Source organism: the organism of the source record quoted next, unplaced genomic scaffold, assembly GCF_019419815.1.
Source record: "Pyrus x bretschneideri cultivar Hongxiangsu unplaced genomic scaffold, Pyrus_bretschneideri_v1 Contig19, whole genome shotgun sequence".
In the NCBI taxonomy this organism is placed as follows: domain Eukaryota; kingdom Viridiplantae; phylum Streptophyta; class Magnoliopsida; order Rosales; family Rosaceae; genus Pyrus; species Pyrus x bretschneideri.
Window position 1 is genome coordinate 7035859 of NW_025999490.1, and position 107585 is coordinate 7143443.

Consider the following 107585-nt stretch of genomic DNA (forward strand, 5'->3'; position numbering starts at 1 on the left):
TTGTTCTTCTTCTTTGGTCACCATGTATATATATATATATATATAATCCATGCATACGCGCTTCATCAATTCATATATTCACAGGTCAATTATTATGATCCTGGATTACTCTAATCCCATCATATTCTTTCTTCATTTCATAAACTTAAATCATTGATCAAACAAGCGGTTTAACCATCTTAAAAATAATCTTAGGGAAATGATCCTATATAATTTGGTCTCCTTCGTTTGGTCTTGTTGTTAAGTATGAATCAACTATATCAACAATTGGAAATTAAACATCTTAAAGACATAACTTGGTTTCAACAATATATGTCAAAAATATAAATGTAAATTAATATGAAACAAGAAAGATAATTAGCAAGGGTTTTAGTCCATCATGAAAGTTGAAGGAAGACGAGAGAGGGTGCTTTGAATTTTTCTACCATGTACCAGAGCATAGTCTACATTAGAATTTTAAACAGGTAAATTCTTCGTAACATGAAATGAATAAATTTAGTTATTGACTGTTTGGCAAACTAAAAACATACATATAACCAAAGTTTAATTAAGTAATAGTTTGTTGTAGTCAAGCTTCGGTTAAATCAAAATTCAACCAGCTTAAGTGTTTGACCCTCTCATATATAGGGTCACTACTCGGTTCTTTCCTCTAATATTAATTGAGACAAGTGGGCTTTACTCTGTTATTCAAAGAAATAATATACAGGCTATTTGAGTCCGATATCTGTCTAATATTTGTTTATGTGTGTAAGAGGTTTGTGCAGGCTAAGCTTAATTAAAATAACATATATATATATATATATAGTTGGAAAATAACACAGTTTAGTAAAGATAGACTTACAATTACCAATTTACCATGTTAGTGGCTAATCTAACAAAATTCTTTATTTGATAAAAAAAAAAAAAACAATTACCACGTAAATAAAAAATCAAATGATTTGATCGTTGATGATTAAATTATTATTTGGTATTTATTAACATATTTATTTTCTATTGATGACACGTTATTTAGTTTATAAATTTAGTCTACGTAATAATTAATATTACTCTTCAGTTGCCGAGCTACTTATCACTCACTCTCGACTGCAAACGGTCAGTCGTTTCGCCGTTCAGAGTAAATTGAGACAAAATGTCACAAACGATGCGCGTTTCCAGTTGATTCGCTTGGTACGGATTGGAAAATTTTTGCACTCGGGAACCTGGGGACAAAGTGTAAAATGGTATTCTCGTAATATAGTGGGCGGAGAAGGGCCTTCTTTTAAGCAGGGCCTGGAGGCTGCCACGCGGCCACGCCTCACGTTCTTGGAGCTTCCCCCCAAATTTAGAAATTATTAAAATATGCGATGACGTGGAAATCAGCGTCTTCTTCGCTCCAAGGAACACAAGATCTGGTGCTAAACATGAAGCCTCCAAAACCCTAATTATAATTTTTCAAGAAAAACAAATTAAATACACAATTAGGCTTGGATTTTCTTAACGCTTGCAAGTCTTGACTCTTGTATATATAAATAATTCAAATTTAATTAATTTGGAACACAAAAATAACCCTAGACAGGGCTGAGACATATGCAGCAGCAAACAAAATTTAAGTGATTAAATCAAACTAATTACGAAAAAACAAAAGCAAGTATAGTCGTCAAGATAATGCTTTTTATCGAACCCAGTTGATGAAACCTATATGATTAGGAATATCTATATAAGACTACCTAATTATGGGAGTTGCATAAAAATATACACAACTTGTATTCTTCATGAAATAATATGAGAATATATATATATACAGCTACATGGTATTGGTAGTTAAAAAAATCCATTATGCATGGCTCTTAAGCGCATTTTTATTTTTAATTATTTAAAGTTTGGAATGCACACTAATTTTTTTTGTAAATTCTCAGTAACATATATATCCCTATGTAAATGTCGTCTTTACATAAACTTTTCAAACTTCTCAATGAATAATCATTTCAGCTTAATCAACTACCCTTATGTGAGAATATGTGAATGCTAAATTAAAATACGTCAGTGCCACAAATCCACTTATGTTATCACACTTAATATTTTTATAGAATATAATTCTATTATATCCTCATATATAATAGGATAATACGTGGGTCCTGAACGTTCAAAACCCAGTATATTGATTGTTCTACGTGGCCTAACTAGATAATTAATTAACGACATTTATCCATCATTTAACTCTCTAATCAAATGTCTTCTTCTCTCCTCCATCAACCACTTGCACCACCGTCCACTCCCACCGGCCAAACGTCCTTCATTGGAGTTCTTCTCAAACCTTGAATCGGACCATTCATATCTAATTAATTACAAAGTATCCGTTGATAACATCCACGTCTCTTTCTCCTGTCTCTCTCTTCCGTCGACCCCTTCCTCAATCTACCCTCTTTTTGGAAACGCAACCATGGCAACAAGGAGAGGAAGGTGGCGCGAGTCGTGGCCAGTGACTCAGTGAATGGGTAGTGCAAAGGTCCTTCCATGGCGGAGGAATATTGTTCTATATAAATAATAACATGTGCTTCGATAACTTTTCCAAACTAGTACATAATTCGAATGGTAATGAACATCATATACTCTAATGAAATTTTAGATAAATTTTTATGGCACTTCAAATAAAATAATGCTAGACAGATCAAAAATTTAAATCAAATTTGTAAACTAAATGATATGTCCACAATAGAAAATAAACACATGAATCAACGTTTAAGTAATGATTCAATCATCAACAATTACATTATTTGATTTACAAATTTAATTTAAATTTTTTGATCTCCTTAACATTATCCCTTCAAATATCATATTGCAGAATTGACAGTTTTACTCCATTCGTGTAAATGATTGTAATCGGGGGGACCAATCATTACATCACGTTAAGATTCTAAATTTGGATTTTGAGTCGTAAGATAAGGATGTGCCAATGACCATGGCCTTCTTTACCCTACCATGTGATTGTGGTGATGATATGCATGCGTACGTACCTACGTGTAACGCGCTCTAAGACAATTGACATAACTTTTTTTTTTTAATATAAATTTTTTTTAAATTAAAAAAAAAAAAAAAAAAAAAAAACTATTCTGTTTGTCCAAAATGTTCATGGTCATTGACAGTACTAGTAGTAGCCATACAGAAAAATATCGGCATATATTCTTTCCTCGTTTTGCAAGCTACTGTTTATATCTGTTCATTATTATTATTTTTTGGTTTATTTAAACTTAATTTAAGATTAAAAAATAAACAACGATGTGTAAGTTACATACGAAGATAACATAGTTGACAAGATTCATTTTAGCTGATAGAAATCATATGCAAGGGTTAACATAATAGAATTAATGTGCCATTTAAGATAATCTCACTCAGCTAGCTAACTCTTGCCTTCACTAATAATATAAGAATTGTGTTACCATTAGTTGCATAACTCTCCGGGAGAAATTCTTAAATACAACACATAATTGTTCAATCCACGAAAAAGGCACCCAAACTCTAACTTGTTTTGGTCACTCAACACTCATACAGTCCCGCCCCTAATATTAGTGCTTTATATGAACGTCGGAAGTCGGAACACACAAGACTTCCTCCCTCGCCCCTTATATCTAGTGCTTTATATGAACGTCGGAATACACACAAGATTTTCTCCTTATATAATAACTAAGACCCACGCAACTGATAATATTAATTAATATGATAAATGCTAAGAAGATTATCTTAAAATAGAATTCTTCATGAACTTTTTGCCATCCCAGAGTTTAGCATCTATTTTCGTGCCAAAATTATGAGATGTTTATGGAAAGTCTCACTTAAAAAAAAAAAAAAAAAAAAAAATCTCCTTAGCACTTTGATATTCTAATAATATGGCTGATGTTGCAGATATATAAGATGACATAAAAGGCACCAAGGATCGTCGAAGCTAATTAGCGCTTTAATGTTGTTTACATGTTTTAAAGGGGAATTTTACGGAATTGGATCCTCTCTGAGGCAAAGTCTTTGGATTCTTTTGACCTATTAATACGGGACCGTTGAATTTTGATCAATCGGCTAAAATTATTATAACTTTTAGAGGGGTCCTCATGTTTGTAGCCGTTTAATTAAAATCCAACGGTTCTTGTTATTGGGTCAGAAAGATCCCGAGGCTTTGCCTCGGAGAGGATCCAATTTCGAATTTTACCCCCACCCCACCCCATCCCACGTAATTGATCTGATAGCTAGGTCATATCATAGGTGGTGCTAATTTGTGGGGGAAGTGAGATGTGCTAAATGATGATGATAAAGATCGATCGATGTTGATCATAAAATCTTAAAGGAGAATCTTGGAGTTTGGTTTGGTTTGCTTTCCTTTCCTTCCACAGAAAAAGATAGATCTGTTTTTATAATTATTATGTGGCATATATGGCTTACATTGCACCCACTTTTTATCTTATTACATCTGACATTACATTACATGAAAGTAAGTGCCGGTCAAAGTTAAATTTCATCAATGATATGATGCTATCAATATCATCCCACGTGATTATCTCCACCACTTCACCATGAAAGTAACTTGGAGAATCGGACGGACATGAACAACTTTAATAGCTTATACCCGATACAGTCAGTGTATATATATCTCATTCTAATCTTCATATACATAAATACTAAGGAAATTGTAATGAAATTTTTTTATAGACTCTTACCCTTTTTAGTTTAACGTTTATTTTCATGTCAATATTATTAAATATTGAATAAAAAATATTAAGTTCTAATTTTGAAAGAGCCTCTTAAAATTTCTCTCCTTTATATATATATATATATATATATATATATATATAATGTTGATTGTTGTTGCTGAGAAATTTCAGTCATTAACAGCTCTTATAGTGACATAAATTCTTTAACTTGCTTTACCATATCACAATCACTAAAACTAGACTTACAATAAAAAATTAATTCTAATTTTTCTTGTTACGACATGTTAACTTACAACAAGAAATATGAATTGAAATCATTTTAATTCTTAAGTTTTTTACATTGCTAAAATATGCGTACACAAATAATTTCACTTCTTACCTTTTTAATGTGTTTACTAACACACATGAAATTAGAAAAGTATAAATTTCTCCTTAAAATTCATAATCAAATACTTAAAGATCATATATCAACTAGGAGCTAATTGATCCGTAGTTGATTCACTAAACTAGCTTCTTTATATTACTTCTCATATTTCTAAGTTCTCCGAATCATTTCTTCTCCAATTTTTGTTAAATACACATATTCTTAGAGTATACAAATATATATTATGGTGCACAATGTTTATCTTCTCCCGTGTTGCATGGTTGGACGAACCTTCCATGTGTTGAAGGACACTCGCACCTAAAATTGAGGATCCTACCATTAACACAAGTGACCGTACAATACAACTCAGAGACGACCAAAAATAAAATCGAAAGTAAACGCATGAGACGACGAGATGAAATTAATAAGGTTGATGTGTTCTCTATTCTATTTCAGTATTTCTCTATATATGCTGTAGCTGTATAATATATGCGAATTAAATTTCCGATATTGCTGTTGTGTGTCATTGTTACGTATATTTTGCCATATACTTACACGTTTCCACCCACCGCCAACAATAATATATATATATATATATTAAATTTCTAATAAACAACGTCACATGAATGGGGCCTACACATGTCATCATCGACGTCAGGTAATTGCCCTAGTGACGACCAGTTCAACTTAGTGCAGCTCCACTGTTGTGGATAGCCCGATGGATTGGGAGGTTTTCAATCCAATTACCTTCCCTCCTTGCTCCAGTTCATGCGGACGATTGGGTTGAGGGGGAGGGGGCCCCAAGTGAGAGGGCAAGCTTGAATAGTAGGCTCGAGTGCCTTAGGGCAAGCTAATGCAAGCCTGACGTCAAGATGATGTCAGCTACATTATAAAATTAATAAAAAATGGAAAAATTTTAAAAATAAAAAAAAAGATTTAATTTTTTTTTTTTTTTTTATAAATATCTTATCATTATCTTCCACCTTACACCACAATTTTATATTTTCTCGAATACTTTGAGTTGTAATTTCTTATTTAATGAAACGTGGTACAACGAAACTGATTAAAAATCATATCCGAGATTTGAAATAAAATTATTTATTATTATTTTATAAAATAAAAAATTACTAATATTTTATTGCATATTGCCATGACTATTCAGTTTAGAAGTGGAGATGCAAAAGATAATTACTGTTCATTAAAGGCAGTTATTATTCACTGGAGGGATTCAATAGGCAGTTATCCTGAGGGGCCTTTCCTACACTGGAGCTGCTCTTAATTGTATGCATGCTTGAGAGATTAATTATTTGATAGATTAATATTTATTATGATTAAGAAAGAAAATGAAAAAAACTCGTTGGCATTGGCTTATTGGGAGGAGAAGAAAAAAAGGTATGTCAAAGTCATGGATTGAGATCCTTCCGAATTTTTGTGTTAACAGTGCGCCTTATACAAATTCAAAAATTTGAAAGGCCCGTACTCTTTCTCTAGAACTGTTCAAATCTCTCGGTCTACGAATTTTAGACATCGAAATTTAGAGTGAATCAAAATCCTAAAATTATAATGAACGTATAAATCAAATGAGAATCAAAATACAAGCATAATAAAAACAAAAAAAATAAAGTCGAGAAGAATAAAAAAGTGTGCACATCACGATTAACATTCAACAGGGAGCAATTATGTCTAGTAAATTAAGAATTTGTCCAATCTCAAAGTGGTCGTGACTCATATATAAATAAATATAATATATATATATATAAATTAATATAAAATTAATATAAAATTATATAAAATAATAAATATCTATATATAATAATTATGTGACGCACTATAGTAACATTCGGAAAAGGGAATTGGGTCCCCGTCTGACGCAAAATGCAAATATGTCATCTTAATTTAAAAGCAGGAGATTACCCTTTTGTAATTTGCAATCTTGTGCGTTAGTCGGTGGAGCATATCTTTACTTTGCGCAAAGGGAGGATACAGGAATTAAGCAAAGCGAGGCCAAAAGCCTGCCTTGCCTGGTGCGGGTGCTGCTGGGAAGTGGGATGAGATCAGCATTATCTTTAATCACAATTTATAATACCAATTAAGAAAATAAGACAGGGACATATCAAATATAATAATGATCGATCAAATTAATTAAGTGGCACTTATAAACTCTTAATTTACATCATTATTCAATTCGGCATGCAGCCATATGCTTTGAATTTGATGCCTTGAAGTTGAAGGTTGAATCCTTCGAGGTTGGATTGGATGGATGGATGGATAAGTGCCGCCCACCGGATCCGAGGTGGGTCCAGACTCCAGCAGCGTTTCAAAACACAATTGAATCGAGATTTGAGATGTCAAATTTTCTTGGGGAAGTCTCAACACATCAAAATAAATCAAATTGCTAATTTTTCGGTTGGGGGATTGCGCAAATAATTCTTAATTCTAATCAACAGAGGAAAGGACTCTCTACTTGACTCCTCCCGGTGGTGGTGAGAATGGCGGAAAAAGGAAAATAAAAACTGGATATGGGGGCGGAGCGGCATCGCGTTACTGACCTTACTTTGCGGGTGATGATAATGATTTGTTAAATGATGATGGAGGAGGAGGAGGAGGCGGCGGAGCCCTAGGGTTACCCATAGGTGGTGGGACGGCGGGTGAGAGCTCTGTTCACCACACTGCCACTCGTGTCCCTACTGAAAATTTCGGCTGTTACACTCGAAAACGTTAATTCTTTGAGGTTTGAACTCAAGGTTGCCAGAAAACCCAAAATCACTGCTTCTTCAGGTGACCAACTTGATGAATCTGAACCCCAAGGAGCTGCTACATACCCAACTGAATGCAACAAAGGTGCCTTAAAACCTACCTATAATTGTACTTAAACTTGCAAAGCCTAATCTCTATTTTTCTTTCGTTTTGCATAAAGTCAATGGTGCGTAAAAGTGTTTGCATTTTTAACTTTACAAAGCCTAATCTCCACCATTGATATTAAACTTGTACAAAATCCGCTAAACACACTTATTTTGTACACATTTTATCAACACAAATAATTACAAGTGACAAATCAAAGAAAGAAGACATAATGTGCGCTACAAGTTAACAATCGAACAGCAGTATCTGCATTAGAAACGACGGCCTAACTTGTTATCATTAATCTTCAACACTTCACATGACAGTGTGTTAACCAAACATCAGCCTCTCAAACTAAAAGATATCCCGAAATGAACTTTACATGAATATATAGAATAATCCACAAGCTCCAAAGAGTAGATTTTTCAAGAAGGGGTAAAATAGCAAATATTATTGCATAAAACCACCCCAAATGAGCTGGTCATTTTCCACTCCCCTCTTCCCCCCATAAAAGCTCACTGCATATGTTATGACACAGCTCATTATCTATCCAACTCAGAAAATCAGGCAGCAATCTTGTGGAGTCCTAACTTTACTCTATAACCCTTAGCAGTTTCGCAAAACCATCCTCACCCTGTTTTCGGTCTCCTCTCGAAGACTAGACATAGGTTCACAAGTTTCATAAACTAAAATCTATATCCATAAGCAAAATCACATAACTAGCACTGTCAGAGTTTGACTGATCTCCAATGAATATGATGTTTTCATTATTGGAATTTATATGCTTCTCATATGCCAATCACAAAAGCATATCAAGAGACATACTTTCTTACTATACGACCGCTAACATATAAATGTTCAATTCTAGTTTGACAACCATCACCAATTCAAGGCTATCATGAAAGAGCAAAAGACATAAATGATCATGCTCCCGAACTTGTATACTACATTGCTGACTAAATATGGAGTGAAGGGAAGGGAAAGGGATGCTGGGGTTTAGAGTTCAAACCCCTAAAAGATCATCAGTGCATACAATGGTTCACAAGAAGAGCAAACCGAGAATCTCTAATCAAGAATCAAATAAAAGTAAGACAGTTCTGGAAGCAACATGTTAAGCTTCACCCAATACAGTATAAATTCCCATGCTTCTAAATCATAGAGCTAACATCTTGTTAATTGGAACGAATCACAAATAAAATCAACTTGTTCAGAGCTAAAACTGCAACGTAATCGACTACTTTGTGTAGCATCAGATCAGCAAAAGCAGCATTTTATTCAGTTGTATGACATTTCAAAACACACTTAAACGACATCATTGACATCGAATCCAAAAACTACAACTTAGATTTCAGATCAAGTATCACATGAATGAATTCAGCACAAAAAGGACAATCTGATTATTACAGAGAAACCCTAGAAATGTGGACACTGAATTTGCATTTTCATTTCTTGTAACGAGCTACCTCATCGTCGTTGGGGAAAAAGCCCATGAGGCGTCCCGCCGAGTTCTGATAAGCGTACATGAATCCGCCCATTACCCCAATCAGACCTCCGGTCACCATTGACGGCCCTCTAATTCCCGGCTTAATCCCTGTCAAATTCACACAAATTAGAATTCATCAATCAAGATTACTGCTTTAACTGAAGACAACGTGAAAATCGGAGGGGATGCGGATACCGGAGAGGTAGCCGACGGTGACGGATACGCCAGTGATGGTGGCGAAGCGGAAGTAATCGAGGGTGCTGAAGTTGCCGACGACGGTGGTGAATGGAGGGTTCCGATCTATGACCGGGTACTCGGGCTTCGTCGACGCTGTGATGTCTGTGTTCATCTTTGTTCTCCTTCCACTTCTACTTCGAAAACGACGCCGTGACACCCTTCAGGCTCTGGTTTTGTTGAGCTCAGCAGTTAAGCTTTCTCTTCTCGCCCGCTGGACGCAGTCACGCAGATGACGACTCCATTTTGGTATTCTTCTTCATTGCCTTTTGGGCCATCAAAAGTACTTTTATTCAAAATGGGCTTTTTTGAAAGCCCAAATTTAAATTGTGTAACATTTTGCGACACTTCCACGAAAAGAAAATGATGATAGTCAATATTTTACACTTGATAGGTTGTTAATAACAAAAGTGATTTTACATTATAAGTTAGGCATAATTGTAAGACTTGTTTTGTAAAACTTGTGAATGTTTGAAATATAAATCCGTGTGTATGAATAAGGCGGAAAAAAAAATGAGATTATGAAAATCATTTAGAAAATTTAAGATGGAAATCCGAGTTTAATTTGTGAAAATAATGGCGTTGTGGAGCGTCTTGCTTTGTTTGTCGAAGAAAGCGAAGAAAGGGTTGGCCCATTTTTTGATAAATAATTTTCTTTTGCACAATATTTATCACTCATCACTTAACAGTCAATTTAAACTGAAATTAATGAATGATATTGAAATGAAAGGATAAAAAATGTATAAAATAAAATATTTTAAAAATGTAGTATGAGATTGCAATTGTACCGAAACTTGAGAGTTTAAACTGAAATTACCGTTTAAAAAAATAAGAAACGTTTGATATTCTTTAGTTAGGTCAAATAAAAAATAATATATAAAGTATTCTCATTTAACTGACTGGGATCATCTCCGGATCCCTGGAAATCCTCGGGATTCTCTAATCCTGAGCGTTCAACAAACAATTAACGGTCCAGATTCAAGTCTGGGTTGTGGTGACAGCAGAAGCGGATTGTCGGTGCTGGTATGGACGGATTTGTTAGGCTTACAGAAGAAAAGATATGGAGGCAGAGGCTTACAGAACGTGAGAGCTCTCTCCGGAGTTGATGATATGAACTGGAAATTCCCAGTGGCTCTATAATACCTGATTTCCCAAATTTAATCCACAATTTTATTTTCAATTTATCGAGTGGTTGCATTGGATTGCCGATATCGTCGGACGGTGCTGCGGCAATGTGAGGCAGCAGGTAAATGCTACAGCGATGTTGGGCAACAGGTGGATGCAGGCAATTCTGGTGCTCCGACGACGTGGGTTTCTGTCGTATCTAGTTCAAATCCGAGAAGTCGACTGTGGAGTCGAGGTTCAAGCATGATGGCAGTTACGGTGGTGGGATTCGACGGGCTGCCCGCAAGATGAAAGCGTATTTGTTTGTACTTGAATCTTGATCGTTCATTATTTGTTGAACGCTCAGGATTAGAGGATCCCAGGAAAGGGATCCGGAGATGATCCCAACCCTTCTCGAATGAGCAGCCGTGGATTATCCTCAGCCCACTGGGTTTTTCCTTTTTTTATTTTTTATTTTTTTATTATTTTTTTAATAAAAAAAAACTTTACGTTTTTCACATCAATTTTACAAGTTTCCAAGCTCATGACCGACCAAGCAAATCACCGCCTCTGAGCTTTCGACCCACTTCCTTCTTCTTGTTCTCTGCCATTTCCAAACCTCCGAAAAAACCCCAACTTTCAGAACCTGATTAAATTCTTGGCTCACCGAATAAGGCCGCGGTCTCAATTTTCGGCTTCGAAGCGATGTCAGAGAAGTTCTCGGCGACGCTTCGAATCGGAGATCTCAACGATTTCATTGCACCGTCCCAGGGCTGCATAGTCTCAGGCCTCAAAGCCTCCTCGACCAAGCCCTCTGCTAAGCCTGAGGTAAATTTCTCTTCTTTTTTACTTTTCCGGTAAATAAAGAAGTAAAAATTGCTCCTTTTACTGATTGTTTTATCTGATTGCCTAATTGGAGCTGAATTAGTAATGTTTAAGCTTGTTGGTAAATTTCTCTTGGCAAAGGTTTCAACTTCTGGCAAGCAAGTGAAAACGGAACCGGTTAAAATTTCACTCAAAGATTGCTTAGCATGCAGGTAATTCATACATATGCTTATTGGGTTTATTTGTTGGTGATGCTATCAAGTTTAAGTTTTAATCTTTTATTTAAACTTCACTTATTGTTTTGCATAGCTTAATTGCCATGTTACTTATTGTTGTTATTTCAAATTGGTGTGTCGACTTTTTAATATCAATATATGGGTGTAATGATATTTACCTTTTCAAAATTTCCAGTCGAAAATTGTCAGGGTGCGTAGAATCTGTATATTGCTATATTGTGCAAGGCTAGGTACTGTGAAGATAGAATAGCCGGCTTAAACTTTCCCAACTTCCAGCTAGATCAATCGAGTTAGAATTCCTTTTGCCGTGCAAAAAGGTTTCATAACTATGGTTTTATGGACTTTGCAGTGGTTGCGTAACTTCAGCGGAGACAGTTATGTTGGAGAAGCAAAGTTTGGATGAGTTTCTTCTCAATATTGACAAAGGAAAAGCTGTCATTGTCTCCCTATCTCCCCAATCAAGAGCTTCACTTGCCGTTTATTTTGGAGTTTCGCCGCTTCAGGTTATCTGTAGTATTTGAACTCGTTTTGTTTCACCCTACTTTTAATTGTTTGACTTCAGTTCAACTTTCTGTACAATCTCAGTAACTGTTCATTATTAATATATGCAATAAGTTAGTCGAGCACACTTGTTGGCATTGGATTTTAACATCTGCAGTTTATTTCAATTTTGGCAGGTTTTTAGGAAACTCACAACATTTTTTAAGTCCTTGGGTGTAAAGGCTATATTTGACACAAGTACCAGTAGGGATTTAACTCTTGTTGAATCTTGTAACGAGTTCGTCTCAAGGTACAAACAAAGCCAGTTATCTGATGATGAAAGGCATCAATCTTCCTTGCCTATGATTTCATCAGCATGCCCAGGTATATATATCTTAGCCTATAATATTTCGGTATTAGCATCATTCTCTTTTCTGCTAACCCCCCCTCAATAAATTTAACTAATTTGCAGCAGGCTTTTTAATTGGTTAAAGATAATAGTTGACTAGCGCATTGACATTTTGGCCTTAGTGTTATAGAAATTTGGCAAATTGTTTCTACGATGCACTATAAAATAGCTCTGTTATTGCAGGTTGGATATGCTATGCCGAAAAACAACTTGGATCCTATGTTCTGCCTTATATTTCATCGGTGAAGAGTCCCCAGCAAACAATTGGAGTTATTGTTAAAAATCATGTATGCCAAAAAATGGGTCTTAGGTATGTTTTCTGTCCTTTGTTTCCTTTTTTGGTCGATAAGTGTGATGTGAATCATTACTTCCGTACACTTGTGGCTGATAACTATTCATAACATTTGTAATAATTGATGCTCGATAATATGTACGTATAATATGAGAAGTTTTGGCTTTGACATAGCTTGCTTTGTTGGACTATTCTATATCAGTGATGAAATTCTTGTGTGTAATTTGTTGTTATTCATGTCAAAATATTTTTGTTCCTCCCTCTTTCTTCTTTCTAAGTTTATTCTGTATCATTTGATAGCCTATCAATCGGGAAGATGTAAATCCTCTTTTACTTAGAAGCTTATTTAGTACAACTGAAATTGAGAAATTTCTACAAGATCCGAGCATATATTAGCACCATTAAATGTTTATTACAACTAGATGTTCTTGGATCATAGGCAGACTTGTTAACAGGTTCAGTCCACCTCGTCTGATTTTTGTGCTGCCTTTGGCTTATTTAGTGTCGAAAATTTGAAGTAGATAATTTTCTATGGGTGAAATTGAATGATTATACTGAAGTATTACATGTCCCTGAATGATTTTATTCGACAGGCCAGCTGATGTTTACCATGTAACTGTGATGCCTTGTTATGATAAAAAGCTTGAGGCTTCACGTGATGACTTCGTTTTTGAAGTCGATCAATCCGAAAATAATGAAAATGAAGGTCTTAGGGTTCCAGAGGTAGATTCGGTGTTGACATCTGGGGAAGTTTTAGATCTCATACAGGTGAGAAATACTTATTACAATCTCCACTTTAGTGGTTACCACTTTGAGCTTTCCAGATAGTGCTGACTTATATTCACTCTTTGTTTTCTTTCTTCCTTTTGGTGATTGCAGTTGAAGGGAGTAGATTTCAAAGGCTTAGAAGAGTCTCCACTAGATAACATGTAAGAGCTGTAAAAGTTTCAATAAGGCTCCTTCCATCTGCTTTGATTATTCTAACAAACATGTTCTGCTAGGTTGACAAATTTTAATGAAGGGCATCTTCTTGGTGTCCATGGAAGCTCAGGGGGTTATGCGGAGACAATATTCAGTTATGCTGCTAAAGTGCTCTTTGGAAGAGAAATCAAGGGCCCTATTGATTTCAAAACAGTTAAAAATTCAGACTTCCAAGAAGTGACTTTGGAAGTGAGTCAAGTTCTTCTTATAGTTTTGAAGGATTGTAATGTAGCTTTTTTGTAATTGTAACTCAAGCTTTGTCACATTGCATCCTTATAGGCTATAGTACTTGTAGAGCATATAGTTGGAAAAATCTAGGGGCTAATTGCTTGTATTAGCATTTTCTGTTCATTTTTATTTGGAGTATTGATGCCCTCTCATTTAGGTGGACGGGAAGACTCTGTTGAAATTTGCACTCTGTTATGGCTTCCGTAACCTGCAAAATGTTGTCAGGAAAATCAAAATTGGAAAATGCGATTATCATTTTCTAGAGATCATGGCATGCCCTTCAGGTATTTATTTGGTGGTTGTAAAATTTTCTACTCATTAATTCTTCAAATAATTATGTGGTTTAACATGTTGAATTATCCATTATGGGGATTTGGGATTTTGGAAGTAATACTAACCTGAATTAAACAGGTTGCTTGAATGGTGGAGGACAGATTAAGCCACAGCCCGGACAATCCACAAAGGAGTTGATTCAGTTATTACAAGCAGCTTATATGGAAAATGTAAGTGCTGAACTTATCGTTAGTTATATTTATCGTTGGCCTGGGAATAGTGATGTTGTTTTGGCTTTGAATGGTAATCCTTTAATTTTGTACAGGTCTTGGTTGCTGATCCTTTTGGAAATCCTTTGGTGCGAAACTTATACGATGAGTGGCTTGAGCATCCTGGCTCAGAGAAAGCTAAGCGACTCTTTCACACAGAGTACCACCCTATCGTGAAAAGCCTAACTTCTCAGTTGCACAATTGGTAAATGCCACCTTCCAAACTCCAGTTTTCTCAACAACATGCGGACATCCCGTGACGGTCCATCTGAGTACCGAGGCTTGTCATCTTCTGGGAGTCGTCAAATTTTTGATATAGAGAACTAATATTTTGTTCACAGTTTTTTCCAAACTGATTTGTATAGTAAAATGACCTTAATAGAAAAAGAATCAATTACATGCGGTTGTAAAAACCATATAGATCTTGCTTTCTATTGTATATTGTTTTTGGTACACAAATCTTGCGTTCTGTCGTGTATCCATTTTTGTTTCAATCGTGCTCAACTGGGAGAGTTTCTGCATGATTTTTTTTCTTTTTGCACACACACCTCTCTTTTTGTACGCCCTGTTTATTTTCGTTGTTGTTTTGTTCAAAAGAGAAAATGGGTGTACGGAAAGCACTTTCGTGAGTTTCTTCTGCCATTTTGAGATCAGGTAATCAATTGTATGTACGAGCGTGTGATATACGTCATACTATATAATGTGATATACGACGCATGAATAAGAATACGCACTACGCATCGTAGAAGCGTAGTTAGTAGTATTCATAATATAGCAAGTTATCTAATAGTAATACTACATTGATGCTGGAATACTGGAAGAAGTATAAGTTGGTTTACAGATGAAGAGAAGTATCTACATCAGAGTCAGAATAAGGATCCGAGTCTTCAAATTTGTTTGGACAAGTTTTTAACGAGGTGGTGTCTCTGAAAGTTGGCCATAAGTTGATCAAAAGCAATGTCTCGGTCTTCCCATGAGGACAGTCCTCATGCTTGCTCTGCAATGTTGGCCACAGGGAAAGAGAAGCTCCGGATGCCGACGTCCCATGACCGTGGACAAGATGATCAAGGTGGAAAAACAACCTTGCCCTTGTCGGCTCGTTATGCATGGCGGGATTTCTATTCATCACCGTGAACTGCTTTGGTTCGGAGTCAGAGGATAGAGCTAGCATTCTAGAAATCTCTCTCTCCTCTCTCTCCTCTCTCATTGCCTTCACTCTCTGCAGCTCTCTAAACCTTTCCTGCAGTAGAGCTATGGAGGAATGAACGACAGTCGTTTCGTGGTTTTCTCTATCCATTTGATCAGAAAAGAGATGCACTTAGCTTCAAAATTAGGGCTGTGGGAAGTTGCCTCTAAGCTTTCATGTGTGTGTATATATAGGATTTTGGGGATAGTGACATGCATGATGCATGCATGTTTTATAAGATTGTGTGCTCCAGTTAATTAATCTAATAAGTGGATTTAGTTGCTGTATTTTTAAAGTAATTTCAGTAGGGAATGAGAATCGGCAGCCAAGCAGCAAAGTCCAAAAAGAAAAGGGTTGTGTGGCCAAATCTAAGGGAGTTTGTTTGTTTACTTTAGCTAGTGTGGGGGAAGAGGCAAGGGCATTGCTAAAGGAGAAAAGGGTTCGGAGAAAATTCCAAAGAGAATGTAACTTAGAAACAAGCACATGGAAGGGAGTGTTTGGAGGAATAATAGGTGGGATGATACTCTAGCTTTGAAGACGATGGAGCTTTTTATTAATTTTTTGGTGGCTCTTTGTTCTTTCTTTATATTATCAGTTCATTTTCATATATATTATTTGGTAATTAAAGATCATTTTTTCTTGTACATAAATCACATTGTGTACATAAATTTTTATTTTGTTGGTTTTAATTGATTATGTCATGTTATGTTAAACTGTAATTTGTAAGTAAAGACATTCATGTAAAGAACCACACACTTTTTATATATATTTTTCACGTATAATTTGTGTGTAGAGAAGAAAGGAAAAGAATGTGGGGGCGGTTTGGACAATAATATATGACAAAGACAAACGGACCAACATTCTTCTCTCGATGTATGTTTTGTCTTCGAGTATTTGGAATGGAATGGCATGCAGAAACGAAAGCTGCGGCTGCTCAAGGAGGTGGACTGGATATGGATTGGATGCTTCTTTTATGCAGCACAAAAGGTCCCCTAGCTATAACACCCTCTATTATTTATTTTCAAATTTCGAAGCTCCAAACTCCAAGTCTCCAAAAGATTGCTAAGATGACGAAAACTAAATAATTATCTAGACAAGGCGTGCAACTAAAGTTTCTATACTCTATACTTATCCATTACATTGTGTTTGGGTAAATGCGCATGCAAATAAGAAGGTGTTGCAAGCAAAATATGTGACTCGGATTAAACTTTAGGTAAGAACCAACCCAAGGGAAGGTTGTGCAACATTTGTAATGTTGATAATATAAGGAGCAAAACCCTTTTTTTTTTGGGTAAAAAACAATATAAGGATCATAACTAAACATGTAGATTTGATTCTGGTTAATTTAGAGGGCCAAGTAAATTGCTGGTGTAAAAGTTAACTCGATACAAGTTCCAGATAAAAGAAGTACCACAATCTAAGATGTGAACATATGTGGTTCACTCCTAATTATACTACCCACGGTATTGGGTCTTCGGCATTTTAGTTATCTCACAATGACAATTGCAAATTAATGAAACAAAAAGTTGAAATTTTTTTAAAGAGCATATTTCTTCGAGTAATATTATTTATATCATGTTTTTATACTATATTTTCATACTACCTTAGGTGGTATTTGATGTGGACAACCACGAGTAATGCTATTCGTACCATATTTGTATACCACATTTCTATACCACCTTAGGTGGCATATGATGTGGACAGTCACATCATTTAAAAAATTTGCAAAACCCAAGAAAATGAATGAGAAAGACTCCTCGTATACTACAATCATTATTTAATTAACTAGTTTTTCTTAATTATTAGTTTATTAAATAATGAACTAAATTTAAAAATATGATTAATTCAAATTATGTGGCTGTCCACATCAAATGCCACCTAAGGTGGTATGAAAAGTGGTACAAAAATATGGTATGAATAGCCACATCATTTGAATTAATCATATTTTTAAATGGGAAGTGTTATTGGCACCCCAAAAATCTAATTATACACTCCTCATAAATGTATTTTTCTTTCCAAATATAGAAAGTTTGGAGTGTAGAATGAGATTTTTGGAGTGCCAATAACAATTCCCTTTTAAATTTAGTTCATTATTTAATAAACTAATAATTAAGAAAAACTAGTTAATTAAATGATGATTGTGGTATACGAGGAGTCTTTCTCCTTCATTTCCTTGGGTTTTGCAAATTTTTCAAATGATGTAGCTATCCAAATTAGATGCCACCTAAAGTGGTATAAAAATGTGGTATAAAAACATGGTATGAATAACATTACTCTATTTCTTCTTGATGACAGGCTTTGATAGCTGGATGGAATGAGTTCACATATGCCGTCCATTGCCAAGTGCTGTATATATGATATTTATAAGCATGCGAACTTCATATATGTAGTCACGTTGCTCCTGTTCATAAGGGATGGACAGACTTCACTTCCATGAGTGATGTTTAATTTTGGATTATATTTCACCGAAATTGAACAAAATTTATGGTGCATGCATGCATGCATTATTAACACACTTGGCATCAAGATAATTATTATAAATATTTCTGTTTATCCAAATCGTCTACACGCATGATTACATCAGAACAATTATGAGTTCGTTTACTACAGATGAAGGGAAGTATCCAAATCACTGACAGCAGAGTCACAATTGGAATCTTCGAATTGATTCGAACTACGTACTATTACGCAGTACTGTCTAATGAATTAGGGTTTTCTGCTGTGACCGAGGGCCATAAGTTGATCAACAGCGGAGTCTCATTAATTAATACTCCTGGATATATATGTAGTAGTCCTAGCTCGTCAGGCTTGCTCTTCAGTGATGGCCACAAGAATGCTAATGATGACCGATGATCATCATGAGGAAGGACAAGATGATGATGATCAGGGTGGTGGTGGTGGAAGAACAACCTTCCCTTGCCGGCTCGTAATGCATGGTGGCAGGATTGCTAGCGCTATCGATCATCATCAACTGCTTATTATGCTTTCGTTCAGCTAGCATTCTCAATCTCTCTGGCTCCTCTCTCATTGCCTTCACTCTCTGAAGCCCTCTAAACCTTTCCTGCAATACAGCAATGGGGGAGGAATGAATGGCGGCTTTGGCACATGGCTTTCCCTCTCCATTATTTTCAGTCAGAAAGTATTTATAAGAGGCTTCGTGTTCGTGTATGTATAGGACAGTGACAATATATATGTACGTATAAGATGTCTGCTTCATCAGTTATAAGTAGTTCTTATTAAGGATAATACTTGCAAGTGTATATCCTTTAATAAGTGAAGTTATGAGCGGGCTCGAGTCGTTCGATGAAATTCCAAGTGATTTGAAAAGAAATGAGAATCGGCAGAGGGTTGTGTGACCAAATCTAAGGGAGTTTGTTTGTGTCGGGTTTATTTTAATTAGTGTATGTGGAGGGAGAGACAGAGAGGCATCTGCATTGCTAAAGAAGAAAAGTCCAAGTGAGAATGTTCAAACTAGCAAATGGAAGGGTATGTTTGGACTTTGGATGAATAATTTGCTTTTCTTTTGTTCTTTTGTTCAACCTCCCCTCTGGTGAGCATGGCATAGAATCATGGATAGCCATTGGACCATTTTCTATGTTTGCACTCACTAAATTTTTGGGAAGAATGGAAGGGAAGAATGTGGGGCGGTGTGAACAATAATGTATGACAAAGACAAATACACCAAGATATTTAACATCTCTCTCTCTCTCTCTCTCTCTCTCTCTCTCTCTCTCTCTATATATATATATATATATCTGTGTGTGTGTGTCAAAATATATGTTTTTTCTGTCAATGTCAAAATATATATGAGGATGTAATCGATGGCAGATCCCGGATTTTAATCTCGGATGGTCCTAGTCAAGGAAGGTTGGGCTCTATTTCGGAGGTAGGCTGGGGCACCTACGTGCCTAGAGTGGGTCTAGGTAAAGACTTAGGCGGATTAGGCAGATTTAAGTAAACTTACTGTATATCATATGAATAAGTACCTGTTTATATTTACAAAAATATATATACTTGTATTGAGAATTATGTGGTTTATTATTTTAATTAGGTTTATTGTTAAACATATAACATACAACAATATCAAATATTTTGCTTTAGTATTTTAGTGAATTTGATGGTATGAGATGAAAGTGCAAGCAACTACGAGTTCATAGTACTTTACGAAAACTTTTCAGAGGTCGTATGAATTTATAGGAAATTCTTTAAAAGTAACGGTATCAAACATATAGTATAAAAATATTGGTTGAGTAATACATCATCCGTTTGCTAATTAAATGCTAGGGTTCCACAACCTGATTGGACAACAATTAAAAAAGAAAAGAAAAAGAGAGTTGGTCAAGTGGGAAATGGAAAGAAAAGGTTTTTCTTCTTCGTTGTAACCAAGGTCCAAGAACAACAGAGCTGCGATGGTCTTTTCTCTTTCACCACATGCCCACACCGTTGAATGGTCCTCAGAAGTTCTCATAAGCGCTTATTCGGACGTCGGGATGGTCCCGAAATCCCCCGGGTTCAAGAGTGGATCAGCCCTTGGATGTATATATGTTTTGTTTTGGAGTTTGTGGAATGTAATGGCCTGCAGAAAAGAGAAAGCTGCGGATACAAGAGGAAGTAGTGGATTATGGGATGCTTCTTTATATTATGCAGCACACAAGGAGAATGTGATCATTAATTTTCATATTTCCTACTAGCATGAATGAGTGGCGAGATATTTAGTGATTATTCGGATTCTTGACTATTTATGAATTTTAGAATTACTTTGATTAGAATTTGATTAAATGAAGAAAAATCATGAATCGTAGTAGTGTAATACCATTCAAGGGGCAAGTGTTTCTCTCAAATGAGCCCCAGAGTTTTTTTTGTCTGAGAACCCAAGGGTCTTGGACTAACATATACTTTCAATAATTTATAAATTCTAAATTAATAAGTTAGTTGCATGAAGTTAGGAATAATATCAGTGACGTTGATGGTGGTTGGTGAGTCATGATGTGCCTAAAAAGTTTATCATCCATTCCCATTGCTTCTTTTTCCTTTCTTTGTCTATATACTTTCCTCAAATCTCAAACACAAAAAATTAAAGCCAAAATAAAAAACGAAATGATTATCAATGAGCCACTGGCTTTGGGGTTTTCTGATGAGGAGAGCAAATGTTTGCAGCCCCATATCACAAAAACCCATTTTGAAAAAAAGAATTCATTTTCAAATAAAGTCGTAATTTTGATTAAGAATTGTTATTGGTACTTTAAAAGTCTAATTGTATGCTTCAAAATTTTTATATCTAGAAAGAAAAAAATCTCTATTAAAGTTTTTTGAAGTGCTAATAAAAGTAGTTCCCTTTTAGTGATTTTTTTTTTTTTAAATTTCATAGGGATTAAGCTATAAATCAGAAACACTATTGTGATTGTCATTTGTCAATATCTATTCCATGATCAGTTGGGAAAATGTTCTGCAGATGTTCATTGCAGGCTCTGGCTAAGACTTAGGCCTTACTATTTTCAATAGAATCGACCTGAGCCGGATCGTTTAACCTTGGGTAAAAATTTTAGGGCCAGACAGGGCCTTAGCAGCTACTCTTCCGGTCCGATCCGGCCCAACTTACAGGCCTACTTGAGGGATAAAAGGGTGTTTCATTTTTTTTTTTTCAACGATAAAAATTTCATTAAATACGAACGAAAAATTTAAAGTTTCATTAAATACAAACGAAAACGTTTACATCTGTTAGCAGATACCAAGCAATCTCTCCCCAGAACCTCACCTTCATAATAACTGAAACTCCAAAGTAGATATAATTCATCAGGAGAACAACCGCATAAAATGTAAACTCTACAAGAACCTAGCGAGCTCTCAATTTTATTTTAACATTCAAAGACAGTAAAGAGCCTACAGTTTCTCAATCATATATATATATCGATCACATCATGACATCACACACAAGAACAAGGCCATCAATTTCCCAAGTAAAAGGAGACTAGTCTTTTAGTTACATGCAACTGGTTGGTCTTGGACTCTTGGTGGGTCCTACTAGTAAAGCCGGCCGGCCTACCACCTGGAGGCGGTCTTGTTCTTGTTGCCACCGTACAAGCGGAAGAGATTGAAAGCAGAAACACAAGAGAGCAGCACAGTGCTTAGACTGACCAATAATGCGCTGGCAATTCCCTCCCCAACTTGGTTGCAAAACTTGTCATACATATTGCATATCTTCATCCATTGCAGCTCTGGCTGTCCCAACTTTGCAAACACCGCCGACTGTGCCGCAGCTCCTACTGCTGCTACACTCACATATGCCATCACCTACATTACACACACAAATTGCTTACACCTCTTTAACACATCAATTAAGTATTAAATTCTGATTAATTAAGAGTAGGTAAGGATTTTCTGCTGACTGACTACAGTTTATTTTTGCAAGGTTAATGCACAATCACAAACTTGATACAGTATAACATGCATATCTATGTCGAAAATATCAGTATAAAGGTATCTCAAATCAATTACAAGAGATTGTCTTGAAATATTGTCACAAAGACATCCGTTCGTTGAGGGAATTCTTCTCCTTCCACAGGAGTAGGTATAAACTACTTCCTCAAGTCAATGAGTACACTGAATGGACTTAAAAGACGCCAAAAACTACCCACAAATAATAGTTATAATTAGTAGGACGAAATAAAAGGAGCTACTTATTTGTATATATAAAAAAAAAAAAGAAGATAACGCATAACTAATTAAAAGGGGATTGATTCTAAATTGGTTTCAATCTTTTAAAATATTTTAAATCAGGTAATGCTAAAAAAATTAAATTTGAAGACTAAATTTGAAAATTAACACGTTAATAAATGTTTAAGTAATAAATCAATTATCAACTTTCATGCCTCTTAATTTCTAAAACTTTATGTACAAATTTAGTCTGACATTACCCTTCTAAATAAGGACTTAAAATATTGAAAATTAACAACCGTTAACCCATCTGCGCTGAGTGACAATGTTATGAGCGTTAAGTGATGACGTCATTAATGTTAAGTGATAAAGTGGATAAAACTTGAAGCTGATTTTCACTAATCGTCATCTTTGAAGCTCTAAATCCTTGTCGGCCCCTAAAGTTGAGTAGTTATTCGTCCTTTTTAACTCTAAAAATAGCTACTTAGTAATTTAAGATGTAAATAATCGATTAAGTTTACCTGATCGCCCGAGAAAATGATCCAAGCTATGGGCTTGCTGAAGAGCACATTGCCTCTAACCATGCTCACAACACAACGCATCACTTGCACCAAAGAGTAGGCAGCAACTATCCCATTAGCCACCACCAAAAACCTATATTATAAAAATAAAATTAGGTAAATTAAAATAACTCAAATAGCTAGGAAAAGGAAGAAAATTCTCAATACAGAAGTGATTTTCGCAAGTTATTGCTTATTTCTAGTGATCAGGTTGAATAAATCAAAGAAACTTAAAGAACAAATAAAAATTATTTCCCTATCATACATAATACGACCATCCAGAGAAAGAGAGAGAGTGAGATGAGGAGGAGGATTCGGGATGTACGTACACAAGAGCTTTCATGTCTGTAAATTTAGCCTTCTTCTGGACAGTGAAGATCTCTTTGATCTGAGTATCAGTCCCTACAAGAGCAGCAGCAACAACTCCTAGACCGCAGATTACACACCTCAAAACCAACTCGGCCACCCTCACCCTCCGATCAATCACTTTTAAGTTGGTGCTGTGATACACCGGAACTTTCCCAGGACTCACACCAACACCCAAGTAGCTCATTCTTCTTCCCCAAAAATTTACTCTGCCAAAAGCCTAAAACTACAAGTGCTTTGAGAAGCAGTTGAAAAAAGAGCACGAAGAAGAAAGTCTAAAACCAGCACAACACCCCGCTCAGACCCAGCAATTATACACTATCATCACTCACCCACCTAACATCTACTTCCACTGCACTACTGTAATTATATTCATACTATCTTTTTATATTATATTTTTATATCATTTTAAATAACATCTGATTCTAACTAGGATCTTTGCTGCCAGCATGCAAAGGCCTGCCAAGTGGTGAAAAGCAAAAGACTATTAGACCAAGGAGTAAAGGGCACCTCATCATCCACTTAATGACGGGCATTAAATGATTTAATGCCTTTTTTTTTTTACTCAATTCTAATATTTCGTGTTTTGTATAAATAAAATAAGAATATATGTGGACAAAATATATTTTTATTTTATTAACCTATAACGTTATTGCAAAAGTATTTGTTTTATATAAATCTTTTTCATTACTTTTAAAATTTATATTTAGAATATTTGTTATTTATATTATGTAATCGGTTGTATATATATATATTTTTAGTCTGTCTCGTCACATAACTTGATTAGACTCAAAACTTTGACTGCAATTAAGGCCACTTCGATCTTTCTTTCTTGAAAATGTAAAATGCAGAACCATAGTGCCTAGGTAGGAGACTTTCCACAATTATTTTAAAAAGCAAGAGGCAATACTTTATTTTTTTTCCCTCTAATTTAAATTGTTTCGAAAAGAAATTTTTAATTGTGATGGAAATACGGATGGTTCATTATATGTTTTAATGTAAATGATGAAAATTTTAATTTTTAAGTTATTAATCTTTTAACACATATATCTCATTATTTATATAAAAATACGTAATATACCGCCATCACCCTAAAAAATCTCTCTGTTTCTAGGTAGAGGCCGCAATAGTTGTTCCGAGAAAGGTCGTGAGATAAGGTGAGGGCCTTAAATTCTACCATTAAATGATATCTATTGCTGGTCCTGGTGGAATTCATGATGACCGCTTTCTTCTTTTCTTCTGGGTGCACAATCATGAAGAGCTAGAAAGAAAATAAGAACGAAATTAAAGAAAAATTAAGAACAAAAGATGCTGATGAATGTAAATGGTACAAGAATGATTATGCATGGTGATGGTGGGTCATTTTATTTGAATTATTTGTTTTGGATTTGGTTAGTGGTTTAGTGTTACTGGTTGTCCCTCTCGAATTATCGATGGTCGGTAAGGTGGTTTACTTGTTTTTGTGTTTCATTCACATATTACTAGCTATGAGTTTTGGAGGATAAATTTATTCATCATCATGGTCATCAATAATCATGCTTCTAATTTTGACGATACATGACCAATATATATATATATATATATATCATTACCGTGCGTGGCATTTTAGTTTAAAAAAAGTTGTTCTTACTGTTTTAAAGATGCACGATTAGATTGACTCGTAAGCAAGTTTCTTGGAGAAGCAAACAAGAATGAGCTATGCCCTAGCTAGTACGTAGCTAGTTATGCACCAGCCATACTTACGGGAGTAGCTTCTAATAATCCGTAAGATTACACAAAGACCTTTGTATTGTATTAATTCCTAATTATTGGTGAAAAAGTTCTTATATAAGCAATAAACGTGCATGGTGTGGGATAATGGATTAATCTATATTTTCTTCTCCTAATGTGGGCGGTGGTATGAATTTTATTGATGATATTGAAACATGCTTGAGATCTAAAAGGACGGTTGGGATCCGTGCTGTGCAACAAGCGAGAGAGAGAGAGAGAGAGAGAGAGCGAGCGAGCGCACGCAACGATGCAATCCGATCAGATGATGATACTATGATGAGCCGCACCAGAAAATGGTTAATGGAGACTTGAGAGTTCGAGAGAGATAGGGATGGAGTGGAGAGGAGGTATGACTTGACCCTGTAGGGCTCTGGCAAAAACACAATTTTGATGAGGGGGGGCGGGGGTGGGGGGGAGAGGAAGGCCGCAAATAAGTTCACCTTCTTTTTTATGTAAGTGATATTCAAATTTAAGTGAACTAAAACATATTTAAAATTATGTGACACATCATCTTAGGCAGCTTAAATGCGCACGTTCAATTTCTCGGGGGAAAGTTTTTGCGAAAACATGGCTATGGACAACCTTTTTGATACCGGCCCAAATATTTTTTGTGATTCGGAAAGCAGAAAACGTGGCCTTTATATATATAAGAAAAATTAATTGGGCCTAGTGTCTGAATCCAAAGGCCACTATCTAGTTTAATGCATAGCCCACCCAAAATTTGCGAGGAGTCAATGCATCGATCAGATCACAACATTTTTGGGAAAATAAATTTATGGCAACGCTCATTGAATAGAAATTAAAAAAACAAAAATTCATTGGATCTGTATGTGATCCCACAAATGCAAATCTTAAAAACTTTGACTGCAAATCTTCCCAAGCTTTTCCTCAAGGAAGATACTCAAACTTGCACGAATTATCACCTGCAATTAAAAGAGATAAAAGAAGAAAGAATTATGGTATTTGTTAAATATCAAACAAACTAATGAATAGTAACTCATTGAAGGATCAATCTGAGCACAGAATTAGGTCAGTTGCCCAAAACAATGTACATGTTCCATTGCAACTTAGTTCGAATTTTCCTCTCTGTAAAGTAGAGGAACTTGAAATAAAATATCGTCGATCTAAGCAAGTGGAAACAACTGCATGCTAATTAAGAGAGTTTAAATCTCAAGAATTATTACTTGGATCAAGGGCAGTGACCAATGCGGCAGAATTGAAGTAGCAAGTTGCTCCTTGCTGCTTGAATCTTTGATAGTAATTGTTGAAGGCATAAGAGGCATGGTGCTGCGTAGTATTAGGCCAGAAGCATTCTTGGTTTTCTTGTATCTTGCTGCAGTCTGCACCTCCCGCTTCACACGCCCACTTCATTGCCATTTCCAGCTCCTCATCCAGGGTCTGCTCATCTGCTATGCACCATTCCTGATCTAGCTGCCCACCTAGTTTCATTTCACAATAAATCAAATTTGAGGAAATTATAACGAAAAGTTAACAGATAATGATTACTTTAACTGAATAATACCAGATCTTTGTGGAGTTAGAGCCAAAAATAGCAGAGGTAGCAGAACCCAAAGGAAAGTAGAAGACATGATTGTTCAACGGAAGCTGTCCGGTTCCACGAGCTTTAACTCCACATTTGTAAGTGGGATTTCAAAGATCTCCAGCGACAGCCAGACAGCCCAGCATCACTCTCATCTTTTGAAAAAGTTGAAGTAACATGCTAATACTATATACGTTCCTTCTCTTCCACGAAATTACAGATCAATCTCAGCTAAGCCTTACTTTCTCTACAATGCCTAAAATGCCCTCATCTTTAGATCAGATCAAGTTTCGATTCGAGCCATATTCTAATCTTTGGCGCGAAAGATTTTGAACATATTGGTGCCAATAAAGGGATATACATTGTTCTAGCCAACTTGGCTACGCTAAGTTTGTAGTTTTGAGAAAGTTGAATAACATGTAAATCATTGCACGGTTTTTTCTAAGAACTTCGACGGTAAGCGGGAGCTTTTGCAACTGCACTGTTAATCACGAAAAATCAGACATATGGGTGAAAGTTGGTAGAATATGTGCTACAATTGACAAATAATTAGTAGGTCATCAAGCCAGCCAACTGATCCCATCTGTGCCAAAAAATAATTCAAATTTACAAGAGAGTTGCTTCCTCATGCATTACCTACCTTCAAACTGTCTCTAAATTCTAATAAAATAGAATCTCATGAAGCACTCATGCCTATATTTTTCGATTTGTTCCTCTCTGGGTTTAACATATATAACTTGAGGATTCAGTCCTATCCTTACCCTCCAATCTCCATCTCCTAAAACGTATTCTCTCTGTCTCTAGGTACTCTATAATGGATCGAAGGTCTTTGTTCATCCTCGTCGTTCTCTTCCTGCTCTGGGAATCAGCACCCTCCCTGCAGGTCCACGCTCTCAACTCCACTGATGTGCAGGCAGCAGTGACGGATATGCGATCAAAGTCTTACTACGGATTTGCCATTCTTCTGCAGATGCTAAATGCCACATCACAGCCATACCGAACCTTAACTTTCTTGATGCCTAGTGACTCAGAGTTATCAGCATCCCCAATATCAATAGACCATCTTGAAGATTTCTTGATCAGCCATGCTGTTCCAATGCCTCTCCTATTGAATGACTTTCTACATTTTCCGACAGGGAGTCTCATTCCATCTGGCGTTGAGAACAAGATGATCAGAATCAACAATCGCGGGAGACCCAATTTCGCTGTCAACAATGCACATATTGTCACACCAAATATTTGCCTGAACTCTTACATTAGGTGCCATGGAATTGATGCAGTAATTAAGTATGACAATGGGTCATCTATAAGTAGCTAAGTGAATCAAACATCAATCTCGTGGATTCAAATAAATTTCTCCGTCTTGTGGACGAATGTATTCCTATTGTTGTTTATTGTCCGTTCAGTAAAGAATGCTAAAGATATTGTAATTTGATGGATTGAACTCAAGGAAACTCGTTACTGGCACAGAATAGATAGTATATAGCAGATAAAGGAATCCGCAAAGCTTCAGTTCTTCATTATTCATGCTCTTCAAGTGCATGTACAAAATTTTCTACTGTGAAATGACTTTCACCTTTCAGACAGTAAACCTTGTGTATAAGCTGACAGAGTAAATACTTCCAAGATGAACCGAAAGACGGAAAACTAACAGAAGGAAACAAACGACTAATAGAAACAATATGACCTTGATCTAGATAAATCTACGGTGAATTTGTTTTCCATAAGTTGGTTTGGCATCACCCGATCTCCGATTTCCTTGTGCTATTCTGCTTTCTGTTTCCGTCTTCTGGCAACAATCAGAGCTTTTGGACAACTTCCTGGAACAAGAGTTAAATCCAAACTCCATATTTTTTTCAGATAAGCTTTCATCATGTCGATATGGGGAGTTGTAGCCCATCTCGTCAAATTCCTGCAAAAGATCAACCATAATTTTAACATTTACGATTTGCAATCAACCTTGAAAAGCATGTAGGGTTTATGAGTCATTTAAGACACGAGTAAAACCAACGGAACACATAATAAGTAAAACAAAATATTGTGTCACCTTGGACTTTGTTTTTGGAAATGGGGTCAAGCAAGGATTCAAATCCTTCAGGAACATGTCATCTGGACTACCAGGGCTGGCTGGTTCACCAGAGCTGAACTCCTGGTTGAATGAACAGATTATTATTGGAAAGGAAAGAGGAAATGAAATCTAAGATCATCTAAGTCCTATTGACAATCGCCATTTGTAAAATGACTTAAAACCACCACAAATTTGCTACCAATTTCTGTTACTTAAAAACTCATTGAAAACAAAGTTGTTACTCTATTGACTGATATAAAGAACGATTGCTAGCATAAGGTGTACTTACATGAGAATTAGAGTATTCCTTGTCATCATAAGTTGGAGTGCTTGGAGAAGTGTCATCACGTCGAAAACATGCCCTAACTGAACCTTTATCTGCCTTCACCTGCTCAATCAAATTAATCAATATATAACATTCGTCAGACACCAGCATTTGGTTTCTTGAATACAATATGCATAATATTCCACATATAACAAAACATAAGGTTCCATCTAACAGATGAACATGACACCTCTTACACAAACAACTATCCAGCACCCGGAAAAGGTCGAATAACACCATGAATTATTAAGCAACTCCAAGTGAATAACCCAAGTACGATTATCAAACCAACTACCTATGGACTAAACAACAACCAAACGAGACTGAATTCAATGCATTTTCATCCTAAAGAATCCTCTAACAGTAAATTGCAATATGACATAGAAGGTTTAATTAAGAACTGGAAAAGGTTGATGGTAATACCTCTGCAAGATCCTCTGCAAGGCACTGAAGCTGACCAGTAAGAGAACAAACCTGCCTTTGAAGATTTGGGATTACTTGTTTTGCTTGCTTCAGTTCTGACCCCTGCTTCTCCAACAGCTCTTGAAGCTGAGAATTCATAACATCCGGGAACAAAATTGCGCTCTTCAAAGATTTGATTTCTTCCCTTTGCTTCAAACACAAATCCTTCAGTTTATCCACCTGCAATTTCCAAACAACCCCACTGCCTCATTATCTACAAGTGGCACCAAAATCCGCCAATTTATCACAAAAAATCAGAACTGTACTGCCTCATTGTTAAAAAAGTCTTGAAATTTGCTCCTAGTTTCTTAATTCCTAAATTTTCAAAAATCGCACTCTATTAATTGTCCAATCTTATAGCTGTAAACCTGTTGAATTTTCAGAAAGATCTTCAATTTACTGACAAATAATTTCAAAAAATCAAGCTTTAAAGATATAATTACAGAAACATTTGAAATTTGCGACACTAATTTCTACTTCATAGATGCAGACATAGATTGAACAAAGAAATAATGCAAAACTATCAATATTTTGAACAGAATTAGTAAGGGATAAAACTCACTTCTCTGTTCTTTTCTTGAATCATCAATTTAAGCTGGACAATTTCAACTTCTTGCTCCTTATTCAAATTCAAGAGCTCTCTCTCACTCCTCAACACCATGGCCAGCGTCCTGGTGTTCCCCTTTACCTCAGTCAACGCCTTCACCTCCTTTTTCTTATCGGACGAGGTCGTTCCTGCTCCTTTCCCAAACAGCTTCCTCCCCAGCGCCTCGAAATTCGAACCCGACCCGTTTCTAGCCGGCTTTTTCAATCCGCCCACGATCAGATCCGACGGAATCACCAGCCCCGTCGGGTTAATCGGCTTGGCCTTGGAAGTCGACCGCTTTTCCATGAACTTTTTCACCATCGTGGAGATATTGGGATCCGAGGGCTTGGATTTGACGACGGGGCGTGAGGAAATGGGGAGCTTGAGCTCTGTGGAAGACGAGGGGTCGGAGAAGTGCGAGGAGGTCGAGGAACGCGCATCGTACGAGCTGTACCGCGATGAGGGCTTCATTGCAAGCTACAAACTTACTCTTCTGCTCTGCTAGGTTTCTGAGGAAGAAGGAGGGACTGAGCAACTACTACTGCTGTGCAGTTTGGATGAGTTTTTGAAAAGAAGAGGAATGGAGCAGAGTGACACGTGGCTCTGTCAGCACCGGGTGTTTTGCCGCTGTCTGAATTCAAATTTTTTTGCGCCACCCGCGCCGTCCGCCTTGGTTTTGTTTGATTGTGTTAGTTGCAAAGCCCCCTCGTTCCGTTTCTGTATTACGGAAATACCATTAGATGCCTTACTAGACGGTGTCGTTGCATTTCAAAAAGGATAAAGTTGAGCAAACCAAAGTCCCCACAAACCCAGTTTCGAAACTGAATTCGGATCCTCTTTGCGAGGATTTTAGAGATCCGTCAATTTTAACTGTTTATTATATATCTGCGATCATAAATTATTTAAAATAATTTTATTTAATATTAAATATAAAATTTAATAAAAATTAACCGTACAATATACGATAAAAAGATATCATTTACGAATTCGCATAACCCTCATCAAAGATCCGGAAAGGATGCTGTTGGCTGAACTAGTGCGCTACACTCAATAGTCAAATTTACACAAAAATTCAAAGCCGGGCATTATTTGCAGCCCCTGAAAGCTTTGAGCTTTTTATGCCACAAAAAAAAACCCGATTCCCCAAGTCTTCAGAGAAGAGGGAAAATCTCACCAATGTCTGAATTTCTGAACTGACCCCTTGATCCCAATTCGGAAACTGTCGAACTCAATTTACAGTTTTCGAATTTTTGGGGGTTGAAGAAGGCTTCTTGGATATATACGTGCGTTTGAAGTTTGAACAGGCACAGTTAAAGCAGCCAAGCTGGTGGTAGTGCTGCTCGCGAGCTCTCGCAGCTTCAGGAAACAACGATATGGGTCGTTCTCGTGGAAACTTTCACTCTGATGAGGACCCCACTCAAAGGTCGTAGTTGCTTTTCAATTAAAGTTTTGTTATTTTTTGTGTAAATTATTACTTGAAGTTGCATCTGACCTTTGCGTGGTTAGGGATTTTGATTGGTATTTGGGGAAATTTTGGCATTTCAGGGTACGTTTTGGAGCTTTAGTTGTGTTAAAATCATCGATAGTTTGTTAAATTGTTATACAAGAGAACAACTGACTGTTTGGTCAACAGGAAAATGTGTACTTGCCTGAATTTTTAGTCAATCACACATGACTTGTAGGATTTGTATTTTCCCGGAAGATGCAGGGAAGCCCACGTAGCGAGTTATAATTTTGCAAATGTTTTGATTTTAGTTTTCGCATTTTTTTCTGCCCATCAGGCTGCCTGTGTCCTATGACAGAATTCTTTACTCAATATCCGTTTTTGCTACTTGGATTCTACTGGTGTTTCATTATCTTTTAGAGACGTCTATTAAGTTTCATCTGAATACCAACTTTTGATCAAGCAGATCAAGGAGAAAAAAGAATGCATCCATTGGAGAAAATTTAGAGTCTTCAGCTGCAGGTACTTTCCCCACTATCATGTAGTAATCAATTGAATCCGTTAAAAAGTGAGATATTGCAAATGGTTTGTATAACTTTGCTGTTTCAACTTCTTGTTATAGTGGTAGTACGAGGTTATAATCATGCCAACAGAGAATTACTGTCTCGTCTTTGTTAAATGACATTCTTTATTTCGTTTGTTATAATTATCCAAAAAAGTTGTGTTTTCTTTGTTATTCTTTATTTCATTTCCAATTTTCGAAATTTTGCGTGCAGGTCAGGCAACAAGTGAAGGAAAAAGGGATTACCACTGCAATTATTGCAATAAAGACATCACAGGGAAGGTCCGAATCAAGTGTTGTATGTGCCCTGATTTTGACCTGTGTATAGAGTGTTTTTCTGTTGGAGCTGAGGTGACATCCCACAAAAGCAACCACTCTTACAGGGTTATGGTTAGTATTAAGATCTGTGTCTTTTTTCTTATATCTTGTTAAGTAGAGTTCTCCGTGGTTTGTAATTATTTGACAAGTGATGTGAATGGAGTGTCTTTAAGATAGAAATGAGTGTATCCCTGTTTAAGCAACTATCTAACAACTAAAGAGTTAGACTTCCTTTTTCTATGAAGTTGAGAACTTGAGAGGAATATTGTCATCTAATACTTTATCTTTTGACTTGCCCCTTCAACTAATAGTATAACGTTCATTATATGTAACTGAAACTTTGTTTGTAAATGCTTTTCTAATGGTAAAAAATGTCTGGTCAGGTGTTTATTTTTTAATGTATTTCCTTATAATATTTTATTTTTCTCACGACAGAGTTGTTATTCTAGTTTTTATCCAGTTATGATGCAAATAATAGTGACTTTGGACAATGAATTGCATCCCTCCCTGCACTTACGCTTACTTTTGCATTTCCCTTTCAACAGGACAATTTATCTTTCCCACTTATTTGCCCAGACTGGAATGCAGATGATGAAATACTGCTCCTGGAGGTATTTTAATTTGCTTTTTAATCCCTCAAATGAAGTTGCTAGCGATCCTTTTCTATTTGACTTGTATCCGGTTTCAGTCTTTTTTCTATACATTCGTTATTGTAGGCAACTGAAATGTATGGATTGGGGAACTGGGCTGAAGTTGCTGAGCATGTTGGGACGAAGAGTAAAGAGCAATGCATAGAACACTACACAAATGTTTATTTGAACTCACAGTACTTTCCTCTTCCGGTATGATGCAATTTTGAACAAGTCAGTTCTCATTCGAGTTTTAACTTTTCACAAAAGTAATCAAGTTGTGGAATATATCTGTTCAAGGACATGTCACATGTTGTTGGAAAAAATAGAAAGGAGCTTCTTGCTATGGCTAAAGGGCATGGCGAGGACAAGAAAGGTTAGTGATAATTACCTCTCCGTGTTTAGGTATTTTTGTTTCCTTCCATTCTGAACCAGTACCATGTTCATTAAAAAATTGTTGTTGTATTGCTAGATTTATGCATATAGGGTGGCTGATTTCATACAAATGGTCCTCACGTTTAATGATAAATCTCATGGAAGACACATATTAGATGAATTTCCGCATTCAGCTTTTATATATTTCTCTTCTACTAAAATAAGAAAAGCCATTAATTCTGGTGAATTAGGAGGTATATACTTTGTAGTTTATGTATTCCTTCTGGTTGTTTTGATTATTTTCTTTTTCATTTTATACTTGGTGTTAGTTTTTCTTATTATCAAATACTTGTGACTGTTATAGGATTTCCTACACTGGGGGATCATAATTTGAAGGAGGAATCTCCATTTTCTCCTTCAAGAACCAAGTATGGTCACTATCCCAATAGATTCATGAGTTAGACTATTAGTACACATATGATATGATACATTTTAACTTTGAAATTTTCTTAATTTACTCAGAGTGGAAGATACGCACAAAGGTGGCCCCTCTGGCCGTTTAATGTCTAGCATGAACTCTGGTCAGATAAGATCTATCGTTGACTCCCTGTTTATGACTTTATCAAATAAAGATGATCTTGGACGATTCTCAGGTTTATTCTTTGCTTTCCTGTAATTCAGATGTAGAATCTGGACTTCGCTCTAGTGGTGCAAACGTGGCAGCAGCAGCAGCCGGTAACAAGAAACCATCCAGCATGGCCCAGGTTAAAGATGGTCCTGGTGTCATTAAACTGGAAGGTGATGCAAAGTTTCCACCTATAAATTGGTTATATGTCCTAACATAATTCGAAACAAGTTTAAACACTAAGGCTAATAAATGATGCTTGTACTCCGTCTGATTGGATGTGTGAGCATTTGTTTTCAGGTAAATCACATGACTGATGTTCTCTTAAGATGGAATCATGTGACTGAAGAATAATATTTCTTGTTTATCGCTAACGTCTACACATTTACACATCTACTATCTATATGCTTATTAAGTTTAGAGAATTGGTGTGGGATCCATAATTTTATACGATAGTGATGAACTCCCGAATCTTACTTGTTACTATTATTTCTGGCAGATCCTCATGCGGAAAGGAAAGGGAAGAAACCAAGTTCTTTGGGGAGTAAGGGTCCTTCTTTAGTGGAGAGTGGCTATAATGCCAAAAGGCAGGAGTTCGATCCTGAATACGATAACGATTCTGAGCAGCTATTGGCTGACATGGAGTTTAAGGATACTGACACTGATGAGGAGCGTGAGCTGAAGTTAAAAGTGTTGCGAATCTATGCAAAGAGGTAGTCGCTCACTAAGTTGCTTTTGGTGCATATTTATACTCAGATTAGTATATCATATCCATTCATTTCATGGAACTTGATGTAGCATAACGCAGGACAAGTTAACAATGAAGTGAAAAAAAAAAAGAATATGAACTTTAGTCATTAATGCAACGGATGAGGATTTTTGTTTTGTGTGTTATTTTTTGGCTGAACTTCCTTTTTGTATTTTCGATGTACGTTGAGTTATATACTACGTAGCAATATAACATGACTAGAAGTTGAGATTTGACGCAGCAATTATTGTGTAAAGCTATTGATGTTTTAACCTTCATGGGGATAATTTGTTTGCAGACTTGATGAGAGGAAGCGTAGAAAGGATTTCATACTAGAAAGAAATTTATTATATCCTAATCCTTTTGAGGAGGACCTATCACCTGAAGAAAGGGCTATATGTCGACGATATGATGTCTTCATGTGTTTCCATTCCAAGGAAGAGCATGACGAATTACTTCACACAGTTATTTCAGAGCATCGCACTTTGAAAAGAATTCAAGAACTTAAGGTATGGTAATTGGCTGAGAACAAACTGCTCTTGGATATTAATCCATTTTCAGTTACCAATTGGAATGCGTTGTCCATTTTTCATGTAGAAGAGCCGATCTTTCCTTTCACACTATAGACATGCAACTCTGATCGTAAAAGTTTTAGTGCATAGTATCTAAATCATGTCCAATTATTGGTTGCTTTTTCCACTTGGCTCATCACACTCTTAATCTACAAACAGTTGTCTTATAGCAGACACGCACAAATACACGTGGATACGGAATCACGGATGGCTTTATTAAGTCCTTTCACGAATATTGCAATATAATCTTACAGGAAGCGAGAACTGCTGGTTGCCGTACATCGGCAGAGGCAGATAGATATCTTGTACAGAAACGAAGAAGGGAAGCTGAAGAAAGTGCTCGCAGAGCAAAGGAAAGTGGGCAAGTTGGTCCAAGCAGTCAGGGAGGTCCAAATTTGTTCATGTCCTCGGAGTCTGTTGGCATTGGCAAGGACTCAAATACAAGGCCAGCTGGACAAGCCACTTCAGGCTCTGCCAGCGAAATGGATATAATGGGATTTTATGGATCAGATTTACTGTCTGAAGCTGTAAGTATTCATTTACCAACTTATTAGTTTGTCAATAAGCAAGCACAATTGCTGCTCGCTCCTAAATTCGATACGGTGTGTTCTTTTATACTCGTTATATTTGTTAAAAGCCTTTCTTTCTGAAACAATCTACTTTTTTTGTGCCATGGCAGGAGAAACGCCTCTGCAGCGAGATTAGATTGGCACCACCCGTTTTCCTTAAGATACAAGAAGTTATATCAATTGAAATCTTCAGTGGCAGAGTCAGTAAAAGATCAGATGTCCATCACCTATTCAAGATTGAACCTAATAAGATCGACAGGGTTTATGACATGCTCGTGAAAAAGGGTGTCGCTCAGCCTTGATGGGTGACGCTGTTGCAGGCTTCTTGTTTTTGTTGTAAATTATGTTCATGTGTATCAGTTTTGTTCGAGAGAAATAACAAATTCGCAAATGCTACTGCTGCTATATCATCCTCTCTCAATTTCACAAAAATCTCTTAGTTACGATGTTCAACTAGCTTAACAGATATGAAAGAACGGTAGTCTCTGCTTTCCTTATATTTACTGGTCATGTGATCTTTCACTCAGAGTGCTACGTTTGTAATCATGTTACGGACATGGCACTTGTGTGAAAGCTCGAACGGTTAACATCTTAATGCGTCAATTCTTAGCTAAAGAGGTCTTTACCTTGATAAGCTTTACAATTACTTCTGAAGACTGAAAACTATTGACTCAAAATATACTATTAAGATACATACATAGGGCAGTTTTCACAAGTTGCTACACAAGGCATGGGTGCAAAAGCACGCACCAATTACTCCTGCGTATTAATTGAGCTTCTGCCTAACACCTGATCACCATTGGATCACATTTACTTGGAGCACTTGGAGTTAATTAATCTATCAGATATAAAGCTGTACACCTTCCAATTCCATGATGTTAGAAACTTGATAGTTCTTTTCCTCTATGCCGACAGTTCGTCTTATCTACAAGAACCAGGCCCCTAAACCTTCCACAATCTTATCAGCAAGGTCAAAATTCTCGACCTCAGCCACGAGCAGCCACTTCTGTGGCTTCTGGTGCTTCACATTTCTCCGTTTTGTTACAAGCACAATCATCACTGCCATTGCCGTCACTTGAATTGTTAATTTCGTCTTCATTACTGGTACAAGGCTGCTTCCGCAAATTCACCCTCGTCACCTTTCCCGAGTCCTCATCCGGTGGGGCTAAATCTGGTGACTCCTGTTTCTCTTCAACAGCTTCATGTTTAGAACAAGTTTTTGCCATAGAACTAGCAGAGATTGATAAGAGCTTCATGCTAGAACTGATACTTTCAGATACATATGAGAGTATATCAGGCTTTGCCTTCACATCAACCCATCTGTTCTCAACCCAGTCTTTGGAAGCCCTAACATCCTTTCTCTGGAAACTCATCAGCTTCTCCTCACCTAGGATACATTGAAAGAAACATCACTCATCCCGATAACTGATCGGAAACCCAGATAAAACATTTTACCAGTTTCGATAGGTTTAAGTCAACTAAACAAAGCACTATCTGAAAGGTAAGAAACATAATTTAAATCAAATACAAAACAGCTTTCCATCTGAGAGGATACCAGGGAAGTAGACTTGTATAGTATCAGCCCCAGAAATGCTAACTGCAGTAACAACACCTTCCCACCAGCCATCACACCACCACGCATCAACTGCTACTCCAACCTCAATACAACACTCTGTAGAAGCATTGAGACGAAAGGGTCGGATTGTCAGGCGACCTGAGCATCTCATGCCTAGTTTATCTGGAGCAGCAACTTTAAAGGCAGGGACCCACTCCTACACATTAAAAAAAAAGTGAAGGTCTAAATTCATTCAGCGATTAGTTTACACAAACAAGCCAATTACCAAAAAGGTAACATAACATTTCTTGCAAATGCGCATACTAGAACACAATGTTAACTTACAGGCAATTTGTTAATTCAACTCATAATCATGCATTCAAATCACTTCGAATAGGCGAACAGCAACCAAGCTACATAGTAATATTTACTTGAAGTAAAAAAGTGACTACAGATTTATTTCTGAGGCAATGTCAACAAAATATATACCAAAAAAATGTTTTCCCATGCTCCCTATGTTCTAATATGAGCCAGAAACGAATTCAAAATAAAGATCTCTATAAGACCACATACCTCGAGATTGCCAGATCCATCTACATCTTGCAAATCATCATATTGAACTTTGAGAAGCTTCTGAGATGTCTGCAAGACCTGACAACTGAACCAACATCCTCGTATGCCACTATCTTGACAGAGCAACTCTATCTTTTCATCAACCTTAAAAGACACTGGACATAGGGGCTCTGAACCAGCAATCTTAACTCCCATGGTTTTCCTTGATAATTTTAATTTCAACTTTTGGTATGTTGGAACGCAATTTGGTAAATGACTCTCAGTGACCAAATTTTTAACACCAGAATGTCCCTGATTCACCTCGCTGCTTCTGTTTCTCTTAAGGTTCACCCTCATAGGATCATCAGGTGCTAACTCTTCCTCATCTTCATGACAAAATTTATTGTACTTGGCTTTCTGCTTGGAGATGTGGACATCTAAAGACGACAGAATTGCTTGATTAGAATAGCCCCGCAATTTAGCAAGACTGAAGGGCTTAACCTTGCAGTCCTCAAATTGCCGAAGGCACATAAATATTCCAGAGGAAGATTTTTGAGCTACAACAGCCAAGCATTTTTCATAGTGCTTAGGAGTCAGAACTGTTGCAGGACCATCAACACACTCAGCACTGATCACCTGAACATGAGGTGTGATAAAAACTTCTCTGGGGTGTGGATTCAGAGTAATCACATCCTTGACTTCCCGAGTGTGGTGAAACCAACGCACTTTAACCTTTTTCTGCCCTTTCTTGTCTTCATACATGTCTTCCACGTAACCTAGGTAATGATATTCTTCTTCCAAAGCCATTACAAACACAAAGGAATGGACCTGAAAATCAGGGTCACAATAATAAACATTACACCACGTATCAATGAAAATTAAAAAGATGCTACTTAAGGAAATAAAGAGCACCACTAAATGCAGAAATAATAACTTATACAACAAAAGAGGTAGATCATCTGATGCTTACAGAAATGGTAGTTTCATTCTTGTAAAATGCTGGATAATGCTTCAGCTGTTTGGCACAAATCCAGGCAACACCAGACCATTCAATGTCTGAATTGTGAACTTTCACTTTCCTCGGAACCTTGATAGGAAAGGGAGAACTTAGTAAAATGTATGTATGAACCCAAAATCCAGACTTAGCAAATAACAGTATGTGAATACCGTGTGATCAGGCAGAGAAGTTTGACGAGCACCGAGTCCAGACAATGGTTGTGTTGCTTCATCTGTTGGAGAATCTGTTATAGAAGAGTAGGTTTGCTTTAAATTTATACTTCAAACTCAAATGAGCATTAGTGGAGTGAAAAGTGACAAGGGACCATACATGAAAGCATAATGCAATAACTGATCTTGGGAATTCGAAAACTCAACAGTTAAAAAAAGTGTATCAACAAGTGACAAAGAGGCAAACCATGGTATGCATTCCAATCTTTGCTAGTCAGCACAGAATTTTCAACCCATAAGAAGGATTTTACCCATAGCAGGCTGCCCAACATTCATGTATTTTCTAATTGAGAATGGACTAAATACAGGAACATAATCACCTCACCAATTGGCCCAAAGTAGGTATTCATGATGCCTTATGGTAACATTTGGCTCATGTGACGATTGGAAAACACTAAATTAAAGCTAACAAAGATTAAAGATTGAAAAAGATAGATGACAAAGAAAGGTACTCAAGCAGCCAGCTTACTGAACTTTGTTTAATGATCAATGACCAAGGTGAACAAAATGTTAATTTCACAATATTAATAGATTAAACCTTAGAAACCCCTGTAACAAGAAACAAGCCTTAGAAAACCCAAAATATGAGAAATCATTATTCAAACCTATTAATGCCCAAAATAACTTAATGCTTCCAATTAAGCTTATCGCGTTAAATTTTCATTTTGTACACTATCAGAGGTTGACAAATTAATTTCTTAAACCAAAAAGTTTATGAGAGGTTGAAAGCAACGGAACTATGGAAAGAAAAAGTTTATGCAATTTCTCCAAATCAACAGTTTCACATGTTACTCAAAACAGGAATTTCAACTTAAATATGCATGTTTGGCTACAATTTCACATATTGTGTTGTATGATACATTACACTCGCTACATAGTCTCCGTTGAACAGAAGCAAGGACTCCATAGCCAGATTCTCAATTCCTAGGGGTGTAAACAAATAACTACTTACAGGAACTAAAATCTTCCAAAATTTCCCAGGTGAGAAACAAAGGCCACAAAATTAGGGTTTTAAGATTCACCGCCCGCACCTCTTCCAATCGCCCCCAACCCATGAAACAAAACCAAAATGAAAGAGAGAATAAATAATTCACATCCGGTTAAAATTCCAAAATGTTCAGTGAGCAATCAAATCGTGGTTCTAAAAGGTAAACATGTAATAAACACGAAAGAGAGTGCAAAACACGAAGCAAAAGAAATTAATAGGCATAAAATTTAAGGTCTGATAGAGTACCCATTCTATCATTAGAGGTTGAAAATTCCGTCGACGAACTCATACTAGCTCTCCCTCTCTCTCTTTCTCCTCCCTTCCTTAAGTGGGTGCAGTGGATTTGTGAAGATTGAAGAAGTAGAAGGCAAGGATGTTTAATGTGACATGAGAACAGGCCGGCAGAAAGAGCTTATAAAGAATGACGATAAAGAGACACGTAACAGTCAGCCTCTCCTTTCTGGAAAGATGCTGAAATATAATTGGCTTTACATTTTTCTTTTCAAAAAGTTGGATTTCGGTTTATCAAGGGAAACGAAATTAATACAGGCAATCTCCTCTAACCATAAATCACTAACGTATGGTATTAACGATTAAGTTATTCACTTTTTTTTGGATTCCAAATCCAAAATAATTTTCATTTCTAAGAGAAAAGGTGGCCAGAATACTCCCTCCATTCTCATAACAGAAAATATTTGAAAGGTAAAATTTATCTAATGCAATTACTGTTGATTAATAGGAAAGGAATTATGTATCAGCCCAGATATCTTCTGATTACGTTACATTCCTAATGAAAAACTTACTTGATTTGATTAAGAATGGTTTACTTGGTTTTAGAACTATCGACTATACCATGTGCAGATGCAGGCGCTTAGAGCTACATGTAACATTCCTAAAGAAAAACTTAACAGTGGCAAAACCCAATACTGTGGTATGCTATAATAGGTTATTGTAAGAAATTCAAAGGCGTTTAGCATGCTTCCCAACTCCCAATTAGATAAACAATGTAAAAGAAATTGCCTCACCAAAGCAAAGGCAAACTGTATGCTATATATAAAACTGGAAATGTCTTTTGCCATATATAAGTGGGACTGTTGTAAAACATGTTGGACAGAAATACCTTTACATATTAAAACTAAGTTGTTTCAAAGAAAGTTTCTTTCCCAATTTTTTTTCCTTCTTTCAATACTCTAGCCATCTGTTAATGGAAAGCACATGAGCTTAGAATTACATCCTAATGAAAATATAGCACCGGCAAAACACAATGCTTTGATATGCTAAAATAAGTTCTACCAAAGTTCAAAGGCAGGTTCAAGTATGCCCCTTATGCGGCCACACCCAATTACTAAAAAAATGCCCCCTGAAGCAAAGGCAATATAACTCTTTATCATACACAAAAGTAGGAATGCCGTACAACAGTAGTTGGACAAACATCCTCATTAAGACTCTGTTGTTTGGGGAAAAAAATTATTTCTTTGTCCTTTTTTGCCTCCTTTCCGTATTCTTGCCTTCCCTTTAATACATATATTTTATTTCTCGAAAATATAAATTATCACCATGCCATCTCTCTTAAGTTATTAGTTCTCAGTATTATACTCACATAATTAAAGCTCACTATCAGAGCAATTTACTTAAAAACATATATCCAATATATCTCAACCTTGAGCATCCAATAAATTATTTATTCATTAAATAAACTCCATACATTTTAAAAGTTTGAAAACCTCGCATACCATTAACATAAGAATACACCACCATGTTTCAATGTTCAGAAATAAAATCATTCTAGTCTATATTTCACGTAGAAAGCACACATACGGACGCAAGCACATGCACATGCATGCTCACTCACACTACATAACCTAACGTACAAATTAGAGAACATACTTCCATTACTTTCAAAACTTCCTATGCTAGTATAGATGAAACCATGTACTCTTTCAAAAGTGCAATTCTAGGGGAGGATCTTAGGCAAATATCATCTCAATTTGCGCTTCCAAATATGTTCAGAGCTAGAACATTTAGTGGGGAGATAGACATGAATTAAATAAACAAATTTTTCATGTTGCTGTGGGTGGCTCAACTGGCATGTAAACCAAAGTTGTTCACAAACTAATATAAATTTCAACAGCTTCTGAGACAACAACAGACTTAACTAAAGAAATTCTGGATAAGAACTTCCTTTTTTTTCCAGTTATTCACCTCTGATTCTAAACAAAATGAAACAAACGCACAACATTGAATATAATTTTTCTCAAAGTCACCTACTTGTGTGAGACTTGTTAGGGTAGCGTTAATATCAAACTTATACAAAAAGTTCCAATTCATTTTTAACTAAAGCATTATGATAATCAGTCTGCAAAATTTAAAATCCAAGATTCTAATTATAAAGATAAAAGATGCAATGTTCGAGGGACCTACTACTGCTTGCCCTACACTAAGAAATTTACATCAATGCAACACAAAGATGACTTAAGTCAATCTCACAAGTATCTCCAATGCAACCTTTACATAATATATCGCTACCCCTTAGTAAAGTATAAGTATAACCATGCTCATGAAATTTGTTATTCTAAACATGGTATGTCAAGGTCTTCTTCCGTATTGACATTCTATTCAAAAAAGTATATTGAGACAATTATTATCATAACTTGTATTCATAAGCTTAAATCCACTCACAAATCACAACAAAGGACGATATTATTCATCATACTCAGCCAATGCCATCAAAAATTCCATAAAGGGAACCTGAAAAGTGCGATATATAACTTAACATACCAGGAAACTCCGACCAGCACCGCCTCGAGACCAAGGAAGTAAGCCATTCTACAACTTCTCTTCTTGCTCTCCATTTGGTACACACATTAATGAATCCCTTGGACTCGTAAGTCTCCACAAACTCATCCGAAAGAACATACACCATGTGCCTTATACTCCTCTCAGTCCCTACAACAGCAAGGACTAATTCCCCTGATGCCTCCTTCAAGTAGTAATGGACCACACGGCTACCGCGCTCTTGACACAGAGTGTGCTCCTCCCACGACACAAAACTATGAGTATTCGTCATCATCTCTATATTAAGACACACCCAAAATCACAGAACAAGAAGCCCCCTTTTATCACATTACCTGAAACATCACAACTTCACAAGAAATAAGCTTTTTGGTACTCAAATAACAACCCAATGGCCATAAAACCCTAACTTAGAACTTGGGTTCTCATAAAAACTCAATCTCATTGAAGAAAAAGCACAGTAAAGTTCAGATAAATAATAAACAAACAAATAAGAATGATAGGAAAGAAAACCTACCATTGCAGGTACTCAGGGAGCGGAAATTACTCAAGCCAAAAAGCCTCCAAAAGAAAATAAAAACTGCCCAATAGTGAAAACGAAGAGAGAGAGCTAGCGTTGCTGTAAAACCTAGACCCAATTCAAAAAAGACGAATTGGGTCTACCTCACTCTCAGCTGGTTTCAGCGGAAACAAACAGAAGATTGAAATGCCATTGACGGCGAGGACGACGAAGAAACCCAAAGAGCGGAAAAGCGAGAAACAAACAAAAGGTGGGGTTTTTCAGCGGGTTGAAAGGTGAAAGCAGAGCAGAAAAGGAGTGAGCTTTTCAGTGAAAAGGGGAAGGAGGAGAGAGAGGGAAGGAGGAGAGGGGAGGGGGGAGGGGGAGGGGGAGGGGTGAGAAGGCTATGGAAGTCGAGGGGAGGGGCGGAATAACCTAATGTTTAGAGAGGGAGGGAGAGGGAGGGGCGGCAGCGGCAGGGCATGAGTCAGGGGTTTTGCAGAGCTTGGAGACCAAGGCAGCCCATGACATCTGGTGACGGTGAGGGAGAACTGGTAAAAGCTAAAACAGGGAGACTACCATTGACTTCGGTAAGTGATTTAAGCTGACCAAGAAAGAAAATACCAAGTAATATAAGGTAAATGATACCTTTAATTTTCATAAAAAAATGTCTTTTAAATCAACTAGCTAGTTACTCTACTTCGCACATTTTCCTTTCTGGCCCCTCTATAGCTCCTCATTTTGGTTAATAAAAATATCTAATTGGATAGAAAGCAAGCTGTCTTAAGAGCTAATTTAGGATTCATCGATGAAAATGCAACTAGGTTGTAATTCAGTTACCATTGTTGTAATATAGCCAAAGAATTGTTTTAATTGAAATGCATGTACAAATTATAAGTGACGAAAATTTACATACAGGTAAAAAAATAACGAATATATAATTATCATTATAATTTAGATACGACTGAAATCAGTTAAATCTAGATCAATAACCATTAAAAGTAAGAAATAATGATAAGTGAAGTAACTTTAATTAAACACATGGACATGGTGGTGGCTATTGCATAGCAACCCAAGAAGGAGAGGATTCTCTTTGGATTCATTTTGTGGGGATCCTAAGGATCCTCACATCCTAGTCGTTCATCGTAAATCATGTGGCCAATTTTCGACATGTACTATTTGTGTTTAATTTTAAATAAAATAAAAAATCAAATGATTTATGACTGCATAATGCACGATGAATGACTAAGATGTAATGATCTATAGGATCCCCACAAAGTGGATTCGAATGGGATCCAAATCCTTATTCTCTCATCTTTATTGTGGAGGTTGCTTATGCTTTGGTGGTGTCTCTAATTCATGATTTTTTTAGCCTTAATCACTCTCTATGGTCTTGTCTCAGAGATGCAAAAGGTTAATCAAAGAGAACTGAAGTTGCAATTTGCATCATATTCATAGAGAGCTTAATTTTGCAACTGACTAGTTAGTCAAGTTTAAATAATATAGCGAGAGGATTTCCAAGAGCTTGCAGAGATTCCTTCTTGTTTAGTTTAAACTCTTTTTTATGGCTACTCTTGAACCGCTAGACTAGTTGTTCATGTGTTTCTTTTCTCTTTTTCTTCCATGTTACCGAAAAACAAAAACCCTACAATGAAGAAATCATACTCTTGTTGTATTTAAAAATTGATATATTCAATCAAGATTTAGTTTAATTTAAAAAGTGAAGGTTTTGATGAATTTGAAATGATTCATAGTGTATTTTAAGTTCTAACAAATTATGTTTTTTCCCTCGAAATTTTGGAGAAATTTACTTGAAAATTCTTATGAAGTTTAGGAAAATCAATTAAAACTCCATCAAACTTTATAAATTTATAACTCTTAAAAAATTACAGAGGTTAAAAGAAAGTTTGATAGACTAGAAAGAGATTACAAGATTTTCGTGCACATCCCTGATCCCACTCCATTCCCATATGATTTGGTGAGGCCTTGAGGGACCCAATAGGCCAGTGGGTGCATAGACATTGAATATTCAACCTCCTCTTATCAAAGTTATCTTGTTTTAAAGAAATATAAGGCCATGCAACCATGTCCACAAACTTGGAATATCAGAAGGATAATATAGAACGAGATATCTTGTATAGCTTTGAGACTTTGGAGTGAGAGAGCAGAAGGTCCTCTGCTTGAGAGCTCCCAGAAATGAAAATGTCTACACTGAGCTCCCAATTCCACCTCCTAAAATACCCCGTCAAATATTCTTCATATCCATCCTCAAACCCTAACTCATTTATCATCCCCATCTCCCTACCAAAACACCCTCAACATCCAACCATATTATCATCTCTCCCTTCCGAAGCCACAAGCAATAGTCCACCAACAAGAGCATCCGCTACAAAATCCAAGTTATATAGTGTAACGCTCGTCCGGAAAGAGTCTGTCAACGATACTTCCACCCCAATAAACTCCAGCGGAAACAACGCGTCAAGGTTTTGGATAATGGGAGCTGTTTCCGTAGGAGTTATGGCGGCGCTGATGGCGATGGACGAGCCAAAGGCAATGGCGTTGGGCCCCGAAGGGCCGCTGATGGAAGAGTTTTGGGACAATGTACGGAGATATGGACTGTATGCTCTCACGGTGAGTACAGGTGCTCTGTACGCGACCTTCGCGCCGCTATACGAGTTGTTGAAGAACCCTATTTCTGCAATTCTCGTTTTGGTAATATTAGGGGGAGGTATCTTCATCTTCTCCCAAGTGCTTTATGCCATGGTTGGTGTCTCAGATTTTAGTTATGATTATGGATATATCAATCCATGGATTCCTTCCATGTAAGTAAAGACTAATTAAGTAAAGACACAACTACTTTTTGATCATGCCTTCCTAGAGCTAGGAAGTTTACTTCTATATATTACACTTGTGTATGGAAGCAAATGGGAAGCAGTTTAAAGTTAAATTATTCCTTGTACTTTTAAATATTATCCAAGTTTGGCAACTAGTAATTGTTGGCATTTTGCTATTTTTTTTTTATTCAATTCCACAAGAATTCTCCATGCAAGACGTATGTTCTTTATTAAGAAATGGTAGCAGTCATTGATATTATCAAAAATGCATTAATAACGTGTTGGTATACATTTTGTTAGGGACAACAAAATCAACACAATATATTATTGTCCATGACATTGTTCAAGATGCATCAATAATATGTCGATTGTTGGCCAGATAGTATCAACATATCATCGATAACTTCGACACCATGTACTGAAAAAACATTCATTTAATAGCCCGACTACAACTTCCGCTTTCCAAACTTCAAACAATAGTTCATCCTTGCACACATATAGGCCAGAAAGCGAGTCTATAATTAAGAACCGAGTCATATGTTTTGATTGAGTTTGAACAAAAGATTTTATGTAGCTAGGCTAGCTTTGTGAGTTGATCAGCAGCAAACTACAGATGAAACGGATAAAGGGTAACGGAAACTGTTGGCATACTGGAAAGATAGGGTTTCTCCGGGGCCAAGAGCCTCACCATCATTGACTAGGCAGTCATCGTAGTCATTGCGCCTGAAAACTCTGGGATTCACCAGGCGGGCGGAGCTAAACCATCCACATCTGACGTGAATGTCGGATATGCTGCAACCTGAAACGCAGGCGTTGAGAATCTGAACCGTGTAGGTTGGAATTCCATTGGGAAGTGGGGCTGTTTGGCCTTGGAATATTACTATGCCGTGCCGATACGATTCATGTCTCCTCCTGGTCCTCTATCACCACCCTCATCTACATCAAGTAATTTTATGCAAACTTTATCTGTCATTTCCTCTCCAATGTGATGATTGTACAAGGAGTTCTTATAAAGCCGAAATTCCCACCATAACCTAATTTAGAATAAGCCATGAATGATTATTTTTTTGTGAATTATATTTAGTTGTTAGGTATGACTTAAACAACTTCTCTTAGTGATCTCATACTTAGTTGTTCATATACGAAAAATCTAGGTTTTCAACTTGAGATTTACTTACCTTTTCATTTATTGTGTATTAGTTAATGATAATTGTTTCTTACACATATCAATCCATTTCTTTTCTTTTTAAAGAAGAAGAAACGATAAACACAGGTCCATTCTTGGTAAATAAACATGCAAGTGATATTGCATACAAGGGTTCAAATACAAACTTTTGGATCCATGAGTAAATGCTTAATTATGTTAAAAAAATAGCTTAATATGAATAAACTAGCTTTAGTCTAGTCTAACATTACTTCTCTGCTTAGTAATTAAAAATATATCGTTTATTCAAAATAAAATAAAAAATCTCATAGCTTGGTATGAATTGTGTAGTAGTATGATAAAATTATTATAATGGGCCAATAAATGAGCATTGTATGGGCCTCCTTTGCCCAAAAATTAATGAAGGGTCTCAACCCATGGTAATTTTGGACACGTCCATCACATTCTAAGACTGCATAAATTATGCCGGGTCAGAAATGAATCTGAAGGTCCACCGAACCACAGTCCATATGACCTATATTTGATAAGGCCCAATCATGTCGAACCAAATTGATGTCACGCTTTCTGATTTACTGATTTTACTGCATTGACATCGAGAAAGTTCCCTTCCAGTATATTGTGACAGGCATATTAATGACCATGCAAAATTCGATGAGTGACGTGGAGTAAAACACACACACACACACACACACAAAATAAACAGTATTTAGCAAAGTTTATCTTTAAATGATGTGGATGTTGATAATTAAATTATTATTAAAGTGTTAATTAACATGCTTATTTTTTATTAATGACATATTATTTAATTTATCGATTTATTTTAAAATTTTGATCTCTCAAACATTATCTATTATAAGTTAGTAGCGTACCGTCTTGTATTATCAGTACAAGCGTGGAGAAAGGGGTTAATAATTACCAGCTGACTGCTGCAATAGCTTCCGGGCAGGGCCTGTAGTGTGGGTTTCATTGGAAAAGACCTGCCTATTAATGCCAGCTGCTGCTTCCCCAACACCTCCCAAGTGAATTAACTCCACAACTGCAATTCAATAAATACGTACATGTTAATCAAAACCTCTAGTAATTAATATTTCAAAAAAATATTAGAAAACACTTGATTTAGAAAGCCAATTGAGGTAATCAAAATTTTAAAACATTTTTTTTGTAGACCACAATGATGTGGTCTATTAAAGATGCCTAAAAATTTGATTTCCTAAACATTTTTCAGTCAACTAAGACAGGTACTTACGCCGTATTTAATTAACTATTTGGTTGATATTTTTATGAATATGTAAAATTAAAACATGCAAGTAAATAACTAGCTAGATTAATGGAATGGATCATGAAGAAAGTGATGGAGTAGAAATAAAGTATCTATGAATGAGCTTAAACAATTATATCCCTTAAACAAATGAACAGTACAAATAGATCCGTCGTTATTACTATACCAAGGCAGGCAGGTATGCATGGCCAAATTAATATTATCGATCTCGAAACTAATGTAATTAGTTTTCATAACAGAATCAGGATATTAAGAGTAAAGGGTTAGATCGATCCATGCATGATGCATGTGGGGAAGGACGAACTTAAGTTGTAGTACGTAGTAGGTATACCGAAGAACAAAGCAACCACAGAATTAGATATGCAAAGTTTCCTGCAGCCATTGTCGACGGTTCTCAGTATTACGCCTCCTCTCATCACGGTTGATCAGTGGCTTCGAAATATTGTGCCTCAAAATAACATATATATAACTGCACTTCACAAATTACCAATTTATCAGCTGTATGCACTGTAAGTATATGTATATATACATATATATCATCAGAAAGAATCAAAACAGTCTCAGAAAATTATTTCAGAGAAAAAAAGTGAAGTGAAAAGGACTAACCAGGTATTTGAACCTTGCTCTTCTGAGAGACGGTCACTGTGCTTTTCAGCGGGATTACTTCAAGACTCAAGATGTAGATAGATTTAAGATGATATAAATATATACATGAAAAGATGGTGGGAGAGGGAGAGGGAGAGAGAGAGGGCGCTTGAACTGTTGAACACATGAACTTATAATTACCTCGTTCAAAAAAAAAAAAAAATTACGGATAATACTTAATTGGACTTCAATATGCAATTTAATACACAATTAACATTGCTTTTGGGGTTTTGCATGGGAAATGTTGACTGGCTGACTGCAGCGCCTACTGCCCCAATCAATTTCTTTTGTCCAGATTCCAGCACTAGGAAGGGACAAAAGTGATACTCTCCGAATCTCTTCTAACTAATTCATCAAATTAGGAAGATTCATACGTTAAAATTTGATCAAACGGTTAAAATTATTATAACTGTTAAAGTGAGCTCCTGTTTGTAATTATTGGATTAAATTTCAATAACACGTATTTCTTAATTTAATGAATTAAGAGGAAAAGATCCGAAAAGTATCCTTTCCAGAACGGACTAAATAGAAAGAAAACTGGGTACTTGATCCGGAGACACACACACACACATATATATATATATATAAGGATAATGTAAAAGAGATGAAACTGTACCAAGCTTCTTCATTCACAAACACACAAAAAACCAGGCCATTCATTCCCTTGTAACCCTAGCTTCTTCATTCATTAAATCTGTAAGCAATCACACTCACATATATATATGGATCATCAAAGTAGTGAGGATCAGAAGCTCCAGGCTATTGACAAATTCATCAACAATAAGTACCATGCCAAGTTGTTTATGATAAGGACATTGAAGTTTGTAGTCTCAGTGTCTTTGCTGTCCTTGTTTCTTTTTGTAACATAATCAGGTTTTTGTTTACTTCCCGATTCCTCCAATCAGGTCAATGCCTATTTCTCCACATGCTTTTGTCAATCTTTACCCACACCCTCGACAGGAAGTACATGTTTCTTATTTGTAATGAAATCCTTGCTTTTCTTGCAAAAACTTCGATTAATTCTTGCGGTTGCAGTTATAATGTTGAATCCGATGAGCTTATGTCCGACCTCGGTGGAAAGTCTTAAACATCATCATCAGTTAATTCTAACTTATCTGAGATTGGGTCGTCTCTCGGCCAGGATGACATCGCTTATGTGGCTGACGAAGGAGAAGAAGAACCAACGTCGACTTCAGAAGAAGAAGAAGAAGTTGGACAACTACAAGATCTAGAAAAACAACAAAATGTTTCGTTATATACAGAGAACCATGAAGAAATGCAGCCTGAAGCTTTCATTGCAGCAGCAGAAGATGAAGAAGAAGAAGAAGAAGATGAAGAAGTCAGTCTGTCTTTGATGGAGCAAGGAGGAGAAGAAATGGAAAGACAAGAGCTAGCAACAAATGTTGACGTTGGAGATGATCAGTACGGCTCGAAGATGAGCAGTACAGATGAATTGAACAAGAAATTCGAAGAGTTTATAAGAAAAATGAAGGAGGAAATCAGGATTGAAGCCCAACGCCAGCCCATTATTGCCGCTTAATTAAGGGGATATTAGTTTTTGTCCAAAAGCTGAAGCTGCATATGTTTTGTCTAGTTTGTAAACTGATTGTATCATCATCATCATCAGTATGTTTAATAGTTTCCTTAATTATTGTATCTAGACTTGATAGTACTGGAACGTCTCCTTTATGTTCTTGTTTCCATCGTCTATTATATTATTTTCATGTTAATTAAATATGAGTCATATACCCTGGACTAAAGTCTATCACATCATATTAAACTATTTGAGTATATCTCTCGAATAAAAAAATATTGTCTTTAATGTTTTTTAGCCACTTACACAGATACAAATTCACTAATGAACTAATTAATTAATTAACGTTATGAATTTTGAATCTTTACATTTATCATTCGTGCATTTACACGCATTTAGACTAATTTTGGTAATTGAAATAATCAAATTAACTGAATGAGTTCACGCTATATTATAACATAATACATGTTTGCACCTTATCATGCTGAATAAGAGAATAATATGACGTGAACTCATTCAGTTCATTTGATGAATTGAATGGCCAAGATTAGTCTAAATGCGTGTAAATACACGGATGATGAATGTAAAAATTCGAGATCCATGTATCATTAACAATAAAATGAAATCAGATATTATTTGACAAATAGGCAAATTATTAGGATATTAAATTATTAGTGGATTGGATATTAGGATATTAAATTAATGGATTGGATGACCATGTTTTCATTCCATGGCAAATTGGTTTTTGCCTTTTTGTCATCTACTAGTTTTGTGGAGTGTGAAAACCGACCATTCGATGCGCTTCAACTTTCACTCTCATTCTTGCTTCCTATATACACTGTTAAGATGACTAATATCACCGACACTTCGGACTCTCTCGATCTCCTCTCTTTCCCTGTAGGGTAGTGTACTGTACGTAGGGGCCCCTATCCAATGTTGATCGATGAAATTGGTTGGCGTCATCCTGCCAATTCAATCAATTATGAAGGGAAAAATCTAGAACTAGATGGGGCAAATCATGAGTAGGAATGTCTGACCACAACAATCTCTCACACTGCATTGCAGGTGGGATCAGCGTGGCCCAATACAAGGGATTTCCGTTATCGTGAGACAATGACAAGATGCGAGTGGCAATTGCCCAAAAAGATGTGTCATGCCAGCAGTTCCAGTACTGTTTGCCGCAATATATTAGTAGACCTAAAGGCTTGGTAAGCTATCCAGAAAGAAAGGGCAAGAGCACAAAAACTAGAAGAAACTCTGCTTTACCAACTAAATTTTACCAATGTATATACAGAGTACATCACCTTAGGTAAGTACCTCTCTCCACATCCTCTTTGTTGTGAATCTTATCATACCATACATCAGCAAGTTACAAAGTCTTTTTTCAAGGTGCTTCTGAATTCTGATTATCCCTTCTCAACATGTTAACACTTTTCCGCTTGAAACAAGAGAAATCGAATGCAAAGTCATATTGTCCCATCGCCTTTCCTCGGGATCATAACTTCGTTACCTCTGACTGTACTCCCAATTCCTCAAAACATGTTGCAGTTGCATTTGCATTTGTTACCAATACAGTACACACGACCTACTGCAGCTTCAAATTAGCCAGTAGGGGAAAATGTCAGATCCATAGCTACTCCTTCACATTCTGGCATATTTCTAACCTCATTAAGAATCCTTGTGAGCTGTGTTGTCAATTCCCTGTGAACATAATCAGAACGCTCCTTTGTAACTGATGATTCTGTTAACAGGGTATCAGTAAGGCATTGATAATCTTGAAACCATTCCTCATCACTAGTCCGAGCAATGTGGTCATCGTAATAATCAAGCGAGCCTTCTTTCCGCCATCTATTTAAACAGTATTTGTCAGGAAGCTGAAAGTAGTTCTTGACCACATACACACGTAGAGAATGTCTGCATAACAATCCTGAAGATTCAAACTCTTTACAGGAACAGTGGACCTGTTCCTCTTCTGGTATCCATATCACAAGACGCTCTCCCTCAATCTTCTTAAAATGCTGCACAAGATATGACCCATTGGCCATTTCAGATACAGCATATTGCATGGCGAGCACAAGTTCATGCTGGAAAGCATTGAAGGCAAAAGGTGTCAAAATACTCCTTGCGTGCTCTTCAATAGGAATGCTTGTTTTAATATGCATATACTGCATCTCTCGATGTGACTGATTTTGAAAATTGGCAGAAATACCAACCTGCAAGGTGTTCAAGCATAAGAAACCATACCAATTAAAGAATTATAGGCATATATCAAGCATAAAAGTTATTAACCAATATACCTGCTCGAAAAAGCTACGCAAACATGTTTGTGCACTGAAAATTCCTTTGAAAAATGCATCTACAGACTTTGAATATATTGTCGTTGCCATACAAGCAAGAAAGTAACCCTTAATATAGGATTGAGCCCAGGATTCCCGGAATGAATAAAGTAAAGCAATATGTTTATCAGTAGTAAGCCCAAACATTGAAATCATTTGATTCCACTGAAGCTCAAAATCCTCGGAACTCTCCAGCCGATATAACTCATCAAACTCAGATTTAAATTCTATACAGCGTGGTCCAGGTGAAACAGAGAACCAGCTAGATATCTTGGGAAGAATATCCCAAATGGAAATGACATGCTTAGTGCCCGGTAATTCACTTCTTATTGCATCTCTAAGCTCAGGATCGAGATCAGTTAGAATTGTTTGTGGGAATCTCCCTCTCATGAAACGAACAAAAGTCTGTATGAAAGAAGTAAAAATCATTGTAAGTGGACAGATACAAAGACACAGCTAATCTAAAATCGGTAAAGTGGGTGTATTGGATAGCAAACCTGTAAAGCCCACGAGAAGGAACGACGTGTTTCATCTTGCAAAAGAACGCAACCAAAGAAAATGGTCCTTCCATGGTTGTCAATGCCAAGCCATGCTCCAAAAAGCACGCCATATGTGATTGACTGATATGAAGTGTCAAAATAAACTGCATCACCAAACATAGTGTATGCATGGACTGAATCACCGTATGACCATGCAATGTGTTCAACCTTATCATTCTCGTCAACTGTAAAATCATAAACAAAATCTTCGTCCGCTTCTTTTGTCCCTTTGCATGCCTCAAGAAGTTCCAATGTATCGTTCTCCCGTTTTTCAGTGAGCAAAGCATCATTTTCTTGGACAACTTTCTTACGGTTTTGAACAAAATTTCTAACGTCCCTCTCTAAAAAGGGTAACTGTCCACCTTGAATCCCCTTTTCCAACTCCAACACCTTCACTATGTGGTGTATGGGGAACCCAGCTTTAGAAAGTAATAGTATCCGCTCTTGATCAGCCTCATGAATTTTACGATAAGCAGGAAGCAGTCGCACTTGGTCATCTTCCAAAAGTTCATGGTTATGGACATTACTGAATTGCACAACAAACCATTGAGAAACTCCATCAACGACCTCCTTGGACAAATACATTTTTGCATCGCATCCACAGCGGACTGACTTCCTATCCCTGTGGTGTTCCCCTGTAGGCTTCTTCTTCATGGGTGCAAACCCGGAACGATAACAAACAAAGTCACGCTTATAAATACCCAATTGTGGGCTAAGTCGAGACCGCTCTTTCCTAATTGAGAAACCGTTTTTCCTAGCGAAATTGCCATAATACTCAAACGCATCATCGTCACTCTTAAACACCATTCCAACATAGGGGGAAACCATAGCTTCCGATGTTGTACTATCATTCTTAACCAATTGGGATGCTATGGATGATGCCTCTTCAGAGTCTCCCTTATATGTCACATAGCATTTCCAATCCCCACAGGGGCATTGCTGCCGCCTAATCCATATGTTTTTCAATGGGATAGAAGTCATTAATTACACTTCAAAATCAACACCCAGTCTCCTACTCCAAGACTCAACCTTTACCTACTCTGAAAATCCTTTGAGCGACCCAGAAAGCTAGCTCGCATCGCAGTATAACCACAAACCCTTTAACAAAATAAAAAATTGAAAGAAATCAGAAATGGGCTCTTCTAATTGTTAGGATATACACTCTAACAACATATGCAACCAAATGGCACAGACACGGAAAAGGGGTTTAACACAACAGATTGGAGAACGAAAATCAGACCCAGATAACTAAAAAGATAACAATTTTGAGAAATATATCGAATGGAATAAAAGAGCAAGGATGGAAGGGGATGATGAAGAATCACGTACCCAGTGAAAGAATGACTACGAGAGAGGGAGGCTTTGCCAAAACCCTTGTTCCGTCTTCAGCTTCCTCCACACAGCTGAGTGTCCCTATTCCTTTCTCCTTTTTTCCAGCTGCTATGACACAGCATTTCACAAGTAATGAGAGCAAATTAAATGGGTCGGGCCTCTTGACTAGTCTGAACTGGATCCGATGTCTTACCCAGCCCTTGTATTGTCAAATGACTGTTTCCGTAAAAATGACAAAGGTACGTATCAAACGATACCCTCGTACCTTTGTAAGACGAATTTAAGCGCTTGAAATAGAATAGTTGAAACAAACTTCACACATATACTTTTGGCGTGATGAGATGTGGACAAGTACGAGTCAATCATGCGACGCGTCCAAGTGGATTTGAAATGCCACTAAGTCGCTTAGCGGTCTAAATCCACCCAGTTGGAAGCACCAGAGTGATTCTTGGTTGCTTCTTTACCACTGTGTAACTACGACATAGAAAATATTAGTAAAGTTTCTTGCATTTTTTCTTTGCTTGGTAATTAGTAATGATATGTTGAGCATGCATTTATTTTCTCAGTTTCTTCTCTCTGCCGGGTATCCAATCGGTCCGCGTTTCTTTGATTGAGGCAAATATTGGATTAAGATCTTGAGGCTTCTGAGATACTTTTAATCCTCTTTTTCTTTCTGCTCAGTGTCATTTAGGTAAGGTAGCAAGAAATTGAATTTTTATTTTTATGTCTTTAGATAAAGAAAGTCATTCTATTTTTACAACCAGGAGAGTTTAATTGAATTTTTATTTTTATGTCTTTAGTAATGACGAGAAAATATGCCCACGCGTTGCCGCGGGACTTGAATGTATTAGGCGCAATAGGCATGAATAGTTTCTACAAAAAGCAACTAAAAAGACATAGCACCTAAGAATCAATGAACAATTGAGACATCTTACTCATATGTGAACAAAAGTACTATTTCTTCTTCAAATTGAATCGAAATCATTGATCAAGCAATTAAACATTCCTACTGGCAAATAATTGACCCCCAAGAGTTGAGCAGATATATAGTGACTGGAAAAATACAAAGTGAGCACCAATGATACTGCACCAGTACAAAGAGCATCACTCATCAGCTAATCTAGCTTGAAATGATAGGGAAAGAACCTTGACTAAGATCTTCAATCACTGAGACAGCCCAAATGAATAAAGAAAAACACAAATAATAAACACGGCGACAAAGAACCTGAGAAGCAGAAACAAACTTCTATGCACAAAAAATTTGTGCAAGTAAACAAACATCCAGTTGTACTGAGACTTTAATGATCCATGTTTAATAATATAACTTAAACCCAACCATGAATTTACAAAAAATTTAGGTAGAATTATTAACATAACTCAGAAAAAAAAAGACTCAACTTTGCAATTAAATTTCTTACATAACTTAAACCCGACAAATTTAACTAATTAGATTCATCCACAAAATAGATTTTAACATAACCTCAAAGAGTTTCTTCTAACCAAGTAAACCATTACTCAACAAAAAACATGTAGACAAAGCTCTTATCAAAATCATAATATTGTAATGAACAGGAACTTCGCTACACACTTTTCCAAAACGAAGGAAAAATCTACTTTGTAACTTAACTTAATATACGAAACCACCAATTTAGTCACCTAAAATTCATAACCAACAAAGAAAGCAACTCCAAATCCTCAGGTTTACACATGTAAGAGCCAAAGGTCAAGTTTTTACAAAATAATCATCCCACAATATGAAAAAGCAGATCGAAAAATTTAATTTTTGAACAGAAATAAGCCAAAGGTTCAATTTTTACAGACACTGATCATTTTATACACAATAAGCATACATAAAAACATAAAACTTGACAAATTTTCATTAACTTATCAACCAATACAAAGAACTTAGTGGGTCCTGATGAATGAAAAATAATTCAGAATTGTTTTTACATTTTTATTATATTCTAAGTTTTTCACGGAGCCAAATTAAACCAACATGCTTAAAAGAAAAAATTGATACCTGTAAGGCTGGAGACTGCTTTCAAGGCCTTTTTATTTTCTCTGTTGTTATGTAAATCCAATTTCACTACCACCTTCTGCAGAAAGAAAACAATTTTCAATTAACAAATTGTTTTGGGAGAGAAATGGAAATTCATTAATACAAATACCAATACCGATTTCTGGGATTTTAGGGTTCTGTTACCCTTGCAACTGAAAGCCTAAAAATCCCAGAAAAATGCCAAGAAGCTTAAGCAGAAAAAATCATATTTTCAACAACCAAAACCCAACATCGATTTAATCATAAACGAAAGAAGAAATTAAAATCTAAACAAAGTCACAAATTAACGAATTGAAAACCCACAAAAAAAAAACATAAAATAAAAATAAGCAACTGACCTTAAAACAAAGAATAAATACACAGAACAGAGAAGAATACCCAAAATGAGAGAAAATGAAACAAATATATAGAGAGACAACCATCCCCAAAAACCTGACCTAACTGTACTAAGATATATGGCCAATTAATTGTTCAACCGGTAATGGATTGCTGGATATTCTTAGCTGCCCTTGTAGTTCTTGTTTGTCATATTCGAACACAACTGAGGAAAAATAAATATAAACACAAAGAGGGAAGAAGATATAAGACAATTACCTATTTAGTGAGTTCTTGGACCTATTTAAAGAGTCACTGGAATGAAATGAAGCCAACTCTGCAACAGAGAAACAAACTAAAAGTCAAAATCCAGAAATTCAAGTTTAACTCAAATCAAATATAATAACCAATTAAGTGAAACTTTGCTTGCTATATATGGATATGCATGCTATAAGAAACCATTCATTTGTAGATCATATAGCATCATCAGTATTATACTCATTGTTTCATGTAATCAGCCTACTACATGGGGAAAACACAGAAAAAGGAAAGTAGAAAAGTAGAAGACATAATACTTGAGTATTTGGCAGAAATAGTTAGCTTTTGAAAAAAATTGCTAAACTGTGTTACAAATTCAATCGTTAGAGTTGTTAAAATTCACTTTCATCTGTACAATTCAAACTTCCACACATGTATTCGTACAGTTTACCAATTGTCACACACTGCTAATTGCCAATATAGCAAGATAATGAATTCCGTTAACGAAAAAAAGGATATGCAACTTAACTTGCCATGCCAAAGAAGCTCCATAAGAGTTCAAAAATAATACTCACTTAAAACAATGAGTACATTCTAATCCAACAAATACTAAAACAGAATAGTGCCAGCATAACGACTTGGCACGTTAACCTTTAGGACATCTAAATTATCATATAATTTCCAATAGGTCACTATAGATTTTAGGGGCTCATAAACAATTAGCCTAATCTTTTTCTTTCATCTTGGCCTATAAATATTAAAATGCAACCAAATCTTCAACGTAAAAAATGAGAAGATGACTTTGATTTCTTTATAAGAAAAGTCAATAACCTTCCAATTGGCCGATGCTTATCCAATAATCCAAATATATTTGTATTGAATTATGATATGACACCGTAAGTTTCAAGCATTTAAATCAAATTTGTAGTAAAAAGCGTAGGCAAATGAAGAATAATGTTCTCTTCCATATCTCAACCTTATGCTTGCAATGTATCCTTTGCTTCTTTTTTGTCTTCAGCATCTACAGTTCTTTAAGGCAGGTTTTGCAGCGTCTGCATTCACCTATATAGGGTTTAAAATGTTTTAGTCAGAGAGTAAGGAGAAACAAAATGAAATGCTCCAAGGGGTAAACCCCAGCAAGCAATAAGAGTATATTTTGAATGCAAAATGGCAATTAGGAGTCATAAGTACCTTAAAAAAATACTTCTGAAGCGCAAACAGTCCCATATAAGGGTAAGAAAATTAATAGAGCAGAGAACAAAGTACTCACTATAAAACATTTTAGTTCTTTAAGAAAAATAAAGCAGGGTTCAAAAAGGATAATGAAGCATACCAGTAGGTTCCCAATATCAGATAATGATTTCTTTCTTGGCCCAAGATTGTCATTTGATTCTGCCGGCTTCTGAACTAAAGCATTCTGAAGTAGCATTGCACCTTAGGAAGCCACTGAGCTATCCTTCTCCACTTCAGTTGTATCTAAGCAGTTCAAAATGCCATCAGCCGTCTCTGATTGTGACAACTCATTCAACTTAATTTGGTTATCATTAATAGCCTAAATCAAACTACAACTTTATCCCGTGAAATCAAGGAAAACCACCTGTGTCCAATTTCATGTCAACACCTCAATTTATATCGCATCCAATTAAACTACTACAACAACATACTGACAAAGTGAACATGGAAATTCATATACCATTTGACAATACCAAATCAAGCAATTTCTAAAGACCATAAATAGATCCTACAAAGCAGAAACCCTATCTCATATGCATTAAAGCGATTAACAAACTCTCGGTGAATCATCATAAAATTAACCCAATTTCTCAATTCCAAAAACAGGAAAGATTAAGAAAGGGTTCTGAGTTCTCACCATAACCAAAATAATCATATTGTTTCAGTATGAACTCGGGTCAATTTCCGTCATCTGCATTAACAAAAACAATAACTTATGTCAGTGCATTCCACCATAAATCAATTCCTAAAATCAACTGCATATCACAAAGTTACCCAAAAGACACAAAATACCTGAAAATTACTATATTAGCACTCCCTCCCCCCCAAAATCAGAAATCTAGAAAATAGAACTTGATAACATTGTACGTAGAAAGCAAGGTATCAATAATTTAGGTGGTTTCCCAGGACAATAATGAGCTTGCAGAGACCATATTCATACATGGATGCACAAACACATAGAGACACTACAGAGACCATTTGATGAAAAAAAAAAAAAATAGAGATGCTCAGAGACTCAACACACACTATTCATAGATCCATGACTTAGAAATTCTCAGATCTGGTTAAAATTAATAAAATAAAATAAAAATTAAGGGATGTGAAATACCTCTTATAGTCTGGGCTCTGTTACCCTGATTCCTTCACCGGCTTGAGGCAAACCTGAGGAGATCGGCGATTAAAGGATAAGAAAACTGGCGGCCATGTTTTAGTTTTGTGATAGAGAGAGTTCAAGAGAAAAAAGAAGAAGGGGATACCCCTTCCCTTCTGAGATCATCTAACACCCATACACTATATTTACACAACTACACTAATCAATACTCATAACACATCAATGGTCCAACAATTATGGAGCTCGAAATTTCTATGAGGGCCAATCAAATCATAAATTAAAATGAAAACATGTAAGTAATTAAGAATTATTACTTGCTCAATCAGCTCCTTCTTGTCACTTCAAGGATTATTCAATTCAACCTGATTCGATCAAACTGCATCACTCAACAAAACAAACAAAAAATAAATTAAAAATGAAAATCAGGGGAGCTAAATAAATATACACTGACCTACTTTTTGGCTAGAAAACCCAAAAAGAGCAATTAAACAGCAGTGCATAATGATGGAATTTCTATGAAAAAATATGAATGAGTTTTCCATTAATAATTGAGCCCGAAATAAAGAAGGCCTTTCTCATCTTGATGCAGGGCGGATAACAAAAACATTATGTATGGATTAATGTATAATATTTGAGATCCTATCTGTTTTTTATTGACTGATGTTTCAACACCAGTCAGCTAATTCATATCACACATCCATACATACCTGAGAACGCTTATTCCCACCACCATAATGTTGTTGCTTTAGTATGTTTTTTCACTGAGAAGAAAAGGAAAGAGCATCATGAAAAATTTAGTTCCAATATACCTGAGAACAATTCACATGTTATTACCTTAAACAGGAGTTAAAATTACTCACCCTTTTTCTTTTTCATCACACCAAGACAAAACTAAAGGAAGACTTCTAATCCTATAAATTAGCAAATACTCTACTATCCTAAATTCCTAATTCCACGTGACTTCGCTGCCCCACGCCTTTGTCCCCTGTCTCCCATTAACTAAAAACACTCCCAAATCACATCAGCCAGCCATACAACAAAGCCACTGGCCACATCAAATATTAGGCACGATTTAGGTAACCAAATTCAACGAATAGAGTTCGGATAACGAAATGCAAAGAACACGATACGTAATTGTAAAATTCAAGAACATGATTCAGAGGATTTGAACTATATTGTGTTGAAGACTTACCGAAGAGCGACGATTCCAGGTCGGTAGCGGTCAGGCTTCTTGACACCTCCAGTTGTGGGTGCTGATTTTATTGAAGCCTCAAAATTAAAACAATTAGCAACTTAGATCCAATAATCTGATTGTTTCTCGGAAAAAATAGCTTGCAATTATTGACCCAACACAGATTTTGCAGCATTAATTAAGAGAGAATTATAGTTTTATTTACTTGTGACTAAATCTTTCTTGTTTTGTGGTAATTTGTATAGCAGACAGCCAAACAATATATATAATTATTCAAACAGATTAAGACTCGTAATCAAATCAAATCGTTTCTGGTGCAGCTGCTGAACAATGAAGAGCTGAAGCGACTCCTGCTTTTGAGTGACAGAAAACTCTGCAGTGACTCGAACAGAGAAATTGAACTAATAATAACAAAGAGTTGGGATCACGATACTCACCAAGACCAGATCGAAACGAAGCACAGCCTCTCTCCCCCTTGAAATCTGAAATCCCCACCCAAAAAACCACGCATGGGCCCCCATGACGCAAACGATGGAGTAAGACGACATAGGCGAGGGAAGGCAGACGGCGGTGAGAGGAGGATAGGATGGACGCGAGACCGTCTGTGTCGTTCTCGTCGGGTCTGTGAGACGGAAGAGGCAAGGAGGGTTTGAGAAGGAAACGAAAAAGACCGCCTTTACCATCGTTCTTCCTTCCCACGATCATCAACACGTATGCATCAAGACTAACGGCAGAGAGGGCCAGTGGTAGTCTTGTAAATAAACTGAAATGTCTTACAAAACACTGTTCATTTCTACAGTGCAATTTTGCCAGCTTCTTTAGACTAAAGTAATGTGTTTCAATTCATATTAAAGAATTTGGTTTGGGAAATATTATGTCGTTTTGATTCTGTATACTGCAGGTCGTTGCTAAACCAGATGAACTTTTATGTAATGCTTTAAATATGATGGCTAGTGATTTTAGCGATGATGTTAAACAAACCTTACTTTCTGAAAAGAAAGATAATTCTCAACACAATAATGAAACGAATGTTGTCCAGAGAAGAAGAAATCGCCTATACAGCATTAGCACTACTCCATGTCCATCATTCAAGAACCGCCTACAACAAAACCAAGTGGAATCTCAATATCCTGCAGATTGTGATCCAGTCTATGTAAAACCACAATTCAGTCTAAGGCAAGTAATCTTGTTGTTGATTGCATACATTGGTGGAGGCACATTTTGCTTTTTCCTGATGAGGCATCAGATAAAGGGTAAGAAAACGAATGCAATTCTGGACTCCATGTACTTGTGTGTAGTCACAATGAGCACTGTTGGCTACGGGGACCTTGTGCCAAATAGCATATTGGCAAAGCTAGTTGCTTGCGTTTATGTGTTCACCGGCATGGCCCTTGTTGGCATAATTCTTGGCAAGGCAGCAGATTACCTTGTAGAGAAACAGGAAATCCTTTTGGTTAGAGCCATACATTTTCGAGAAAAAGTTGGGCCACCGGAGCTTCTTAAGGAGGTTGAGACCGAAAAAGTTAAATTCAAATGTATTACTGTCGGAATCCTTCTTTTGATTCTTATTATAGCAGGAACTGTCTTCTTATGTCTAGTTGAGAATCTGGAAGTTACGGATGCTTTCTATTGTGTTTGTTCCACTATTACTACACTAGGCTATGGGGACGAGAGCTTCTCAACGGGAGCTGGTCGTATTTTCGCTGTTTTTTGGATACTGAGCAGCACCATTTGTTTGGCACAGTTCTTTCTCTACCTTGCTGAACTATGCACTGAAAGAAGGCAAAGATCACTTGTGAAGTGGGCTCTTACGCGGAGATTAACACCCTCGGATCTTGAGGAAGCAGATCTTGATCATGATAAAGTCGTTAGGTATGAAATATTTTACAATCCTCATGCATGTTTTATCTTATTATTTGTAAACAATTAAGATATATCAATTCTCATGTGGCGAGCTTGTTGGATTCATCTATGTACCAGTGCGGCAGAGTTTATCGTATATAAGCTAAAGGAGATGGGGAAGATCAACCAGGAAGATATTGCACTGCTGATGGAAACGTTCAAGAAACTTGACATTGATCATTCAGGAACTTTGACGACATCTGATTTAATATCAATATCATCTCAACCAACAACTTAAAAGTGTAAGTTGATATGCCTAGCACTGACATGAACTATGACGACTCTAAAATTCACATGGCGTATAGAGCCTTACTTTCTTTCTTTAATTATTTCTGTGTAGTTAAACCTTCTCCTCTCTAAATTATACTTTTGGAAAAAGCTAGGGTTTCATAATAACGCATCCGAGCTACGTACAACATTAAGCATTATGAGGGAAAAGTAAATATCAACGGAAAATACCAAAAGCTTTTCTCATACTACGTACTAAAATCAAAGTCAAGGTAAGAGTTGGACACACATCCTCCTTCCTACCCCTCCACCCTATCCTCTGAATCAATAAATAAAGATTGTGTAACTTAACTTCGTAGGACCGGAAACTTTGACTCGGTTTAACAGAAAAATCTAATGAAATAAAAAGATACACAAACAAACAAAGTCAAAGTTACCATGTCTCTATTCAAGTTTGTTTGCTCACACAACTAACCATAAGTAGAAGCCTAGTATTAGATAAATTCCGCAACACGCATGTTACCATGTCTATATAATTCAAGCATTGAATTCACTAGTACATGCATACAAATTCAATAGTTGAAGGCACTTTCTTCTTCAGATGTTGCATCACATGATTTCTTGCTATTAGTTCCTCTTTGACGTCTATCACTCCCCTATCCCTTTTACTAGGATGTGTTCGACTCGCATATAAAGCTTTTTCCTCTCCTTGTTGCTTTGCCTCTCGTTCCATTTTGGAAACCTAATAGATCAATAGGCCACCCCAAAAGAAAATTAATTACAGGGTAATAGTGTGCTCTCTATAATTTCATGATTCCATTAAGTAATTAAATTTACTTTACAGAAAGCACTATCAACAAATATAATAATGACAACAGAATCAAGTTTACTTATACATAGCTGTGAATATTTTCCCTGCTGTGTAATGATGCATTGATGGGGCATTTTAATTGAACAAGCTGTTCTTAATTTGACTCTCTATTGATAAGTTTCTTAATTTTCTTTTTCCGTCTTTTGGCTGCTGAACTCATACAATTTGTCCAGTGCGCCCCTTTCGATTTAGCTAGGATTTTTGTAACTTGACAACGCTGTCGTTTTGGAGGAGATAGTTGCCTTTATTGATATTCTTCATTTCTTTGTTATCTCTAGAATTCCAGGAGGGAGCTCGTAAAATGAGGAGGCCCATTGCCACGCAAATTTATTTAGAAACTTGAACTACTATTGAACACAATTGCACGTACTGTAATCTGTAGACTTGAATTTTTCGCTTGGATTGTAAATTTCTTTTGGATGACTTGATTTGATTATGAGAAAAGAGCAGGAGGATAAGATTTAGAAGAATTTTAGAATTGTTTATTCTTGAGATTGGTAGATTGTTTAATTTGCCTTATTGATCTTTGGAACTTAAAAGGAAACACGAATAAAAAATGATCTCTAGACTGGCTGCGGTTCACCATTAATAACTTGAATCTATCTCTATTTAGTCACCCGTGCAATCAATAGATGTGGGGGGTTTTCATGCAAAGTGGAGTGAGAATACCAGAATAATGAGTAAGTCACAAATTTCATCCATTCACTAGTTATGTTGCTGCATGCTACATTTGATGAATATAAATAATGAGTAAGTCACAAATTTCAGCAGCCTCATATTTCAATCGCGTATGCAACAAATAAGTATTAACCCAACTGCCTTGGACTATTACTCCTGAATATATACATTTTAATTGCATTGAAATTAGATTAATTATCAGAAATAGAAATATTATAAACAGCTTGAAACTAATGTGTAGTCTGTCTGGCCAGCAACATAATCTATGATTCCTTGACCTTGTGCTTCACCGTGTGATTCTGTCGACAGCTGTGAAACACCACCAAAGGCGATTACTGCCACCAAAAATATTGTTGTGGAGGCAAAGAGAGGCCAAAAGTAACCCAAAATGGTTAGAATCCTAGGGGCTGCATACAACATTAAAGAAAATATTAGCGAAACAAAGATTGCTTTGACAAAATGATATCGGTACTGCAGAAGTTGTGGCGAGATATCCATTGCGGCCGGCCTTGGCTTGCTTTCTCAATAACAATCACAACTTTCAACTCTAGAGAGAGAGAGAGAGAGAGAGAGAGAGAAGAGAGAGAGAGAGATTAGGGTTATAACTCAGGTTCTTGTCGAAGAATAAGAAGCATGTGGTTATATCTCTCAAACTTTGCTTCGTCCTTGACTCTTTCCCAGAATATTATCCTCAACTGAGTTCATAATTCTCATTGTTTCTTTTATTCCAGGATTTGCCCCCCTCCACTTGATTAATCGACATCATCTACCTATATGAAAATGGGATGTGAAAATCTGGTGGAAGGGCACATTAGTCATTAGGCACAACGATTATTTTGACATGGATGCTTTGTCCATTTATTTGATTTGTAGGTTACTTTTCGCATGGAGTGATGATTAGTAACAAGGAAAGGAATGGCATCTTTGTTTTTCTCCTTTGTGGTTATGCCCTTCATGAAAGATTATTGTTATATATGGGCTGGCTAAGTTGATTCCCTTTTTATTATAAGAAAAAAATTAAGGAAACATATATTATAACTTGAAGGCCTAAGGGGTTTCTGCATTTACACGTCATACGATTTATTAGTATTTCAAAATTTATGTTAGATGATTAAACAAAACACAACCTTAATTTGTAATCACAAGCTAATCTCGAATGAACTGGCAATAAACTAGATATTTACAAACTCGACCTTTACATAAACTAAATATTTACAAACTCGACCCTTGCAAAAGGTTGTACAGTTTTTTAATTGTTATATTTGCTGCCTGTGCCTGATTCATTTCTAAGTATTTGCTGACTGGTTGTAAATGACCATACATGCCTCACATGTAGTCGTATGTGTTTGTTTCATCGCCACATTTGAATTTGAACCTCCTAAACCTAAATCCTCCTTCAAGTTTCCATTTCCTGTTCAACCGCTTTCACTTCCTCACCGACAGCGACAAACTCATTCCCTATCCCTCTATGGAGGAAGACTCTCCTCCCACCCTTTCCGCTCAACTCCTTGATGCCTTTGCTCTGGAATATTTGCTCAGGAAACTTCCAAGTAATTTGACAAATGATGAAGCACGCCTGAAAGAGTGGGGAGAACATTAAGTGGAATCTGTTGGACTGGTGCCTTATGATCGAGATGTAACGATGGACATGATATGGTACTAATATTTCACTCGGATGTTACTTTATACTATAATTATGTTATTAAGCTGCCTGTCCAAAAACTTCATATCTCATGCATCAATCACAAAGTTTTAGCAGAGAGGCAACATGAGGCCTCTAGTCTAGTATTGGTCTTACACTAACACTTAGGGGGCGTTTGTTGCGCAGGACTATCTCGGACTGGATTAGCTTCAAGGACTAAGCTGGACTGGCTTAGACTAGACTAAACTGGACTAACTTAGTGAAGCGTTTGGTGCAGTATTAGACTAAGAAGCTGGATAATAACAAATTATAATATTATATTATTTAATATATAAATTATTAATATTTTATTATGATCTTATCTTTTTCTTCATTTTTTCCTACCATTTCCTCGTTAAATTGGATGAAGTTAGCACCGCCAAAAAATTCATCACCATCCCTGGACCGAGATCTTAGCTTTGAATGCTCGAATCTGTCATGGATTTGAAGAAGCCCAAACAGGCCGAGACTTCCAGGCCATTTTCCAGCCACATTCGACCACATTTTGGCCTCGATTCAGGTAAAATCGTAATCTTGTCACTCCCAGCTTCAATTTGGTATATTTTGTATGAAAGTTGGTTGTGAAATGGATCTAAAAGAGAGTCGGAAAGTTAATGATTGATCTAGGTGACCGGAGATGACGAGGACTCTGTCGAGAGTGGTCGTTGAGCATGACGAGGACGAGAAAGAGAGGATAGTCTTAGCTAGTCACATGGTTATTGGGGGGTCTCGCTAAGACCTCTTAGTGAAGGGTTTTGTCCATGCTAGTCCCCTTTAGTCTCATTAATGTTAGTCCCAGCATGGAACAAACACAGTATTGGACTAATAGCTAGTCCAGTCTAGTCCAGTCCAACTTAGTGAGGGCAAACAAACGTCCCCTTAAGTTCTTAACTTGTATTGCACGTGCACACACACTAATTATGTAATATGCGTTGTCCTAGTTTTTTGTTTTTGAAAAATTATTACCAAAGCAATTCGCTATTGGAAAGTTTCACAACGTTCACAATATAAATCATTTTCGCCAATGTCTTGTTTTTAAACATCTATTTTCATCAATTAAAAAGTTAATAAAAAATAGTGGGAGCCCGACACCCACACCCGACTTGTTCATACTTTCAGCCTTTGTTTGTTTATGACTTATGAGCTCACCCAAAATTTGGATCTGTAATAGCACTTTAGCCTGACCCTTAGTCGAGATAATCCACATTTTATTTTAAAAAGCGATATTTACAGAAAATTAGACTCAAACTTAATTGTAAAAAATAAGACACATTACTTTAATCAACTGACTTAACTCACAGCAATAAGGCTAATCAACCTCTCGACCCTCTACATATACCATGACAAATTGTATAAAATTGATTAATTTCAATCCTCTAGTATATTGTGAACCTATCTACCTACTCCAAGTCTGCAAACCAATAAAGGAAAGGAACACACAACAACATAGTGAGTAAGAATTCAATTGAAAAATGATTCGCATAAAACAAAACTCCACACAAAATCATATGCTAATCAACAACCCTTTTGACTGTTTTGGTTGTATTAAGGATTTACTCATTTTGCATTGGTGCTTCTCCATTTTTTAAAGGGGTGTTTTTAGGTGAAATCTTCCCTTTGTTGCCTGATCAAAAAAAATATGGAAATGTCCAAGGTTGCCATATGGGCAGACCAGCCTAATTTATTTAAGTAAGCGATTCGAATACGAACTTAAGAGCAGACGCATTGTCCTGACTAACTAATATAATCCACATTTACCAACTTAATCATAATTTCTTAAGCAAAGATGCGAGGGAGACTTTCTGTAGGAATAGGAATTTGTTTGTTCGTTCAAGCCACTTTAGTTGGTCCCTTTCAGCTCATGCCATCATCATGGTCATCACAACTACCTCATTTTCTTGGCCTATATTCAAGGCGTTTATCATTTATTTGCAAGGAAAGATTATGAGTGTAAAATTGTTGGCAAGGTTTAAGCAAGTTTTAGCGCTTAAGCAATTAAATTACACCAAAACAAGAGCTTTCCATCTTGTAGCTAGATCATGACAATCCCTAATTATTTTCCTTACTTGTTATCATTTGCAAACGACTTCAGAGGACCATTGTAAAATGAGGTTTTAACATGTTTTCTTTTCGTTGCATAGTTTAGGGTACCTATTTTATATCACCGCTTAATCTAATTAATCTAATGGATGGGTCATACACTTTAATCGATTTATTGATCAATCGGTCAATGTCTTGTTATTGGCTGTTGATCTTTCAACATAATAAAAGAGAAAAAAACCGCTTCAACAGATGAAGGTTGCACCAAATGGCACCAACAGATGCACTAATCACTCTTTAATTAACAATATGGTGTATGCCAATCCTTGAACGGTCCAAACGTAATTATAATCATAGATTAGGTGGTAGAAAATATAAATGCAACACTTGGATTAAAATATAATTATACATATGAGGAATTCACAGCTGCAAAGAGTCACCATCAATCACAAATCACAACGGTTGGAAATCAAAATTAAGAGATAAACCTCAAAATTAATAATATGTACATGTTTAAAAAGTAACCGTTACTGTCAAAATTAGGAGGGAAGAATAACAGCCGGTTTGGCCGGGCTAAGATTTGTGATTCTAACTTGAATATCCAAAAGTTGGTTCCCAGCAAGGGAAGTCCATATCTCATCATCCCACTCTTTACGCTCAATTCCTTAAAACTCACACATCATCTACTCATTAAAAACCACATTCAATCCCCCACATTGAATAATATCCATCGCTAATTAGCTAAGCTTTGGAGATTACAGCACTTTGTTTCTTTGTCTATCTATTTCTAAACTGCCTAGCAAAACATAAGCCGATCGGAAATCGGAATGGCGGGTTATGATGAAGAACAACTTGGAGTTGGAGGAGATGAGCTGTCCCTTGTCCATCCAGACCCTGTTGTGTTAGAGCTCAATCGGATGCACAACCTACTCAAAGGTCCCTCTCTCCTCCTCCCGCTTTCGCACTTTTTCCAGACTATTTTTGCTTCTTCTGTGAACTGAACTGGTTTTTCATATATGATATTGAATGCTATTTACGGAGTTGAGTTTCAATAGGAGGAGCATAGGGTTTTATAAGAAAGCTATATTTACCTAGTAATAAAGATATGATGACTTCTAAATTCCGGGTGCTGAAAAATGACTTGAGCTTATTGTTTTCTATTTATTCTTTATCTTTATGTACATATATAGTCCCCTAAACTTTTCTTCATATGCCTCGAATGAACATTGTTTTCAAAAGTTGATCCACTGGTCTAGTTATATATAGTCCCGTAAACTTTTCTTTATATTCCTCGAATGAACAATGCTTTCAAAAGGTGATCCACTGGTCTAGTTATATATGTGATACCTTACAAGGACTATGAATACAAAGAATAATTGTTAGCCTCAAAGACTCTGGTGTCAAAAGATTTGATGGTTCTGTTGTTAAGTGTTCTGCAGTTGCCAATTCAATTCTTGGTATATGATATGCTTTTTCCTTCTACTAAAAGTTAACAAAAAAAAGTCTTCAAAATACAAATTTAATACGAGTTTGTTAAATTCAACTTGCAGAAAAGAGTCGGGAGTTGGGGATTGCTCATGGTGAGATCAAGGCTCTCAGAGCTACCGAAGTTCAAAAGGATAAGGCTGCAGAAGAGGTACTGAAAGTGAAAGAAATATGTACAGACATGTCAAGTCACTGAAAACGCACAAACACATTGAACTTACTCATTAGAAAACGACTGAATCCTTTTTTCTTTTTCGTTATTACATTTTCCAGCTCAGAAATGAAGTACAGAAATTGGACGAAAAACACCGAGTCACAGAAAGTCTTCTCCAGCACAAGGTGTGTTTGATTACTGAGATTTTCGAATTTCGGGTATCCTTATGTCTGATGAACTTTTGTCAGTAATCACCCTACTATGTCATGTGCAAAACCAAATATGATAAAATGCAGAATCTTGAAATCAAGAAACTAATAGATGAGAAGAGAGATGCATTGGCTGCACAATATGCTGCTGAATCAACTCTTAGAAGGGTACATGCAAATCGAAGGGACGATGAATCTCTTCCTCTCGAGTCTTTCATTGCTCCTCTAGAAGCTGAAATCAAAATGTACAAGAATCAGGTAGAAACTCAGGAGAATTATTCCCTAAACTAACCCCATTTGATTGCTCACACTGAAAGGATTTTTCCTCCCCTTTTCACCTTTTCAGATTGCGGCACTTCAGGAGGATAAGAAGGCGTTGGAACGCCTTACCAAGACAAAAGAGTCAGCTCTTCTTGAAGCAGAACGGATATTGCAAAGTGCACTAGAAAGGGCTCTAATAGTTGAAGAGGTTCAGAACCAAAACTTCGAATTGAGGAGACAGATTGAGATCTGCCAGGCATGACTTTGCATCAGATCCTATTTCATTTCTCGAAAATAATTAAGTACGAGTATTCAATCCAATCAATATACCATATGCAGGAGGAAAACAGAATCCTCGAAAAAACAAACCGCCAAAAGGTTTTAGAGGTTGAGAAGCTTAGTCAAACCATTCAGGAACTTGAGGAGGCCGTTTTAGCTGGTGGGGCTGCAGCCAATGCTATTCGTGACTACCAACGACAGGCAGAAGAATTACATGTACGTTTCATGGGTACATATGATTAATTTGAAGGGACATAAACATAACATATTTACTTCCACGACAATTTTGGAATTTGGGAAATTAATCAAAGTACTAACAGTTGCCTCATGGAATTACACAGGAGGAGAAGAGAACTCTGGAGAGAGAGCTAGCAAGAATTAAAGTTTCAGCAAACCGGGTAGCAACTGTGATTGCTAATGAGTGGAAGGATGACAACGACAAAGTTATGCCCGTGAAACAGTGGCTGGAAGAGAGAAGACTAATGCAGGTATTTCCTGTTCAGGAAAGAAAAGAAAATGCCAAACACTATAAAATAAAATATTTGAGGACAATTATTGCTTTGCATATGCAGGGAGAGATGCAACGGTTGAGAGACAAGCTAGCTATATCGGACAGAACAGCGAAGGCAGAAGCACAACTCAAGGTGAAAATATAATCTTGGCAATCTTCTTGTTACTCCATCTAAATGCTTTGCCATTTATCCACCTGAATCTTTCATTCTTCAATTCTAATGTTACATCAGGAAAAAATGAAGTTGAGGTTAAAGACGCTCGAGGAAGGGTTAAAGCATGTTTCGAGCTTCTCCTGTAATCCTAATTTATTTTGTGGTTCCCCAAAACCTGAAAAATCTAGTAACTTCTTAGGATTTCTGACAAGCAACGGTGGTTCAGCAAAGAGATCGACATCACAGCCGCGGGGTTCCACGGTCAGTAGAAGCTCTCCACAGCGACAGCCACATTCAGACAACGAAACAGCTGGAGGGCTAAAAAGAGCGACCAGCTTTAGAAAAAAATATGGTTCTGGAGAAAATATGTTGAAGAAAAGCTTATGGGCATCTAGAAGTAAAGTTGTTGATAGTGGTGAAAAGGAGAACACAGAAATGAAGGAAAATACTAATACTGATACTGAAAACAACAATGATAAAACTGCTGCCGCAGACATTAAAGCTGCAGATGGTGGCAATGAGGATTCGCACAACAAGATAAGTACCAACCCTGAAAGTGAAGATATGGTCTCCGGTTTTCTCTACGATAGGCTTCAGAAGGAGGTCCTAAACTTAAGGAAGCATTGCGAAGCCAAGGAGAGCGATATGAATGCTAAGGATGAAGAAATAAAGGTGAAATTAACAACATATTCCTCCCATGCACCCCCTACTTTGTGTCTATTCCCACCATTCATGTACTGAGTGCATGTTACGACTGTTTTCTTAGATGCTGATGAAAAAGGTGGATGCGCTGACAAAAGCCATGGATGTAGAGTTTAAGAAAATGAAGAGAGAAGCAGTGGCTAGAGATAAAGAAACTGCAGCAGCCAAGTATATGGATGAAAACAAAAAGAGCAGAAATACAAACTCCTCTAAACGGTGCGTGACAAATTTGTAAGAGCCTCAATTGTATCCTTGTTTTCTCCTTTTCAGCTAATTTGATCGTGAATTTCTAATATTATGATGATTAACAAATGCATCTTGAAATTTTTGTAGGGTAGCAAAAGCATCTTGAAAGAAAGCAGGGATTCACCAATGAAATAGCTACTTGAAATAATATTACGATCCTAAAAGGAGTGATGAGTTTGTTCATTTTAGGTTGGTGTTTATTGTGTTTACCTAGGCTTGATGAATTCTACATAAAGAAAATGCGAAAGTTCATTTTACATTAGAAGGCTTGGCTGCTCCTCAATATACTTTGTGATTGATTCACGAAACTTCATGTTTATAATTAGAACTGTTCATATTATACATTGCTCTGTAAATGTCATCATTACAAAAAAATCAATTTAAAGTAAGATCCTTTTTTTTTTGTAAGTAAGATTATTCAGTCAATCAACAGTAGTGAGTAGATAGACGTTTTGTAATTCTTTGACATGATCAATCCATATGTTATTATACATTCCAGTGACTAAACCATCTTATATTTTATTAACAATTTTTTACGTAAAATGATCTTGAGGAGGAATTGCTGAGCCAAGTTAATTCCTTTACGTTATGAATCTATTGTGTACTATTGTTATATATCTATTAATGGACCAGACGACCATCGGGGCACTTATGTTATAAAACATTTTATAGTTTGTCTTTATAAAACATTTTAAGGTTACTTTTGAGTTTCAGTGTAAAGTGGCATCGAAATGGAGTTTTATGGAACAAAATGATGACTTTACGTTCCAAGGAGTAAAGTGGGATCAAAATCGAGTGCTCGCATCAAAACGTGATGGTAGCAGCATACTTGTCTCATTTAAGTTACTTTCACCTTAGAGTAGTAATATTCTTTGTAAAGGTTTCTGATGTAGTCTTTCTGTTTGTGGCCTGACAAAAAAACACTCTGCATATTTCTAAGTTTATTTGAGTCGTGTATCATGAGATGGATACATAATCCTGATAAATTGGTATAAGAGCACTCTCACGCTACCAAGGTAATAATTGCCCAGGCAATTAGGCAAAGATAATTATTGCTTTAGTAAATAGTAATTGTTCGAATGCTAGTGTCTTTCAGATTTTCTATAGAATAATAAACATTGTATTTTGTTGGTTTCTTAATTTCATCATCAGCAATTGTAGTTATAAACCTCAAACCAGATATTCTCTCTTTAAAAGCCATTAGTAAATGACCAGAAATTGCTCAAGTTAGGTTACCGGTACTGTTCACTTTAACGAAAAAAACATATTTTTACACTAAAAAATCAATCCTGATACTATTTACTTTACCCTTTATTTTATCCTTATCATTAAAACTCAAAGTTTTGAAGCTATTTTCATTAGTTTTTTTTTTTTTTTTTTTTGTGTAAAACTTATCGTCTGAATCAGTAGTATAATAATCTTAACATGTCATGTTTTCGATGGTTTAGGGTATAGTCATGTTATTAAAAACAAGAGAATATGTTGCATGATACTTTATAAGATATGTTTAACTCTTATTCAACAATACTATCTCCGGGGCTAGGGGAGATCCGTCATTATTATTGTCATTTTAAACTGTTGCATGGACTTTCCTTATCATTTGGATTACAATGAGCCAAGGTTCGATTTCACTGACTTCTACAAGACTTCTCTTCATATAAAGGGGTAGACAAATGATGTAGGTTGAATGATATGCCCCCTCCAAGATATTGTTAAACTCTTGTTCCATAACTGCTCCCAATTTGATCAACAGGTCATCTGCATCTTCACACTACGTAATATCCCAATGGTTTATAACCTAAGGCTCATTTGTTTTTGTGCATGAAATAGGACGATGCCTACCAATCTAGGGTTAAGTGTGGGTTCAGCTACAGTTCTACGTAGAAGTTAAAAGACAAGAAACCAACCAATTTTATTATGTAATTATTCCAACTTCATATCAGTTTCCTCACCCAAACTTTATTGCACAACATATATAATGTCATACTGATCGAGATGATGGATATTGTTGGTAAGCGCACCAACTCATCTCACACTCACTCATCTAGTGTAGCATCATTGGGGATTTACTCAACATCAATATGAGTGACAAAATCAATCAGACCATAACTAACTATTGGAACGGGTGCTCCTACTCGTCCTCTGTTGTCATCATCATCGACATTATTGCTTTATTTTTCTCTATTTCATCATTGACATCTCCTTCCAAATCATCATCATTGATTATCATGCCTTCATTTGCATCTTCACACTAAGTAATACCCCAATGGTTTATAACCTAGGACCCACTGATTTTTGTGCATGAAATAGGATGACATCTACCAATCTAGGGTTAAGTGTGGGGTCGGCTACAATTATACGTAAAAATTCAGAGATAAGAAACGAACAAATTTCATCCTGCAATTCTTCCAACATCATATCAATTTCCTCACCCAAACCTTGTTGCACAATATATATAATGTCATACTGATTGGGATGGTAGATATTGATGGTAAGCATCATCGACATTATTGCTTTATTTTCCTCTATTTCATCATCGACATCTCCTTCTAAATCATCATCAATTATCACGCCTTCATCATTACCAGCCTCTTGCCAATGACGAGCTCTCGACGACATCTAGTCACTTTGAAGTCTCCAGCCAAAAGATTCTCTTGACTAAAGACTGGGGGACTTATGTTGTACCATATATTAAGCCTTAATATTTGGGCCTCATTACTTAGCCTATGATATCTATAAAAGGTGAAGGAAACCCTTGTTTTTATAAAAAATGATCTTTCACCTTCACTTTAGGAGGATGTCAAACAATAACCTCTCTAGAAATAAGCCTTTATGTACAATGTAACTCTTATTTTATATAGTGGAAATTGGCTCTACAAACCAACAAATTTCATCCTGCAATTCTTCCAAGGTCATATCAATTTTCTCAATGTTATACTGATTGGTAAGGTGGATATTGTTGGTAAGCAAGTGGTGCACCAACTCATCTCGCGCTCATTCATCTAGTGCAACATTATTGATGATTTGTTCAACATCAATATGAGTGACAAAACCGTTCAGACCACAACCAACTATTTGAAAGGGTATGCCTACTCCTCCTCCATTGTCATCATGAGCTACATTGTTGCATCTTCATCCATTTCACCATCGACATCTTCTTCCAAATCATCATCATCAAGTATCACCTTCATTATCGTCAGTAAACTATTGGCAGAAAACGAAATCATCAAACTATTGTGCAAAAAACTCTGTGTCAGTCAGTCAATCTTCAATCTTCAATCATACTATCTTCGGTGCCAGGGGAGGGAGGTCCGCCGTTATTCTTAATCGTTACACGAATTTCCAATATTCTTTGAATTGCAATGATCCAAGGTTGGATTTCACCAACTTCAACAAGATTTCTCTCGTCGTTTGGATGAAGCGGTAAATCGATTATGCAAGTTGAATGAAACTCCACCTCTATTATATTGAACTATTGTTCCAGAACAACTTATAGGTTGAGCAGCAAGTCGTCTACATCTTCATACCGTGTAATGTCTAATTGGTTTATAACCTGGCAATCTGGACCATGATATGTGACAATATCTACCCATATGGGGTTAAGAATGGGTTAGGCTACAATTCCATGGAGGAATATAAGGACTAGAAACCAAACAACTTGATCCTTCTTTTCTTCTAATGTCATTGATTTGATGCAGACCCTGTTGCACAACATAAATAATGTTATAGTGCTTAAGAGGGTGGATATGATTGGGAAGTCGGTAATGAACCAACTCATCTTGCACTAATTGATCCAGCGTAGCAACATTTGGGACTTGTTCAAGATCAATACGAGCGACCAACTCGTGCATACCATAACCAACAAATTTAACAGGTACTCCTACTCCTTCCCCATTGCCATCATCACCATTATCATCCTCCTCTTCTTCCATTTCATTATTGACGTCCCCTTCCAAATCATCACCGTCATCTTCATCTGTTAACACACCTTCATCATCATCAGGGTCTGCAAGGCCAACTGGCATTGTCACGGCAGCTGCTGCAACTCCTATGGCTGCAGTATAAGAGACGAAATGCAGAGGCTTTTCAACCTTACTGCTAGATTTTAACTTGACATCCTCATCTCTATGCACCAACTTAGACAGAATTAAGTTCAATTGCCTGAAACATACAAAAAATGACAACTTACTAGGAATGAGCATTACTCATAAAACAATCAGACCATAACCAACTATTTGAATGGGTACTCCTATTCGTCCCTTGTTGTCATCATCATTGACATTATTGCTTTATTTTTCTCTATTTCATCATCGACATCTCCTTCCAAATCATCATTATTGATTATCACGCCTTTATTTGCGTCTTCATACTATGTAATATCCCAATTGTTTATAATCTATGACCCACTAGTTTTTATGCATGAAATAGGATGACATATACCATTCTAGGGTTAAGTGTGGGGCCGGCTACAATTATACGTAGAAGTTCAAAGATAAGAAACCAACCAATTTCATCCTGCAATTCTTCCAACATCATATCAATTTCCTCATCCAAACCTTGTTGCACAATATATATAATGTCATACTGATTGGGATGGTAGATATTAATGGTAAACATCATTGACATTATTGCTTTATTTTCCTCTATTTCATCATTGACATCTCCTTCTAAATCATCATCAATTATCACGCCTTCATCATTACCAGCCTCATGCTAATGACAGGCTCTCGACGACATCTAGTCACTTTGAAGTCTTCAGCCAAAAGATTCTCTCGACTGAAGACTTGGGGGACTCATGTTGTACCATATATTAAGCCTTAATATTTGGGCATCACTACTTAGCCTATGATATCTATAAAAGGTGAAGGAAACCCTTGTTTTTATAAAAAAAATGATCATTCACCTTCACTATAGAAGGATGTCAAACCATAACCTCTCTAGAAACAAGCATTTATGTACAATGTAACTCTCATTTTATATAGTGGAAATTGGCTCTACAAACCAACAAATTTCATCCTGCAATTCTTCCAAGGTCATATCAATTTTCTCATCCAAACCTTGTTGCACAACATATATAGTGTTATACTGATCGGTAAGGTGGATATTGTTGGCAAGCAAGTGGTGCACTAACTCATCTCGCCCTCATTCATCTAGTGCAACATTATTGAGGATTGGCTCAACATCAATATGAGTGACAAAACCATTCAGACCATAACCAACTATTTGAAAGGAAATGCCCATTCGTTCTCCATTGTCATCATCAGTGATATTATTGCATCTTCCTCCATTTCACCATCGAAATCTTCTTCCAAATCATCATCATCATCGGTTATCACACCTTGATCATCGTCAGGCTTTACGCAGCCAAATGAAGGGTGAATATTGTTGGTAAGCAGGTGGCACACCAATTCTTCTCACACTCGCTCATCTAGTGCAGAATTATTGAGGATTTGCTCAACACCAATACAAGTGACAAAATCATTTAGAACATAACCAACGATTCGAACGAGTACTCCTACTCATCCCCCATTGTCATCATCATCGACATTATTGCCTCATTTCCTCCGGTTCATCATTGACATCTCCTTCTAAATCATCACCATCATCATTATCAATTATCACACCTTCATCATTATCAAGCTCAACATAGCCAGAGCCTGAAAGACCAGTTAAACCTCAGCAGCAGCCGCGACACTTAGGGCTACAACATAAAAGATCAAGGTCATAGGAATTGATGCATGTAATCCTTGAAGTAATCATATCCCTTTTTAGTGGCATTCTTTTCTTCTTGTATACCAAGCCTAACATTAAGTTATGTTTTCATAGATGATGAGTTGGACCATCTCCAATAGAAATGTCAAATTATAACAGTCAAATTACAATTGATGATTGATATGACATTATGAAGTATTATGTCAAATTTTGTCTCTCAAACCAAATTGTCAAATAATATTTTCTTATTAACGTAGAGAAACAACAATTTCTAACATTACCCCTTACATTTAAAAGAAAATTTGGGTTTCTTGTTAATAGAAAACCAAAACCCACAGATTCTTTGGTTCCTGGAAAATTGAAGCCACCTAAATTTTATCATCAGAAAACATCAACAAAACGAACACCAGTTTCTATCATTACCAATGATATTCAAGCCATATTTATCAAAGCACAAAAACAAAAGGTAAAAATTATGATACTTTTTGGATCAGAGTAGGCGATTGACAAATCCATGGCTTGTTATCAATAACTACTTTCAATTTAGAAAAAAAAATGAAAATGAAAATGAAAACTAAAAACTCAAAGCCAATATTTGAAAACTCCTTAATAAATAAAGAAATAACCCGAAAACTATTAAGTTCAACTAAAAAACCGTTTGATAATTATTTTGTTTTTATTTTTTAACTTTACATATTGTCCTAAATGGAATGAAACCAAACACTTACATATTTGTTTTTGTATTATTTTATTTTACACATTTAGTCCTCTTATTCACTAGTAACTATACAAGGATGTTGAATTTTTAGATTGACGGAACTTTCACGTATATGAATACCCATTATAGTACCTAGAAAATCTATTCTACTATTCTTGAAGGGGTGTGTTATCCACACATCTCATTTTACTTCTCTCACCTCTTGATAATTTATGTTCGTTGATCATTTTTCAATTCATCCAATCCGACGGTCGAAAATTAAAAAAGTGTGTGAGAAGTAAAATGAGGTGCATGGATATCACACCCCTTCTTGAATATGTACGAATACCATGACGCTTGAAGGGAAGATAAAAACCCAATATCCTATCCTTCAAAAACGATGGCCGAAGAAGGCTGCCATTTTGGAGGATCCAACCGAAACCTCCCTGACAATCCAACACCATTTTCTTTCGACCAGAGCTTGTTAGCACTCTTCAATAACTCCTCCAACTGTTCCCTAGTCACAACGATCTTATTCTTCTTTCTTTTGCATCCTTCTTGGCAGACTATTCTTGAAGGAACCAAGGGGTTTCCGAGGAGACTTGCAAGGTCTGGCACGAGATGGTAAACCTCACCGAGTTCTAGCTTGGTGTCGGGTGCCCATGGCGTATACAGTCGGGCGTTGTGTACCAGCTTGTAGCCAGTGTAAGGGCCTGATGTGATTGATTGAACGGGTGTTGAGGCTTTGAATTTGTGTTCTCCGCCCCTGTAGACTACTACATTAATCTTCCTTTGGTCTTGGCGCGGAATGAACACAACTTTTATGCAGTTACCCATTGTTTGGCTTTGCAGAGAGAATACAAGTGATGAATTAGGAATTTCGGACTCTCATCGAATTTATAGTGTTGTGTAGCTTCGATCATTTCACATGGGAGGCAGTTTGACGTGCAAGACATGACACTGCTACTTTAGTTATGATATATAATCTAAGTACCTCAAAGTCAATGGTCTGGGGAGAGATTGTTCATTGCATCACAGCCTCAACAAAAAGTTTATATTAAAAGTATCAAATGTCAACTCCAAAAAAATATTGAACTTAACTAGATGTTTGATGTCTTTGTTAAATATATCATGTAAATAAGGCCTCGAATCGAATCACACAGGAAGCCTGAGTCAACTAGCCACAAGCAAGCTTCGGCTCTTGATTTCAATTTCAACCAAAAGAGTTGCAGAAGATCAACTTCCTAAATGATCCTATCCCAAGCAAATAACATGCCTTGTATCTAGAGAACGATACTAGCGGAAATAAGCCTCATAAAGTAAGCATCTAAGGTCGCTTCAGTCCGCGAAAATGCCAAATTGCCAATTGCCCTTTCATATAGGTTGGATGGTAACACAAGTTAGAACAATGCACTTGTTTTGTACCCCTTGCCATTCTCGTGTCGCAATACCTCCAGAATGGCTTTGATCAAAAGGAATTTTCAGAACTTCCGTAACATGCAAAAGGAAGCGGGTTTCTTTTCACTTATTCGATTTCTTAGAATTCATTTAACAATGCTTTAACTGGATCTAATTGATAACATTGCTCAAATCAAAGCACATATATAGGTACATTACTACCGAGTAAGATGCAAGAATTCTAAGAACTTCATTAACTCTATAAGACTAGTGAAAGTAGATTTCATAGTTGAATTCTAATGGTACAAAACTGTTCTCTACGCCAAGAGCGAAAACTTCAGAAACATATAAATAGAAAACTGAGAAGCAGCACATACCAGTTTTTGACGTTACATTTCAGTGTGAGAGCTTTGTCAGTAAACTAAACAGCCCAAGTCTAAGCAGTAACTAACTCGGATGAACTCCTAGACTCCAACCATGACTTGATTGCAACCTTTGTTGTCAAAAACCAGCCAGCCTTGTCTGGGGCCTCATGGAATGGAGCATTTAATTCCTTCAAATGGGACTCAAATACACTCGCAAGACCCTTGTCTGAATACTTATGTTTCCCATGTCCAGTATTGATTCCAAGCAACGGCGGAAGCTCCTCAGCAGAGTCCAATACCCGAGACAGGTCATTGATCCAAACATGTAATGCAGTCAGAGCGGCCCCAAGAGACAGACCTTTGAGATACAGAGACCACTGGGTTTGAGACCTTGACTGTAAACCTATGTATATCTGAAGTGTAATCCCCAAGTCTAGTAGCTCACAGGCTCTCTCCAATAGATCGAGGTTCACACAAAGATCAATCAGGCAATTACAATAAGCCTTCTTTACATCCGAACCGATTGAGTTGAAAAGTTCTGATGCTTCGTTCTTGAAGTTTTCACTACTGTCTTGCTTCTCCACCAAAAGTCTTACCACATACCCTAGTTTTTCATCAGCCCTCTCAATGCAATTGGCAAGCTTGCAAAGTTCTTCCTTTGGTGTTTGAGTCATCACATTCAGGAGACAACCACAGAAACGCTCATCTGGTGTTATACCCAAATCTAGGAGTTGATTGAATATCCTAACAACGTCATCAGTGCGTTTTGCCTTCCCGTAGCATTGGATGAGTGATGTCAAAATAAAGATATTAGGCTCAAAACGAGCCTCCAACATCTCATTCAATGTTGCTTCTGCCTCTGTGACTTTCCCGCTACAGGAATATACGGTAATCATGGATGAAAAGGTCCAACTGTCGGGCTTCAAAGTTTCAGAACTCTTCATTTCTTCAAAAATGCCAACGGCTTCATCAGTGTAACCAACATCAGCACACATAGCTAAAAGGGTATTATAAAGAATTACATTTAACTCCAGTCCCTTCTCCTTCATCTCTTTATAAACATTAAGAGCATCATCACTGTAGCGAGCTCTACCATAGGCCCTTAAAAGAGACGCATAGGTCACCCAATTTGGTGAAAGCTCTCTGCTGATCATCTCTCGGTAAATTTTCTTGGCCTGCCAAGGCCTCCTAGCTCTTCCCATGGCATCCAACAAAGTGTTATAAATAACCAAGTTTGGCTTAGCCCCTATAGCTTTCATTTCCTCATAAACATTCAAACACCCATCAAAATTCCCCGATTGCCCGTGAATTTTGATCAATGTAGAAAACGTCACGGGATCGATGCGCCACTTCTCAGTCCTAGCTCGGTCATATAAACTGAAAGCCATTTCAACCTTACCGGCACGCCCATAGGCGTCAATCATAGCCGAATAGGTAACATCATCCGGATTACACCCAAAACTGGGCATCTTCTCAAACCACTCCACAGCCTTATCAGGCAAAGAGCACATCCTAGCACAACTAATCATAGTCGAAAAGGTAACATTATCGGGTTTAACACCCCTCTGGAGTAGTTGATCGAACAGCTTCTCTGCTCTATCCAAATCCTTACCCTTCCTACACACTTTCAAAGTCACATTGTACAAAATCACCTCCCTCTTGGGTTTCAATCTCTTGTGAAAGTAGTTAAGCGCAAGCAAAGCATTTTCCGGATTGTTCATGTTATTAAGAACAACCACAGCGTCTTGTTCCAAAATATTATCCCCTAAACCCTTTAAAGCTTCAGAAACATCACTTTCAATCGGAGTGCAAGAGTTCAAATACTCAGCTACCTTCACCAAAGAAGCGTACCTGGAATCGTAGGACTTGTGCCGCAGCTGTGAAGCTCTGGGGCTCCTGGGATTGACCCAGACGTAGCTTTTCGACAAAGACCCGGAATTTCCATCTGGGCTCTGAAGACTTTCAATTTCTGAGTCTTTGGGGCTCTGGGCTTCTTGTGCAACCGGGTCTTGCAACGAAACATGGTGTATTTGCAGAGAGGTTGTTGACTGAAATTGTAGCGGAGGACAACTGAGTCCGTGGGTGTGAATTGCAGAGCTTCTGAGTCGAAAATTAGTCGGGGAAGGAAAAGGGAGAGAGCGGGAGGGAGTTCGGGGGTTGTGGAAGAGAGAAGAGGGCGAAGAGCATAAGTGATAAGCCATTTTCCCTCTCTGCAAGTGTAACCGCACCCTGTCTGGGATTATGAAAAGGAGGGGCTTTCATTTGCTTTGCGTTCCAAGAAGGGATAGAGGGAGACTTAATTTACCATATTAGCCTTATGAGTTTACGGACCTTCCAATATTTCATAGCGGGCCTGGAAGTGATTTTCCGAAGCCCAACTTGAATTTCCAAGAGCTTTACGATTATGTTAAAAGTTGGTTCAAAAAGGTCTTAAGATGACCTCAAGGAATCTGTTCTAAGCTTTTTCATAGCAGTCTGATCGTCCTTTTACAGGTCTAAATGTTCAAAAGCTTTTTTGCCAAAGTGATGTTCAAAAGCTTACGGTGTAAAACATATGGCATAGCTCACGACTATTCCAGAAAATGTAATGATTGAGTTTTTTTAATACAAACAAAATTCTATACTATATGATAGGGGAAAGAGTTTTGAACATTAATAAAATAAAGAAAAAGATCTTAATCATCAAAACAAATCACCACTTATTGTAACTGAATGATGCTTTATGATGGGTTTTGCAGAAACGGTACTAGCCCAAATACAAGGTTGGTGTTGGATTAGACTCGTCGGCTTTTGGCTTTTGCCGATTTTTGTATAAACATATCAATCCCTCTCGTGTTGCCGACATTGGAGGGGTGGGGATGACGGATCGAGGGTTGTTATAGAAACTAATGTGTTTGAACGAAATATGTGGATTGAGAACAATGATACAATCATGTGGATGTGGATGTAGATGTGGATGAAGATGAATAGACTTGCCAATCATATGCGCTCACCGCTCATATATTATCAACTTCCCACCCAGTTTTAAGTTTTGTCCTCTTTATCAACATAATTAATTAACTCTCTAATCTTAATCCTTTTATTACTCGTAATAAAAATTGGAGTAAGAAATTGGATTATGGGTTAAACACCGGCTTAATATCTAAATTTATATTTTTACACACGAGTTTTAGTAAACAATTGGAATGAAAATCCTAATTCTCACTCCTCTCGATTCAGCTAGTCACACCAATTAGAGAATAACTAATAAGAAAGCATGTGACAGATAAGGGAATGTGAAATGGAAACTTTTATTTCATTGAAAATTGTAGCAGCCAACAACTTCATCTTCATGATGTCTTTCTATCTCTAGATAATCAATTATATAATGAACAGATATACGTGATTGTGACTTGATCACCAACATCATCAACCAACTTTATTATTCACTTAACAATATGGCCCTCTTATAATATTAAATATTAAACCAACAAAGACTGCTAAAATATTAATCCAAGATTGAACAAGACGTCCCGGTCCAAAGAAGATGATCCATGATTTACATGACTGTGCAAGCTGAGGGATTTTCTTCACTGAAACAGTCAGGGCGGGTAACACAATAGCTCCTGTTGCCCCCTCCGTAACTGTCATACACAGGCCTTCCATAGTAACCATCATATTGTATGTATGGGGCAGGCCCACCGCCATAACCACTGTAGCATGGCCCACCAGGATGCCCCTGGTAACAATCCATACAACACGCATTTACTTGGACAGGCGGTGGGTACCCTGGCACAACAGGCTTCACTGGCTCTGCCGGTGGCGGTGCAGATTTAGGTTTTTCAGGTTCCTTGGGTTTCTCAACCGGTTTAGGTTTTTCGGGCTCTTTGGGTTTCTCTGCCGGTTTAGGTTTTTCGGGCTCTTTGGGTTTTTCAAGCTCTTTGGATTTTTCAGGCGGATTAGGTTTTTCGGGCTCTTTGGGTTTCGCAGCCGGTTTAGGTTTTTCGGGCTCTTTGGGTTTTTCAGCCGGTTTAGGTTTTTCGGGCTCCTTGGGTTTCTCAGCCGGCGGTGGCTTGGGCTTCTCTGGCTCTTTGATCTCGATGCTTTTTATGGCACCTCCACCTTTGCAGCAAATCTTGTCCCTTATCTTTTCTGGACTACAGCATACCACTTTGATCACCACTTGGTTTTGCTTCTCGTCGTATATCTGGTCTCGTATTTCTCTTGTTCACAAACACAAATTTATTTACTTAGTTTACGTTTTATCCAAAATTAATCTTAGCTTCCCAAAAAGAAAGAACTTTAACTCGGTTGCTCATCTAGTAATTATAGACAACTTAAGGAGAAGAGAGACTCACGAGGGAATTTACAGAGAACTTTTTGACCTTCTTATAGCATTTGTGACACCCAAGATCCACCTTCAGCACCATAATCGTAACCTGAATTACCCATATTTAATATAAAAAATTGTATATATATTAACCAAAGATGGACAAAAAATTTCATATAATATACAGAAGATCGTTGTGCAGAAGTGTAGACAACAAGAAGTGGAATGTAGTGCTGCTGCAGAATCAGGTTCTGACTCACAGGGAAGAATCATGGTGAAATAGTATGTGGCAAAATCAAGAACACAGGGAGAGAGCGCGAGAGCGCGAGAGCCAAAAACAATAAATTAAATAGCAGAGGATTCTTATCAGGATATAAAAAAAAGTAGGAACCACAAAAAACAAATAAGAGCTTAAAGTCTCTTAGTTTTAGCCATGCAAATCATCATTGGGTTAGAAGAAAAAAATGAGAAAAGAACATAAACTTTACCAAATATTACGTACCTTTTCCTTTTCCCCCATTGCAGTGAGTAGCGGATGCTCTCAGCAGGCTGCTCTCAGCAGGCTCAGATCTGAACCAGAACCTCTCAACGAAAATGACTGAATGGGACTGCCCTCACTGAACCAACTTTTATATCTATACAATTTGGTGGAACAAACTATAAAGCAAAGGGAAAGAGAAGAAGAGAGGAATATTTGATTGAAGAATTATGACAAATTGCTTCTTAAGAAAGAGTGAGAGAGAGAGAGAGCACAACAGTTCTGTACACAAATGGCCAATGACATGCGAACACGTCGACATTGGAAGATTGATTTCTTGGTATGATGATTTAGGGTTGTCGGTATATGAAGGTAGTGGCTTTCTAATGATCGCTAAAAGTTGCAAGTTTTTTGCATATCCATGTGCTGGCCTTGATTCAGGCTTCGATTCGCCCACCTCACATTCTATACTATTTCCAACGTCCTGCCAATATCAGTTTAAGTAAATGATTCATCATGATTCCAGTATCAAAAGTAAAATTACATCCTAAGCTAGCTAATTGTAATTATTAAAGCACAGAGAGTTTGGTGTGGAGGATAACTGCCAATATTATTTCATGATCATCAAGTTTATTGAAATAAACTATATTCCAAGGTCGATAATTATGGATCATGCACCCCCACATGGCACATGGAAATTCCTCCAATTGTCCCTAGATCTAAGTACCAGCTGCCACCCATCTTGAAATTTGGTTTGTTAATCTAAACCGGTGAAGAAACTTCTGGTAATTCGATGCAACTGGTAAGCCATAATTGCAAATTTGCAATCCATCTTATATTGTCATCATTAAAAGTTAAAATATTTGACTGTTTTAACTGTTTTTTTTCAAACAAGTGATTGCCTTATACTACTGACATATATCATACATCATATACATGTGGAATTCGGTGTATTTAAAAAAAAAAAAAGAAAAAGAATGTAATAAGCCCTATTATCTACAATGTACTGGAGAGAATCACGGATGATCAAAATTCAAAAAGCATGGGCTCCAAACGACAAAGGTGTGGCTGCTACCTCAGAAAACCGTTCATATATAAGTCCTAGTTTCATAGAGGTAGATCTGCCTCACACCTCACACCTCACACGATCGCGTTGATAAATCCGATTTATCTTTTCTTATTATTTTAGGGCTTCAGAGGTCCATTTATTTTACTAAAATATATAGCATGCAATTAAATAAAATGTGAGGCCATATATGTACCTTCCAGATTTGTTTAGTGCATAACAGCTCATTCATTTGTGCATAAGACTTGATATGTTTCGTTTCGATGCAACCGATATGGGTTGGATTAGTGGACATAAGACTTTGTATTATATTTTATGTTATTTTATTAATAATTTACTTAATTATCTTTTTGGTGCAATGAGATTTAGAGACTAGAAAGTAGTACACTACACACCCTAACTATAGTCAATAGCACTGTGTCGGTGGTGTATATTGCCTGGTTACTAATAATTCACAATTTGTGGTTGCGAAGTGGCTTCCGGGATTGCGGAAATACAAAAAGTCGTGAATTTTCTATACAACATGCATGCATGTGTGCTGAACTTAGGGTTGAAAATCTTCAAGATAATGATGTACGTAATACGTGCCGGCTCAATTAATCTTCTTATTTTACACAACATTAATGGGTGTTGTCTTGTTATTTGATTGATTAATAAAAGTTGTTATCATGTCCAAATATTTGTGACATCAGCTTATCATTCAAGAAATATAATTTTATACTAATAGTTTTTGTTATCCTTTGGCTCTTTATGAAGCGCCTTGTACTTTTACTTTGTCTCTTGATTTGATTTTATGTATTAAAAATATTCATTACAATTGTATTCTGAACATATTTATGTTTTTTCATTCATTTCTTTGTTAACTTTTACTTTGAGTTTCATTGTTTTGTCTTTTGTGGATGCACGGGATCAGCTGTTGAAATTATTGAGATAATCTCACGTCAAGAAAAAAAGAAACTTTATATGTGTTTATAAATAGTTAAACAAGTAACTTATAAGAAAAATTAATAGAGAAGAAGCAAAGAGTGTACCATTATGTTGTCATGTGTTGTGAAAACCAAAGTAAGGTAACTCTCGTCTTTACTAATTAATAAAACACTTATTGTCAATCTAAATCCTATGAAATTACCAATTATGAATAAAAAAATATGGGGCAAAAATGTAATTTCACACAACCAAATTTTGCTTTTTTTTTTTTCAAAGCATCACATATATGTAATTCTAACATCTCTAATTAAAAAAATAAAAAAAAAATCCCCACTCCCACATTCTCAATCACTCTCTTTCTCTCTCTTCCTCTCTCCTTCTATTTCAAAAACAAAAATAAAAAATATTCTCACGCACTTTATGTGTGACCATATGCTAATAACAATGAGTGCAATTGGACTCGGGAGGATGTGGTATTAAGCTATAAATCCACCCACCAATGATGAAAGAAAGAAAGCCATAGGATTAGGGTTTGAGAAGTGATAAGTGGTGGGGACACAGTCTTATCCAATCCGTTAATTTTTGGTGCCGACTGCCGACACTACTTTACACCACCCCTGATTGAATGGGCTTTTGGTGGCTTTACGCACAGATGCGTAACTTTGTAAGACTATCTCCAATTCTTAGCTTAAAATCTAAATTTTTAGCTCAAAAAATTTAGATTTTAACCCATAAATAGTTTTTCTGCTCCAACCATTTTGGTTTAAAATTTTAGCATCAGATTATTAAAGAATGAATCTAGACTAATTTTTCTTTTTAAAATAACTTTTTTAAAATAAAATATTATGTAGACTATCCTAATTTAATTTTATGAACATTTTAACCTAGAAATATTTAGATTCTGACAAATACTGAAAAATCACTAACTGACACCATGAAACTCGTTAAACACTATGAAAAAATATGAAACAAATGAAAGATTTTTTTTTATAATTGTTTTAGCCATTAGATTTAAATTTTGACAATTAAAATTTTTTTTTTACTGTTGAATTTCATCAAATTAGATCTTAACCGTTTGATTCAATAAATTTATAAATAGAAAACTAAATAAAATATACATATATGGTGGGTTAGCCCCATTAATCCTGGGCTAAATTTGACTTCCATTTGAGTTTTAGGTTTTAGGCCACATTTTAGCCTTGGGTTAGGTTGAGTTGGGGGGGGGGGGGGAATAGAAGTGAAGATTTGAGGGCTTATTATACATATTACAAGGAGTATTTATCAAATATAGCAAAAAATTAACATTTAATTTCAAAAATGTGACCTAAATAGACACAAATACCTTCAAATTTAACAATTAAATAAATTAAAGGGTTTTAGCTACTGTCACCTCAAGCTCCGGTCCAACTTCACCTTTGCTTCTACACTCCACCACCACAATCTTATCCCCTTGGACCCCCTCATCACCGACATTGAGCGCCACCATGGTTACTACAAGTGGGAACATCAAAATTTCAATCATACCTTCAATGCCTTTTTTCTTACTAATATCATTTTTAGTTTTAAATATAAAAATAGTTTTTAAAGTTAATTCACATGTCGTTATATAATTGTATTTGTGAGACCCACGTGACGCTACATCATCACACTAACAGAACAATTGACAGATTTTTCATGAAAAAAATACTAAAATGATCACGATGGACAAATTCAAAGAAAGACTAAAATGATTCACGATAGACAAATTCAAGAACACTACTATTGATTATCATTAATTATTAAGAACCAGATTAAGGAGTTATGTCAACGTCATGAATCATTTTGGCTAAAAAACCTTTAATTTATTTGATTGTTAAATTTGAGAATATTTATGTCTATTTAAGTGGAATTTTAAATATATTTAAATTTTTTTATAAAAGGTGATATTTTTTAAATTAAGAATTAATTTGTTGTTATATTTGATAAATCCTCGATTACAAGAGCTGTAATGTACACTTTTGCTAGCATGAGAGAAAATTCAAAGTTTGTAAATAGAAACTACCATGTTGAATTTGGGCCGATGCTAAAATTTTGTAGCCCAGATTTGTGACAATTTAAGATGGATTTGAGTCACCAGACTGACATAACCCAACCGAGTTGGCAACGAATACAGTACAACCCACCTGCCTAAGAAAACCCTAAATCTTAACGCACAAAACCCTTTTAGGATTTGACCCCTTGGGTCGAACAGTTTAATATAAGCTTCCTGGCTCGAAAAATGATAAACCATGCAACCAATAACCATATTCTCTTGTATAGTGCACTGTACAAAGGAATAATCAGCGCTGTCTATACATAACACATTATAGTTAACATATTCCAGCTCTTTCATCTCATCTCATTCTTATAAGAGATCCATATAAGAGAAGAATGGTGTTGGTCTGTCCAATATATTGACCCCATTCCCATAGGAGAAGAAGAAGTTGATATTGCAATTGATCAATTCAGCAGCTGAAGGGAAAAAAATTCACAGAGAGCAAAATATCATTCCCGACACAAGTCCAAATGATCAAACCCCAAAGGTTTGAACATAGGGAAATTGGAGTGCCGTGCTATAAGCTACCCTACCATCACACATATCATATACGAGTAGTAGATGAAGAAGTTATTTCGGGCTTCTGTGTAGTCAGGTTTTCGGCTTAATGGCCTTCTGAATTTTGTTGACACATTTCATCTATCAAGTTGCAAAGGACCGCTTTCCAATTTACGAAGGTGTCGTGGAATTATCACAAGCTTTTGCTTTCAGGATTCTATAATATCAGATATTAGAATCACCTTTTGATCCATATAACGCCCGACTGCTTTCCCATTGCCTTCATTCTTCTTTTCCCTTCCTTGTTTTTATATGCATATGTATGTAGCATATAACTAAACTCATTTCGGCTATATAGTCGTTTGAATCACATAAGGCTCCAAATTGGAAAATTACTGAAATTTCGAGTTGGTAATTGTGCGAGTTGAATCTAGAGTGCCACTTTGATCTGCTGGTTCGCCTACTACCTGTTTAGGTTTCTTTGGTAAATAGATACCAGTTAGGGTTTGCAAACAAATTTTGGCAAACGACTGATTTCCCAACGCTTTGTTGCATGTTTAAATGGATTATATACTGATGTACAAAGTTTGTAAATTAGTACTTGTTCATTAATTTCATTCGTATAGAATTTGGTTAAATAAAGTGAGTGCGTGGGATTCTTTGGTGATTGATTGGGTGCCAAGGGCCAACTTGGTTACGTGAAGACAGGAATCCTTCCCTCTCCCTCTCCAAATACCAATCGCCTTTTCTTTTCATCTTCCTTTTCCTTCTGGTTTACTGCTACTTTCATTTCATGGCATGGGAAACTAGATGACGATAATGTTTATCATCACAATTCACAGAGAGACACATAAAGACACACAGAGAGAATCACACACATAACCCTCGAAGAGTGAGCGAGTGAGTGGTTTCCATGAGATGGGTCCCGCTGGATTCCACCACCTCTTTCCAGATGTTGATGGCCTTCCCAATTCCCAGAGCAACCCTGATATGGAGAGATTTTTCAATATGACCAACACATGAAGTGATACATCACGTGTCATAAATGGTAAGATATATATGTTAAAATATTAATAACTTCAAAAGTAAAATTTTCTATTATCTACATAAAAATATGTGATGTACCATTCATATTCTCGTTATAATAAAAAATTTCTTCCTGAGATGGGCTTTTAGTTTAGTCCACATGATATTCACTTGGGAGCTTGGAATCCCAAACCCTGGGGACCGCTTGGGTTCCACCCTATTTCTAGCTACACACAAATTTATAGCACCTCTACTAAATTGAGGGAGGAGAAGAGCTGTGACAGCCTTATTTTCCTGCTCCACATGTATAATCGTTTTCTTATTCTTTATCTTTTTGTTTTGTTTGTTTGGTTTTTTTTTTTTTTTTTTATGCTGATCGATCAAGAGAGCATAATGCTTTCTTCTTTTTGTCTTTCTTCTACATAATGTAATCAACATTCCAAACATAATAATCAATAAACTCCCATTTTCTCCTGAAGCGGAGAAAAAACTAATTGTTTTTAATTATTATTATTATTATTATTATTATGGGAGAGAGGGTTTGAAACTATGAAAATAATTTAGAAAAGAAAGGGGTTTTGAACTCGGCACAATAGATGAAAACCCAAAACCCTATCCAATAAGATAATGTACCACATGCGGAGAAAAAAACTAATTATGTTAATTGTTGAATACATTAAATATAGTGTATGTTTTTCATTTTTCAGTTTTTATGCCGTGATTCTTGAAACAACATCTTGTTAAGTTTGTAGTTAGATTCAAATAAAAGATCGATGTTGGGATCAAAACGTTCAATATGAGCATTGTACAAATGGGAAGTGAATTTCGGCACTCTCCTATTTTTCATGGACTTCTTTTTTATTTCTGTAAAATTGTATTGAATAAATCAAAGAATAATACAATGAGGCCCGTCTATCAGAGATGATTGATTTCAAGAGGATTATTCACTATATTGAAGGCATTTTGAAGAAAAAAATGAATGTCAATTTTATATTTGATCCAAGTTAAAGGTTGGCTGTGTAGGATTAAAAAACAAGTTTACTTCATGATTAACATTTAACTTGGACAAATAAGAAATTTGTCATCCATATTTTTCTTCAAAATGTCTTCAATATTATGACCAATATTATCTAAGCTAACTCTCTCTAACAAGCGAGACCTGAGTGTATAAAAATAAAAAGAGTGTAGAAATCACTGACAAAATAAATCTCAAAGATCCAATTATTGTTTATTACATAAAGGTAAAAAGAAAAACTAAGTTGATTAAAGGCTGACATTTGATTCGAAAAAAGGTCTTATCTGCACTTTATCTTAATTAGTGTCGGGAAAACTTTTTGTTTGATTGCAAAACTGAAGTTAGTGATGTAGGAGGAGAACCTTATCAGGATTCATGAGCTTTTAGGGTTGGCCAATCATTTCCCTTTGGTGATTACATGTGTGTGTCTATATCAAAGTAATGCAGTATATGAGAGATTTTTTAGTGTGCTCGGAACACGACACGTTAACAAAATCTCTCAAAGTATGCAAATGCAATGTATACAATCGATCATAACACTGCTTTGACCCCTTAATCTAAGGTTTTGTCCTTTTAAGCACCTCAAAACTTTCCTTTAAAAAAAAAAATCAGATCTTTATACAAAACCATCATATCCACCCGTGACCCGCCACTGCTTTTTCGTCCAGGCCGGCTAAAGAGATCAATCACATGCATTAACGTCTGTTTTCTTATTTGACCATGAAAAACTACTGAATTTATACCGAACGATTTGAGTAAAAAGATATATTTCTACGTAAACATTTACTCCTTTTGTCAGGGTAAAATGATTTTTGTCCCTACCCTGCCTTTAATACCAACAGTAGTATGAATGATCATGCAGTTCATTTCGAAGGAAAGCAGGGGCAATTTGTGAGAAGCTGAGTCAGCATTAAACAATTCCACGTCAGACACGTAGAATTCTCACGTACTTAAATGTCCTTTAGCTTCTTCACCCACACCCCAGAAAGGAAGGGAGAGAGAAGAGACCGACCAAGAGTTAGAGGAGAGGAGTGAGATAAAGAAATAAAAGCAAAAGAGTGAATATTTCATTTTGTTTCCAGATTGCATAACATATCTGCATCCATCTTCATTCAATCTTCTGAAGAAAACTACTTTCAGATATCACCAGAGAAATGGGCGAAGTAAGTATTTGGCCGATACTTCGTTTTATTCACTAGCTTTATTTATGTGTGTGCGCGCGCGATTTGAACAGCTTGCTGTATTTTTTGATATATTTCGAACTTTTTCCAATATTCTTGTTGGTTGTTTCTTGTGTATTTATACATTAATTTGTTTGGGCAGAACAAAGATTAGCTTCATGTATTAAGTGGCATTTTATAAGTTTAATTTTCTAGTTGATTTTTGTTTTACTATATATTTTGTATGGAAACAAATTAAAGGAGAAGAAAGAGGAAGAGAAGAAGGAAGAAAGCAAAGATGAAAAGAAAGAAGAGAAGAAGGAAGAAAAGAAAGAAGAAGAGCCTCCGGTGATTGTACTCAAGGTTGATATGCATTGTGAAGCTTGCGCAAGGAAAGTTGCTCGAGCCTTGAAGGGTTTTGAAGGTAAACTTGTTCTTTTCGTTATTATTTCCATCTTTAATTTTTGAATTCTGACAACCTCTCCCTCATCAATTTTTTTAATTGTATAAGAATAAAACAAATTGAGCTAGGAAAATACATATAATTTAGTTTAAAAGTGTTTTTGTATTTAGTGTAGTTCATGTTTCGCACGTTTTTCTTGAAGAAAATACTTTTTCAAGTGTATTTCTTTTCGTTCATAATTAATCAGAAAGAAATTAAAAAGGTACGAGGAGGGGTTAGTGCAAGTAGTTTGAATTTTGAGTATTTGAATGTAATTAATTCGTGGTGGACGGTGGTGGGTGGACTGCAGGAGTGGAGGATGTAACGACAGACAGCAAGATGAGTAAGGTGGTGGTGAAAGGGAAGGCGGCAGACCCCATAAAGGTCTGCGAAAGATTACAAAAGAAAAGCGGCAAAAAAGTGGAGCTCATTTCACCTTTGCCTAAACCACCAGAGGAGAAGAAGGAGGACCAACCGGTTAAAGAAGCTGACAAGGAAGAGAAAAAGGAGGAGGTAATTCTTTCAAAGCTACTTTCACATTTTTACTCGCTATTTTTTCACGCACTGGCTCTCCACCATAAGATTGTCGTTATATATTACTAATGAGACATTAACATACTCATGAAATAATCATATATATTAAGTTTAAGTTTGAACGAATTAATTAGGGTTTTTATGGATGGTGTGGACATGGATCCTCGATCCAATTGTCTTAATTCAACTAGTCAAATTATCGGGATCATTGAAATTTGATTAAAATGTTACAAATAAAAGCTCACTTTAAAAATTATAATAACTTTAACAGTTAGATCAAATTTCAATGATCTGAATAATTTAACTTAGTAGATTGAGACAACCGGATCCGGAGAGGATCATGTCCCAATCTCCAATGGATGGAGGGATGGGGTCGGCTCGATTCTCTAGAACAGTGAATATCGTGACTAGTGTTTTAAATACTGACATGAAAGTAACAATTCAAAGTCAGCAAATTACAGCCCCACCTCCACGAAATTCACCATCCAGATGCAAGTCCCTCACAAGAAAAAATTCTCAGGCACATTAGGGTTTTCGGTATTTCAAGTGTTTTAATTATTAATTCTTAATTTTTATATATGCAAATAAAGATTTAACTGTTTAAATACTTAAAATAACATAATAGTTGAAGTATCCAAGAAAGTCCTTTTCACAAAACCAATACTAATCGCTAGATGATTTGTATGATACATATATACTGTTGTCGTGTGTCAAAAATATAATGATATATTCATTTTGACTTGATTCTCGTATTATGGCCACAAAATCGCAGAATAACTTATGTCCAATGTATACAAAATCGCAGAATAACTTATGTCCAATGTCCATGGTCCATACCGTGGAAGGTTTTTTGAGAGTTGTTGAGGGGTTTGGGAAATTAAAGCCTTATCTAATAGAAATTGAGACTCTATATTTCATATTTGAATTGGACATTCATATTCTTATACTAGAACATTTTATTCATGTATTTTATTAACCAAATAAAATATACGCATGTACTCCAACGTCACTTAATATGTGTTCTTCTTGAGATTTTGTGTTATACCAAAGAGGCACCAACCCTACCATACTACCATACTCAGCTGTATGTTGTACTTACAAACATATGCTGCAGCAACCATGGGCAATTGGGCGTTGGCCATGAGTGCCGGGGGTCAGGGGTACATGCTGCAACCCCTATGTAACATGAAAAACATATGCCTTCCTACGACTCTTTAGGCTATATATAGCTATTGCTCTTCCTTATGTATGATTTAACGAATAAAATGAAAGAAACATGTGCTCTACTCCCACAAGGGCCACAATAATACACATGTTTATAGTGCATATGCAAACGTAAATTGCAATAGCATCATGCCATGGACGCTGGTTGTCGTATATTTAGTCTGTTGCATCAGTATGTATCCCACTTTCTCACATTGGGAGTTGCGATTGTTGGCATCACATGTCCATCTTTACTCTTGTCCTTCATTGTCGTATATATAGATCAACATTACCAATGAAATAAACAAATCTAATACACACACACACACACACACACACACACACATATACACACACGTATATGTATTCAAGAAACCAGTGATGTACGTAGAAAGTCCACAAGTCTGGCTACAGAAGACAACGTCATTAGACCAAGAATCTATATGTGTAGTTTAAGTAATAATGCTTAATCAATTAGTAAAACCCGATCTTCTGGTAAAGAATCAATTATTTGATCATACCATTCAGAATTTTATCTGTGACAAGTGACAAATTATTTATATAATTCAACGTTCGATCTTGTCAGCCTCCTGCTGTTGTTACAGTGGTATTGCAAGTTCGAATGCACTGCGAAGCGTGCGCTCAAGTTTTACAGAAGCGAATTCGAAAGATCCAAGGTACTTTTTCCGTCTAATCTTTCTTTCTCTAAGCCTACATATATTTGTTTCAATTCAATTAATATAAGTCTTCTTTACCGCATGCATAGCGTACTGATGTAGTACAAATAGTTTTATTCAAATGAAAAAAAAGAATCACACATTATGGGTTTAGGATTTAATACCTGGGGGTAGTGCACTGTGAAACGCAATTCCTGTTGGAAATTTAAATTATTATTATATATTAAATTAATTGAATGGAAATTGGTAGTGGTGTCTTTTGGTGGAAAATGTGTCCCTCAAAACATGAAATTCAAATGACAAGCTCTATAAATACGGAAAGTCCATATATTCATTTAATCACTTTTCATATTTACATATCCATTCACTATATATGTACTTAGAGACTTTTATAATGTCTCATTGAGTCTTACATGAGAGTATTTAGCACAATTGTGGTTCATTAGATCCTTATGATTTAGAATGCTATTATTACAACGCCGATCAACCACAATAAGCACTGTAGTGGGGCGTAAACTTGCCTTAAGGACAAAATGTCTAACATTTGATATTCCATCATGAGTATGGATTAAATTTGATATTAGTTGAATGAATTATTTCTTGTTTTCTAGGTGATTAATATAGCAATTAAACCCTATAATAATAGAACGCCTGCAAGGCAGGGAAGTACATTTTTTCCGAATGTAATTAAAGCGCAGCCTAAATTGTTGAACTATTTTACCAGATCAACCTGTAATATTTTGGAGGGTGCATGTTAAATTAAATATTGCAGGAGTGGAATCAGTGGAAACAGACGTAGCTAATAATGAGGTTGTAGTAAAAGGCGTAGTGGACCCGGCGAAGCTTGCTGAGGAGGTGTATAAAAAAACCAGGAAGCAGGTTTCTGTTGTGAAGGAGGAAGAGAAGAAGGAAGAAGAAAAGAAAGAAGAGGAGAAGAAAGAAGCCGAGAAAGAAGGAGAGACGAAAGAAGGGGAGGAAGACAAGCAGGGAGAGGATAATAAGGTCGATATCAAGCGAAGTGAATATTGGCCGACAAAGTACTACTCGGATTATTCATCGTATCCAAACCCTCAGATTTTCAGCGATGAAAACCCTAATGCATGCTCTGTTATGTGACTGCTATATATGTATATGCGTGCAGTAAGACGCATGCATGCATGCCTAAATCTGCAATTTTCTAGGTACATGTGGTAATTAATAATTGAACTATTAAATATTGCAACTTATATATTAATTAAGAGTGTATGCGTGCCACCCTTGGGCATCAATCCAATATATATATATATATATATATATATATGTAAGTTTACGTTGGTCGGAGTTTGAATTATATATGTCGTCATGTACTAATGTAATTTTTTTTAATACTACGTAGTATTGAATAATATGTGAAATTAATGACTAAGATTTAAAAAAAAAAGATCTAAGTAGGTGTACAAATCAAATCTAACGACTAAAATCCTCGTAACATTGAATGATACGTAATATTGAAGCCTTACCCATAATAATGAGTTCCTTGACCTAGTTTGTATCAGATGCTCTAAAGAGTCTAACCCTAATTGTGAATTCTAGTGTGTATGACATATAAGTAAGATCAAGAAGCTCCTTCCTTAATTTGCTGCGTGAATTATTAGAAGTGTTGAACATTGTGATTAAAGACAGATAATTAATCGATTGAAAGAAGAAGATCGAAGGAACAGAATATGTGAAGTAGGCATTGGACTTTTTTTTTTTTTTTTTTTTTTTTGGGAAACATAAGCATTTGATCTTTTCCATTTAGATAAATTGATTGTTTTGTTTCTTATTTTTCTGAAAATAGTGTTATTTTAATTTGCTTTTATGTTCTGTGGTGTACCTATAAGGATGAATCATGGAATATACACATTTTTAACTTTGCATCATTTTGTCTTTGGGAGATATAAGATTGATTAGACATAAGATTTTTTTAGAATACCATTTGTTTCTGCTACAGGATTTAAACTTCTTCATGATAATTGTATCATTTGTATATAATCAATTGAAGTATGAATCATTTTAATATGTAACTATTTGCCCCTATTTATTAATAGCAACGTTATTTTTTAGGTGAAATTTTAACATTCATCCCTCCTAATTATTAGGTGCGGAAATCTTCAATTGTTGCCCCTATTTCTAATTAATAAGTGCGAATTATCGATCACTACTTGTTCATAGTTGTACGTCCGTTTTTCTTGTCAAGGAAACTGATTGTCAACCTTAATTGCCTAATCGACTTTCTCTCCCAGTATAACTTACTCACCACCAGTTGATCAATATCAAAGAATATTTGTTTGTTTGACTTGTAAGAGTATGAGTATGATTCTTACAAATTTTGGGATAGTTGATATTATAAAGAAGTCTAAATCATGTTGATAAGAGTTAATCCAATCATATTGGTATATTGAAGACTCTTGTGTTTGCCCGTTTATAGGACTCATATTGATAGAAGAAATGCAGTCTTGTATTCCTTGTGGGATTGTTATAAGGCGATCCAGGTCTTGTAGTATAAAACCACAAGCCAATGCTTTCACAAAAACACACTCTTATTGTTCCAATTACCTATAAGTTGGAGAGCATTGAGTTTTGCAGAGAGGAGAAGGTTGTGTGCAGGTTTTCATGGCTTCTTTATCCGTGAACATGTCTACAGGTATGTGTTGGTATAATTGCTGCAATTCTTACACTTATATTACATATATAATTTAAGGATTGTGATTTAGTTGATTAATCCTTGTGTTCTTGGCTAGTGTATTAATTTTTCAAGTCTAGTTTACTCTTACATGACTCCCATGTATGTGATCGCTTAAGATTTTGCAATGGTGACGAACCTGCTATGTATCATGGTATGATACATAGAAATCTTGAGTTTAACATAAACCTAGCTACGAAATTATAGTGAACCCTACCTACTTAATTTAGGCTTGTATTGAATGTCATCTCTTATTGCGGGGATCGGACTACGTATTAAGACACTCGACGGCTCGAGTAAACCTTCTCAGTGATGAATCTTAAATTTCAAATTGACCCTCTATTTTCAAATTTTATTAGTTGCATGATGAAATTCTTGGAACTCTAATGAATTATTTTCATTCCTGATAATTTTTATTAGATAACATTGAGATAAGGAAAAAGTAGTCATGATACATTAATCTATAACGAGTTCCATATTTTGTGAGCAAAATTGTTTGTTAAAATGGCAGCAAACATATTCAGGATTTTTGGTGTTAACAAAAAAACATATATTGGGCTTGAACATGCATGGGCCAAAAAGAGAGAAGAGATTAGACATATATTATAGGATTATATGCTATGTCGATCGATGTGCAGAACTCTCAAGTGCATGTAGAGGCACAAAAATATTAACGGTTGAAATTAATTATAATAGTAAAGCCAGTGGAAGAAAAATGATACAAAATTGGACAATCAAAGTTAAGAAACCCACATGAAATGGCTGGAGAAAGATAATGGTATGACAGCCACTCATCTAATTACTGGAGAAAGATATCCACACCATCCCACACCCCCCCCCCCCACACCACCACCACCACCACCACCACCCCCAAAGCCCTGTCATCTTTTGAGCTGGTGGTCTGTGTCAAATGTCAATATGTATTTGTCAAGGCCTTATATAGCCAGTGATAAGTGGTGACCAAAACAGTGATGACCTGAGATCCGTTTTCCTACTCGCTCGATGCAGAATGTATTCATATATATATGGACCATGCACGATAACTAACATATGGTCCTATCTCAACGAGGGCTGCTCTTTTAGCTTAGTTGGAAACATAACATTATTAAGGCAACACTTTATTTTCAACACCATCCCACTCGAGTTCAACTCACCACGTTTAAATTTCATACCCCTCCTCCTCTTAAGAGTAAATTGCTTGTATTAAAACAAAATAAAATAAAGAAGTGTCTCGCTCCACTGTGAAGCATTGGCAGTTAGAAATAAAACATTGCTCAAATTGACACATGTGAATATGAACGAATTTACAAATGAAAACTTAAAGGGGGCATCAAAGACAGATAGATATATATACATATATGGCACTACTTTAGTGGGAACGACGAAGCCAGCTGGCTTTATACGATAGGGGGCCGGGTCAGGTCAGCACAGCGTTAGACCACAAGGGCATTGCCTTGGAAGAAATTATAATTTAGTGGAATATCGTCAAATATATAATGGTGGTGGACCATGGATGGGATCTCTGGAGATCAATCTTTGCATCAATCTTAACCGAAAGGTGAAACAGACTGTTTGGTAGTATACGCCTACTTAGGTGGAGCGATCGAGCAAGCGTGCTTCGTGTTGGGTTCAAATTTGGGTGGCATTGGTGGTACCTAGCTTCGCAAGCTTGAAAATCACAAAAAGCTAGATTGTCCAATCTTTAACTCTCCAACTGCTGTTATGTATATATATCAGGCCCAACTTATACTGCGTGGACTACTGCCTCCCCACTGTTTTTTTTTTTTTTTTTTTGGAAACTACTGCCTCCCCATTGTTTTAGAACAAATGGACGAGGCTGAAATAGAATAACGCATGCATCGGGAGTATAAATGTAGTTATGTAATAAACTTTCTTATGTCATGCCATTTAGTCGTATTGTAAGATGAGATTCATTACTTAATGTCTAATATATATATATATATATATATATATATATATTGGGGTTATGTTATTAGGGGGAGGTTAGAATTAAGGTAGGCAGGCTACGACAGAGTAGTGACACCACACCTATTTTTGTTTTGCAGTAGTAGATGCAATGTCTGAATTATTTCTATGGAATTCTTTGTCCCAAATATTGGCAGTTGGCTGACAAGTCTTTTTTTTATTGTGAGCGTCGCGACTTCACTTGAGTACCCAATGCTCATCCAAAAACTTCATACATCATACATCAATCACAAGTTTAGAAATTCGATAAAAAAATTAACAGATTAGAACCAAGAAGCAACATGGATGCTCTCGTATTGGTCTCCACATATAACAACGTATAGTTGTAGGGCCAGTCAAATAATTAATGAATAATTTCAAGTGACATAAATAGTACACTTTATAAACTTGTTGAGACTTGTTAATTTGTAAATGCCAAACATCGATCTCCAGTTTCTAGTGATTTTGATTCAATCAAATGAACCCTACATTACAGGTTGAGAATCTGAACGATAAGGTAGAAATTGATGATTCAAATCAAATGAACCAAAAGCTCTGTTGCTGTTCCAGAAGATCACAAGGCCTACCCATTGCAACTAATCGCAATGGAAGTGCTGTCTTGTAACTACTTTTGACTTGTGAGTAGGTTCGTTAGTGTTTTCTTTATGTTATAAGTGCCTACTTTTGTCGCTTTCAATCTTGGATCGATCGAGTCGAGGGTAAGGAGTGCTAAGTGCTGAGTGCTGAGTGCTGAATGAATCTCAACTGCTGAGTTTGGTCAGCACGAAAAGTTTACGAGTTTGGACTCGCGGGTCCACTTGTGACTGTGGGACCTTCCACTCTTTGAGCCACCCGTCTCTGTAAATCGCGGGTCCACATGCACATACTACTCGGCCTTTGCGAAAGTCTTCTGTAGGCCCTGCCATGGCCACCACCCATCACGTATCAATGAAAGGGAGCTCTTTTATGCATGACATGAGGATCATCTTTCATTCTTCTTTCCAATGTTTCAAGCTAGCTTTGAAATGTGAAGGTCACATCACAATTCAATTCCAATTGGCACTGTACCTCACTAACTATAGACGGTGCCTTTTCCTTCCAGATGAACCAAATATATAACGCAAACAGGTGATACCGCTAAGATTACTTCCACCCAAAACAAATTTGGTGGAACAATTGGACCACGTTTCCAGTTTTCTCATACAGATACGAATCGAAGTTATTTCGCTCCCTACATATGACGCATCAGATACATGATAAAAAAAATTGAACAAAATTTCTAAGTAAGAATTCACTAATAAATAAGTTGAAGTCCATCAACAATTTTTATTTTCTATCCTACATTAATATATATAATCATCTATTAGAAACTGTAACCCATCGGACTCAATGTGTATGTTGCCGCATGGAACACTCTCTCCCCCTTACTGATGCACTCCTAACCAAATGAGTCTTCATAATTTTAATTTTTAGTTATTCATTTGTACCAGTGAGCCAACATATGGTTCTTACTCCAGCCAACCTCAGTGATCCAAAATAGTAAGAGCATATTGAGCTATGCAATGTGTCATCTTATTAATTAAAATTAGTGGTTTTCTAAGCTCAGAAATAACATGATTCGTAGATTGGATACGCCTTTTTGCCTCATCTACAACTATTACTAGTTTCTTTCCAAGGGGAGATCATCACTACTTATATATAGTGTCACATCCCGGCCCGGGTGGCACCACTTCCCGGGCCCGCTCCACCACCGTAGCACGATATTGTCCGCTTTGGGCCCCGACCACGCCCTCACGGTTTTGTTTCTGGGAACTCACACGAGAACTTCCCGATGGGTCACCCATCCTGGGAATGCTCTCGCGCGCTACTCGCTTAACTTCGGAGTTCCCATGGAACCCGAAGCCAGTGAGCTCCCAAAAGGCCTCATGCTAGGTAGGGATGGGATATACATTTAAGGATCACCCCTGGGCGATGTGGGATGTCACAATCCACCCCCCTTAGGGGCCCGACGTCCTCGTCGGCACACACGCGACCAGGGTTAGGCTCTGATACCAAATATGTCACATCCCCGCCCGGGTGGCACCACTTCTCGGGCCCGCTCCACTACCGTAGCACGATATTGTCCGTTTTGGGCTTACCATTCCCTCACAGTTTTGTTTTTAGGAACTCACGAGCAACTTCCCAGTGGGTCACCCATCCTAGGATTGCTCTAGCCCCCTTCTCGCTTAACTTCGGAGTTCCTACGGAACCCGAAGCCAGTGAGCTCCCAAAAGGCCTCGTGCTAGGTAGAGATGGAATATACATATAAGGATCAGTCCCCTGGGCGATGTGGGATGTCACAATCCACCCCCCTTAGGGGCCCGACGTCCTCGTCGGCACATTTCCGGCCAGGGATAGGCTCTGATACCAATGTCACATCCCGGGCCGGGTGGCACCACTTCCCGGGCCCGCTCCACTACCGTAGCACGATATTGTCCGCTTTGGGCTTACCATTCCCTCACGGTTTTGTTTTTGGGAACTCACGAGCAACTTCCCAGTGGGTCACCCATCCTGGGATTGCTCTAGCCCCCTTCTCGCTTAACTTCGAAGTTCCTACGGAACCCGAAGCCAGTGAGCTCCCAAAAGGCCTCGTGCTAGGTAGAGATGGAATATACATATAAGGATCAGTCCCCTGGGCGATGTGGGATGTCACAATTTGATCCGCCCGGGCCGGGATGTGACAATTTGGTATCAGAGCCTAACCCTGGCCGCGTGTGTGCCGACGAGGACGTCGGGCCCCTAAGGGGGGGTGGATTGTAACATCCCACATCGCCCAGGGGACTGATCCTTAAATGTATATTCCCATCCTACCTAGCACGAGGCCTTTTGGGAGCTCACTGGCTTCGAGTTCCATAGGAACTCCGAAGTTAAGCGAGAAGGGGGCTAGAGCAATCCCATGATGGGTGACCCACTGGGAAGTTGCTCGTGAGTTCCCAAAAACAAAACCGTGAGGGAATGGTAAGCCCAAAGCGGACAATATCGTGCTACGGTGGTGGAGCGGGCCTGGGAAGTCATCCCGCCCGGGCCGGGATGTGACATATAGAGTCTATAGACTATATAAACTAATTCCTCTAATTCCATAACACACAATACAAATACATATATCTTTTAAATACAAAATTATTGTAATAAATATGATTCACGTGAATTAACTATGACAAGGTGTCCGTTACCTAGTTTGCATACGAATTCAAATATTTGTATTCGCTTATTTGCGCTCGTTAGATCATTTTTAATATATATATATATATATATATATAGTAGCTTAAAATTTAATTTTTAATAGAAAAATATAAAGTTTGTGTTTTTTATATATACCGAGTAAAATGTTAAGTATCAACTATTTGAATTTCATGCCAGCAGGCAGCAGGCCACACAAACACAATTCCATAACACGTCAGATACTACAATGCCTTTGTGGGCCCCAGTGTCCTCCACGTAGTAGGTATTCTGTGAACTCTATTTCTGACAGATCACTTGTAAAGCCAAGCTGGCTTTTTGTCGCCACAAGCCCACCTGTGCAAGACGTTCGAGTACACGTGATGTTCACACGCGCGGTAAAGTTGCAGCCACCAACCAATTTTCCACTCTTCCCCAATGAATGATCGCCTCCAGTCCACCACCACATTTCGCTCACCACTCACTCTCAATCAGCCACCATATTACATAAAATTCTATTTAATATGCACTTTTATGTCATTCAAATTTCGTGTGACTAGAAAATATATTTTGCTATGTAAAAGTTTTAAAGGAAAACTAATGGAAATGATTTGAAAATTTTGAATTTTAATGACAATGGCAAAAAGAAGTTGTAAGTGAATAGTATCATGATTTATTTTTTAGAATAAAAATATGGTTTTTCGTTAAAGTGAATAATACCGAAAGCTTTTCGTTAAAGTTTTCAAGTTTTAAAGGTAGTAGCTTTATAGATTTAACTTTTTTTAAATAATTAATTAAAGAATTGTTATTTTAATACTTTAAAATTTTTAATTTATACTTTTCACAATTGTATTTTTTTTAATTATATAAAATTTAGAATGTAAAATAAGATTTTTAAAATGTTAATAATAATTTGATTAATTATCTCTACTAATTAATGAAATTCTCTTTGTTAGTCAAAAGATGATAAAAAGACAACTTAGTCTTCTATCACACAAAAAAATTGATGGGCAATAATGTAATTTCATAGGTCTAAATTTTACTGTTTTTTATTGAAGCCTCACCTCCATGTTAAAATATCTCTAATATTTAAAATTAAAAAAAAACAAAAAAATAATCTCGCACTCCCCCCACTCTCTGTCTCTCTATCTCTAGTAATAAATAAATAGATCACTTTTAACTATAAATTTTTATGCAGTTTAAAGACTAACTAATTTTATATTTAATTATTTTTTACAAAAGTTAACTTTACATTTAGACTTACAATGCCTACAATTCCATAAGAAGTTTGTGCCAAATGAATATTTTGACTAAAAAAAATTCTAAAGCCAAGAGGATGGTCCAACATTTGCCAGGTGGATGCCATTATATTTGTCTTCGAACTGGAACAAACACGAGCACAACACAAGTCTTTGTCCTGCATGGCAACATGGACACATTTTATGTGGGTCCTGTGGAACCCATGTGCCATGTGGTAAGAACGAGACGTTTGGGTGTGGATAAGCTTGGGTAATTGAATAAATTTTTAGTTGTGACGGAAATAAAGATGGTGCATCATTATTTTTATGTAAATGGTAAAAAAAATTTAATTTTTAAGTTATTAACCTTTTAACACACATAATTCATAATTTCTATAAAGACACGTGATGTATCACATTGTATGACGATCACATTGAAAAATCTCTCAGATAAGTGATGCCCACACGCGCTGTAAAATTTGCAACTTGCGACCATGTGTATTTTGCAAATTTAGACATAAAACTGCATGTCTATCTTACTTGGAAGAACCTTTTAACAATTGGAACCTCACGGTAGAGGTATTTAAAGTTCAAAAGATCGTACGAAAAAATATAAATACATAACAATATGTGATTGATAATTAAAATGTCACAATAAAGATATTTAAGTAAAATTGTATAATAAAGTTAAAACAAATAATAATACGTGATCAATTAATCATCGCATTTTATGCAAAATAAGGCACGAAAGCTACGTGGGCATAAATTATTAAGAAATTATTGTGTAATTCAACAAGCTAAAAAACAATTTGGTATTGAAAGTTACGCCACGTGACTTTGATGCCCGATATCAAACATGTATGCCATAAAAAGTTTTAAATTCAACTCATTTGGATTTTTGGACACACATAATTGGCATACAAACATAACGCTAAGACATTTTGTTATTGGGCACACGTATTACAGAGACTAAACACGAATAGTCTAGCGTACCTACCATTCAACGAGGGAATATATAACAATTCTATATTAGACATGCCATTTGAAGTCGATAAAACAAAAGATATGTCATATGAAGTATGAACATTCTCCGATTAAAAATATACTATACAATTAATACAATATAATGTATTACTTTTGTTTAAAATTAGGGTGTAATATCTACACCCTTCTAATTTTCGATCGTTTGATCAAATGAATCAAAAAAAATCAAATGACAAAAAATAACAAATGATGTTTAAATAGCACACCCCTAAAGTCAAAGCAAAAGTAGTGAAGTTAATTGTTAATGAATTTGACACGTAATAGTAATAGTACTAAAAGAATGTTATTTTTACTATTTATGTAACATTCCACATTGTTTAGGGAAGTGGATCCTGTAAGCCTTATATGTATATTCCATCTGTACCTAGCACGAGGTCTTTTGGGAAGTTCACTGGCTTCGAGTTCCGTAGGAACTCCAAAGTTAAGCTAGTTCGCGAGAGCAATTCCAGGATGGGTGACCCAATGGGAAATGCTCGTGTGAGTTCCCAAAAACAAAACCGTGAGGGCATGGTCAGGGCCCAAAGTAGACAATATCGTGCTACAGTGGAGTCGTACCCGAGATGTGGTAGGGGCCTAGGTCGGGATGTGATAATTTGGTATCAGAGTCAATACCTGGCTGGAAGTGTGCTGATAAGGACGTCGGGGCCCTGAGGAGGGTGGATTGTAACATCCCACATCGTCCAGTGAGATGTGATAATTTGGTATCAGAGTCAATCCCTGGCCGGAAGTGTGCCAATGAGGACGTCGGGCCCCTAAAGGGGGTGGATTGTAACATCCCACATTGTCCAGGGGAGTGGATCCTATAAGCCTTATATGTATATTCTCATCTCTACCTAGCACGAGGCTTTTGGGAGTTCACTGGTTTCGGGTTCCGTAGGAACTCCAAGTTAAGCGAGTTCGCGAGAGCAATCCCAGGATGGATGACCCACTGGGAAATACTCGTGGATGGCTTGG

The 107585-nt window shown here is 36.5% G+C and overlaps 17 protein-coding genes and 1 long non-coding RNA gene across 23 annotated transcripts; 7 read left to right on the forward strand and 11 right to left on the reverse strand.

The window, feature by feature from the left end:
* Nucleotides 1-9135: 9135 nt before the first annotated feature.
* On the reverse strand, nucleotides 9136-9838 carry LOC103939326. The gene is made up of 2 exons (XM_009349720.3): nucleotides 9560-9838; nucleotides 9136-9472 (listed from the first exon to the last, which is right to left on the reverse strand). Exons 1-2 carry the CDS (start codon nucleotides 9711-9713, stop codon nucleotides 9324-9326), a joined length of 303 nt encoding a protein of 100 aa, XP_009347995.1. The 5' UTR covers nucleotides 9714-9838; the 3' UTR covers nucleotides 9136-9323.
* A 793-nt stretch (nucleotides 9839-10631) lies between these two features.
* On the forward strand, nucleotides 10632-15199 carry LOC103938415 (protein NAR1). The gene is made up of 11 exons (XM_009348762.3): nucleotides 10632-11530; nucleotides 11669-11739; nucleotides 12113-12266; nucleotides 12441-12627; nucleotides 12836-12962; nucleotides 13538-13712; nucleotides 13824-13873; nucleotides 13946-14114; nucleotides 14311-14437; nucleotides 14565-14656; nucleotides 14752-15199. The coding sequence occupies exons 1-11, from the start codon at nucleotides 11408-11410 to the stop codon at nucleotides 14902-14904; spliced, it is 1428 nt and encodes a 475-aa protein (XP_009347037.2). The 5' UTR covers nucleotides 10632-11407; the 3' UTR covers nucleotides 14905-15199.
* Nucleotides 15200-15530: 331 nt separating this feature from the next.
* Nucleotides 15531-15992, reverse strand: LOC125476402. The gene has a single exon (XM_048582529.1). The coding sequence runs from the start codon at nucleotides 15990-15992 to the stop codon at nucleotides 15531-15533; it is 462 nt and encodes a 153-aa protein (XP_048438486.1).
* A 5553-nt stretch (nucleotides 15993-21545) lies between these two features.
* On the reverse strand, nucleotides 21546-23790 carry LOC103937497 (CASP-like protein 2B1). The gene is made up of 3 exons (XM_009347772.3): nucleotides 23425-23790; nucleotides 23057-23189; nucleotides 21546-22172 (listed from the first exon to the last, which is right to left on the reverse strand). The coding sequence occupies exons 1-3, from the start codon at nucleotides 23646-23648 to the stop codon at nucleotides 21921-21923; spliced, it is 609 nt and encodes a 202-aa protein (XP_009346047.1). The 5' UTR covers nucleotides 23649-23790; the 3' UTR covers nucleotides 21546-21920.
* Nucleotides 23791-25951: 2161 nt separating this feature from the next.
* Nucleotides 25952-26932, reverse strand: LOC103936611 (PLASMODESMATA CALLOSE-BINDING PROTEIN 5-like). The gene is made up of 3 exons (XM_018646764.2): nucleotides 26754-26932; nucleotides 26416-26670; nucleotides 25952-26154 (listed from the first exon to the last, which is right to left on the reverse strand). The coding sequence occupies exons 1-3, from the start codon at nucleotides 26818-26820 to the stop codon at nucleotides 26120-26122; spliced, it is 357 nt and encodes a 118-aa protein (XP_018502280.2). The 5' UTR covers nucleotides 26821-26932; the 3' UTR covers nucleotides 25952-26119.
* A 362-nt stretch (nucleotides 26933-27294) lies between these two features.
* On the forward strand, nucleotides 27295-28102 carry LOC103935698. Its single transcript, XM_009345826.3, has one exon. It carries the CDS (start codon nucleotides 27586-27588, stop codon nucleotides 28087-28089), a length of 504 nt encoding a protein of 167 aa, XP_009344101.1. The 5' UTR covers nucleotides 27295-27585; the 3' UTR covers nucleotides 28090-28102.
* A 131-nt stretch (nucleotides 28103-28233) lies between these two features.
* LOC103934785 lies at nucleotides 28234-30849 on the reverse strand. The gene is made up of 5 exons (XM_009344843.3): nucleotides 30189-30849; nucleotides 29588-29806; nucleotides 29129-29227; nucleotides 28819-28920; nucleotides 28234-28683 (listed from the first exon to the last, which is right to left on the reverse strand). The coding sequence occupies exons 1-5, from the start codon at nucleotides 30681-30683 to the stop codon at nucleotides 28465-28467; spliced, it is 1134 nt and encodes a 377-aa protein (XP_009343118.2). The 5' UTR covers nucleotides 30684-30849; the 3' UTR covers nucleotides 28234-28464.
* Nucleotides 30850-31217: 368 nt separating this feature from the next.
* On the forward strand, nucleotides 31218-36486 carry LOC103933905 (transcriptional adapter ADA2b). The gene is made up of 13 exons (XM_009343928.3): nucleotides 31218-31635; nucleotides 32123-32178; nucleotides 32433-32608; nucleotides 33082-33147; nucleotides 33253-33378; nucleotides 33466-33541; nucleotides 33905-33968; nucleotides 34063-34121; nucleotides 34222-34338; nucleotides 34665-34878; nucleotides 35212-35422; nucleotides 35740-36012; nucleotides 36165-36486. Exons 1-13 carry the CDS (start codon nucleotides 31586-31588, stop codon nucleotides 36354-36356), a joined length of 1680 nt encoding a protein of 559 aa, XP_009342203.2. The 5' UTR covers nucleotides 31218-31585; the 3' UTR covers nucleotides 36357-36486.
* Nucleotides 36487-36720: 234 nt separating this feature from the next.
* Nucleotides 36721-44258, reverse strand: LOC103931803. 4 transcript variants are annotated; one of them, XM_048582458.1, is made up of 8 exons: nucleotides 43687-44258; nucleotides 43155-43504; nucleotides 40623-40787; nucleotides 39329-39402; nucleotides 39132-39248; nucleotides 38183-38989; nucleotides 37610-37826; nucleotides 36721-37441 (listed from the first exon to the last, which is right to left on the reverse strand). In XM_048582458.1, exons 2-8 carry the CDS (start codon nucleotides 43444-43446, stop codon nucleotides 37041-37043), a joined length of 2073 nt encoding a protein of 690 aa, XP_048438415.1. In that variant the 5' UTR covers nucleotides 43447-43504; nucleotides 43687-44258; the 3' UTR covers nucleotides 36721-37040. The 4 variants fall into 4 exon arrangements, with proteins under 4 accessions (XP_048438415.1, XP_048438416.1, XP_009341244.1 ...); XM_048582459.1 differs by having other exon boundaries at nucleotides 43155-43518; XM_009342969.3 differs by lacking the exon at nucleotides 40623-40787 and having other exon boundaries at nucleotides 43687-44254.
* Nucleotides 44259-45863: 1605 nt separating this feature from the next.
* Nucleotides 45864-46678, forward strand: LOC103930926. Its single transcript, XM_009340644.3, has one exon. It carries the CDS (start codon nucleotides 45865-45867, stop codon nucleotides 46492-46494), a length of 630 nt encoding a protein of 209 aa, XP_009338919.1. The 5' UTR covers nucleotide 45864; the 3' UTR covers nucleotides 46495-46678.
* A 136-nt stretch (nucleotides 46679-46814) lies between these two features.
* Nucleotides 46815-47742, reverse strand: LOC103943808 (TPD1 protein homolog 1-like). The gene is given in 2 exon segments (XM_018643993.2): nucleotides 46815-47388; nucleotides 47391-47742. Coding segments are annotated over 2 exon segments (375 nt in total). The 5' UTR covers nucleotides 47476-47742; the 3' UTR covers nucleotides 46815-47098.
* A 4626-nt stretch (nucleotides 47743-52368) lies between these two features.
* On the reverse strand, nucleotides 52369-55608 carry LOC103927973 (putative protein FAR1-RELATED SEQUENCE 10). Its single transcript, XM_009337301.3, has 4 exons — nucleotides 55330-55608; nucleotides 53959-55098; nucleotides 53423-53866; nucleotides 52369-53338 (listed from the first exon to the last, which is right to left on the reverse strand). Exons 2-4 carry the CDS (start codon nucleotides 54979-54981, stop codon nucleotides 52727-52729), a joined length of 2079 nt encoding a protein of 692 aa, XP_009335576.2. The 5' UTR covers nucleotides 54982-55098; nucleotides 55330-55608; the 3' UTR covers nucleotides 52369-52726.
* Nucleotides 55609-57163: 1555 nt separating this feature from the next.
* On the reverse strand, nucleotides 57164-61545 carry LOC103956638. Its single transcript, XR_007257737.1, has 9 exons — nucleotides 61501-61545; nucleotides 61016-61069; nucleotides 60623-60684; nucleotides 60306-60358; nucleotides 59835-59888; nucleotides 59298-59440; nucleotides 58941-59026; nucleotides 57986-58043; nucleotides 57164-57428 (listed from the first exon to the last, which is right to left on the reverse strand). It is a non-coding gene; the product is annotated as an uncharacterized LOC103956638 (long non-coding RNA).
* Nucleotides 61546-62446: 901 nt separating this feature from the next.
* Nucleotides 62447-63640, forward strand: LOC103930035 (two-pore potassium channel 1-like). Its single transcript, XM_018642922.2, has 2 exons — nucleotides 62447-63372; nucleotides 63481-63640. Exons 1-2 carry the CDS (start codon nucleotides 62447-62449, stop codon nucleotides 63638-63640), a joined length of 1086 nt encoding a protein of 361 aa, XP_018498438.2.
* A 5976-nt stretch (nucleotides 63641-69616) lies between these two features.
* On the forward strand, nucleotides 69617-73392 carry LOC103926517 (microtubule-associated protein 70-5). 2 transcript variants are annotated; one of them, XM_009335656.3, is made up of 11 exons: nucleotides 69617-69836; nucleotides 70451-70536; nucleotides 70659-70724; nucleotides 70836-71006; nucleotides 71095-71265; nucleotides 71349-71504; nucleotides 71630-71776; nucleotides 71861-71932; nucleotides 72032-72625; nucleotides 72720-72886; nucleotides 72989-73392. In XM_009335656.3, the coding sequence occupies exons 1-11, from the start codon at nucleotides 69728-69730 to the stop codon at nucleotides 73005-73007; spliced, it is 1758 nt and encodes a 585-aa protein (XP_009333931.1). In that variant the 5' UTR covers nucleotides 69617-69727; the 3' UTR covers nucleotides 73008-73392. The 2 variants fall into 2 exon arrangements, with proteins under 2 accessions (XP_009333931.1, XP_009334569.1); XM_009336294.3 differs by having other exon boundaries at nucleotides 72720-72871.
* A 7547-nt stretch (nucleotides 73393-80939) lies between these two features.
* LOC103967261 (pentatricopeptide repeat-containing protein At4g16390, chloroplastic) lies at nucleotides 80940-83319 on the reverse strand. The gene has a single exon (XM_009380823.3). The coding sequence runs from the start codon at nucleotides 83272-83274 to the stop codon at nucleotides 81145-81147; it is 2130 nt and encodes a 709-aa protein (XP_009379098.2). The 5' UTR covers nucleotides 83275-83319; the 3' UTR covers nucleotides 80940-81144.
* A 1028-nt stretch (nucleotides 83320-84347) lies between these two features.
* On the reverse strand, nucleotides 84348-86094 carry LOC103965792 (protein PYRICULARIA ORYZAE RESISTANCE 21). Its single transcript, XM_009379229.2, is given in 4 exon segments — nucleotides 84348-85273; nucleotides 85411-85428; nucleotides 85431-85491; nucleotides 85885-86094. Coding segments are annotated over 4 exon segments (759 nt in total). The 5' UTR covers nucleotides 85903-86094; the 3' UTR covers nucleotides 84348-84611.
* Nucleotides 86095-93439: 7345 nt separating this feature from the next.
* Nucleotides 93440-97791, forward strand: LOC103964029 (heavy metal-associated isoprenylated plant protein 7). 2 transcript variants are annotated; one of them, XM_048582461.1, is made up of 5 exons: nucleotides 93440-93629; nucleotides 93888-94050; nucleotides 94379-94581; nucleotides 96392-96482; nucleotides 97207-97791. In XM_048582461.1, exons 1-5 carry the CDS (start codon nucleotides 93621-93623, stop codon nucleotides 97596-97598), a joined length of 858 nt encoding a protein of 285 aa, XP_048438418.1. In that variant the 5' UTR covers nucleotides 93440-93620; the 3' UTR covers nucleotides 97599-97791. The 2 variants fall into 2 exon arrangements, with proteins under 2 accessions (XP_048438418.1, XP_009375522.2); XM_009377247.3 differs by having other exon boundaries at nucleotides 93441-93629; nucleotides 97255-97791.
* The last annotated feature ends 9794 nt before the right edge of the window (nucleotides 97792-107585 follow it).

Bases quoted from the DNA above. Each gene is read 5' to 3' on its own strand.
- LOC103933905 (XM_009343928.3), top strand. From the start codon at position 31,586: ATGGGTCGTTCTCGTGGAAACTTTCACTCTGATGAGGACCCCACTCAA. The intron at 32,179-32,432 runs GTACTTTCCCCA...TTTTGCGTGCAG, and splicing joins TTTAGAGTCTTCAGCTGCAG to GTCAGGCAACAAGTGAAGGA. The intron at 36,013-36,164 runs GTAAGTATTCAT...GTGCCATGGCAG, and splicing joins CAGATTTACTGTCTGAAGCT to GAGAAACGCCTCTGCAGCGA.
- LOC103964029 (XM_048582461.1), top strand. The intron at 94,582-96,391 runs GTAATTCTTTCA...CGATCTTGTCAG, and splicing joins AGGAAGAGAAAAAGGAGGAG to CCTCCTGCTGTTGTTACAGT. The intron at 96,483-97,206 runs GTACTTTTTCCG...CTATTTTACCAG, and splicing joins GCGAATTCGAAAGATCCAAG to ATCAACCTGTAATATTTTGG.
- LOC103935698 (XM_009345826.3), top strand. From the start codon at position 27,586: ATGGATCGAAGGTCTTTGTTCATCCTCGTCGTTCTCTTCCTGCTCTGG.
- LOC103930035 (XM_018642922.2), top strand. From the start codon at position 62,447: ATGGCTAGTGATTTTAGCGATGATGTTAAACAAACCTTACTTTCTGAA. The intron at 63,373-63,480 runs GTATGAAATATT...TCTATGTACCAG, and splicing joins GATCATGATAAAGTCGTTAG to TGCGGCAGAGTTTATCGTAT.
- LOC103936611 (XM_018646764.2), bottom strand. From the start codon at position 26,820: ATGTCTTCTACTTTCCTTTGGGTTCTGCTACCTCTGCTATTTTTGGCT. The intron at 26,671-26,753 runs GTATTATTCAGT...AAATGAAACTAG, and splicing joins TCTAACTCCACAAAGATCTG to GTGGGCAGCTAGATCAGGAA. The intron at 26,155-26,415 runs GTAATAATTCTT...TTTTAATTGCAG, and splicing joins GGTCACTGCCCTTGATCCAA to GTGATAATTCGTGCAAGTTT.
- LOC103930926 (XM_009340644.3), top strand. From the start codon at position 45,865: ATGAAAATGTCTACACTGAGCTCCCAATTCCACCTCCTAAAATACCCC.
- LOC103931803 (XM_048582458.1), bottom strand. From the start codon at position 43,446: ATGATGACGAATACTCATAGTTTTGTGTCGTGGGAGGAGCACACTCTG. The intron at 40,788-43,154 runs GTATGTTAAGTT...ATTCTTTATAAG, and splicing joins GTGCTGGTCGGAGTTTCCTG to CTCTTTCTGCCGGCCTGTTC. The intron at 37,442-37,609 runs GTATCCTCTCAG...AATGTATCCTAG, and splicing joins TATACAAGTCTACTTCCCTG to GTGAGGAGAAGCTGATGAGT.
- LOC103927973 (XM_009337301.3), bottom strand. From the start codon at position 54,981: ATGACTTCTATCCCATTGAAAAACATATGGATTAGGCGGCAGCAATGC. The intron at 53,867-53,958 runs GTTTGCTATCCA...TCTTTCATACAG, and splicing joins CCTTCTCGTGGGCTTTACAG to ACTTTTGTTCGTTTCATGAG. The intron at 53,339-53,422 runs GTATATTGGTTA...AACACCTTGCAG, and splicing joins TGCGTAGCTTTTTCGAGCAG to GTTGGTATTTCTGCCAATTT.
- LOC103934785 (XM_009344843.3), bottom strand. From the start codon at position 30,683: ATGAAGCCCTCATCGCGGTACAGCTCGTACGATGCGCGTTCCTCGACC. The intron at 28,921-29,128 runs GTAAGTACACCT...TCATTCAACCAG, and splicing joins AGGAATACTCTAATTCTCAT to GAGTTCAGCTCTGGTGAACC. The intron at 28,684-28,818 runs GTGACACAATAT...GATCTTTTGCAG, and splicing joins TTCCAAAAACAAAGTCCAAG to GAATTTGACGAGATGGGCTA.
- LOC103926517 (XM_009335656.3), top strand. From the start codon at position 69,728: ATGGCGGGTTATGATGAAGAACAACTTGGAGTTGGAGGAGATGAGCTG. The intron at 71,505-71,629 runs GTACGTTTCATG...GGAATTACACAG, and splicing joins GACAGGCAGAAGAATTACAT to GAGGAGAAGAGAACTCTGGA. The intron at 71,777-71,860 runs GTATTTCCTGTT...TTGCATATGCAG, and splicing joins AAGAGAGAAGACTAATGCAG to GGAGAGATGCAACGGTTGAG.
- LOC103938415 (XM_009348762.3), top strand. From the start codon at position 11,408: ATGTCAGAGAAGTTCTCGGCGACGCTTCGAATCGGAGATCTCAACGAT. The intron at 11,531-11,668 runs GTAAATTTCTCT...CTCTTGGCAAAG, and splicing joins AGCCCTCTGCTAAGCCTGAG to GTTTCAACTTCTGGCAAGCA. The intron at 12,267-12,440 runs GTTATCTGTAGT...CAATTTTGGCAG, and splicing joins TTGGAGTTTCGCCGCTTCAG to GTTTTTAGGAAACTCACAAC.
- LOC103937497 (XM_009347772.3), bottom strand. From the start codon at position 23,648: ATGAGCTACTTGGGTGTTGGTGTGAGTCCTGGGAAAGTTCCGGTGTAT. The intron at 23,190-23,424 runs GTACGTACATCC...TTTATAATATAG, and splicing joins ACAGACATGAAAGCTCTTGT to GTTTTTGGTGGTGGCTAATG. The intron at 22,173-23,056 runs GTAAACTTAATC...TGTGTAATGTAG, and splicing joins TCATTTTCTCGGGCGATCAG to GTGATGGCATATGTGAGTGT.
- LOC103967261 (XM_009380823.3), bottom strand. From the start codon at position 83,274: ATGGCTTATCACTTATGCTCTTCGCCCTCTTCTCTCTTCCACAACCCC.
- LOC125476402 (XM_048582529.1), bottom strand. From the start codon at position 15,992: ATGGATAGAGAAAACCACGAAACGACTGTCGTTCATTCCTCCATAGCT.
- LOC103939326 (XM_009349720.3), bottom strand. From the start codon at position 9,713: ATGAACACAGACATCACAGCGTCGACGAAGCCCGAGTACCCGGTCATA. The intron at 9,473-9,559 runs GTATCCGCATCC...TGAATTTGACAG, and splicing joins CACCGTCGGCTACCTCTCCG to GGATTAAGCCGGGAATTAGA.